Consider the following 117894-nt stretch of genomic DNA (forward strand, 5'->3'; position numbering starts at 1 on the left):
CATATCTTGAATGTAGTCATCACTGGTCAATGTGGGCGTGGCTTATTACAACAAATCCAAATCGGCACTGATTCAGCTTTTTGCACTTCCAGTGCACTTCCCATTACAGCGAATACCACGGCTCAGACATTGTCCTGTGTCCTCACTTTTGCCCTGAGCCCGTCATCCTTTGGGGCCAACTTCCATGGGTTCTGCGGTGCGTGGGGTCTGAGTTGCGCAGGGGGCCTTGGCCCCCGTTCATAACTGCTTGCAGTTCTAGTTTTTTTTTTCCTTTGTCCAAAATGGTTGCATTTTTCACTGCCTGAAGATACCCCAAAACTCACCAAACTTAGAATATAAGTCACACCTGGCGAAAAATTTTATTATCTATTGTCTTCCTGAATTTCCACCACTTGGTGGCGCTGTTATTAACAAAAGTGTGTTTTGGCTAATAACTCCCATATACTTTGTCGCACATTCAAAAACCTTATATCCACGCGTTCAGTGAATTGTGCTGAATCTCGTGGTATGGGCCACGCACATTTCCGCCTACCGTTTTTTTTCGCTAAGTCGCAAAATGTCGAAAACCCACTTTTTCGAACTCCTCCCAGGCAATTTCACTGATTTGCACGAAACTTGGCACACAGCATCTGTGGACCCTCCTGACAAAAAGTTATCAAAAGAGTTTAATTAGGACAAATAATTTTAAAGTTATTCAATAACAACTTCTTGCAGATTTGATTTAAAACAGGAAGTGTTAGATATTTCCACAGTGGTCAGGTCTAATGACATGAAACTCAGGATACTACTTCCCCATGAGCCCCTGAGGCCCTGTGCAAAATTTTATGCGATGACCACAAGGTGGTGCTCTTTAAATTTAAGTATTTTATATCTCCACAACGGTTCATCGGATTAATGCGAAACTTTGTACATTTCTTGTCAGTGCCGTCCTGAGGACAGCTGATAAAGTGTTTATCGCCACTAGGGGGCACTCTGGTGCCAGTTTAATTTTATATTTGGCCCTGTGCCCACACCATAACACTTATGGAAATGAAATTCATAGAGGTGCTATAGAGTGGCCCCTGTGACTCACACACCAAAAATGACCAGCAGGCGGCGCTATTTTCAATGCAAAAGCCTTTTTCGCTCATAACTCCCACTTAATATGTTTCACATTATTAAATTCCTATGTGTTCCCTGAATTCAGCTAAATTGTTTGGTGTAGGCCACGCCCACTTTTGCAGTAACTTTCCATTCGCAAAATTGCAAACAATGAAAAACTTTTTCGAACTCCTCCCAGGCAATTTGAGTGATTTGCACCAAACTTTGCGTGAAGCATCTGTGGACCCTCTTGACAAAAAGTTATCAAAAGAATTTTGATAGTCTGTAAACTGCCAGAAATATGTAATGACAAATTCCTGTATATTGTGTTGAAAACAGACAATCTTGCATATCTTTACAGAATACTGTCTGATTATCACATAAATGTTCATCATTGTGTTGTATGGCCTGATGAGGCTTTGTGTAAAATTTGGTGCAAATCGGCCAATAGGTGGCTCTCCGGTCGCAGTCTAATTAGTGTCAATGGGATTAAATGGGGAAATCTTCAAGTCCTCTTCAAAACTCATCGACCTTCAACCTCTCCTTGTCTCTCATACTTTGAGCTAGACACACCATTCTAACTTTTAAAGAGTCAGAAGACCTCAAACTATTGGACATGTATTCAGTTTTTTCAGTTTTCTTTTACGGTTTTCAAATCATCACAGTTTTAGTTTTAAGGATTTGCAGGCCGTCTTCTGATTTTATAATGGGTGTGTATTGCGTGAGCTAGAGTACGTGACATCATCGCTACAGTGGAGAGCAGATGGAAGAACTAAAGAAAAAGTTCTCTTCAGCTTGATTTGGATCCCACATCTTTTACTTCACATACACAATATATACATAGAAATGTAGGAAATGTTGTTGGCTTTCAGCTGATGGTCTTATTTCAGACTTACACTTTTGGCTGTTAAAACCCCAGAGGGACAAGCACAACAGCCACTCCCCCATGAGCTGCAATTTCTTCCTCTTCAGCTTTCATCATGCAGCAGGTGACATCTCACATCCAATCAGTTAATCAGTTCTTCTCTGACCGGCTAAATTCTCTGGATTTTTTTCAAGATCTCCCAAGAGAACCAGTGTGCGTGACAGAATGGTGGCACACAGACTCCCAAGAGCAAACAGAGTAAGATGGAACTTCCATATCTGTGCAGTTAACACTGTTTTAGCACAAAGGTGACATCATCCAGTGTTTCGAAACCATTAGGGGAGTTTGAGCCTACCACTGTGCGAGAAGCTGGAAGGTTTGTGAGGCTACTGGAGGATGATGCTTTCAGCTTCTTCCTGAAACTATTTAATTGCATCATGCCTCGTGTGCACATTCTCTTCAGCCAGCTCCAGAGGCGGACCATCGACTCAGTCTTTGTCCGGGGAATCATGCAGCAGTTCACACAATTTTTCTGACTTCAGCGTACATTATTTCATACTGCCAATAGCAGGCCACCGAATTATAAAGCAACGACTTCCTCAGCGGAAGGTGTTGCTTGAGCATGCCCCGACGGCAGCATGCATCGACAGCAGCATGCCCCGACGCGCGTGGACTGTGAGGGCCCGTTCATCACTGCTTGCAGTTTTAGTAAAAAAAATTTTTCCCCCAATGCAGTCCAATAAAGCATTGGGGGGAAAAAAGATAACTGCGACCTGAGATTCTTTTTTCCCCCAATGTTTTATTGAAAACGTAATTAGCAACCAGACTATACATTGCGCATGCGCAAAGTGTTACCACACAGCAGAAATGTACCGTGGGAAATGGTATAACAATAACAGAAAATGTAAATTCATTATTTCATTTTGGTTTTCTTGTTCATTATATTTTCCGTTTTAGTATGGTGGCCCTGAAATGCAAAACACGGCAAATCAGAAAACACAAAGGCAAATCAAAAAACACAACAGCATGATGGAAAACACAACAGCAAATCAGAAAACACAACGGCAAAAAAGAAAACACAACGGCAAATCAAAAAACACAACGGCAAATCAGAAAACACAACAACATAATAGAAAACACAACAGCAAATCAGAAAACACAACAGCAAAAGAGAAAACACAACGGCAAATCAGAACACACAACGGCTAAAGAGAAAACTCAACAGCATATCAGAAAACACAACGGCAAATCAGAAAACACAACGGCAAATCCAAAAAACACAACGGCAAAACAGAAAACAATGGCAAATCAGAAAACACAACGGCAAATCAAAAAACACAACTACAAATCAGAAAACACAACAACAAACTAGAAAACACAAGGCAAATCAAAAAAACACAACAACAAATCAGAAAACACAATGGCAAATCAGAAAACACAATGACATTACAGTTTTTCTCAATTGTTTACACACAAAAACTGGTACTTGAGACACAATGACCACAACATGTAACTAATGCACCAACCCCCGAACCAATTCTGCTAAACTACAAGCACAGTTCCTGCTTTACACTCAAATTGCAGTTCTAAAACACACTTTTTTCAAAACACTACACACAATTCTCTGCATTTGGCACAATTTTCATGAAGAAAATATCTTGCTTTCACAAAGAACACTCTGTCATTCAAAATTCTAAAGTGAATTGCCCTACTATGCACACTGACTCATCACATGGGCAAACACCTGGACACCTTATACAACACACTCATTCCACCAGAGCAGCTCAGGTACGTTGTCATTTGGGACAACGTAAGTTGCCACTGGGCTGCTCTGGTTTGCAACTGGTTCACTGCCCAGCCACGCTTTTTAGTTGTTTATCTCCCTCCATATTCTCCATTCCTCAATCCTATTGAGAATTTTTTTTCTACCTGGAGATGGAAAGTGTATGACTGAAATCCACAAATGCGTATACCCCTTCTCCAAGCTATGGAGGACGCATGTGGATATATAGCAGTTGGTGCTTTTCATGGCTGGATTCGCGAAGCTAGGCGATATTTCTCTTGCTAGTGGCCAGGGAAAACATGGCTTGTGATGTGGATGAGGTGCTATGGCCAGACCGAAACAGAGGAGAGCATTCTGCACAGTTTTTTGTTGTCTTTTTTACTGTAACTGTGTACAGTAATTTCTTCTGTTGTTTTGTAGGTAGACCGTATATTGTTGTATGTGCAACTTTGTGTTGGTTGGGATGTACAGTGTGTACATTGTTTTTGTGGGAAAAATAAAATATATCTGTTACCATGTATTTGTGTGTTCTGAGTATAAAAACAATATTCTCAAATATTTTACAACACACTTATGTATGTACTGACTGTAGTAAGTGTAACACTGAACAAAAAAGGCCTCAGTCATTTTGATGAATGAAGAAGAAGTGTTTTCAATTCAGCATAGTGTTTTACATTGAGCACATCAGTGTTCAACTGGTTCTAATAAATGTCTATTCATATGATGGTTTGTGTGTGTCATTTGAAAACAAAATACCATTTTGAGAAGAAATAACATTGTTTTGAATGTAAAGTTTCATTTTGCAGGAGAATTGAGGGGTTTTGCCCATTGTGTGTGTGATTTTTGATTTGTGTGTAGAGTTCTGAGAGCATGAGGCATGCTTTCAGAAAATGTGTGTAAACAATCGAGAAAAACTGTAAATCTTGTGTAAATATATGCAATAATTCGGTTTATATGCGACAATATGAATATTGATAAATGTATAATTAAACTTGTTACAATGAACATTTTGGTGTTATTTCGTTTTTAAAAAAAAATATCATGACACAATGAATGCATTCATCACTCAGTTGGGTATTTACATGAGAGATTATAGAGTTTACAATCTAGTGGTCGAAATGACAGCTTACAGCCGTTAGTGTTGGAATTCTGTCTCTTCTAGTGCTAGCACAATACCATTATACTGTGTGTGTGCGTGTGTGTGATATAGTTTTCACACACAAAAGGTTAAAGTAGGCCCCTATCTTGTTACAGTTTTTCTCGATTGTTTACACACATTTTCTGAAAGCATGCCTCATGCTCTCAGAACTCTACACACAAATCAAAAATCACACACACAATGGGCAAAACCCCTCAGTTCTCCTGCAAAATTGAACTTTACATTCAAAACAATGTTATTTCTTCTCAAAATGGTATTTTGTTTTCAAATGACACACACAAACCATCAAATGAATAGACATTTATAAGAACCAGTTGAACACTGATGTGCTCAGTGTAAAACACTATGATGAATGGAAAACACTTCTTCTTCATTCATCATAATGACTTAGGCCTTTTTTGTTCAGTTACACTTACTACAGTCAGTACATACATAAGTGTGATGTAAAATATTTGAGAATATTGTTTTTATACTCAGAACACACAAATACACGGTAACAGATATATTTTATTTTTCCCACAAAAACAATGTACACAGTGTACATATCAGCCAACACAAAGTGCATATACAACAATATACAGTCTACCTACAAAACAACAGAAGAATTTACTGTACACAGTTACAGTTAAAAAATAAAATAAAAAAATGAAAAACTGTGCAGCATGATCTCCTCTGTTTCGGTCTGGCCACAGCACCTCATCCACATCACAAGCAATGTTTTCCCTGGCCAAGCAGCAAGAGAAATATCACCTAGAATGGTGAATCCAGCCATGAAAAGCACCAACTGCTATATATCCACATGCATCTTCCATAGTTTGGAGAAGGGGTATACACATTTGTGGATTTGTGGATTTCAGTCATACACTTTACAAAAAATTCTCAATAGGATTGAGGATTGGAGAATATGGAGGGAGATAAAGCGTGGTTGGGCAGTGAACCAGTTACGAACCAGAGCAGCCCAGTGGAAACTTATGTTGTCCCAAATGACAATGTGCCTGAGCTGCTCTGGTGGAATGAGTGTGTTGTGTAGGGTGTCTAGGTGTTTGCCCATTTGATGAGTCAGTGTGCATAGTAGGGCAATTCACTTTAGAATTTTGAATGACAGAGTGTTCTTTGTGAAAGCAAGATAGTTTCTTCATGAAAATTGTGCCAAATGCAGAGAATTGTGTGTAGTGTTTTGAAAAAAGTGTGTTTTAGAACTGCAATTTGAGTGTAAAGCAGGAATTGTGCTTCTAGTTTAGCAGAATTGGTTCAGGGGGTTGGTGCATGAGGTGTCTCAAGTACCAGTTTTTGTGTGTAAACAATTGAGAAAAACTGTAAAATCCTGGGTCAGGGCTTCTTTGGTTCAGCACTGCCGACAGCAGTGTGTGTGAGAGAGAGATGATCCTCATTAACAAGAAGCATTTTGCTTTTGCAAAGAAATACATCTGTTTAAACTAGATATTTATATGCCACAAAACAATATTGAGAGAGAGAGAGAGAGAGAGAAGATCCATTGTGTGATAGTGGGGTTGAGCAGCTGGATTTTGCACCCATGGTCAGTAGTATTATAGGTATAGTATAATACGATAGTATAGGTGTATAGGCAAACAAACAAACAACAACCACAACGACGACCATTATTCATTGTATTATTACATTTGTGGGAAGATGCGGTAAAAATGTTCACTTCCCCACAAATGTAATAAATCCCTGCAAGCGTAATACTTATTACATTTGTGGGAAATCGAGTGTTACATTTGTAGTAGGCTGTGGCTATTACGTTTGTGGAAAATGCATTACATTTGTGGTTTTATTACATTAAATGCTGCAGATTTTTATTACGTTTGTTGTTCATTACGTTTGCGGACATTATTACATTGGCGGGCGTTACACGCGTTTTCAGCGTACGCAGACTCATGTTTACGTTGTGAATTGTCGACAGCATATCCAGTATCACGTCATATCCATGTCCTGCATCAAAATATTCTTTACAGTTTTTCTCAATTGTTAAAACCCATTGGCCTAACAAAGTTCGCAGTTGCCTGAACTCATTTAGCTTATTGTGCAGTCTGTTGTCAATACCTTAAACCTTTTCACATGGTAAAACACAATTTGCAGATCTCACTTAGACTTTTCAGCAGAACTCTAAACACATTCTCATTCTCAAAACACATTCTGCACTCTAATGCACATGTCATCCATACTGGTGAACACAAATGGCAACAATCAAATACAAATAGAGAAAACATATCATTGATTACAGTTTTTGCCTAATGCTTAAACACTAAAAGTGGTTGCTATAACCAAAGCATCACAACCTCTAACTTTGGTGACCATGCCCTAAACAAAAGCACCAACCCTTTAAACACAATATATGCTTTGCACTGTGTTTGAAATTCTCCAACACACTTCTTGCAAAACACTACACACTGTTTTTTTACATAAGACACATTGGTCAAAAAGGAAATCTCATGCAATCGTTGGGAAAACACATCTTCTATCTATAAATACAAGGAATCTCTGTCTGTGTGTGTGTGTGTGTGGGTATGTGTCTGTTGGTCAAATATCTCTGCGGATCAGGATCACACTGACCCGAGACTTTCAACATGGCTGCTGCGTGGTTCAGTGGTGTGCATCTAAGCATTTGTTTGGACTGCAATGATACCGTGAATAAATTATTTCATAAATGATTTACAAATTCCGCCGAGCATTGTCCACCAGAGCCACCACAGTCACATGCGCACCAGAGCCAATCACTGCACACCGTGGCCACGTGCGCACCAGAGCCAATCACTGCACAGCTCAAGCCCACGAACTACCTGAAGAAACAAGCGGATTTATACCTGCAGCGGCGCGAGCGGGACTGGGATTTTGCCGGCGGTTCGGTCCGTTCTGTTCTGTGCATCTAAACTGACTGTTGTGGATTAATGAGATTAAACGAGTCCGGACCGAGTCTGTTCGGGTCTGAGGAGATCCAGGGACGCGCGGACAACAAAGTGGAATCGGAATCTGTGGATGTTCATGTGTAGCTAGCCACTAGCTAGCTGCTAGCCGCTAGCCGCTAGCTACACGGCCCACCTCCCGAGGCGACGGACCGGACGCATCGGAATGTCCAAAACCGGACCTAGGGTAAATAATGTCTGCCACGCTTTTTCGAGAACATTGCGGCCACGTTTGCTTTGTGTCTGGTGCAGGAAGAAACGATAAAACGGCTTTTGTCAAGGAAGTGTCCAAGCAGCAAGTTTGGTTGTTGAGGAACAGGAAGTTGTGGGAGGGACCTAGGCGGATGATTGACAGGCAACAACGGTCGGTGTGTAGACAGCGATATTGAGAGTTGAGAGATTTGTGACATTTAGCGTGTTTGGAGTGTGTAGTTAGTGTGTTATGTAGTGTTTGGTGTAGTGTGTTTAGTGTGTAGTGGAGTCGTTTTTTTGTTTAATGAGTCAGAATAATGAGGAGAAGCTGAATGTGGAGCAGGCAGTGCAGCTCTTCATTCAGCTGGAAGGAGCTCAGGCAGACCTGAGACATGTGAGGTTGTGCTGAAAATAATGACACCAAGTAAATAGTTTTTAAGGTGAAATATAATGGCAAAATCAAAAATAGTCAAAAATGGCCAATTATACCCTGGAATATCGGATTTCACAATAAACCTAAATATCCCTGACGCCCCACCTTCAAAAAAGCTTCTTAACCTCCTACTTTTCTATAGGAATACACTTTTCTTACGGGCACTGCACTAGTCTATTCAAAATACAAAACACAACTAAAATTGGAAAAGCACACAGACTCACACACATAAAAATCTAATTGTAGACCAATCAGTCTAAGCCATAGCACTACAAATACACCTGATGTGAGCTCAGCTGCTTTGTTCCAACTTTGGAAACGTGGAGGCAGAAAGAGGAAGAGGGAAAGTAAGAGAAACAGCAGGACGAGGAAGAGGACGATGAAGGGGAGCAGGCAACAGTGACACTGCATCACCACTCCATCCTCGGTCCCTACAACATAGCTTTCTGAACACACTTCATGACACAGAAGTCCAGGACGGGCCACAGCCCCAGTTTGTTGTCATCTGGGATAATGTCAGTTTCCATTGGGCTGCTCTGGTCCGGGACTGGTTCACCAACCATAATAAATTTATTGCTCTCAAGTTGCTACCATACACCACATTTTTTTTAAAAGATTTTTTTGAGGCATAGACACCTTTATTTGACAGTGGATAGACAGGAAAGGGGAGAGAGAGGGGGTGTGACATGCAGTAAAGGTCCTCTGGCTGGATTCAAACCTGGGTCCACTGCATATGTGGCATTTGCTCTAACCACTCGACTACCGGCGCACCCCATACACCCCATTTTTTAATCCAATTGAGGAGTTCTTTTCAACATGGCGCTGGAATGTTTATGACCGTCAGCCACATGCCCGCATGCCTCTTCTACAAGCCACGGAAGAGGCATGCCGCGACATTGAGGTGAGGTCCATACAGGATACAAGTTGGTACGGCATGCATGGCGATATTTCCCCCGTTGCTTGGCAAGGGAGGATATTGCCTGTGATGTGGATGAGGTGATGTGGCCAAATGCCAACAGGAGACAGGATCCATAGCCTAAATGTCTTCCAATCATTCGCTTACAACACTAAGTTTTGTAGAAAATTCTAGTTGTACTATGTCTTTGTGTTTTTTTTTTACTTTTGCAAAAACCTTTTTGCAAAAACCTGAAAAAGGTGCATGTGTTTAATGTTTTGATGCTAAAAACAGTTTTGAAATGGGATTGTTAGGTTTTGTTTCAAGAGTTTCATTTTGCCGTATAAGTTAGGAGTTTATCTCCATGTGCTGTGTCTTACTCGACCTGTGTGTTAAGTTATGACACAGTGAGCCAAAGTCTGCAACATGTGTGTAAGCATTCGGCAAAAACTGTAAACACAACCACTCAAAATTGATTTCACTTGTTTCAAATCATGTGACACAACCAATATATGCCAGTTCAGAGCCCTGTTGCCTCAGGAGGGAAAATATTGTTTGTGATGTTGACAAAGTGCTCTGGCCTGACCCAGCCCAAAGACAAGAAGAAGCACATTGATCACGTTTACTCCTTTGATTTTTGTATTATAAACTGTAGAACAGTGCATTGTAGGCTGTATACTGTACAATAAACAAATTGTCTGGTCCTGAACATTGTGCTTTCCATTTGTTTACAGTACTGACTCCTCATTAGATTTTGACTGGTTGCAGGTTCATATCAACAAAGAACAAGAATCACAGTATCACAGAAACAAAGGACAAGTTTGTGAGATGCAGGATACAGTGCTGTAAAAATAGGGGTGGAAGGAGGAGGAAGAACAAAAAAAATTGCACAGAGCAAAGCAGAGTATAATTTCTGATCAATTTTGAGCTACTATGATAGAACATGTTTTCATTCATCAAAAGACAATGACGGAAAAATATGAAATTTGTTTTGAGATTAAAAATTTACTTCTCCCTGAGAACTATATGTTTTGAACAATGTGTTTTCTGTTTTTTGGTGTATTGTTTACTGACTGCTTGATAGTGATCGCTTTGTTTATGATTTGAGAGCAGTGTTTGGTTTTGAGCACATGTTTTTGGGGGAAAGTTTCATTTTGCCTGAGGAGTCAGAGGTTTTGTAAATAGTGCTTGAAGCTGAGGTTTTGTGTTTACAGTTTTTCTCAATTGTTTACACACAAAAATTGGTACTTGAGACAAAATGACCACAACATGTAACTCATGCACCAACCCCCTGAACCAATTCTGCTAAACTACAGGCACAATTCCTGCTTTACACTCAAATTGCAGTTCTAAAACACACTTTTTTCAAAACACTACACACAATTCTCTGCATTTGGCACAATTTTCATGAAGAAAATATCTTGTTTTCACAAGGAACACACTGTCATTCAAAATTCTAAGTCATTTGCCCTACTATGTCTACTGACTCATCACATGGGCAAACACCTAGACACTCTACACAACACACTCATTCCATCACAGTTTTTTTTTATTTCTTTTACTGTAACTGTGTGAATTCTTCTGTTGTTTTGTATGTAGAACGTATATTGTTGTATATGCACTTTGTGTTGGTTGGGATGTACACTGTGTACATTGTGTTTGTGGGAAAAATAAAATATGTCTGTTACCGTGTATTTGTGTGTTCTGAGTATAAAAACAATATTCTCAAATATTTTACAACACACTTATGTTTGTACTGACTGTAGTAAGTGTAACTGAACAAAAAAGGTCTCAGTCAATATGATGAATGAAGAAGAAGTGTTTTTCCATTCATCATAGTGTTTTACATTGAGCACATCAGTGTTCAACTGGTTCTTATAAATGTCTATTCATCTGATGGTTTGTGTGTGTCATTTGAAAACAAGACACCATTTTGAGAAGAAATAACATTGTTTTGAATGTAAAGTTTCATTTTGCAGGATAATTGAGGGGTTTTGCCCATTGTGTGTGTGATTTTTTATTTGTGTGTAGTGTTCTGAGAGCATGAGGCATGCTTTCAGAAAATGTGTGTAAACAATGGAGAAAAACTGTAATGTCATCGTGTTTTCTGTTTTGTTGTTGTGTTTTCTGTTTTGCCGTTGTGTTTTCTGATTTGCCGTTGTGCTTTCTGATTTGCTGTTGTGTTTTTTGATTTGCCATTGTGTTTTCTGATTTGTCGTTGTGTTTTCTGTTTTGCAATTGTGTTTTTTGATTTGCTGTTGTGTTTTCTGATTTGCCCTTTGGTTTTTCTGTTTTGCCATTGTGTTTTCCTGTTTTGCCATTGTGTTTTCTGTTTTGCCGATGTGTTTTTTGATTTGCCCTTGTGTTTTCTGATTTGCCCTTGTCTTTTCTGATTTGCCATTGTGTTTTGCACTTCAGGGCCACCTTAGTACTGAAAATAGGAGAACAAACACCAGTTTCCAATGTTTGGTGCATACAGAAAATCAAAAAAACAAAATATTGACTCGTGACAGTAACTCCTATCACTCATGATATGGTAGAACCTATGAGAGACTTTTGAGCCCTTTATAAAAAATTTAATAGAATTGAATTTAGAAAAGTGGATGTTTGCCTGGCTCCAGATATTTTTCCTTTCAGTTCAATGGGACTTAATGCAGCAGTTGGTCAGTGTTCCTGTCATTGAGCCAAACGTTTTTGTCCGATTGCAGCTAGAGAACCATTGTAGCAACGAGCATGAGTATTCAAATAAAATCTGGACAATTTGTTATTCTGTTGATGAAAATGAGAAATGTGATATTAGTAGGATCATTTCGGACCGAAACGTGATGCAGTGAGCGAAGGTCCGTTTCTCAATGGATTTGTCATCTAGGAGGGCTAAAAAACAAATTTAGCCGGGGTGTATTTTTCAAAATGGCGGGGAAAATTTTTTAGAGGCCAAAATCCAAAATGGCTGTTGTGGAAACCATCGTTTTAATGGTTTGACCTACAATGATGCACAATACATGGTTTCAGACCTTATTTTTGTCAAGGAATACATATTGCTGGTTAACATAATAATTTGACCTTTTTTTGACCTTTAAATTCAAGATGGCTGCCAATTTTGGTGATTTTTAGGGATTTTGGGGTGGATTGATCCCCTTTTTGGGGATTTTTTTCATAATCGTCGCAGAATCTTCATATTAGGTTCTAATGGAAGCTCTACAAATGCATGTAGTGATTGGCGGGCCCGTCCTCCCAGGAGGTGGTGGCGTAAACATCACCAAATTTATCAAGTCCTGAGCAGTTTTGGGCTTTTAATTGTAAGCTCTCCCATTTGCCTTGATTTATAATATTTGTGGGCTTACAGGGCTTACCACATTTTAAGACACATTCACAAGACATTATTGTACTTTGTCTTTCTTTGGGAGGGAAAGCAACTCGTGTAGCCGCTGATGGTACTGTTTCTAACACATTAGGAGTGAATGAGATATATCAAATTAAATTAGGCTTACGTTTTGAGCATTGCAGAGTAAGTAACGTTATAATGGGTGAGAGGTAAAAAAAAGATTTTACTGTTTGTTTTGAGTTGACCTTTAAATTCAGCTCAAGCAACACACCTTTCTACCTTTGCATACCTACTTTTATGTTGGGCTATTGTGCAAAATTATTTTTGGTTCATTATGTAATGTGATGGGACGAACTGGACACTATATTTTTAGTAGGCTATCATATTTAATGGGAAACAGCAAATCAACAATTGTTGTTTACATATAAACATCTACTTTATTGACCTCAGATATTATTTATGTGTACTTACACTGTATATTATTCAATTCACCATGAGCAGAGCTTCCATTAGAACCTAATATGAAGACTCTGTGACGATTTTGAAAAAAATCCCTAAAAAGGGAAAAAATCCCCCCAAAAATCCCTAAAAATCACCAAAATTGGCAGCCATCTTGAATTTGAAGGTAAAAAAAAAAGGTCAAATCATGATGTAAAACAAAAATATGTATTCCTTGACAAAAATAAGGTCTGAAACCATGTATTGTGCATAGGTCAAACCATTAAAAAGATCATTTCCACGACAGCCATTTTGGATTTTGGCCTCTAAAAAATTTTCCCCGCCATTTTGAAAAATACACCCCGGCTAAATTTATTTTTTAGCCCTCCTAGATGACAAATCCATTGAGAAACTGACCTTCGCTCACCGCGGTCACATTTCTGTCCGAAATAACCCTACTATATGTAGCCATATTATATTAAACTAGTGCAGTGCCCGTAAGAAAAATGTATTCCTATAGAAAAGTGGGAGGATAAGTAGCTTTTTCATGGATGGCCAAATGAGGCTGTGTTTGAACATGGGATGTCAGGGATATTTAGGTTTGTTGTGAAAGTATTATTGGCTGTTTTTGACTATTTTTGATTTTGCCATTATATTTGACCTTAAAAACTATTTACCTGGTGTCATTATTTTCAGCACAACCTCACATGTGTGACTGTACAGTTATTTTTTTATTTTGACATACTGTATTAACACAATGGACCTAAAATCCCCCAAAAAACATAAAATCTGAGTAAAAAAAGTTTTTTTTACTGTGAAAACCACAAATACGTTTAACAAACCATTTTTTATTACTTATAATGCAAATATAAATTGTTGTTTGCTAAATATGTGCATACATTTAAAAAAATTACAAAGTCATATGTAACTATTTACATTTAAATGCAGGCAATGGTCATCTCCTCATTGTTTTGACTCATTAAAAAAAATACTCCACTACACACTAAACACACTACACCAAACACTACATAACACACTAACTATACACTCTAAACACACTAAATATCACAAATCTCTCAACTCTCAATATCACTGTCTCTACACCGACCGTCGTTGCCTGTCATTCATCCGCCTACGTCCCTCCCACAACTTCCTGTTCCTCAACAACCAAACTTGCTGCTTGGACACTTTCATGACAAAAGCCCGTTTTTACCGTGTCTTCCTGCACCAGACACAAAGCAAACGTGATGGCAATGTTTGCAAATGCGTGGCAGATATTATTTACCCTAAGTCCGGTTTTGGACGTGCCGGTGCGTCCGGTCCGTCGCCTCGGGAGGTGGGCCATGTAGGTGGGCTAGCGGCTAGCTACACACGAACATCCACAGTTTCCGATGCCACTTTGTTGTCCGCGTGTCTCCGGATCTCCTCAGACCCGAACAGACTCGGTCCGGACTCTTTTAGTCTCATTAATACACAACAGTCAGTTTAGATGCAACGAACAGAACGGGACCGAACCGCCGGCAAAATCCCGGTCCAGCTCGCGCCGCTGCAGGTATAAATCTGCTTGTTTCTTAAGGTGGGAGGGTCGCGGTGGGCTCTGCAGTGATTGGCTCTGGTGCGCACGTGACTGTGGTGGCTCCGTGGACAATGCTCGGCGGAATTTGTAAAGCATTTATGAAATAATTTATTACAGTTTTTCTCAATTGTTTACACACATTTTCTGAAAGCATGCCTCATGCTCTCAGAACTCTACACACAAATCAAAAATCACACACACAATGGGCAAAACCCCTCAATTCTCCTGCAAAATGAAACTTTACATTCAAAACAATGTTATTTATTCTCAAAATGGTATTTTGTTTTCAAATGACACACACAAACCATTAAATGAATAGACATTTATAAGAACCAGTTGAACACTGATGTGCTCAGTGTAAAACACTATGATGAATGGAAAACACTTCTTCATTCATCATAATGACTTTGGCCTTTTTTGTTCAGTTACACTTACTACAGTCAGTACATACATAAGTGTGATGTAAAATATTTGAGAATATTGTTTTTATACTCAGAACACACAAATACACAGTAACATAAAACAAAAACAATGTACACAGTGTACATATCAACCAACACAAAGTGCATATACAACAATATACGGTCTACCTACAAAACAACAGAAGAATTTACTGTACACAGTTATGGTAAAAAAATAAAATTGAAAAAAAAAAACTGTGCAGCATGATCTCCTCTGTTTCGGTCTGGCCACAGCACCTCATCCACATCACAAGCAATGTTTTCCCTGGCCAAGCAGCAAGAGAAATATCACCTAGCATGGTGAATCCAGCCATGAAAAGCACCAACTGCTATATATCCACATGCATCTTCCATAGTTTGAAGAAGGGGTATACACATTTGTGGATTTGTGGATTTCGGTCATACACTTTACAAAAAATTCTCAATAGGATTGAGGATTGGAGAATATGGAGGGAGATAAAGCGTGGTTGGGCAGTGAACCAGTTACGAACCAGAGCAGCCCAGTGGAAACTTATGTTGTCCCAAATGACAATGTACCTGAGCTGCTCTGGTGGAATGAGTGTGTTGTGTAGGGTGTCTAGGTGTTTGCCCATTTGATGAGTCAGTGTGCATAGTAGGGCAATTCACTTTAGAATTTTGAATGACAGAGTGTTCTTTGTGAAAGCAAGAGATTTTCTTCATGAAAATTGTGCCAAATGCAGAGAATTGTGTGTAGTGTTTTGAAAAAAGTGTGCTTTAGAACTGCAATTTGAGTGTAAAGCAGGAATTGTGCTTCTAGTTTAGCAGAATTGGTTCAGGGGGTTGGTGCATGAGTTACATGTTGTGGTCATTGTGTCTCAAGTACCAGTTTTTGTGTGTAAACAATTGAGAAAAACTGTAACGGTATCATTGCAGTCCAAACAAATGCAAAGTCACACACCCTTGAACCACGCAGCAGCCATGTTGTAAGTCTTAGGTCAGTCTGATCCTGATCCACAGAGATATTTGAGGAACACACACACACACAGACAGACAGACAGACTGAGATTCCTTGCTTTTATAGAGAGATTACATATTATGTAATATATTATCATATTATTTTGTCTTTCAACAGAAGCCTGAACAAGCAGTAAAGCAGGAAGAGATCCTCTGGGTCATGGGGGACACGAGGACTGACTTCCTGCAGGGTGTCCTCTGGTATTACAACTCAGTGTCGGCCCAAGCCTTTTGGGGGCCCTAAGCAGAATTTGAATTGGGGCCCCCCTCCCAACACCACGGAATCACCTGTGCTTGACATTTATTGACACAAATGTCACACTATAACATCACATTATAAAGTGTATTAATACAGTGACAGATTATGAACTACTGCAAATGGGAGAAGGGGGGGTCTGGGGATCCTGTATTCTGGTGCCTTTTTGGGATGGTCAGCTGGAGATTCATTTAGATTCATAGCCTTTTGCTTTTTGACTTGTTGAGGTGGTGACTTCACGCCACGACTTGGGCTTTAGGGCCCCTTCACGTTTTGGGTCATTCAGGTTCATTCAGAGGAACTCCATCCAAAATCCATCCTTGCTTTGTCTATGCACGCAAGGTGTCTAGTTTATGCACACGAATCAAATGCTGGCAGACACAGCAGTTGTAGGCAGGTATATTAATCACAAAATCAGAATCATCTTGTCTTTAATTATTCATTAATTCATGTTACTTGTTTAATGTCTTTAATATGTAATAATAATAATAATAATAATAACAATAATAATTAAAACTGCAAGCAGTGATGAACCGGCCCTCGCAGTCCGCGCGCGCGTCGGGGCGTGCTGCCGTCCAAATGCGCTCTGCCTTAAGCCACATTGCTTGATCGTTGTTCACGGAGGTGGCAACTGCCTGCGTTTGGGACAGTGCACGCGGGGAGTGAATATCAGCCTCTTCTCCCAACGTGTGTTTGTAACGCGCTGGGTTGCCCCTGCCAGTATCAAGCGCTTTCAGGTGAAGTCAGAACAACTTCCTGCAATCCACAGAAACCCAAATGGACTGCAGGTGAATGACTTCTAAAACATTTAGTAATCGGGTACGTTTGGCAATCGATTCTGCACTGTTACGTTGTGTGAAGTGTTACGGCCTTCTCTTTGCCTGGAATTCAGGCATGGACACCTGTGTTTTTGCAGGGAATAGATTGGAAGTGGGACGGGGGGGGGGGGGGGGTTGTGGCTTGCAGTAAACTTCCTCCCCCCTAAATTCGAACCCGGGCCCACTGCGTATGTGGCATGCACTCCAACCACTCGACTACCGGCGCAGATAAGACACTGCCTTCTGTTGTCACCGTGAAGGCAGGAAGGCAGCGCATCATAGGGGAGGATGGAAGTGAAATGCCACAGATTTAGATAGGTAGTGGAGTGCAGCCAGATGTGATTCTTCCTTTTGGAAAGGGACAGCAGTCAAGTGACCAGGTTTGACCAGCGTCCTGCAGTAGCTGTGTTTAACCACAGAACTCACTCAGTTGTTTCATATCGCAGGGGAAGCCACTTTGTTCATCACGGAAAAGTTGGGCAGAATCACAACTACACACATCTTGTTGTGTGCCACATTGACAGGGCAGACACAACACACAAATGGCATTCTTAGCAAATTGGCTTATTTGAAAATTGTGTGCTGTGGCTCACTACCACTCACTTATCGATTATGTGGCTCTACCCATTACCCTTCAAATATGCCCTGTTGTAACATGCAATGTAGACAAAAATACCTGCAAATGCCATGTACATCTGACTATGTTTGTCATTACTGCACATAAATGAGTGTAGAATAATGCTTCACTTGCCTTCTTTCAACAATGTATTCATGGCTGTCTATCAGTGTCAAGCTTTTGATCTAAGTTCTGCTTTGTTTGCTAGTTTTTATTCCAAAAAGTGCATGCTGCCACCTTTTTAAGTTTCAATAAAATTTGATGAATATGCGGCTGACTTACTGGAATTGAATGGAATTACTCAGAGGTTATTCAGACAGGATACATGTGCCTTGAAAGACAACAATGCCATCTAGTGGCAACTTGCATCACGTACACCATAAATTCATGTGCTTCTAAGCAAAATTGACCACTTCCTGTTGGACTGAGAGTGTGGGTGTAAATGAGTAATTTGTGCGTCTTGTCATAACACACATGCATGCCAAATTTCATTCATGTATATGCATGTAGGGTGCCAACATTGACTGAGATAATACTTACCTCATGTTTCCAGTGGGTTTCCAGTGGGTGGCGCTATTGATATGACACAGTATTGATGCACAGATCTATTCAGGGCGACTCCCTCTAGATTCCCTCTAGATTTGGCCCAGATAGAACATTGTATGAAGGAGTGATGAGGACATGATGCTTTACAGCGAAGGATTTGATTTGACCGCTCCACTGTGGCCAGCAGGTATGACGTAGGATAAAGATTTTAATAACTTTTCATCTTCAAGGTCACAGGATGCTACTGGGTGACTTTGAAGTCGGTGGCGTTACATCTGTAGGAGGAGATTTAAGTATGAAGATTGGCAATATTTCAAACTGGTGGCCAAAATCAAAATGGCCGACTTAGTATTGATGCTGAGATTTATTTGGGGCGACAGTCTCTACGCTTAATAGAAGTTTGGTGTGGATAGGAAATTGTATGTTAAAGTTATAAAGCCTTGATGTTTGAGCGCGAGGGGAAAAAATGGTTTCCACCGCCCCGCCCACTAAAGCATGTTGCAGCTGAAAGATTTTAATAACTTTTGTTCTCCAAGGCATGAAGAAAATTACTGAGTTAATGTGAAGACTGTGGTGATTAAGCTCTAGGACAAGATAATTTTCAAAGTAGGCATGAATTTGTCAAAAATTCTGGCACACATCAAAATAACTGACTTCCTGTTGGAGTGAGAGTAAGCATCCAAATGGGTTTTTTGTGCGTCTGGTCATGATGAAGGTGCGTACCAATTTTCGTACTTCTATGTACAAGTAGGAGGCGGGGCATCACAATAGGGGGCGCTACAGAGCCCACGCGTCACCGCCACGCCCCATGACCACACAGATCTCATCAGGGCGACTCCCTCTGCATTCCTGACAGATTTGGCCGACATAGGAAATTGTATAAAGAAGTTATGAGAACACGATGCTTTATGGCGAAGGATTCGAATTGCCCGCTCCACTGTGGCCAGCAGGTATGACATAGGATAAAGATTTTAATAACTTTTCATCTTCAAGGTCACAGGATGCTACTGAGTGACTTTGAAGTCGGTGGCGTTACATCTGTAGGAGGAGATAATTTAAGTATGAAGATTGGCAATATTTCAAAATGGTGGCAAAAAGCAAAATTTCCGACTTAGTATTGATGCTGAGATTTGTTCAGGGAGACAGACTCTACAGTTACGAGCAGTTTGGTGTGGATAGGAAATTGTATGATAAAGTTATAAAGCCTCGATGCTTGACGGCGTGAGGAAAAAATGGTTTCCACCGCACCGCCCACTAAAGTTTGGCGCAGCTGAATGATTTCCATAACTTTTGTTCTTCAAGACATGAAGAAAATTACTGAGTTAATTTGAAGACTGTGGTGTTTAAGCTCTAGGACAAGATAATTTTCAAAGTAGGCATAAATTGGCCAAAAACGCAGCCACACATCTAAATAGCTGACTTCCTGTTGGAGTGACAGTATAGTCCCCCCAGACTTTTTTGTGCGTCTGCTCATGAGGAATCTGCGTATTGAATTTCGCTCTTCTACGCACTTGTGGGAGGCGGGGATGAACATTAGGGGGCGCTACAGAGCCCGCAGGTCACGACCACGCCCAATGACAATGCAGGATCGCAATTTTTGCCAGATGTAACATATATTCCAAATTTGGTGAGTTTTTGGGTATGTTCAGGCATCCAAAACTGCATTCAAACTTGGAGAACAAAATTTCTGTCCTTCCAATAACAATAGGGACCTCGCAGGTCTACCTGCTCGGGCCCTAACTAGAAATGCAAGCAGTTATGAACGGGGACCAAGCCCCCCCACACGACTTGGACCCCACGCACCGCAGAGCCCACAGAAGTTGGCCCCAAAGGATGACGGGCTCGGGGCAAAAGTGAGGACACAGGCCAACGTCTGAGCCGTGGTATTCGCTATAATGGGAAGTGCACTGGAAGTACAAAAGGCTGAATGTGTTCCAATTTGGATTTGTTGTAATGAGCCATGCCCACATTGAGTCAGTCATGACCACCTTCAAGATATGGCCTCAGGATTGGCCCTACATCATACCGACTAAATTTTGTAAAAATCGGTGTGGCCTTTCAAGAGATATAAACTTCCCATATTTTTTGCACCCCCTAGTGGCCAAACTTCGCCAAATTCGGCTCATCCTTTCCCAGTCTCATGGCAAGCAAGGATCTCAAATTTGGTGTCAATAGCATTTAGTTTGACCGAGATATCAAACAGTTTACATTTTTATAGCAAGCTACAGAAATTTGTTTGTTAATAATTTGCGCAATTTTTGACCGAGCAAAATTATTTTGATAACTTTACATCAGGTCCAGCTAAAGAGTGTACGTGCCAAGTTTCATGCCGATCGGACAAAATCCCAAGGAGGAGTTCGAAAAAGTAGGTTTTCCAGTTTTTGCGATTTTGCGAAAACTGGAAAAAAACGGAAGTGGGCGTGGCCAATCGCAAAGTGATTCAGCTCCATTCAGGAAATCTGGGGATACATTGAATTTAGAATGTGAAATTTTTTAATGTGCGACATACGGTTTGGGAGTTATAGGCAAGAACGTGTTTTCAAAGGTTATATGGCCCCCTGCAGGCGGATATATGTAGTTTTTTGTGTCTGAGATATTCGCAGGAGTCTGGACCAACCCTTCAAATTGCACCACCCTCCCTTGCACGGTTTAGCCTGCAGCACCACTTTTAGCCGGAGAAAAATAAAAATAAAAATCTTTACAATTACAATAGGGTTCCTAGCACCGCTGGTCCTAGGAAACGCGTATGCTTGCATACGCATTCCCTCGGCCCCTTGGGCTTGTATGGAGGACCAAACCTGACATAAGTATAAATAAATAAATAAATAAATAAATAAATGCATAAATGCATAAATAAATACATAAATAAATAAATAAATGCTGAAATAAATGTATAAATAAATAAATGCGTAAATAAATACATGCATAAATAAATGAATAAACAAATAAATGCTGAAATAAATGTATAAATAAATAAATAAAAGTATAAATAAAAGAATAAATGCTTTTTATTTATTTATACATTTCTGTTCACTTACATTTATTTATTTCTGTATTTCTGTTCACCTACATTTATTTATTTCTGTATTTCTGTATTTCTGTCCACCTACATATATTTATTTCTGTATTTCTGTGTCCATAAGTAAATGAGGAGGTAGGAGGTCCTAACCTCAGTCAAGAGCATGATTGGTCAAATCGGAGAGCCAGACAAAAGCAAACGATTCCTGATCTCAAGCCTCCCTCTCTGTAACGTTGTAAACAGCTCCAGTTAGCTTAATGGCCTCGACCAGTGTGACAGGTTAACTGGCGTTCATTTTAACTTGCGAGGGTCCCAGGTGTGCTGGTGGTGTGGTTTGAGAATCCTGTCTGGAGAGCCATGTCCGTTAACCAGGAAAAACATTCTGCTCATCGCTCCAAGTCATGTATACGTGTATTCGTTTTGACGTGGCTTGAACACTTCTATCCACACGGAGAAGCCGGGGCTGCGACTTGCAAACCACTGCTAGACGAGCGCTACAGAGCACAAATCGTCCAAATGTGCATGCTGTTGGTCTCATATCTTTGTTGTGAATCTCTGTACTCTTAAACAACTCATGTGTGGAACAGTATTAAGCATTTGTTCACGCCGAGCGGCTCGAGAGCGGCATGGACACCGCTGTTAGCAGTTAGCTGCTAGTTAGCTGCTCGCTGTAGCGCTAAGAGCGTAGCGTCCAGGTTAACTGTTGACACATGTTACCACCGAGAGTGAGATACATGTCTGGGCTTTCCTATGAACCATTGTCGCTACTGGTGTTTGTATCACAGGTTTATCTGGACGTCTCACGTTTTGCCACAGCTGATTGACCTCACGCTGAGCTCGGGCTGGATGTCAACGTACTCTGCAGACTGTTTGACCAGCAGGCTGTATGACAGTGTACAGTTTTCACACTGACTTAGCTTCAGCTTAATAACGATGTATGCGGCTCGGAACGATGGCTTTAAGCGACCATTTGAACAGTGCGGAATAAAAAATACCCAATGGTAACCTGTGTCACAAGGTAGCCTGGACGCTGCGCTACAGCGAGCAGCTAACAGCTAACATAAGAGCTAAAAGGGGTCTCCACTCCGCTCTCGAGCCGCTCGGCGTGAACAAATGCCACAGCCTGTTCCACCCATGAGTTATTTGAGAGTACAGACATTCACGACAAAGATATGAGACCGACAACATGCACTTTTGGACGATTTGTGCTCTGTAGTGCTCGTCTAGATACACATATACATGACTTGGAGCGATGAGCAGCATGTTTTTCCTGGTTAGCGGACATGGCTGAGGACCCCTCTCTCTCCAGACGGGATTCTCAAACCACACCACCAGCACACCTGGGACCCTCGCAAGTTAAAATGAACGCCAGTCAAATTCATAACTAAACCAGAGCTACATGAACGAATGTCAACAGCTGTAGCTAACAGTTAGCTGAGCGGGCTTGCTGGTAGCAAGCAATCAGCGCCGCTAGTAAGGCAGAAGTAGTAGACCCTCATCGAGCACACTCCTGTAACCAATCATGCTCTTGACTGAGGTTAGGACCTCCTACCTCCTCATTTACATATGGACACAGAAATACAGAAATAAATATATGTAGGTGAACAGAACTACAGAAATAAATAAATGTAGGTGAACAGAAATACAGAAATAAATAAATGTAAGTGAACAGAAATGTATAAATAAATAAAAAGCATTTATTCTTTTATTTATACTTTTATTTATACATTTATTTCAGCATTTATTTATTTATTCATTTATTTATGCATGTATTTATTTATGCATTTATTTATTTATACATTTATTTCAGCTTTTATTTATTTATGTATTTATTTATGCATTTTTGCATTTATTCATGTATTTATTTATGCATTTATTTATTTATTTATTTATTTATTTATACTTATGTCAGGTTTGGTCCTCCATAGGCTTGGCCTCCTAATAATAATTGTTAAAAAATATTTATTTTATATACTAAGCGGCCGCTTAGTTCGCTTATGCCTCGGGCCGGCTCTGTTACAACTTCTTGGACATCCAGAGGAAGCTGTGGGAGCCACTAAACAATAAATTAAAACATGGGAGCATAAAAGCTAGAATCCCAACAGAGGGAAGTAATTAAGATTGACATTTCAGAAAAAGAAGAATTAAAGAGGAGAGGAGAGAATTGAAACAGAGAAAATGTTGGGATCAGTTTGAATATTTTCTGATAGATTTTTACATGTCATATTCTGTTGTGTTCCATTATTTCTTAATAATAATTAAATGATCTTACTGTTTTGGTATTTTGGTTGTTGTTCCTTCATTGTATTATTTTCTTCATTTTTGTTTATGTTATTGTTCACAAAGTTTCATTGTTATTAAATGTAACCTAAACATTTCTATGCATTCTACATTTTTGTACAGTCACCAGTACTACAGTTTTAGTAGTTGATTGTCAGTGTTTATTTTAATTTTTTAATTGTAATGAAGGAAAGAAGAAAAAGTGGAGAAAGCTTATTTTTTGAAAAGGCATTACAAGAAGTGTAAAAACGTGTAAGTGGCAGAATTATCACAGGGGAGCTCAACGTTTTGACATTTGAAGGTAGAGGAAGAGGAATGAAGAGTAGGTTGAATAAAGCTTAATATTATAAAAGGCATGGAGGAGGAGTAGAAAGAAGATGCGGAGTAGAAATCGGAGGAGGAGGAAGAATAAAAGATAGATGAAGATGAAAAAATGGCCAAAATCCATCCAACTAAAATGTATAGCACTAAACTGCTGGAAAACCATCATGTAGTCATAGCAGAAATAGAAACAGAAGTAGGTATAGTAGCAGTAGTAGAAATTGTAGCAGAATAACTACAAGTAGTACACGAAAAAAAAGGAGAGGAGAAAAAGAGATGTAGCAATGATGTCACACACTTGGCTCACACAATGCACACCTATTATAAAATCTGAAGACCGGCAAAAAAAAAAAAAAAAAAAAAAACAGTGGTCATTTCAAAACTTGGGAGTTGGGAAAAAAAGCTCTGGTACTGACTTTTGCTAAGCCAGAGTCCATCAGAAGGGGGCCTTCAGAGAATCGGAAACAGCAGAAGGTAATTGCAGTTGGGAAACTGTAAGGGAAACAAGTGACTATAGTAATAGGACTGAATTTAGAAAAGTAGATTAACAGATTAGACATGTGTTTTCAGTAGTGGAAACTGTGAAAAATGTTAGCAGAAAAGAGACAAGGAAATGCAAAACAACACAAAATGTTGATTAATTAAAGTTTGTGAAACTATCCCAGTGTGGCCGGGTGGGTCATCCCCCCGGTCACGGCATGGCACCGTGTCAGCTGGTGCAGGTTAATTGTTGGGCGGTGCTGCAGGTGATTAAAACCAGGTGTGTTGGTCGCCGCTCTCCCTCTCTCTGCTTCTGCTGTGCGGTGCGTCTGGTGTGTTGACGTGCATGTCCGTGTCTCCCCGTCGTGTCATTAAGGTAGGCATCCGTTACTATCTTCCGTTGTTTTATTCGGCTCTGGGGCTTCATCCTCCCGTTCCGTTGCAGTGCTGGGAGCGACGGTGAGCCGGAAGGAGCGAGCAGTTCTGGTGGGCGCGTGTTGGGTGCAGTAGAGCTCAGAGGTATGCTGCTCGTATTTGTCTGCTGCTGCAGTTTTCCATCTGTTGCGCTAGATGTGACACTTTCTCTTTTGCTGTGCAGCGGGGCCGCCGTAACCAGTGGCTCTCGCTCTCCTAGTTCTGCACCTGTCTAGTTGGCGTCCTCGTGCGCTCTGGTCATCGGCCACCGCGACAAGGTTGCTGCTGTTCTGGCTCGGCTCTGGATGAACTGAGAAGCGCCATACTGTCTCGGGTCACACTGCATGTGGCAGCAGCTCCAGGCCCAGGGTGAAGGCATCATGCCAATAAGGGTGCCCAAGCCACAAAATCAAGTCTGAGTCAAGCGGAGTTTGGCTCACCCGTCTCTTTTGATTTGAATTATTTTCCTTTACTAATTTAAATAGGATTGTTTTTGTTTGTTTGATTTAATTCAGGTTATACTCAGTTTAGCATTTGTTTGCTAATAGTCTGGATTATTTTGTTTATGGTATTAAGTGGGCGTTTGGATAAAATATAATGTTTTTGCTTTGTTTAATATTTGATTAATTCTTCTTAAGATGGTTTATATGGTGTTTCTCTGTTAATTTTCTTTAATTCTGTATTTGGTTCTTGTGCTGCTTGTTTTAAACTGTAGATGCTTAAGATGTCCCCACACAGTGCTTTGTGTTAATTTTGTGTTTCTTCCTCTTTTACAACAGGTGCTGAGGCCAAAGCAAGTGGCAGCCCTTCTCTGGTGGTGGTGTTCGACACAGTTTTGTTGTTTGCAGTGCACTGGTGGTTTATAGTTGGATTTTGTCCCTTTTTGAGTTTCCTGCCGCCATAGTAAGCCCCAGCCCTGGTTGGGTTTCTTTTTGTTTGTTTTGCCAGTGTGGTGGCTTCATCTGAGCATCTTCCCCCCCGCCAATTGCTCAACCCTTAGTTATTTTGAAGTGTTTTCTTTCATTTGTTAATAACGAATATTCTTTTGAAACCACGTCTTCTGACCCTCCTGTGAGTTCGAACCTGTGGCCTTGTATGGCTAATTCCTGGGTTAAAATCCCAGGTGGCGTTGACAACACACAAACACACACTCACACCAGCAAAGAAAGCAATTCAAATGAGGAAAGTATAACAAGAAAATGGTATCATGTTGGACAAAAGAATGTGAGAATGCAATGAACTCTTAAAATATTGAATATAAGGTTGCAAGGTAATATAAGTAGAACAATGGAAAGTGCAGAGAAACATTGTAATTCATTAGGAAGGGAAACAGAAATAGTTGACGAATGCAATTAATCTACAGCTGTGACAGATGAGAAAGCAGACATGTTGGCACATTAAAGTGCACAGCTCTAATAACATCAGAGAAGGGAAAAGAGGAAGGGAAGTTGCATTACAGGAACTGATATTACAAAAGTAGGATTTCAATGGCCTAAGTAATGAACAAAGGCAGAACTGGGTCGTGTTCTCAGGAAAAGCTCAGATGTTATAAATCAGCTCAGTGAACAAAAACATTTTACTAGTTATGTAAAAACAAACATCTAATATGTCAAATAATGGGGAGAATGATAAATGGAATATTAACATACTATCTAAAAAGCAAAGGCTATGTATCAAAATATCAGAATGGATTTAGAAGAGGTAGAAATACCATGGACTCTGATATGTCTAGGGCATGAAATAAGAATTAATAGGGAAATTGTTGTAGCCATCTTTTGACATAGAAGCTCTATGATGTGTGGAAGGAGGGTTTATCAATTAAATGCATTTCGATGGTGTTGGGAGCCTCAAGCCGCTTCTCTGTCCTCCCTCTGTCTCTAGCAGAGGAGAGAGAGAGAGAGAGAAAGCTGCCTCGTCGAGAACTCCACCATGCACGTATATGAGACGTGACAGTGGAGCGACTTGAACCTTTTGTGAGTTATACATCCATTAACATAACTTCCTTGTGGGGGTAACAAGTCGCATTCCACTTATTCAACGTGCTAAAATATGAACACAATTGGGCTCTTTCAGAAGAGCCCAATTGTGCTTGTCAAGCTAACTGCTTGTTAATGAGGGTTAAGAATAATCTGACAGCTGTATGTGTCGGCTGTTTATCTGGCCACAAATCTTAAACATTGTAAACACTGTAAACATTGCTGTTCCTACTAACAGTCACAGTAGTCATTTCTTGGTTTTGTCACATTTTTAGATGTGTAGCATGTATTATTAGTTTGCTCTCCAATAAATAGCCTAATAATAAACCCGTGTTTTATTGCTTTTTAAGAATTGCAGCTGAATTGCATGTCTTCCAAACCTCAGTATTATGATAATGTTAATAAAATCATGTTGACAATAATTTGTTGACACAGAAGAAATGGCAATTGCGTATCACTCACAGCTACACAGGATACACAGCTATTACAAGTATTTAGCTTTCTATAAGTACTTTGTTTATTAATTTTACATTAATCTACATATTGTGTTATTAAGGCCTGAAAAAAAATTTGGCGTGCGCTGTGCGCGTGCGTGTACTGGCCTTTCCTGACTTTGAGCCCCTGCCCCTCTATAATCCTGTGCACGTCCCTGTCTGGGACCCACAGGAGGCTGTAGGCGAAGGCAAAGTCTAGCCGTTTTTAGACAGGGCAGCAAGCTGCCAATTTGCCCGTCCTTTTGGCGGCTCGGTCTGCGGTTTTAGACAGGCTGACAAATTGGGGGTCTGTTTTGGTCCACCAATTTGCCGCCTTGGAGGGTACACTTATTCCCGCCTCGCCTGCTATCTAAATTCAAGGCGTCAATAGCCCTTTTTAGATAGAAAAGGCGGCACATTTGCTCCAAGGTAAGGACGGCAATGTGCCGGCCTGCCTTTCTAAAACGAAGGCGTGATCAGAATCAGAATCAGAAATACTTTAATAATCCCAGGGGGAAATTATTTAAATGTAATATTCCTCCTTTTCCAAAAGCCGCCTCTGAGGTAGGCGTAAACGTGACGTGAAGCTCGAAGTTGGGTTGTGAACAGTGACAACACATTTGTTTTCAAAATAAGAGCTTTACATTGCACCCCATTGGAGTTTAGAACTGGGTTCTTAGCGGGGGGCTTTTAATTTGAAAGTAGCGACCGTCCTTCGCTTGCCGACACAACAACAAGCTAACACAACCAAACAGATACAGAGACCGAGGAGACACTAGCATCTCCGGGATCTCAGCGGCTGTCCAGTTGCTCACATTAATGTCCGCGGATGAAATGATTGACTGACTGCTGTGATCAGCTGTTTCTTGGTTTTAAAACTCCCCGGCTGTGGGTCGCACTACAGTGCAGGTCATCGACACCTCCGCCCATCTCACGCATCGGCCGACACAATAGCCGTTTTTAGACATGGCACCAAGCCACCAATTTGCCCGTCCTTTTGGTGGCTCGGTTCGCGGTTTTAGACAGAAGGTGGCAAATTGGGGGTCTGTTGTGGTCCGCCGATTTTCCGCCTCGGAGGGTACACTTATTTCCGCCTCGCCTGCTATCTAAAAACGAGGCGGCAATGTACCGGCCTCTGCGTTAGGTGGGCGGAGGTGTCGATGACATGCAATGTTGTGCAACCCACAGGCGGGGAGATTTAAAACCAAGACACAGCTGATCACAGCAGTCAGTCCATCACTTAATCTGCGGACATTACAGTTTTTCTCAATTGCTAAAACACAATTTCTGAAACCTTGCTCCATTTTCTGAAAACATTAAACACAAAACCTCAACTTCAAGCACTATTTACAAAACCTCTGACTCCTCGTGCAAAATGAAACTTTCGCCTCAAAACAGATTTACCTCTGCTCAAAACCAAACACTGCTCTCTAATCATAAACAAAGCGATCAGAATGATATACACTATCAAGCAGTCAGTAAACAATACACCAAAAAATAGAAAACACATTGTTCAAAACATATAGTGTACTGGGAGACTACTTTCCTTATCTGTCCAATTATTCCACTATCAGACCCTGTAAATCCACTCAAAATTAAAGTCCAAAATCAGAGGAGAAACAGCTCTGAGTCTAAGTCCCAATCAGAGGTGAAAACGGCTCAGAGCCTAAGTCCAAATCAGAGGCGAAAACTGCTCAGAGACTAAGTCCAAATCAGAGGCGAAAACTGCTCAGACCCTAAGTCCCAATCAGAGGCGAAAACGGCTCAGAGCCTAAGTCCAAGTCAGAGGCGAAACCTGCTCAGAGACTAAGTCAAAAATCAGAGGCGAGGCAGCAGGTCTTCAGTCCAAAAAGGTGTTTATTCCAAGAGAAGAAATTACAATTCCATGAGGTACCCCAGGGCAACTGAGAAATCTCCCCAGATCACCCCCTTTTATACCTGGGGTCAATGTCATCAACGCCCTTCTTGGACCACCCCCCTCGTCATGATCACGCAAGACTATCATCTTCATTTTTTAATGTGTTCCTTAATGGCTGCAAAGTGTCTCACCCAGGCCTATCTGTGGCCTTGGGTGAGCTGTGGCTACACCTGTTGCTTCCTCACTCCAGCCTTGTTATTATAAAGGGAGCATCTGACTTTGGTCTTACATCAGGCTCATATTCACTGTTAGCACACAACTGCAAGGTGTATTTCTCAAATCAATTTATATGCATGATCATGACCCAGTTTATATTTGCCACTGCAGTCCCCCCTTTGGTCCTTCAAAAAAGGACCAACACTTCAAACTTTAACATCAGTGAGTACAATCATCTTATCATCGTAACACAAACAATAGTATGAGTATATTGTGAATAAAACATAATATATATAGTTTCAAACAATATAAATGCAGCCCCTTCCTACAAGACTGACAATGAGTATCAACCCATAGGGAAGTGCTTCAACTATCAAGAGGATAGTTGAGAGCTCTCTCTGAGCCATCTTCTGTACCAGCCCTCAAACAGATGAGCCAGTGATTATTCACTGACAGATTTCTATTCTGACCTGACAACATGACAGGGGAAACGTCCTCTCAATTAGCTGTTTAAGAGAGGTAAATTGCCCCGTTATGTGGCCCACCAACTGACCTGTTCTGTGGGTGCAAACAGATTATGAGTACATACAGCAATAAATCACACATTGTAATTAACCCTTTGAAGGCACTTTTGTGACTGTAACACACGTGAATCAAACTCTTGATGAATGACACCATTCAACACCTCAAGATTTGTTTGTAAGCATGCATAACTAGGTAACTTGTGTTCATGTGGATATAGCATAGAATTTTAAGAAAATTTAAAGAAAAGCATAAGATTCCATAGACAAATTCTTAAACCTCTATGGATTAGAATATACACACCTTGCGAAGGTAATCCTTCTTAGGTCAGTTCAACGAACACTTGATCAGTAATTATCAGATCATTGACATGAAACACCTACACCACATTTTGTTTTTGTGAAATATTTTATTTTCTTCTGGTATTTTTTTATTTTTTATTTATTCATTTATTTATTTATTTATTTATTTTCCGCCCGTCGATCCAATTAGATAAAGAAAGGTAAGAGGTGGTGTTCCCTTGGTTAGTGTGGCGGCCCTGAGGCCAACATTCCACCAGAGCCCCTATGAACTTACTGGTTTCTTGTAAACCACACTGGTTTAATACCTTTCTCGTGCTTTTTACGGCACTCAGCTTTCTGACATGACCTTCACAAATGAGTGCCCGCTTACCTTTATCAAACACTCATTTAATCATCACAACACATTTACAACATTTAATCTCACACAACTGTGTTGAATACAAAAGATCATCGTACAATTGCTGGAAGTCCAGGAGTGGACAGCAACTTTAGCCAAGCTCGCAGTCTTGCTGGCACACATATGACCAAATTACATTTTGTCCTTCATCCATGATGTTGATGACTTCCTGGCTGCTGTGAAAAACCAGGGCATAGGACATAAGCTTTAGGCCAGGATATATGGTGAAAGGAATGCGGCTCTGATTGAAAATTCAGCCTTCCCACATCATCTACGGCAAGCTCATCCTGTAGTCTTGGTTGGACTAATTGAGCCCTCCTGCCTCGTGGTGTGAGACTCTATGCGACATTGTCCTCTCTCTCCCTCAGCATCCGGGCTTGCTGGGCTGGATTCACACATTTTGATGGTGGTAGCATTGCCCCCATTGGTGGCCAGATACCAGGTCGTATTGCTGCTCTTCACCAGCCACATCTGTCATGTTGGTTGTATTTCTTTTAGGTTACATACTCCAACTCCTCCTCGTGCTACACAGAAAAGGAAGATTAGTTTATCAAGTTTACGAACCACAGGTCGCATAGCTGTCATTCTTTTTAATCCTATATGGGCATATTTGAGAGTTGGAACTCCATCCATCCAGTTTCCCTGCCATGTGCATTGCACAAAAAGCAAAACATTCAGTTATGTCTGAACAGTCACCTATGTGACTTCCTGGCAGTGGCATGAGCTGTGGTATTCTTTTGGCGTTGTAACGTGCAATACACTCTTGTTGGTCTTTTTCTGTGCTTTGTGCACTGCTTCAACTGAGTAGGTTATCCACTGCTGAACCATGTCTAAGTCCCACTGTGCAGTTCTTAGTTTGGCCAAATCTCTTTTTTCTTGGTTACTCATTAGCTGAATCCATCTACTGGCTTCTATTATTTTCATTTCCTTATTTGTTTCTGTGTCCTGACATGACGTGTCTGTGCATATTACCTGTAACATCACCATCCCTTATCTTTGCAATCAGTGGTGCGGGGTAGTCCCACCTAATGTTTACCTGGAACGTTAGCTATTGTGCTGTCGGTGGTTAGTACATAATCATATGTGTCAGCCTTTACATACATTAGATGTAGTAGTTCTCCTATTTTCACTATGCCCTTTGTAATTGTAGCTAAAGTGACTATGGCAAGTGCACAATTAACATGTGGTATGTTAATAGTGGCACATGTCAATAGGACTTCTTCTTCTCCCTCCCCCCTTGCAAAACCTGAAAGGGTTAGCACAAAGGAAAAAACAAAAAACACAAATTAATCTGAGTCAGAGAACGCTCCGACTCTGGCCTGAATTCAGGCGTGGGCGGGTGGTGTATGTCTTGCAAGCTGGACGGTCCTGCATGTGCACTTCCCGGGGTGTCACTGCCTGTGGTTGTGCTGGGGGCATCATCCTCTGCAGCCTCTCCAACACTTTCACCTGTTGGAAGACAAATCTGTGGATTTGAGTTAAACCCCATAAATAGTCCCCCAAATTTCGCTCTAGCTGCTGAAGCGGTGATCCCTCTATAGGGCCCCTGCACTGTGGCAGTGGCATTGGGCGTCCAGTGAGCATTTCATGCAGGGTTAGATGAGTCTGTTAATTTGCAAGCGCATAGAGATTAGTGCTAATGGCAAAGCATCTTCCCAGGTGAGTTTACCATTAAATCAGCCATGATTTTGGCTATTTTAGTTTTTAACACACCATTGGCACGTTCTACTGAACCTTGTGACTGTGGACACTTTATATGTATGTTTTTATTAGATGCTTGATCCTTCTGTAGTTCAAATGATGATTTTACTTCTTCTGTAACAAGTATGTGAATCTTGATGTGAAAATCATGATGCAATCAACACAGACACTTCATATATATGCTTTTTGAACAATCTCAGTATTTTCAATTAGTACTTTACCTGTTTCAGTTCTAATGTCAGTTTTAAATTTCTTATTTATGAACACACCATTTGGGCAACAGAGTAGGTTGGTCAAATACTACTTGGTTCACAACAGCCTTCTTCAGCTCACACCATGGGAGGAGCAATGGAGCTGCAGTTTGAAACTCAACTTTTCAGCGCACAACTTCCTCAGCCACCAGCGAGATAGGAACCCACTCTTAAAGTAATACAAGTCCCACCCGGGGATGTGTCTCCTCGGCTGTAACCTCACCTGGCCGTCACTTGGATTCCATATCTCAACAACACTTTACTCATGCATTTAGAAACTCTTAGCCTGCGCGAATAGTATTCATAAGCCAAAAACAACACATACACAAACAACCATCTCATAAATCACATCCAATACTAATATATCTATTAGCACACACTTTTTAGACCAGAACTATCAAGTTTGTCTAATAACCTTTACACCGTTTGACTACTGCAACACGCTTAACCACTTATTAACAGTAGGCTAACACAAAGCTCTTTAGAACAGCAACATGTCTCTAACACCTGACAGTTATATCAGCACAAAATCACACAACATTGCGAAATAGCACAATTTATTTTAGGTAACACAAATCTTTCCAGCAGATTTTTCAACTCACAGTCACGACACAGGTAGTTGACAACACACAGTCAACAACCACATACACTACTTTTCACTTTATTAAACCCCCATATGAATGTTTGAACATTTATTATTGATTTTACTGAAACTTTTTGTTGATCTTCGATTTTTGTTAACAACTAACTTTTATTGTTGTTTATTTCAGTTCAGATTGTCTTTTTCTTTTCTTTTCTGCAGTTTTGGTTCTTGCATGTGTTATTCTTACATCTCCTTTATTTTAGATTTTAATTTACTTTGTTTTTAGATTATTTATCCAATGTTTGCTGTCCATGGACTTAAGGCTGTATTTTAATCTGCATTTCCCTGTCTTACAAATACCTGAATTCCCTGAATTGTCTTTATTTTCAGAAGTCCATGGACTCAAACTCCTACTTTAATCTCTATCTCTATCAAAAGACGGTTCGTTATCAGAATTCATACACTCCGGCAAACCAAACCACAGGAACACTTCTTTGCATAATTTTGCAGCAGAAAATGCTTTCCTCGCATCATGGTTTGCACAAACATCACATACTGCTAAAGTTTTATCTACTATACTTGCGCATCAGGAATGGCTTTTACGCCATAAACCTTTCTGAGGGTCTTCTTGAGTGGTTTTAACAGCACCATGTTTTAACCACACTAACTGTTCGTATATTCACAGCCTCATTCTGGGCTGCTATTAAGGACGGTAAAGTGGTGAGTGGTTCACAGTTTTCGGCTGCCATCAACTGTCCAAAACATATACTGGTTTCAGCTTGTTTAGAGGCCTCATCGGCCAGGCTATTGCCTTTGGCTATTAGGGAACTGCTCTTTTGGTGTGCAGCACATTTGATAATAGCTGATGCACTTGATAGATGAATGCTTCAAATAGTGTTAAGATGGCTGCTCCATGCGTTACTGGTGTGCCATTCCGCTCTGAGAAAACCTCTCTGTTTCCAGATATTTCCATTTATATGACACACTGCGTATGCATAGCCTACTGTGAGTATACATTTAACCGCTTGCTTTCTGCCAATTTGCTTTGCTACAGTTAAAAGCTTTAATTTCTGCAAGCTGTGCTGAGCATGGTTGGGCAAGCTAGATTGTTTGGACTGTGGTAAAAGTATCGTCTGGCAGCAACTGTACAAATGCGTAACCTGTGTTGTTGCTTGTCACTTCTCTGAAGCAGGACCCATCTACAAACAGAGAAAGATATGTTGTTATTGGTTGATTGTGCATATCTTCACGTGGTTTCAGAAATACATTTGTGGCTTGAAGGCAGTCATGTGGCATTCTATCTATCGGTATCATCATCCGTGTTGCGGATTAACTGTATTGCAACGTTGGATGTTCAGTTGTTGCTGAGAGCACAACTTCATAACCTAGCTTGTGTAAGCACAAACTTTGGACTGGTGAGGAGGGCATGTATCTGGTGAGACGCATACAGTATGGTTGGGTGTCCTATGGTTCCTGTTGAGGCTTTCTTAAAGCAAAAGCTGCTTCTGCAAGTCCCTGGCAACAGGGAGGCAGAGCAGCCTCAATGTTATCTAACTTGGTGCTGTAGTATGCTGAAGGTTGCTTACCAGTTAGAGTGTCTTGCATTAAAACTCCACAGGCAAACCATGTCCTATCTGCAACATATTTAATTATTTGTTCTTTTTGGTTTTCTGAGGTTAAATGAAACAGCATGCAGAACACCAACAGTTAGAGGACACATAATTATATCAGCTATGGTCACAACTTTCTGGCAGCTGCTACAGCCCTTTGATAATTTCACTATAGCGCTCTCTGTGGTGGAAAGTTGTTTTAAACCACCATGGTCACCATGGGGCTACATTTTTATTTTATTTTTTTTCAAATAAACCACCTCATTTCAGATATGTGTCTTATTTTCATGATTATTTTTTTCTTTAAGGGACGTCTATGTTCTGGGAGGCCTAATAGAATAAAAAAAAAATGAATAATCTATAATCTATGGACAACAATAGCCTGCTAAATCCAATAAGGCAATCGTTTGTTTTCATTCGCAGTTTTGGAACAAAGTTGGATTGGAGAAGAAAACTCTATGGCATCCAAATCCATGAACAAAGTTTACCATTGATAGTGAATGCAACCTTGAACTGTGAGTCAGGATAAACAGGAATGCTAGAATATGCATTTGTTAAATCAATAACTGAAAACCCACAGTCATTAGTGTTACAACATCTTAATTTATGACCCTAAAGTATTTTAAAAATCTTCACCCCCCATTTTGGCACCCTGATAAATGAGCAATGACCTTGACAGCCCTATGGCTGAGTGGATATTTTCTTTTAACAGTTGACCTTGACTGGATAACAACAGAATGTGCATCTTTTATATTTCTAAAAATCAAACTTGCTTAGAGCCCTAACGCTATCAAATACTGCCAGAAAGCAAAGCTTAGTCTTTAACAGTCAATCAGTGTTTCCCTCTTTGTGTGTGTGTGTGTGTGTGTGTGTGTGTGTGTGTGTGTCTCCTGTCTATGTGCTGCTCAAAGCTCTGACCTCTGACCTCTGCTGTCTCCTTTGGCTGTGTCAAGGGGAATCCTGGAAAATGAACAGACACCTTTAGCTGGTGTATGCGGCCAGGATTCCTCTGGATCTCTCCCTTCTTGATGATTAAGCTCAGGGTTCCCAAAACCTTCCTTTTGCAGCATCAGTCTTCTGGCCAGTGCTGTTGCACTTTCCTTGATAATTCGATGCAGAACCAGTCTCCTTTTCCTCTGGCCGTTGTGTAGTGCCTGCCTTCTTTGTCCAGGACTCTGTGGCCCACCCGACTCCAGTCTTTGTGTCAGGTGGTTCCTCTGTAGCCTCCTTCAATTTGTTTGGCAGACATGGCCTGTGTACAAGACACTTCTGGATCTCAATGACAGTCTGCTTCCTTGTTTGCCTCGGCCCCGGCACAGGGAACATTATCCCCTCAGTGATCTCGACTCCACACCCAGTAGTCAATAGAAGCTGCTAGTGGAGAAAAAGGCTTTTTTGGAGAAGCAAGGTTAATTTGTGACTAATTTTAGAAGGTAGAAAGAGGGCTGAAAAGTCAGGGTGTATTGGTTCTCCTCCGCCCTCCTTCCTAGAGTTATCCTGGGATGCCTGACCTCGTGTGGAGAAGGTGTTGATAAAACGTAAAACGTACTGATAAAACGTAGTTTCTTCCGGCCCTCTTCACGGGCCGCTACAAGCTCTTATTCAAATCTCAAACCACAATAACAACTTATTAATGACTTCTCCGGATTTTTACACAATAATAACAACTGACGAGACACATAGACAACGATAACAACTTTTTCCGACATCAACACACATTTTATCCTCAGCTGATCTGTCCCTTCTCCTTACTCTTCACAGCTCGAGCTATTTGTTCAACTGATAACAGCTTAGTGCAGTTTTCTTGTGCCATTATTCTCAGTCATGCCGCATATTTTACAATATACCATGATATTCCACCTCCAAGATTCAAACACATACAAATCCACATGCAAATTAACATGTTTAAAAGCATTCTTTCACATTTATCCATCTCTTTTCATACATATTTTGTCATTAAAAGGTGGTTAGGGCAGGCTACGCATGAACATAAGTTATCAGACATAATTCGCGTGCGCACATAAACTGACCTGACTAAATCATACTTTTACATGATATGGCTGAAACATACATATATAATTATCAATCACACATACTCACGATTTTGACCTGAAGGCTGCTGCCATGCCTTTTAAATATCTCAATTTCGGTTATTATGTTTTTATAAAACCAAACCTACTAATAATAACAATAATTCAAATTGTTTAATTATTTTTATAATAAAGACAAAAATAAAAAAAACAAAATTACAATAATAATTTAATTCAATTTACCTTAAAGGGATAGTTTGGGTTTTTTGAAGTGGGGTCATATAAAGTACATATCTATAGTCGATCTGTTCCCTACCGTAATCACCGATCAGCGCAGCCTCAGTTTCGAGAAGTAGAGAGCCACTCCAGCCCAGACACTCAGCTTTGTACTGCAGTGAACGGGGTTCAGCAAAAAAGCGAAATTAACCACCTAAAACAAGGCTCACGTAAATTTTACGTTGCATAGGTAAAATTGACACCGCTTTACATCACTGTCAGACCCCGCTTTCTTTTGGCACTACATTTTCTCAACCGCAGAACCTCCGTATCCCTACGCATTAGCATAACTGGGCAACAGGTGATCTGCGATCTGCGGCTGGATGAGAGGTTTACTTTCGATAAAAACGAAACTTAACTCTCCATATCCTTCCACATTAGCGCTCATGCGTAGGGATATGGAGGTTCTGCGGTTGAGAAAATGTAGTGCCAAAAGAAAGCGCGGTCTGACAGCGATGTAAAGCGGTGTCAATTTTACCTATACAACGTAGACTTGACCTGATACAGATTTTTTTAGGTGAGCCTTGTTTTAGGTGGTTAATTTTGCTTTTTTGCTGAACCCCGTTCACTGCAGTACAAAGCTGAGCATCTGGGCTGGAGCGGCTCTCTACTTCTCCAAACTGAGGCTGCACTGATCGGTGATTACGGTAGGAAACAGATTGACTATAGATATGTACTTTATATCACCCCACTTCAAAAAACCCGAACTATCCCTTTAATTTAATTTTTATTTTTCATAATTATCAGTTTTAGGTTCTTTTGGAGAGGTTTTAGGACAATACCTGAGAGTTGTGGGCTGGAAAGGAGTAGACGGCATCACTCGTAAATGTAAATATATCCCTTAAAGGAGTCATCACCCGGAAATCGCAATTTCTCTGGTTAAATCATGCATATTGGTGTTGGACCTCTGTTGAAACTTGCCTGAAAAGCTGGTGTTTGAAAGTGGCTTATTTTTTTCGCTTTGGCTCTTTTTCCGAACAGGAATAGCGCACAGTAGTGCGCGTTCCTAAAGCACGAGATTTTGACTCTGCTCCGGTGGTGACGTTACCACAGGAGGCTACTTGCATATTAAGCATCGGCTCACAGCCGTCCTCAGCCAGACTTTCTGAGTGAGCACGCTGAATCTGCTTATTTCTCTGTCATTTTCACGCAATACATCGTGACCGCCAGCATTGAAACTCAGGTCTTACATGTAAAACACGAGTGTGAAAAGTAAGAAGGAAAAAACAAAGAATTTACCATTCAGAGACATCCTGCTGTAAACGTGTCTCTTCCACCGTCTCTGCCTCTTCACTCTCCCGTTCGGATTCCGACTCCGGCTCGTACATAAATGCCTGAATTCCGTAAGGTTCGTCATTTAGTGTGTGCGCCATGACAGCGGGCTGTTTATGTTTTGGAGTCCGTGTGTGCATGCAGGCTCGCCCCCTATTCCGGCTCTGTCCTTTCTGCGGCCAATCAACGCGCGCCTCATTACATATTAATACAATGCACATCCGGACCGGTCAAAACCTCGCGCATAATCTCGCGTGAGAAAGTCGCGTTATGAAAAAGGGTTAGAACAAGCTCTCTGTTTGATTTTTTTTTTTTTCTAATAAGTTTTAACAATTGATCCAAAGCGATCCAAGAGGGACTGGACATGTAAAAAACCAGGTGATGACTCCTTTAATGGTGTATGTGGGGCACGCCTGAGATCCACCGTCCTGTCCCTCCCGCTCCTCCGTGGCTAGGCTCGCCAAAATGTAGTGGGAGCAGTGGCGTGCACTGACTTTTTGAAGGGCAGGGGCGAAAATACAGCGTGTTCTCGCCACTGAAAAGGGCACTTTAGCTCCAAAGTGGGCACTTAAGCATGCATTTTGGCTCCCAAGAGGGCAGTTTATCATGTTTTAACCAGCCAAGGGGGCAGTTTAGTGTGTTTTGCCAACCAAGAGGGCACTTTAGCGTACATTTTGGCTCCTCAGAGGGCACTTTAGCGTGCGTTTTGGCTCCCAAGAGGGCACTTTAGCGCGCGTTTTGGCTCCCAAGAGGGCACTTTAGCACGCGTTTTTCAATAATTGGGCCACGAGGGGGGGGGCGACCGCCTCTATCATCTTCATTTTTTAAAGGAGTCATCACCTGGTTTTTAACATATCCAGTCCCCCTTGGATCGCTTTGGATTAATCCTTAAAACTTATTAGAAAAAACAAAAACAAAAAAAATCAAACATAGAGCTTGTTCTGACCCTTTTTCATAACGCGACTTTCTAACGCGAGATTATGCGCGAGGTTTTGACCGGTCCGGATGTGCATTGTATTAATATGTAATGAGGCGCGCGTTGATTGGCCGCAGGAAGGACAGAGCCGGAATGGGGGGCGAGCCTGCATGCACACAGACTCCACAACATAAACAGCCAGCTGTCATGGCGCACACACTAAATGACGAACCTTATGGAATTCAGGCATTTATGTACGAGCCGGAGTCGGAAACCGAACGGGAGAGTGAAGAGGCAGAGACGGTGGAAGAGACACGTTTACAGCAGGATGTCTCTGAATGGTAAATTCTTTTTTTTTCCTTCTTACTTTTCACACTCGTTTTTTACATGTAAGACCTGAGTTTTAATGCTGGTGGTCACGATGTATGGCGTGAAAATGAAAGAGAAATAAGCAGATTCTGCGTGCTCACTCAGAAAGTCTGGCTGAGGACGGCTGTGAGCCGATGCTTAATATGCAAGTAGCCTCCTGTGGTAACGTCACCACAGGAGCAGAGTCAAAGTCTCGTGCTTTAGGAACGCGCACTATTGTGCACTATTCCTGTTCGGAAAAGAGCCAAAGCGAAAAAAATAAGCCACTTTCAAACTCCAGCTTTTTAGGCAAGTTTCAACAGAGGTCCAACACCAATATGCATGATTTAACGAGAGAAATTGCGATTTCCGGGTGACGACTCCTTTAATGTGTTCCTTAATGGCTGCAAAGTGTCTCACTCAGGCCCCTATCTGTGGCCTTGGGTGAGCTGTAGCTACACCTGTTGCTTCCTCACTCCAGCCTTGTTATTATAAAGGGAGCATCTGACCTTGGTCTTACATCAGGCTCATATTCACTGTTAGCACACAACTGCAAGGTGTATTTCCCAAATCAATTTATATGCATGATCATGACCCAGTTTATATTTGCCACTACAATAGTTCTCAGGTAGAAGTACATTTTTAATTTCAAAACAAATGTCCTTTTTTTCCGTCATTGTCTTTTGATGAATGAAAACATCCTAGTTCTATCCTAGTAGCTCAAAACTGATCAGAAATTATACTCTGCTTTGCTCTTTGCAATTTGTTTTGTTCCTCCTCCTCCTTGCACCCCTATTTTTACAGCACTGTATCATGCATCTCACAAACTTGTCCTTTATTCCTGTGATACTGTAATTCTTGTTCTTTGTTGATATGAATCTGTAACCAGTCAAAATCTATTGAGCAGTCAGTACTGTAAACAAATGGAAAGCACAATGTTCAGGGCCAGACAATTTGTTTATACAGTATACAGCCTACAATGCACTGTACTACAGTATACAATACAAAAATCAAAGGAGTAAACGTGATCAATGTGCTTCTTCTTGTCTTTGGGCTGGGTCAGGCCAGAGCACTTCGTCGACATCACAAGCAACATTTTCCCTCCTGAGGAAACAGGGGAAGAAGCCTTTTGCGTGCCATATCCAGCCCTGACATGGTTCCTCACCTATATCACCACAGGCTAAATCCATGGCTTGCAGCAGATTTACTCTTGTGTAGGGTTGTCTATCATATACTTTCCATCTCCAAGAGGAGAAAAACTCCTCAATCGGATTCAGGAAAGGCGAGTATGGAGGGAGGTACACGTTCATAAACTGCCCATTGATGTTAAACAATTCCCTTACCTGAGCAGCTCGGTGGAAACTGACATTGTCCCACACTATCACATAGGTGGGAATGGGATTCTCATTCAGCTCTTGACCCTGCTGCTCTTGAACCTGCTGCTCAAATAAAATATCTCTTAGATTGGCAAGAAATCGTAGAAGGTGCTGGATGTTATATGGCCCGAGTGTAACATGGTGATGTAGAACACCATGGTTGCTGATAGCAGCACAGATTGTGACATTGCCACCTCATTGACCAGGGACATCAACAATGGCCCACTGTCCAATCATGTTTCGGCCTCTCCTTCTCCTCTTTGTCAGATTAAAGCCTGCTTCATCGACAAAGATGAACTCATGGGGTCTGTCTAAGGATTCCAAGTCAAATATTATCTGTGTAGAAATACAATATACTGTATGTAGAATTTTGTAAGTCGTACAGAGACAGTGCTATACTGTAGAGTACAATTAGGCCTACTGTATGCACTTTTGATTCACATACATTGTATGTACTGAAGAGTAATGTCATTCACATAGTATGTGGCAGTACTGTAGACAATCTGGATAACAGTAAATGTGTCTGAATGTACACTTACTTGCACATACTGAGCTTGCAGTTCTTTCACCCTTGGTGAGTTGCGCTCAAAAGGTACTCTGTATACTTGTTTCATTCGCATCCTGTTACGCTGGAGGACAAGGTCAATTGTGGAAATGCTCACACTGTCGATTCCCTGGAAGTGTGTGTTGTCTTGTATCACTCGTTCCTGGATTTCTCTGAGTCGTATTAAATTATTTTGAAGGACCATGCCAACTATAACGGCCTCTTGCTCCCAAGTGAATATAGCTGTCCTTCCACCTGCATGTGGCAGCCTTGCAATTCTACAAAAAGTAGATGTGCAGCTACAAAAAATATTCATGCAGTACAATACATACAGTGATGAACTTTACAAATGTCTATTGAAACAGCTGCATATAGCGCAGTACAGTACATTTGCAATTACAAAAATACAGCAGTATACCGTACCTGTTCTCTTCTCTGAATGTCCTTACTATGGTGGACACAGAAAATTGGCTCAAATTGGGTTGCACTCTAAGACTTGCTTCCCTCATTGTCAGTCCATGAACAAGAACATGGTCAATGACTGTTGCTCGAATTTCATCAGATATTCCGACTCTTTGTCTTCCTCTTCCTCTTAGTCCTCCTCTTCCTCTTTCTTGCCCTCCTCCTCTTCCTCCTCGTCGCCCACCTCGCATACGCACTCGTCCTCGTCCTGTCACATTGTGTCTTCCATCCATTTTTAGACTTTCTCCGTCCCACCTTCAACAACCTGTTTGCTCTCTGAACTGGCTTATATTGGTTGTGTCACATGATTTGAAACAAGTGAAATACATTTTGAGTGGTTGTGTTTAATCAATGACATGTGTTCTCTTTTTGCATTTGATTGTTGCCACTTGTGTTCACCAGTATGGATGACATGTGCATTAGAGTGCAGAATGTATTTTAAAAAATGAGAATGTGTTTAGAGTTCTGCTGAAAAGTCTAAGTGAAATCTGCAAATTGTGTTTTACCATGTGAAAAGGTTTAAGGTATTGACAACAGACTGCACAATTAGCTAAATGAGTTCAGGCAATTGCAAACTTTGTTCAGCCAATGGGTTTTAGTGTTTTAGCAACTGAGAAAAACTGTAAGATGAGCAACTGGACAGCTGCTGAGATCCAGGTGATGCTAGCGTCTCCTCAGTCTCTGTAGCTGTTTGGCAGTGTTGCCAGATATCGCCAGAGAAACAAGCAAGCGGGCCTATGACAACAAGCCCAAAACAAGAGACTTCTCCGTTCGTGGTAAAAAAAAAAAAAAAAGAGATTATTACACTTTGCACACACATATATCATCCTGAATCCAGAAATGTATTGCATTGCAGCATTGTATTTATTATTGTTTTTATATGTTATGATCCTTTTTTGTTTTAGTTCCAAGACTTCAAAACAATATGACATGCAACAATAGGAAGAGGAACACCTTAACAACAAGCCCAAGAACTCGCAACCTGCGACTACTGATATTTATAAGCGACTTTACAGAAAAACAAGCCCAGAGTCGCTTATGAGAAGATTAAGATTAAGATTGCCGCCCTTTGGAGCAAATGTGCAGCCTTTTTTTTCATCAAAAAAAGGGCTGCTGGGACCCACTGGAGGGCAAAGGTGAAGGCAGTTGTCGGCAAAACAAAGCCAATGTTCAATACAAGGAAAATACTCGGCAGTAACTTAAAACTGAAAAGATATAATCAGGAGTTGGAGAGAGTGAAACAATTTAAATTCCTAAAAGTGTGGCTTGATGAGAGAATAACATAAGGGGTAATTGACAACATAAGAAGGTATTAAACGTAATGAGATGCCTGGTGACAGAATAGCATTGAAAACCATTTACATATGTCCAATAAGGTCAGTATTAGATTATGGCTGTATAGCTTTTGGATATGCGGCAAACACAATTTTGAAAAAGTTTGACAATATTCAATACCAAGCTTTAAGATGATATACAGGTGCCATTACTACAACTCCAACATCAGTCTTACAAGTAGAAATGGGAGAAATACCACTGAAACTAAGGAGAGTACAGCTAGCTTTAAGTTACTGGGTTAATTTAAGAGGGCATAATGACGATAATCCAACAAAAGACACAATGAAGCCCTGTTGGGAAAAGGAATGGAGAGAAACTAAAGGTTCTGGATGGACAATTGAGCAGAGAGCAAAAGAAGTAGAAATATCTGAAATAAACATCAGTCCAATGGTTCAGACTGGTGTGTCATTTATAGTTTGTTAATTCAACATTGAATGAATTCTGGAAAAGATCAGTGATGGGTTATCAGTGTATACTGAGGGGATGATGGCAATATTGATAGCATTATAGTGGGTTTAGGATGAGCGACCTTTGAGAACAGCTATATGCTCTGATACCAGTTTATCTTGAATCAGCTTGAAACACAACCATTTGGACAGGAGACCAGATGTTTTGATAGAAATTCAGCAAACATTATTCAGAATTCAAATAATGGGACTTAGCATAACATTTGCATGGATACCAGCTCATATCATAGGAAATGAAACTGCAGATACATGTGCAATGGAAGCTACAAGAATTAATCATATTGATATAACAGTACCCTTGAGTAAAAGAGAAATAAAGATCATAATTAAGCATAAATAAAAAAATAAATGTGGCAAAAGTAGTGGGATGAAGAAAGAACAGGATGCTATTACAGAATTTAAAGAAAAGTAAGTGTGACGAGAAGGACAGGAAGATGACGCAGAGAACAGTCATACCAAGGCTCATTTTGGTCATACAGGACTCAATAGCACTTTATTTAAAGTAAAGAAACATAATACAGGGTATGTAAATTTTGTGACCAAGAGGAGACTGTGGAACATGAGAGAAGGGAATTCATACAGAACCTTAAAGAAATTAAGTTGAGTTTTGATTTATGAGACGTTTTACAAACAAGTTTAGGTGAGACATATTATCAAGCCTTGCTACAGTATCTCGGGAGAGCGACCTTGATAGTATTACCCAAATGTGTTAATTTATTTTGGTTATTATTAACATTATAATTTTTTTGATTCCCGATCCATACCAGGTGGTGGCGGTAATGTGCCAAGATGTTGTTTGCTAACCGCCAGTAAACGCCAAGAAGAAGAAGCAGAACGAGGAAAAAACGCAACTTAAACCGAAAAGAAGAAGAAGAAGAAGAAGAAGAAGAAGAAGTAGAAGGATGCTTTGCGGAAGTGTATGGTAATCAGAGTCATATGACCAGGTAGGCAGCTGGAGAAACTGCTAGCTGGATATGGATAAAATTCTTCGGATGCGGTGACTTGCATCGACAACGAACACGGTAAAACTACCTCCCAAATGTTAATTAAATAGAGGTAATATGTGTGGCCTTATATGTCTGTACTAGAACGAGTGTGAGCTGCCAAACACTGATGTTTAACAGATTAGGTTAACGGTAGCAGTTATGCTAAGACATGACAAGTCAGGTGTTTGTTTTAGGCTACGTTAACAGCTGAAATGATGAACTGTCGCTAACATCAAGTGAGTAATTTAACTGTTGAAGTTATTGTATTTCCTGTGTATATGAATTTGTCCTCAGATGGAGGAGATCAAGGTGTCTCCTGACTATAATTGGTTCAGAAGCACCGTGCCGCTGAAGCGAGTAAGTACCTCTTGATTTCTAATCTGTGATGATGGGGTAGATCACTGGGCCGCTTTTTTGTACAGACAATAAGCACACAGACGCACATTTGCACGTAATGATGTGACAAACATGCATAAATATGGAAACAGTTGGGGGCCCTATGGAAAGTCTTGTTTGTTAGCCCTTATTTTGGAAACTATCCTTAACCCTTTTGAATATTTTAATTTTTTTTTGCATTTTTATACAAAGTAGAATGATTGATCAAACCACATTAGTAAAGTATAATTTAACTGACTTTATTTTTAAACATGTGGGTTTATTGGATATTTCATACTTTAGGTTTTGCACATTGTACACTTTGGCAATATTGTGAACCTGAGTGAGTGAGTCAGAGAGAGAGAATTTTTCCCCCTGCTGTCTGTTGGAGAGGAGACTTTAGGGCCATGAGGTATTTTACTCACTTTGTGTTTTCATTTGCACCAGATTATTGTCGATGATGATGACAGTAAGGTGTGGTCGCTCTATGATGCTGGTCCAAAGAGCATCAGGTGTCCCATCATCTTCCTGCCTCCAGTCAGTGGGACAGCTGAGGTGTTCTTTCAGCAAGTGTTGGCTCTGACAGGCTGGGGCTACAGAGTCATCTCAGTGAGCTGGCCACCACAAACACACTGTAGCTTTAGTATTATTTTCTGTTTTTCACAGCCTCTTATTAAAGCTGCATCTACTCAGTATAGTGTAATAGAAATTATGTGTGGTATATTTTCTCTCTTTGTTTTGTTTAAAAAAAAAGATTGAAAATGGTGTCTATATTAGTCCATCTTCAGTAACCCAAGGTTACACATTCAAATGTCTTGTTTTTCCAACCAACAGTCCAAAATCCAGAGATATTCAGTTTACTGAGACAAAAAACAGAGTAAAATCTAAAGTGGAACTTTGGCTCAATAAATATCTAAAAAGAGTAACCAATAATTAAAATGCTTCCAGGTTGATTTTGTTGTCTATTGACTAATTTATAAATCGACATTCATTTCAGCACTATCACCAGCTCTTATTTAATGATGAGTCAACAGAAATTTGAATGTCAGATATGTATATAATATAACTTGTCGATTGTCCTGAAAGTCCTTTTTTACTCAGGCCAGTAAAACAGTGTGAGTGCTTGTGTGAAGGACAGTGATTCACAGATCTTGCAATGTGAAGAACTGTCACTGCCTGTGTGAATGTGACATTTTTTACACAGCTCATATAACACTGACTCCTGACACAGAGACACAAATAAGAGCTAAATGGTTAAAAATGGTAAGGGTTGCAAAATGATAAACTAGTCCAAATGGTTTTCTAGCTGCAGTATCCGGTGTACTGGGATCTCGTTGAGTTCTGTGATGGCTTCAGGAAACTTCTCGATCACCTGCAGTTGGATAAAGTAAGTCTGTGTTTTCCTCCTGTTACAGAGCTGATTCTTCTTTCTGATGGCCACCTGGAGACAAAAGCTGATTGGTGGGTCAGCAGTTAAAAGACAAATCTGCAATGTTTTATGTGGATATCCCAACCAGTGTTAATGTAGTTACTTGAGGCAATAATATCCCCAGTGTGTGGTGTCTTGAAAGAGAAAGTTGGGTTATTAGAATTCTCCGGTTTGCACAACCTGCCTACATGTGCCAGGATGCATTATGTGCAACCTGCTGACGCTCCACCCCCTAATACTTCCTAAAACTGCTGAGCACATGGTGGTGGGCATTTCAGATGGGGCTGTGTACAAAAAGGCTTTTGAAATAAGTTGCCAGTAAAGAGGAAGAAGAGAAAGAATGTGATGAGAATATTTAAGTTTTTTATTTTTATCAAACTATATAGGTTGTATATTTTTTTAATATTGTATTGCATATTTATATAAACAAATAAAATAATTTTGCATTCTCAAAGTCACTGTAAAGCTGAGCCGGGTTATTCTGTTAGCGCTCAGAGGCTGCTGGTGTGAGTGTGTGAGCTGTCTGTAATTCTTTGGTTACGGTTCTCAACAGTTCAGTGTCTCTCCTTTCCTCCTCTGCAGCAGGTTTTGTAGTCAGAGAGGTGACCTGCTGCAGGTTTACCACTAGATTGGACTGATTGTCATCTGTTGGAGCTTCAGCCCTGTGCGCAGTCGGAGATGCTATTAGGCTCTTTGTGCTTTCAATGTGCCTCTCTGTCTTCCGCACTTGACATGCCCTCTCTGATCACTACACTTGTTTAGCTTTGTTCTCATACTGACGACTTAGGAACAGATGATCAACGCTTCCTTCTGGTGGATCTTAGTTAGATCTTAGAGTTTGTCGTGATCTTGTGAATCCTGGTTGTGTAAATGTGGCAGTAGGACTGCTTACCACATTCTGATATGGGAGAGCGCATCTCTTGCATGATATTGAGTTTTACCACTTTGAGTCTTTTGTTTAAACTGTTAAGTGTTGTCTCATATACTGCAGTTGGTTTTTGCATGGAAGTTTCTAATAAAAGACAAACTAATCAAATGTGATGAAGTAGGGTATGTCTATTTTAAAGAATTTCTTATTTGGACTGTCATTAATGGGGAACGTCACCTAATCAGGCTTTTGTACACTGTCTCCTCATCTAATTATGATCTCTGACCCTGAACCTTTAGGTCCATCTGTTTGGGGCATCTCTGGGTGGATTCTTGGCTCAGAAGTTTGCAGAGAGTACACACAAGTCTCCCAGAGTACACTCACTGATACTGTGTAATTCATTCAGTGACACCTCCATCTTTAATCAGACATGGACAGCAAACAGGTGATTTTAGATCATTCTAGCAAAGATTTTCCTCTGAATGTCAGCATTCATTATTAATGTTTTCCATGTTCCTGCTCAACAGTTTCTGGTTGATGCCAGCTTTCATGTTGAAGAAGATTGTTCTGGGGAACTTTGCTAAGGGACCTGTGGACTCTAAAATGGCTGATGCGATCGACTTCATGGTTGACAGGGTGGGTAGGCATGTGTTCCTTGGATATGTCTCTTCATGTGTCAGTCTCTATTGCTATGTGTTTGCTGGCACCAGAAAGGATCTTGAGGCCCAAGTACATAAAGTCCATCGAAGATGTGACGAGCCAATATTTTCAAGACATCTGAAATGGAGAACTGTATGAAAGAGCAACTCCTGAGGGCGATACAGAAAGTAGTGCTGTCACTCTGCTAATGAACACAAAAATAAAATGACATTGCTAGTGGTTGGTAGTTGCCACACCCGCTGGTCAGTGTTATTGTGGCTCACAAACAAACTTCAGCTAACCACATGCACATGCCTCTCCTCTCCTCTCCTCTCCTCTCCTTTTGCAACTTAAAATGTTATACTCCTAATTGGCTGTACATGTCACATTTTAATTAATTTGTTAAAGGTTTATTAACTCGGGTCCTAAATGCAGTTTCTACTTATGTTCTGTGCTGTTACTTTTGGTTACTTGTTATGAGTGTGTAGGTGGGACAAAATTCAACCACTCATCCCTCTCAAAGAGTGAATGACCATACTCTATAGGCCCAGCTCATAACACATGTACTTACACTGAACAAAAATATAACACCTTTGTATTTGCTCCCATTTTTCATGAGCTGAACTCAAAGATCTAAAACATTTTCTATACACACAAAAGAACCATTTCTCTCAAATAATGTTCACTAATATGTCTACATCTGTGTTAGTGAGCACTTCTCCTTTGCCGAGATAATCCATCCCACCTAACGGGTGTGGCATATCAATATGCTCATTAGACAGCATGAATATTGCACAGGTGTGCCTTAGGCTGGCCACAATAAAAGGCCACTCTGAAATGTGCAAATGTGGGGTCTTGTTCACGAGTGAGGAAGGATGGAGCGTGAGATTGACAGGCGGATCGGTGCAGTCGTTGTATCGGTCTGTCGTGGTGAAGAGAGAGCTGAGCTGAAAGGCAAAGCTCTCGATTTACCGGTCAATCTACGTTCCTACCCTCATCTATGGCCATGAACTTTGGGTCATGACCGAAAGAATAAGATCCCGGATACAAGCGGCCGAAATGAGTTTCCTCCGCAGGGTTGCAGGGTGCTCCCTTAGAGATAGGGTGAGGAGCTCTGTCACCCAGGATGAGCTTGGAGTAGAGCCGCTGCTCCTCCACATCGAGAGGAGCCAGCTGAAGTGGCTCAGGCATCTGTTTCGGATGCCCCTGGGACGCCTACCTCGGGAGGTGTTCCTGGCATGTCTCACCGGGAGGAGTCCCCGAGGAGTGACTATGTCGCTCGGCTGGCCTGGGAACGCCTTGGGATCCTCCCGGAAGAGCTGGAGGAAGTGTCCGGGTAGAGGGAAGTCTAGGTGTCCCTGCTCAGGTAGCCGCCCTGCGATCTGGCCCGGATAACGTGGAAGAAGATGGATGGATGATCTATTCAGATCAAGTCACACCCCTGTGAATAAAGCATGAAAGTAGAGCTTACCTGATTATGGCAGCACAACAACCATAACAAGCATACAAGCATGGAGCATACAGTGCCTTGCAAAAGTATTCACCCCCCTTGAACTTTTCCACATTTTGTCACATTTTAACCACAAATGTAAATATATTATATGGGGATTTTATGTGATAGACCAACACAAAGTGGTTCATAATTGTGAAGTGGAAGGAAAATGATACATGGTTTTAATTCTTTTTTTTTTTTTCAAATAAACAGAAAAGTGTGGTGTGCAAAAGTATTCACCCCCCTTCACTCTGATACCCTTGAATAAAATCCAGTGCCTTCAGAAGTCACCTAATTAGTAAATAGAGTCCACCTGTGTGTAATCTAACCCCAGTGTAAATACAGCTGTTCTGTGAAAGCCTCAGAGGTTTGTTAGAGAACATTAGTGAACAAACGGCATCATGAAGCCCAAGGAACACACCAGACAGGTCAGGGATAAAGTTGTGGAAAAGTTTAAAGCATGATTAGGATATGAAAAAATATCCCAAGCTTTGAACATCTCACAGAGCACTGTTCAATCCATCACCTGAGAATGGATAGGGTATGGCACAACTGCAAACCTACCAAGACATGGCCATCCACCTAAACTGACAGGCCGGGCAAGGAGCGCATTGATCAGAGAAGCAGCCAAGAGGCCCATGATAACTCTGGAGGAGCTGCAGAGATCCACAGCTCAGGTGGGAGAATCTTTGTTCACAGGACAACTATTAGTCGTGCACTCCACAAATTGGGCCTTTATGGAAGAGTGGCAAGAAGAGAGGCAATGTTGAAACAAAGCCATGCAGTTTGCCACAAGCCATGTGGGGGGCACAACAAACATGTGGAGGAAGGTTTTTGGCCTAAATGCAAGATGCTATGTGTGGCAGACCCTGACCTCACTATCCCCACTGTGAAACATGGTGGTGGCAACATCATGCTGTGGGGATGCTTTTCTTCAGCAGGGACAGGGAAGCTGGTCTCAGTTGATGGGAAGATGGATGGAGCCAAATACAGGACAATCTTGGAAGAAAATCTGTTAGAGTCTGCAAAAGACTTGAGACTGGGGCGGAGTTTCACCTTCCAGCAGGACAGCGAGCCTAAACATCCAGCCAGAGCTACAATGGAATGGTTTAGATCAAAGAATATTCATGTGTTAAAAAGGCCCAGTCAAAGTCCAGACCTAAATCTAATTGAGAATCTCTGGCAAGACTTGAAAATTGCACTCTCCATCCAATCAGACTAAGCTTGAGCTATTTTGCAAGGAAGAATGAACAAATATTTCAGTCTCTATATGTGCATCACTGTTAGAGACTTACCCCAAAAGATTTGCAGCTGTCATTGCAGCAAAAGGTGGTTCTACAAAGTATTGACTCAGAGGGGGTGAATACTTTTGCATACCACACTTTTCTGTTTTTTATTTGTAAAAAAAATAAAAAAATAAAGTCATTTATCAATTTCCTTCCACTTCACAATTATGCATCACTTTGTGTTGGTCTATCACATAAAATCCCAATAAAATATATTTACATTTGTAGTTAAAACGTGACAGAATGTGGAAAAGTTCAAGGGGGGTGAATACTTTTGCAAGGCACTGTATATAACCACTGACGCGAGCATTGCTGAATAATGATTCGGGATTATCATTCATGTAGACGGGAAAGAAAAACTGCTTGTAGCAGTGTGTGTTGCACTGTAACATTACAGTGTACACGATCATTTGATACAAATATGCTAGTAAATACTTATCTGTGAGACAAACACCATTTGGAAGATCCATTTTGATAGAGAGTAGGCATACCACATGAACCAATTGTATTTCTCCATCCAGGAGGCAGCCCATACAGTGCACAGGGGGCAGTAGAGATATTAGACTATTTGAACAGAATTCCAAAAAGATCGTAGTTATTTCATCATTGAAAATGCATGTCACATGAGGTATGCTTGTATATGTATTAATGCTTTTTGGTGCTTTCTGGTGAAATGAGAACTTAATTAGAGTTGGTGCGTGTATAGGTGCAACTCAGTCCATGGTACTGAAACACAGTGGAGGGAGATCAGTTGATAGAACGTGTCACTTATTTTGTTTTCTTAGCTTTGCTTTTTTTGTTTTTGCTTTCTTGCTTTTTGTGGTTCTAAATAAAACTTTTGGCCCTCATCCCATTTCTCCCCCACTGTAGTAAAACACAGACAGAGGGAAATGACACAGATGTGAATGGACTGTTCATTAGACAGAGACAAAGATGGGGAGCGTGCTGCAAACTGTGACCCACTGTTGTATATTCCTCTTTCGGTTGACTTCAAGTGATTAAGTTAATCATTGTTTAGGTTTGTTTAGTTATAACAGCTAGCACCTACAGGTGTGGTCAAAAGTTTGCATACACTTTTAGAAAATGTACTGGTGCATCTCAAAAAATGTGAATATCATGGGAAAGAAATCTTTTTTTTCCCATAATATATTTTAAAAAACATGAAACTTTCAGATATTTTAGATTCATTACATGAAGTGAATTATTTCAATCCTTTTTTGTAATACAGAAATAACAACCTTCTCAAAAGTATGTTGATTTATTTCATCAATACATAATATAGAGTAATACAATGGTAATGGTAGTAATACAATACAATACAAAAAACAGTTACTAGTAGTCTTGGCACTATGGGCTGGTGCTAAGATGACTAGAAATATGCTGATTTGCTTTTCCAGCAAGACTAGTAGCTGCTTTGCTGACCATTCATAGGGGTATTGTCAAGAGGAAGATGAGTGACACGAAGTCCAACAATGCAGATGAGCTAAAGGCCCCTATCAAAGCAACCTGGGCTTTGATAACACCTCAGCTGTTATACAGGCGGTTCACCTCCATGCCACGCTGCATTAATGGTCAACATTTCTGTGATATAAATACATTCTTTCATTGATCTTATTTGGGTGGAATCTCCGTGATTTTGCACTTGTTTTAGGGGCTTCGCCTCTGGAGATGAAGTTAAATTCCTGATTAACAGGAAGAACATTAACTTCATGCAAATAGCAGTCAGAAAAAGAGTTAATATTGCGAAATAAATCGTGATTCTACAACATTTCCTTCACTAATAGATGTCTTTGTTACACTGTACTTTAGATATGTATTAATGTAGAAGCAATTACCCATACATTATCGGTAGATGGCAGTATTGTCACACGTTAGAAATGCAATGACTAAAACGATGACTTTGAACAAATTTTAAGGGGTGCTGCAAAGGTAGAAGAATTTAATGTTCAGTCAACTTGGTATGCAGGCAGATTTACGTCCCGGTAAAGAAAAGGGGGTTTTTCAGACTCCCATGTGTTTGTGTCGGAGATGTTACAGAAAGGGGATTCACACTGGAGTGTTACTAACAGTCCATTTGATGTTGATGTCCTCAGCTGTTAAAAAAAAAGTCAGTACCAATCAAAGATTAGGTCTGATTATTTCCAACTGTAGAACAGACTCTATCTCTGTCCTGTGGGGTGTCGTTTGTCGTTTTGGCCCCAGTAATCTCACCAGGCCTCAATTGTTACTTAGCTTGAGGTGTTAAGCTTGTCCTTCCTTGGGAGTGGACAAGCTCTCCAGTCTGGATGGCATCATTACTTATAGTTTTGTGGCTGTTAAGTGTGGAGGAATCAGTTTGTTTGAAAACAGACTGAGTGTGCCTAAGATAACCTTGTTGTGGAATGTTACTTTGCTGAGCTGTGTTTGCTGCATATGTAATATTCTAACATTCTGAGATATTGAAGTTTTCGTGAGCTATAAGCTGTAGTCATTAAAATAAAAACAAAAAAAGGCTTGAATTTGTTCATTTCATTTGTGTAATGAATCATGAATATATGAATGTTTGAATTAGGGGGGAAAATGACTTTATGATATTCTATGTTTTCTTTATATGCACATGTACATGTTCTTTACAAGTTTATGTAAACTTATGACCACAACTGTACCTCCACAGCTTGTCAGCTGTACATCCAAGGTAAACAGACAGGAGGAGACAAAGTAGCTAGTATAGACTCACACTAAGCTGAAATAAGTGCAAGATAATGAGTTAATTAAAGTAAACTTTTTTTTATTTTTTCTATGCCCACAGCCATGTCGACACTGGTTATACATAATAAGGGGTTTGCCAATTTCATTTTTAACATTTACATTATGGTAACCCAACCTATACCATTATTTGTTTGGTCAGAGCTGGCCATGTTTCACACCTACTTTTCAGCTTGAGCTTTCTCTAGTGTGGGAAGGGAAACTCGTTGAAAATAGGCGAGTTTGGCTTCTTTTTTTTTTTTTTTCTCGTGTCCAAAAGAAGAACCTTCCGTCATCACAAATGGACAGAAAAAGCGGGGAACAATAGTTTTTTCAGCAGCAGATCATATACCCCATTAGACTACAAAAAGACTTAATCAATTTTTCAATATTCTGAATTAGATGTGTCGTCGATGTCTGATGGTGGAAGTAATAAGTGAGACATCTCGCTTCTTTCTCATCTCTGTTGAGAGTAGGGCGGTACCAATCAGGTGGTAGGCAAGGCTTATGTGAAAATGAGGGCATTCACCCAAGTCTTGTGTTTCTATCACAGCCAATTGTAGGTGGAGCTGATGGGGTGACATCTTCTCAGAGCTATATTGTAGGCAACTGGATGTGTTTGAGTTTCTTGTTGGCATTTCACCTGTCATCACTTCTTCTGTTCTAACTAAATGGAGGGGAGTTGAAGGCTTTAAAAAAATGATTCCCCTGGAAGAGGACCAGAATAACCTATTACCTCTAGTTCTACTTCATAATCATTTTAGTAGCACCTTTACTTAATTATAGTTTTTGGCTACTCTACCACCTCTGCTGTCAATTGTCTTTCTGCATCCAAAAGATGTGAAGTTGCTTTAAACTAACAGCTATCAATACCACAGCTATCTGTGTAAAGATTAGAGAGGAGGAGAAACCTGACTGTGACTTTAAAGAATAATGTTACACAGAGTCAGGTTTCTCAGGATTGAATAAGTATTTCTTGTCTGTTTCACTGAAAAGTTGCATAAAGTGGCACAAATTTCACATTTAATTTTGATTTTTCAATATTATTTTTCAATGGAACTTTTTTCAGTGCCAAATATTTGTTTCAATGCCAGTACAACTTTTTCAAATACAAATGTTTCAGTGCCAGTATTCACATTCATTTAACTTAGTTTTACTTCATATTTACCCTGGTTAGCAATGGAAGCAGATATTGCCACAATTGCAATAAATATAACAATCATTTGTTTTGTGCTTCATAGTGTAGTTAAAATTTTTTAAAATGAACATAACAATCTTATGATCTATGAAAGTCAATCATATTTTTATGCAGGTATGCCCCTTTGTTCTTCAGTTGCCAGTTTGTGATGTCTTTATGCTTTGGTGTTTATATGTTAACCTCTGCCCTCCTTGTGTTGTATGCAGTTGGAGAGTCTGAACCAAAGTGAGTTAGCATCACGGCTAACACTCAACTGTCAGAACTCTTATGTGGAGCCACACAAAATAAAGGATGTTGTTGTGACCATTATAGATGTAAGTGTTAAACCTTCCTTTCTCATCAGGTATACCAATATTACTTTATGTATATTTTTACCACAATAACTCAGTCATGATTTCTCTGTGAATGGTGTGGAGGTGTTTGATCAGAGTGCTTTGTCACTGGAAGCAAAGGAGGAGATGTATAAGTTGTATCCAAACGCGAGACGAGCTCATCTGAAAACAGGAGGAAACTTCCCATACCTGTGCAGAAGTGCTGAAGTCAACCTCTACATACAGGTACACACAAATGATGCTGGTTCTGCCTTATCAGCTGCTGCCTGCCGATAGAGTTGGAGATGGAGCATATTGGAAACAATGACTGCTGATGAGTTTTCAGCAGTAGCAGTATTAGTAGGCCTGGTGACTTAATATTACTTGAATTACTACTTCCCTTTATGTCCAGACACATGTCAACTATGAATGTGTCTACTAACAAGTATTGTGTCTAGCCAAAGCCTGATATATAATTTTCATCTGTGCCATGGAGCAGTTAAGATTATTTTGCTGAAAAAAAGCCTGTAAATATCACAAAATGTGTGTTGCCAAAGAGCTTATTTTCTGCAGTACTAAAAAAAATCTAACAGATAAATCCCATAGGCTTTTAAAAAACAACTACTTTTAAATTAATTTTATTTATTTTTTAATTAATAACACAAATGAATTTGACAAACAAAAAAACAAAAATCCCAGACAAAAACAAAAAAGCACGGACTGAACAGAAGCACAGGATTATCTATTAACTTTGATAATTTAACAGGAATAGAACAGGAGTTTACTATTCCTGTTCCATGGAACTGATTGTTACACTTATCAGTCCAGTCTTTTGACATTTTAGCCAATTCAAAGTCAATACAGTAAACTCGACATTGGGCAGGGAAAGCTGACATTTACTTTTTGTAGTGTAAAGTTTCTAAAAAGGTTTTCTCCCGCTCCATGAAAAATCTTTTATAATTTGATTGTATTGATCTATAGTTATCGGTTGCATCATTAAAAGGTTGTTAAAGGGGTGAAAAATAGCCCTTCTGCTTTTTGTCTAGGGGACCAAGGCAATGTTAACCCACAAAAATACATCATCCTTACATCACTGCTTACAGTGGCTATGACCTGGGGTTCTTGTTCTGGATCAAATAAACAGAGAAAATATTTTCTAGTTTCCCTTGGATGTCTGATGGATGTATAACTTTACCTGTTTTTAAAGTAATGGTTAACTGATGCCAAATGTTGCATTGGCTGCCATTATCTCACTCTCTTTAGCTCATTAGCTGACTCTCCCTGCTGGGTTATTATTTTATTTTTGGTGAATTTAGTGGCATATTTATTTATGTATTGGGCCTTATTTATATATTTTTTTGTAATTTCTTTCTGATTGTGACAGCTTCAGTATCCATACCTGTGGCTGACCTGTAGTCCTTGCAGGTGACATCAACCAGTTCACAAAAAGACACGTCATTGATGCTGCACAGATGAATGAGCATTCCTGACTCAATAGTATCGTAATATTTTGTGTCTGATGTAATGTGGTTTTAACAGCTTTGTCTTTAGGTGTTCTTATGATCCTGCTTGTTGTTTATGTAGATTCACTTGCGCCAGTTCCATGGAACTAGATACGCTGCCATCAGTCCTGCCATGGTGAGTACTGAGGAGCTAGAGGTGCAGGAGTCTCCCCTGAGCAGTAACCAGGACTCTGATGACAACCACTGAGGTGTCGTTTACCTGCAGGCTGTCTTGTCTGACCATTTATAACAATTTGTTTAACTCTTCTCCTGAATACATCTTTTCACTGGCCCTTCAAGATTTTCTATGAAGTTCAACAGCCAGTTCAACAGAGAATATTTTTATTTGAAAGATGAAGCAATATTTTGATAATGACTTGTACATAAATTGCTGCTTTGCTTAAAAACATACAACACCCTGCCTTATTTAGAATGAATCTGATAATTGTTGCACTTAAAAACCGTCTGAACTGTTTGCCTCAAATTTTCATTTGTGTATATTATGTTAACACATCCAGCAGTGAAAAGGTTTTCTGTTAAAAGAAAGATGGACGCACGGGTTATGGAGAGATATATCTGAAAGTGTTTCTGTAATGCAAAGCAATGACTTTACAATTGCTTCATTTTTGAAATTCACATGTTATTTCCTCTCATGTGACAGTGTTTGGAACACTGCTCTGCAGGAAGATGACATGTGAGAAAACTGCTGTTTTTATGAGCTGCAAGTTGTACCAAATATGTTTACGTGTCACTTGATGTTTTCAAGATGTTATTATTTGCTGCCTCTTTACAGTTTAATTGAAAATTAAATGGAAACTAGAAAACTATGAATTTACTGAAGAAAATGTGTGGATTGTGCTCTGCTGTGAGTCATACAGCCATAGATGTCTTATAAGTGGTACATTTGTCCTGTGCTCATAGTGTAGAGCACAGGGTGCATGTAGCAGCTAGTGGAATATTGCAACAACTGAATCTTCTATGAGCAGAAGGGATGCATGGTAATCCAGGAAATGAACTCAAAAATGTCGTATTTACCACTCCAAGGGTGCAGTTGGGTAATCAGGGAAATGGGGTGTAACAGAATATAAGTAATAAATGTTCAAATATCCACATCAACACAAATTACAAGTAAGGTACTGTGAGTATTAGCTGCAGTACCTTACCTTATTCCACAAGGTAGATCTCCAGCACAAGCAATAAATGCTGCTGATTAGGGTAAGGTTAGGTTTTTCACATCAAGGTTTCAATTAGCAGTTAAAGTGAACATAAATAGCGTAACATTAGTCCACCAGTCAGAACAGAGAAACATTGAAATTGCTGCATCATTGACAGTGAAATTGGGGGATTTGAAAAGAAGTCCACTCAAAGACAGCTGGAAAGTGGCTGTTACTTGTATTGCTATTGCATACTTTCACATCATGGGTTAGAGGGAAAGTAGCCCGAGAGATGTCTTTCTTTATGTTGAATTGTCAAACATTTCTAAATGAGAAGGATTTAGAAAACTGGTGCTGGCTGCAGAAATTAAAAAAAACCAAATTAACATTGGGCCTTTAAGGGAGTTGGCTGGATTGCTTGTTGCTGTAAAATCTGAAGAGGAGGGGAAAGAACCTTAAATCTAAAAGATGTTAAATAGTCGAATACAGGATGAGAAGTGCAAAGTCTTGTGCTTTTTGAAGAAGCAGTTCAAAGTAGCCTGGGTTTCAAGATGAGCTCAAGATTTTTCCATTTACTTCCACTGTAAAGCTTTTGTCTTCCGTTTTCTTAATGTGGTTAAAGAGCTGAACATTGCACAAAGCTTGACTATTTCAAAAAGTACAACAGAAATGCCATAAGCAAGGCAAGCTTAACGTTTTGATAGTTAAACAGTTTCTGTAGCTTAAAATTTGTAGGAGAAAGGTGTCGGCATTCAGCATTCACACTATCGTTCTTCTGGCATTTATGCTGACTCAGTATTCACACTAATAAACTCCAGCATTAACAATTAAAAATTATTCAGCAATTTCACAGTAAAGACGCAAAAGTGTACAAATGTCTACAATATCTCCTGTTTCAGTTCTTGCTTGATCAAAGTTATTTAAAGTTCAATCAATATATATTTATGAACAATGGATCAAATACCAGGCAATGTGAAAGGTTACTCATAATGAGAAAATTATTATCAAACTCTATAGTTGCTGTCAGCTCTACATAATAATAGTGTAGATGATGTTGGCCTCTGGGTTGAAAAACTGAAACGATGAGCTGATAACTTTATTGTTTTGGTCTAGGGTGGATCCCCAGCTTCTCCTGTCCACATTTCAAAATGTCCCTAAGCAAGATTGAGTTCAGGACCTCACACGGTAACTGGCTATGCTTTACAATGCACAGAATAGTACCGCACCACCACAAAACAAAACAAAGGTTTCAACAGACACTTTAATCTGCAACAAGTTTGTTCAATAAACATTTTCCAAGAGTAGCAGTTGAAACCAAAGACTTATTTGTATCATCAGTCAACCGAAATATGGAAGCTCACTGTTATTTTTACAGGACTTATACTATCGTCAACCTGTAGACTTCCCTCAGCCATAAAATACATCTTAACTTTGAAAACACCTGTGTGACGTAGTGAACTAATGAAAAAAAATCATATTTGTGTACTTTTAAATCATCAACAGTGCACTGCTTTCAGCAAGTCACCATCTTAAAAGGTCAAACATTTACTAAATCTGAAGTCCCACCACCAGTGGATTCCAAAAAGTGCATTAAAATTTTTATACATTTAGCATGAGCTGGAGTTGAAAGTAAATAAATAAGATAAAAGCATGTGTGCAAATTCAAACATAGGTATCAATTCACTGGGAAATCTGTTTTGGTGAATTCTGCTCAAAGTGTGGACATCAATGAAAATCAATACTTATTGATGACAATGTAATTAAATCAAATAAAATGTGAAGCAGTCATCAAATCAATGCTCCACAAAAAACTGTTGAAGGAACAGAAAAGACATGTTAGTTCTGTTGTGTTTCTCAGTAGAAAAGTTCAAGGTGTGTGGACATCGTCAATAGAAAAAGGTGCCGAAGTCGCCTTTATTGTTGCGTCTGAATTGGTTTCCCTGAAGGGAGACGAAGATCTGGCGGTCCACCATATCCTGGACAGCTCGGCTGCAAGACCATTCCTTGTTTCTACTCAGCTGACGACTTAACTGCAACTTCCTGCTTGAAGTGGAGGCTACACCACGGTCTGTGTTGTTGTTGTTCTCTACGGATTCTGGCTGAATGTCTGCCGAGTTGCTGCTGCTGGTCGGTTCTGCGGGTCCTTCTAAAAACGAAATGTCTGATCAACATTAATTGCAACACTGAAACCTATCTTGTGCTCCAGATTCTTATCCATGTCTTTATTTTTTATGCCATATTCTGAGTAGGGCTGTCATGATATCAGATTTTCATTGCACAAATATTGTGGCCAAAAGAATTTACAGCAATGATATCTATATGGGTATCTATGAGTGTCTTGCTCTAGTTTGTCATCTCCTCTTACACAAAGTGGTAGCAGCTACCTAGTTAGTTATTGTGCCTTCTTTTTAATTTTTCTGTTTTATGGTGGATGGCAACCTGCATTAAGATGCATTAGTACGACCTACTATGACAAAGCAAAAATGGAAAGACATGGAAACGATTTAAATCACATAATCATATGGGTATTATCAATTTTTAATTTTTATTGTCAACATTGGTATGTCCTGACACCCTTAATTCTGACTTGCAGTGCTACCTACCTTCACTTCTGTCCAGAGGAACTCTGTAATGTTCTCCGGTGTTTGGTTTTACTACAATCACCCCGTAGCCTTCATTATTGTGGATGACATTGTTCTCCATGGTGATGGACGGCATCACATCCAGCTCATCAGCAAAGTCCTACACACATACACCAAACAAAAACAATATTCACATTTAATAACCAAATCAGGAGTAGGACAGCACTCCACTGAAATAGCATATTCATATATTAAACCTCAAAAAGCACTGTCATCATGCACAACATTTACTTACTTTTAGTCTCACTTTTAAGTGTTTAAACTATGTTAATAAATACAGGCAACTTGTGACCTTTTGGTCTCCTAGATTTTGTCAAAGAAAGACATCTTACATTTGGTCTGCCTAGAGCACCACACATTGTGGTAAATATGCTCAGCGGTCAGTTTTCTGTCATTGTAATTTTATGATCAGAGGTCATTTAATTTGTCCTTCAACTGGCATGAACATTCATTTAAAAAGGCAAAACCACACATAATGCCACTGCTGTGCAACCCCAATTACGATAAAGTTAGGGCTTTGTGTGACTCCTAAATAAAACGGTATGTTTCAGTGTTTCCCCTAGGATGGAGTTGTAGCAGTGGAGGTGAGTGTTCGCCCGCATGCAAAAGCAAAGCGCAAAGTGCACCCTGCTGGGAGGTTTCTGTCTCTGCCAGCACCAGAGGGGCTCATTAGGCTTAAGTACATAACAGTACATTTGTGCACAGTAATGAGCAGAGGAAATGTCTGTCTAGCTTACATATGAAACCTTCTCCAAACCTGGCGCTAACGTTACTTCCGTTGTGGTGTAGCGCAGCGCATCACCTGCATCAACAGTAATGGTATATCTGGATGAATGTAGCGAAGGAGACCGCTTGTAAAGTTTTTTGACACAGACAATAATAGTTGCCAAGCACAATGTGACAATAGAACCATGGATACTGGCAGCGGGAATTGTTATATTAAAGTTCATTATTATTATTATTAACGGCTGTGAGAAATAGCGTAACAGGCTTCATAGTCTCTGTAGGTGGCCCACAGTGGTTCTTGATTCATTTTCATAAATTGTTTTAAACTGGTGTGTGATTGACCTGGATATGAAGCATCCATAGCGCAAAAATGATAGAACGACTGAGCACATTCTCCACCTTAAAAAAATAAAAAACAAATAAAATAAATTCAGCAGCGGCAGTCATATTTCAGCAGTGGTGGTCCACTGCTGTTAGGTGCATATAGGAGAAACGCTGTATGTATGCAATGATTTTCAAACAAACTGTGGAAAAAGAGCTAGTGATGTCGGTAAATACACAGAGATTCCGCATTATCTCTACAGTGGAAGTTCGCCAATTCTCCGCCTTTGTTCACAAGAAGCAAGCAGCACCGGTGTAAAAACGTTTTTTGCTCTAAATTACATAATCGCCATCAGTTAACAGTGCCCTGTTTGACAATCTCAAACAGGGAGGGATGCTGTTTTCTGGGGGAAAGTTCACTGAAGTCTCGGTCGCGAGGCCTGAGCATCGCTGAGTACAACAACACAGTAGTGGAAGGAGACAAACACATGGGCCCTCATTTATCAATCTTGCGTGAAAACAGGTGCAGATCTGAGCGCAGAATTGGTCTTACGACAGGACACACGTGTGATTTATGAAACAGTCGTATCTGACCAATCCCAGCGTACAAATGATCGAGTCTTGATAAATGCGGCGGCTGAATTCGATCGTCATTAACATGTTACGCCCTTAAATATTCCTGGTTCAATAGTGTGCGTGTGTGCGCACTATTGAATCTGCGCTCCTGCTCTGTAGCGGGGTTTGCCAGCGGGGTTATTAGGTATTCTGTTAATTAGTTGTCATGTTAGGCTATTTAGCCTATCATATGTTATTTTACAAAAAAGTGGTATCAGTAAAAACGTGGGCTTTTTTTTTTTTGTATTAAATTTTCTTTTATTTGTTTTAAGAATCCGTTTTGATCTGTTCTAAATATGTGACTGCTTGTGCTTAATGACAGCTGAGGTTTGGTTAATAATTATTTTCAGACTCAGCCAGATTTTGCTGTGCTGCACCGCAAATCCACAGACTCAGATTTGTGTACACGAGCTCAGACCTGACGTGAGATCTGATCGAAGCTTCCGCTCACGTCCAAACTGATAAATGCCGAAGCTTGCGTGGAAATGGTCGTACGCACGGTTTTCTGCTGTACATTCATTTGATAAATGAGGGCCATGGTGAGTTAAAGTTTTTTGCCAGGGACATATGCTGTTTTTTTCAGGCAGAAATGTGATAAAAAGTCGGTAGGACAGACAGGATGACAGACACTCCTCCACGTTTAACTGGGGATTTTTTTTCCTCAAGAGTTCTCACTTGTTGTCACTTGTTGTCTCACTTGTTGTTTGGTCCTGTAACGTTACTTTGTACATTTCTCTTTGATTTGATGAGTGAAGGATCTGTTAAGCTGTCAGACTGTGAATTCCATCAGATCGACAAGCCCCCACTTCGCACCAACGGCTTATCCATTCACAAAGACCCCCATTCACCTCTGCTGCGCCTCTGATACTTCGTCCGAAGGGGCGTCAGAGCTGCAGCAAAATTTCACCGCTCGCAACATTTAAAACTTTCACAGGAGGATGCAGAGAATTGGCGCAGTCAGAATTGCCACACTCAAAGGGGAGTGTTAATAGTGCTAATGTTCCTTAGCCCATGTAGAACAATCCTTTATACAGTTGTTTAAAAATATTTCTAACCTTGTCCCATCCTTGGTTAGGGCTGGGCGATACATCGGCAAAATCGATTAATTCGAGTTTTTGTTTTAGGACGATTTTGAAAAATGAAAATCGATGGTTTATTTAACTTGCTCCGCCGCCGCTCCTTACGGGCTCCCGTAGTTTATAGTGGGCTCCGCCCTCCTTGCATTGACTTTCCACAGAGAAACAAACACAACATGCAGCGAGCCAAGAGTTTGTTCCTAAAAAGTCACTGTTTCGTTAGTAGTTTGGTTCTGTAGCGTCGGACCTCGAACAAACCACCGCCCGCTGCAAAGTTTGTTTAAAGGCTGTTGCAACTAAAGGCAGCGGACCGAACCATTTATTTCAGCATATCAAATAGACGCCTGGATCACAGTGGGACAGTTGTTGTTCACTACGAGAAAACCGCGGCAGTCCACAAACACCCGCTTAAAAGCACCCAACATTAGCGGAATCATTTAATAATTGTGTCCCGTATAACAAGAAAGCGGCCCGGTGGACAGCTGTTACGGATGCAGTCACGTTGCATATCGCTAAAGACATGCTGCTCGTATATGCAGTGGAAAAGCCGGAGGTTCATCCACATGCTGAAAATGTTCGACCGCAGGTTTGTGCTACAAAGCCGCAACCGGTCCTGACTCAAACCAGAGGAAGCAGACAGGCTCGTCTTCCTGGTCAAAAATGTGTAAAACAGACAGCAAGCACACACCTCATGTCCTGAACATCTACCAACATGTCATGTTTACTATGCAATGCATGCAGATGTTTAATTTAGTTTACATATCTTCAGGGATATAAAATACTTTTTTGTATACAAAGGCACCTTTTGCAAAATAAAGTATTTAATGAAAGTTATGTTCACACTTTATCAATACCAATATGGAAACTCTGTTTTTATAATAGCAAGCAATCTGACATGTTAAATATGTTTACAAATGCATTTATCAAAAAGGGACACAGTCTTTTCAAAAGGATGCACTTTTATATATTGTTTCAAGTGAGTTTGAAGCTGCACTGTTTACAATGGCAATTTGTTTAAAATCATAGCAAAAAAATAAACGCAATGCTTTTAATAATTTCTTTGTAATTTGAAGTTTGTTCTTGAGAAGGAAAAAAAAATCGATTAAAATCGTAAATCGAGTTTGGTGTGAAAAAATCGGAGATTCAATTTTCAGGCCATATCGCCCAGCCCTATCCTTGGTTGTGAAAAAGTCATTAGAGCTGTGCCCCTTTGACTGTTGGACTTCCCCCATCATCTGTGGTTACTCCATGGCTAACTGGGCTACTTGCTAAGGGCAGCTCGTCGCTTAGCCAAGATAGTGGCAAATGGATAAATGATAAAAGAAGCAATTTTGTGGTTCAGTATATAGCCCAAGGACGCCAGTAAGAGTGGTTTGGGGAGCCTGGGAATCGAACCTGTGAGCTTTCAATTGCTGGACGACCTGTTCTATCTCACAAGCCACAGCCCCCCGATAATAGCAGCAGTATAGTCGCCAATATAATTTCGGAGCTTTGAATTCTGGCCATATCTTACAGCTTTTACACCTAAAAAAAATCTATATCAGTTCAAGTGTACGTTGTATAGAGAAAATTCACTCCACTTTACATCTCCGTCAGACCCCCCTTTCTTTTGGCACTAAATTTTTTCAAACGTAGAACCTCCGTATCCCTACCTCTGGTTAAAATTCGCTTTGCATCTGGACTCCGTTCACTGCAGTACAAAGCTGAGTGTCTGGGCTGAAGCAGCTCTCTACTTCTCCAAACTGAGGCTGCGCTGATCAGCAATTACGGTAGGGAACAGACCGACTATAGATATGTACTTTATATGACCCCACTTCAAAAAACCCGAACTATCCCTTTAATTAGAAAAAGTTCTCAATTGTGGGCGAGTTGGCATGGAATGACTGCTCGCATACTGCTGTTTACATACACCATGCCGGGGGGTTTAAAAGATTCACTACATGTATTTCATATACAAATAACTCTATACATGTTCTGTAATGTATGTAGTTTATTGACTGTTATGTAACCTTGTGTTGTATAATGATGAATAAATCACCTATTTTTGGTACTAAAGTCAGTATTTTCCTTTTTTTCCAAACACATCTAATGTTTGAAGAGGTCATTTTGTCTTTTCTCACCTTGATGAGTATCCCATCTTTACAGTGATGGATACCATTACCAACAAGACTGCAAACACTACCAGGGTAAATCTCCACACCGGCTCCCTACAGAAATGACAACACACAGCAACATGACTTACGACATACAGTCACATTTACATTAAAGACAGGAACTAAGCTGGCCATCAGCTGTTCAATGTATTATCAGTATCATTGTGTCATGTTATGACATACAGTATGTCATGTTATGACATAGTGTAGGTTTGAGTCTGACAACAGGAGTGTCCTTGCATCTGGTGGGGGACAAGAATAAACTGTAGGAATGGGTAACTGTAACATAACCACTTTTCAAGAGAGAAAAAAGTTTTTCTCATTGTATGTAGAAATAGTGGACAGATTTAAAAGTCAATAACAGGCAGCATATAAATGGAGGCGAACTACCATAGTGAGTGAGCATCAGTAGCGCCGAGATCTAAAAGTGGCTGAAGGTATGTCAATAGCGGCATTTACCGATCCCCAGACTGGCATACAGATTCTCGGAGTGGTATGCTGCTATTATGCCGCTGTTATTCCACCGACACATGACAGTATGTGTCGCTTGAGATTGTTGTGGCACTGAGAGACTGTTGGATGAGTACCGCCCCCTGATGAATAAAAATGTATTCATTTACGGCAGAACATGTCGTCAAACCAGCCCAGTGGCATTATATACATATAATGCCACTGGGCTGGTTTGACGACAAGTATTGCCATAAATGAATAACATTTTTTTGTCTTTATTGACAATGCTAACATAACACATTACTGTAAGGAAAGGAACGTATGTATGTTATGTTGTTTGGATGTAAGCATATAGACAGTAATTACACGTGGAACTCTTGCGATATGATAGTAAAGTAATATGTCTACATTTCTGCCTATAAACTACTTAAACTAATGAAAGAGCTAGCCTTAGCTAACATGGTTGATGTTAGCCAAGCCACCGTAGCCGTCTGACTAATCGATAGCAGAAACTTTGAGCCAACCAACAAAACAATACTTAGTGACAGGTTTTCATTATTAGGAGAACACAATAATACATTACTTCATATAAAATCTACTTCACAGGACATTAACCATTGTGGCATCTTATGTATCATGTATTAGTGAATATGATCATATCACTAGTGAATATGATACATAATATACCATAATTGGTTGGCTCAAAGTTTCTGCTATCGATTTGTCAGACTGGTTACGGTGGCTGGGCAAACATTAGCCATGTTAGCTAAGGCTAGCTCTTTCATTAGCTTTAAGTAGTTTATGTTGCATTAGCATTGTCAATAAAGACAAAAAAAAAAAAGGTATACATTTACGGCAGTACTTGTCGTCAAACCAGCCCAGTGGCATTATATTTGCATATTCATCACGGGACGGTACCCATCCAACAGTGTCTCAGTGCCAAAACAATCTCAAGCGGCACATACCATCATGTGTCGGTGGAATAACAGTGGCATGATAGCAGCATACCACTCCCAGAATCTGTATGCCAGTCTGGGGATCGGTGTACCACCCCGAGAATCTGTATGCCAGTCTGGGGATCGGTATATAACACTCCGAAAATCTTTATGCCAGTCTGGGGATCGGAATATGTTGCTGAGCAGCAATCGACATACCTTCAGCCACTTTTGGATCTTGACGTCACTCGTGAGCATTGCTATTGTGCTTGATTCCAAGGCCAGTATCTGGATTTCGATAGGAAAATAGGCCTCAAGATGACGCTTGCTCACTCACCTCAAGCAACAAGCTACAATAGCAGTTGACTTTATTTTGTCATTCTTAAATTAACAAATATAAGCCAGTTAGTCATTTATGAACAAAAGGACAAGTTAAAAACAGAATAAATACATTCAACAGGTAGCACAAATAAAACATTTTTAAATGAGAAATAATTTCAATGTACTGCTCGGTTTCCTTTTCAAAAAATATACAGAGGTTTAGAGTGGCTAAATTTTGCTTTGTGTATATTATCATAGGTGTGATTGGCAAAGGACAAAAAAGCAGGAAAATATACAGCTCTACTATGTCTCTCTTTACATTTATTTTTTCCCCACTGTCGGCTTTAGCTAAGAAAGAAATAGTTTGCCCCACAAGTCCAAAATTCTTAGAACAGTGTTTCCCCAAGATTTTTTGGTAACATAATCCCCCCCAAAAAAATCATTTTCAGAATTAGAATCTAAGACATGAGACAAAATAATGTGTAAGTTGACATTGCTGCTTGAAAATATGTTAACCTCTTGAGCATTAGAGAACTTTTTACCATTATTTTCTTTACCATTATATATTTTTCATGGAAACCGAATCTGTTTCAGAAGTCATTGGGCCACATGACATGGAAGCCATTGAGAATAAAAAAAAACATAATTTCTGCATATTAATATTAATATAAAATAGAGGAAGCACTAAAGTATAATAAAGAGAGCTGTGTCTCATTCGTCCAGTTTACTAATACAATTTGCTGCTGGATTGGAGTCACTGTGCCACATGACATGGAAGATATTGAAAAAACTGCAATTATTTTGTATTAATATATTTATGCTAAATAATTTAATGACGGTCCCTAAATCAGGTTTCAGTGATTCAGCGCGAGGCTCTGGGAGGTGAGCTAATCGTCCTCCTGCTGCTAACACTGGGCAAACCTCAGTAAAGTTGCAGTTGGACCAGAGTGAATATCTGCCGAATATCCAACCAAAAACTACCTTCACCCCAGTTCCATGAGTCGCCTGTTGCAGCCTTTAAATAGGATGACGAGGATTTCAGTCACTCAACTTAAACTGTAACTTGTAGAAACTACACAAATGGCAGTAATGACAATATTAATCGATTTGAAGATAACTTGGGGTGTAGTGCTTTTACTGTGTGCAACTTAAATTCACCATTCACCAATGATATTAAACCTACAAAAATCATGTCGCCGCAGAATGCATATAGGAGGCTCAGTGACACATCAGATAACCTTCCACAATGATTGCAGGCTCCTTAGTGGAGCTCTGCTTTGAATGAAGTTCCATCGTGACAAATGAATGGACTACTTGCGGAGTGACATGAAGAAATGTATCAGAGGCAACAAACGTTGACAGCTGTGAGCAGCCATTACATTTACCAATACCCGAACCCAGAGCCTCATTTTCAGGTCGGAAAAGATGTATTTCTGGATTTACCTGGAAGAATCACACCCCTGATTATATAATCCTAAAATTAGCAACAATAATGTTTATCACCGGGATACATCTCTACAGAATGTGCTTGCTTACTCCAAAAGACCAGCACTTTAAAGGCAAAAAGTGTATTTCTAAACTTTTGAATAGTTTATTAGCCCATTATATACTCCCCTTGCGGGGATAACAAAGCCAACCACAATGAGCCTGCAGGAGAACCCTCTCAGCTACAAGACTGCCCTGCATGTACAGAATGGTATGCATTTCAACAGGACTTATCACAGAAACAGTACTGTTCTACATCAAGAACTACGCTAAGAATATCACAGTTGATAAACACATCCAGGTCCTTCTCAACCAGACAGGCTGGATGACAAGTACAGTCTGTTCTCATAAAGTGCACAACACTGCCTTCAGGTTAGCTGACAGGGCACTATATAGCATTGCAAAAACCAACCTAAGGAGAGGAATAGAAATGCCAAAGAGGCATATAAGCCTACAGCTCATAAAGACCTAAGGGGGATTTATTGCTTTCAATAAAAAAATGTAACCTTTAACTTTTGGCTGTAATGTTTGAGTTATCTTTCCACATTGAAGACCACAGAAATACATATTTGGTCCACATAACTCACACAGCAATCATGTAGGCTCATGATATACATATCATCAACAACTGAGCATCTCTCAGTGTGAGGGCTGATGGTGGCCGGTTGGTAAATTTTAGCACGTCGCCAAACCCTATACTGGATGTCAGTGTCGTTCACTGGCTACACAGCAGCAGGCAGGAGAGCTTTTCAGAGGGTCATCTTAACCCCACAGAAAATCATCAGCTGCCCTCTGCTCTCCCTGGAGCAGAGGGCACTCTCTTGCAGGTGCCACAGGTCCATCAAAGTACAGATCAGACCCAAAAAACATTTCTTTCCGTGGACCATACACACTCTACTTTCAAAGTACTGCTACTATTTTGATGCAAGAAATAAATATATTTAATAGTCCATATTTCTTATGTTTCTACACATAATCAGCATAATCGAGCAATCACCTTGGAGCCATACAGGTCACACATTTTCATGGTGAGTTGGGCAGATGTTCGAACAATAACTCCGGTTGTCTCACACTGCAGCACACAGTTCTCCATATTCAGAGTCCCCTGACGCACACCTAACAGAAACCAAAACAGGAAAATACACAACAGGAGAGAGTAATAATGTTAACAGACTGCTTATGTTACATTCTAGTTCGTGGCAATATGTCTGCACAAGATGGTATACAATAATAATAATAATAATGATAATAATAATAATAATAATAATAATAATAATAATAATAATAATAATAATAATAATAATAATAATAATAAAGACGATTATGAACATTAATATATATGATGATATGGTAATTTTGCCTACAAAACAGGATTCATGTACACTCACACAGAATGCCCTCAATTGCATCATGCTGGATGAACTTGATGTTGGACAGCGTGACATCAGCTCCTGTGGACTCCAAAAATGAACCACCCTTGTTTTTCTTCTCAATCACTACCTCATCAGGAAGCCCAAAGCCTGGCACACAGACAACACAAGAACCAAGATGGCAAAAAAACAAATAACAATGTCATCATAGCTGCTTTACAATTCTAGAAAATAGGTGTGTGTGTTTTGTTAGACTGCACAACATGAATGTCAGGTTCAACCTTCCCAAGAAAACTTTATGTGAATTCAACTCCTCCTCCCACAGGGGTTTAATCAACAGTAAAACTTAACTAAAATCAATTTGTCAATCCAGTTTACAAACTAAAATGCACATAACAATTTATGTAAAAAAAAAAAAAAAAGACATCTAAACATACTAGTAGGATCATATCAGAAAGAGTTAAAATACTCTAGATAAATGGCAGTGACCGATCCACTTCTTACCGACAAAGTCCAACACCACTAAAACTAGAGCTGCACGATATTGGAAAAAACTGACATTGCAATTTTTTTTAGCCCTGGGATATATATATTGCGATATGAAAAAATACAGGAATTTTCATCAGATCACCTGAATAGCACTTTGTCATGCGTGCTTGCGCCCTCCCAGAGCTCCCTTTCCCCACGCTGGCTTACTTTAATTTAAAAAAATTCCGTCCATCTAATTTTCCTTTAGGTGCCGGTCGGGCGTCGGTATCAACTTATAGCGGGCGGCTTGGGTGTGGAATGTAGTTTGTGCTACTGTAGGACAACGGGTCGGATGCAGTTTTAAGTATGGCGGGTACGGGCGGGTGCAGGTTTGTAAAATAAGACCCGTGCAGGACTCTGCAGTGTGGTACCGACGTAAATGGTCAAACAAATGTGTTGTGTTACCTCTCGTTGTGGCAACAGATGCAAAGCACTGTCGACACAGAAAACGTGTTTGGTCAATATCATCCTTCTTGTAGCCGAAATAATTCCAGATAAGTGACGTTGCTTTTCTTTTTGGCACCAAGTCTTCGTTTTCCGATTTTCTCTTGTTCGTTCCTCATTTTTCAATGTTGTTACCAGTGACTCACTCCATGAGCAGGGGCATGGTCTGCTTCGGCACACTGAATTACAACCAATGTGATTGGTGGATCGCTGTGCATGTAGAGTCTGCATGCACAGTGTGTGTCAGGTTCCTTTGAAATTAGATGAGTACAATTGCGTCCTACATAGCAGGCCCTGCAATGTGACTATTGCACAAATGTACATCGCGATGGCGATGCTCAAACGATATGTTGTGCAGCTCTAACTAAAACACACATTGTGTTGATACTGATAGACACACTTGCACTTAGACACAAAGTCTGACCATCTGCAACCACTCACCAGTCTGATGTACTCAATACAATGTTGCAATACAACATCCCTCTATTGTTTTCACTTAGACATTCAAAAACACATTCACTAAGTAGTCACTGAGGACATCGTGAAGAAGAATCTGTCATATCACATACAATCATACAATGTAGCCAAGGTAACTCTAGACCAACTCTGACCCCAATTCAATGAATCTTTTGAGTGAACGAACTGAACGGAATCACTTCATGAACTGATCGTTCCTTTCTCAGTTCAGATGAGCTCAGCTGCGAGCATGCCGGCCGGGAGTGGAACTGCCGCGACTAACTCACACAGAGAACTGTGAGGACGTGATTCAAGTTTGCGCTGTGATTCATTCATGATTCGCGAACCTACTGCACACAGAGAACTGTCGCTGAGGACATGATTCTCGTTCACGTACTGTGCTGAAAGTGGCGCTGTGTCACTCACTAGCCCTTTTTAAACAGCCTCTCCACATTATCTCCGGAGCGGTGGTACGCCAATTCTCCGCCGATGGTGATTCACACAGAGCAAAGCATCTCCACCTTCACGTGTGTAATTCACACAGAAAGCCGGCGCTGCGGCTCCTAAAGAGGCGTGACGGTACACGTCATGTTGATGATGTCGGTGTTCCCCCTGGTAATCTGTTGTAATGTGTAGTGATTGAGATCCTGACCCACCAAACATCCTGGAAAGTGACATAGTTAAGTTTTTCGCGCTAAATTACGTAATTATACATAATCACCATCAGTAAACAGGACGCTGTCTGACTCTGTCACTCGCAGGGAGGGAGGCTGTTTTCTGGGGGAAAGTTCCCTGAAGTCTCGGTCCAGAGAGCTGACGGTCGTGGTGATTTATTTCCGTCACAAACGCTCGGTGAGTTAAAGTTTTTTTGCCGGTGACAGACGCTGTTTTTTGAGCAGAAATGTGAGGAAAAAACGGGAGGACAGGCGGAGGACGGACAGGAGGACAGACGCTTCTCCACGTACAGCTATGGTATTTGTTTTCCTCATATAAGTTGCCAAAGACAGTTACAGTTACTACGTTACTTTTGTTCGGACCTGTAACGTTGCTTCGAGGGACATTTCTCTGTATTTAGTTGAGTGAAGGACCTGTGTAGTTATCAGACTGCACGACTGACACGCCCCCGCTCCACGCCTCCGGATTATCCGTTCACACTGGGACTGCTCACCAATAATGCGGCCCTGATACTACCTCCAGAGGCGGATCAGAGCCGCAGCAAAATTTCCCCCCTCTCCGCATCTGAAACTTTCACACAGAGGAGGGTGCAGAGAATTGGCGCAGGATCCCCGCATGCAAACGGCAGTGTGAAAGAGGCTACTCGCTCACTCAGGGCAGAGGAGTTGATTCACGTTCAGTAACCGTACCGCTAAAATTAGCGCTGTGTTGCTAACATCCGTGTAGCATCATGTTAAGTGATTTTACTGCACAGTAAAAGTCACTCACGTTCACGAACGTGATTCCCAGCAACGCAAATCATGAGTGAGCAGTAAGCCTTGGCGATAAACCAAAAATTTACCGATACCGAAATTTACGACGATAACCGACGTCATTTTGGCCATGTAGGTATATTCAGTGTCATAGGCATAACATCCACTAGGGACAGGGGTACATGTTAGGTCCACTTGATTAATCTACCCTGGCGTATACCGATGTGCTTATTTTACATTAATTTGATGGCAAGCTCCGCCCGCTGATGCAACACCAGCTATGCCAGGTAAGTAATCAAGTGAACCCACCCTCGCTGTGAGTCGCGGACAGTTTGTGTAATGATGCTGCGTTCAAAGGCTGCAACAGGCCACTGTCTTCGGCCGGGCCGGTCCATTGATCACACATTTGTGTTTTGTTTTTTATTCACTCAAAATAATGACTGTATTTCCAGCTAGAAAACGCACATCTCTCTCCTCCCTCCATTGTTGTTTGCATTTGTGTCTCTGCCTGGTCTGACACGTGAGTGTCCTCATGCTGGAAAACGTGACTACTCGCATACGTGACGTCACTCCCTGAGACGCAAGAAGAAAGCAAAAATATATATTTTTTACTATGGAAAATGACAAAACTAGTAATGCGTTACCAGCATCACTGATTGTGTAGCTTAAGTGCAACATGGAGCATGAAGATGTAAAGAAAAAAATAAAAACAGTAGAATTAACTTTGAGCAAGTTTGGAGGAAAGTCGGAGGTGTGAACCCATTTTAAACAAGTCGTGGGCCATGATAATAACATTTGTCGGCTTTGTCGAGTGCATTAAGTGCGGCACTTGTTGCATTCTTCATTAATATTTCTGTAGTTCAAACAACTCGCAATTGTAGTCGAGAACGTCAGTTATAACTGCCCACGTATTAAACAGTTGTCGGGTTTAAATCGGTCTCGGGCTCATAATTACATTCAATGTGTCGGGCCGGGCTCGGACACAACGTGCACGGGCTCGATTCTAAGCTCTACTCGGGTCCAGCCGCGATTTTACTGAGGTTCACCCAGTGTGAGCAGCAGGAGGACGGTTAGCTCACCTCCCAGAACATGGCACTGAATCGCTGGAAACTCATTTAGGGACTGTCATCAAATTACTTAGCATAAATATATTAATACAAAATAATTGCAGTTCTTTCAATATCTTCCATGTCATGGGGCCCAGGGACTCCAGCAGCAGATTGTATTAGTAAACTGGACGAATGAGACACAGCTATGTTTATTGTACTTTAGTGCTTCCTCTATTTTATATGAATATTAATATGCAGACATTTTGATTTTTTTTTCTCAATAGCTTCCATGTCATGTGACCCACTGACTTCTGAAACAGATTGTGTCTATCAAAAATATATGATAAAGAAAATAATGGTAAAAAACAGTTCTCTAATGCTCAAGAGGTTAACATATTATTAAGCAGCAATGTCAACTTCTCTACTATTTTGTCTCATGTCTTAGATTCTGATTCTGAAGTCCTCAAAATGTTTATTTATTTACATCCAACCTCTTCCACCACCTGCAGTACAACCACGTCATTCAATTCGAAGAAATAAAAAAAGCGAGAAGCGAGAAGCTTAGAATTTGTTTATAAGGGACTGTATATTTTATACTTTTAAACTTGTTCAGTTGTTGTCATTCAAGTAATCTGTGCTTTTCAGCTGTTCAATCATGTGCTTATCAGTTGTTCTTAACTACTAAACAAATAATATAAATCTTAACTACAATGTAGTTTTACTGTCCTTTAAAGTGGCATTTCATTTTCCTTTTTTTTAGGTGCGGGGGGGGGGTTACTTATTGTTCATTTATCGTTATCGAGGTGAGTTACTCAATATATCGTGATATTGATTTGAGGCCATATCGCCAAGCCCTAGTGAGCAGTTCGTTCATTCACACAGAAAGCCCCGGCTGTGTGAACGACCAACAGCGCGACTCGGACCCCGCACACTGCAGAGCCCACGGAAGTTGGCCCAAAGGATGACGGGCTCGGGGCAAAAGTGAAGACGCAGGCCAACATCTGAGCCGTGGTATTCGCTGTGAAGCTGGGAAGTGTACTGGAAGTGCAAAAGGCTGAATGTGTGCCGATTTGTATTTGTTGTACTAAGCCACACCCACATTGACCAGTAATGACCACCTTTAAGATATGGCCTCAAATTCGCCAAATTCGGCTCATCCCTTCCCAGTCTCATGGCAACCAAGGATCTCAAATTTGGTGTTAATAGCATTTAGTTTGACAGAGATATCGAACAGTTTACTTTTTTATAGCTAGCTACAGAAATTTGTTCTTTAATAATTTGCGCAATTTGACCGAGCAAAATTATTTTGATAACTTCAGAACAGGTCCAGCTGAAGAGTGTACGTGCTAAGTTTCACGCAGATTGGACAAAATCCCAAGGATGAGTTCGAAAAAGTAGGTTTTGCATATGTGGCGATTTAGCAAACAAAATGTGCAGCAGAAGTGGGCGTGTCCTATGTCAGAAAACCCAGCTGTATTCAGGGAACATATGGATATTGCGAATGTGTTATTTAAAATATGGAAGTTACAGGCAAAAACGTGATTGCATCCATTATAGCACCACCTAGTGGAGTACATGTTCAATTTTTGGAATGGAAGAACTGTGTCCTATTCTATATATACCATATAAATTTCAAAGCTCTCAGCATAATAGTTTGACTGAAATTAATGTTTGTTGTTTATCTTGCAATAAGCTACGCCCACACTGACCAGTCATGACCACCTTCAAGGCGTCAGGATTGGCCCGACATCATACAGACCAAATTTCGTAAAAATCGGTCTAGCCGTTCAAGAGATATAAACTTCCCATATTTTTAGCGCCCCCTAGTGGCCAAAATTCGCCAAATTCGGCTCATCCCTTCCTAGTCTCATGGCAACCAAGGATCTCAAATTCTGTGTCAATAGCATTTAGTTTGACCGAGATATCAAACAGAAATAGCTACAGAAATTTGTTTGTTAATAATTTGCACATTTTTTGACCGAGCAAAATTCTTTTGATAGCTTTACATCAAGTCCAGTTGAAGAGTGTACGTGCCAAGTTTCATGCAGATTGAAAAAAATCCCAAGACGGAGTTCGATAAAGTAGGTTTTCCAGTTGTTGCGATTTTGCGAAAAAACTTTCTAGGCAGAAGTGGGCGTGGCCGATGGCGAAGTGATTCAGCTCCATTCAGGGAATCTGGGGATACAAGGTTTTTGAATGTGCGACATACGGTGTGGGAGTTATAGGCAAAAACGCTTTTGCCTAGGTTATAACGCCCCCTGCAGGCGGATATATGTAGTTTTCTGTGTCTGAGATATTCGCAGGAGTCTGGACCAACCCTACAAATTGCACCACCCTCCTATGCACGGTTTAGCCTGCAGCACCACTTTTAGCTGGAGAAAAATTAAAATCTTTACAATTACAATAGGGTTCCTAGCACCGCTGGTCCTAGGGCGTTCCTTCAGCCCATCGGGCTTGGCCCCCTAAAAAAACATCGTCCAACTGTACTTATCAAACAGAAGAGAAATGTGCCACACTTCAACTCACAAAGTAACATTACAGGACCAAACAACAGTACTGTGGTAACTGGTAGTGTCTTTGGCAACCATAATGAGGAAAAAAATACTGCATTAATACGTGGAAAAGTGTGTCATCCTGTTTGTTTTTCAGGCAGAAATGTGATGACCACTCAGTAGGACAGTGTCTGTCTCCGGCAGGAGAGCTAGGCGGATACCGCATTTGTATGATGTGATTCCAGTGTCCAACATAACATTTTTTTCGTAGATTTCGCAGTAGATTCGGGTTTTACTGGCCCCATGTGTAATTTTAGTGGCCAAGCCATGAAAAAATGAAAATAACTGTTTAAAAAAAAAAAAAGACTTGTTTATTTATTGAAATTGTTCCCATTTAATTGTTTAGAGAGTCTGTCCCTGCAAAATCAGTATGATCTGGTATTGATGGCAAAAAGTAATAGGGGTTTGCATAATAACAAGTATTAAAATTTCAAAATTGAAATCACAACATATTTAATATTTTGAGATGCATCATTTCTCTCACTCCTATAATTCTGTTATCATTTTTCAGTGGATTGATGTTCTGAAAGCACTGTACAAACAGTACCATTATTTCTCCCGAAGTGGAGGGATCAGTATACCTGGCTGAACCACCGCGACGGTGTAATGTAACGCTGTCACTGTGATGATAAATGACACTTAAATATTGAATCTGTGTCTATAATAACCACACCCTGACATGTAAATGTGACATCTGTCATGATTCATTTAATTTAACTTAAAATATGGACAACTGACTGCATAATATATGAATCAGAAACAGAAATTCTTTACAGCAGCTCCCATTCAAAGTCAAGAATATGCACAAAAATAGTAATGATAATAATAATAATAATAATAATAATAATAATAATAATAATAAACTATATATATGCTGCATATTTATAATAGCAGCCTACTGCAACTGTACTTTTTTTTACCATTAAATGTCATTTTATGCATTATCATATTCTATAATGTTCTGTTATGGAGTACATCACTTCACTGCTGACAGAAAAGAAAGCAGCTCACTGCCAGTTGCAGCTTCTTATCGTGATCTGCAGTCTTTGTTAATTTTTTGTCTCCGTGATTGTTATTATTAGTAGCTACCCATCAAAAATCATAGTTACATGTAAGGATGTGGTTATTATAGACATATTCAATATTTACCTGTCATGTATCATCACAGTAACAGTGTTACATACATTAGCCCATTTTTGTGAGGAGGGAATTAAACGCCTGTCCCAAAAAAATGCCTGGTCTGTTAAGTGATTGAAACAAATAAACGCCTGGCTATTATTTGGTATTTTACGGTAGTTCATCATCAGCACGAGCTGAACAATAAATCTAACACAGCAAGAGAGGCGGGACTTAAGCCAGAACAGCCAATCATCAGCCAGTCAGACTCAAAGCCGGTGTCATGTTTGAAGCAGCAACGGGAGAGGGAGGGGGAGAGGAGGCAGCTGCAGCGAGCGCAGATACAGAGCGGCCAAAGAAAATGAGCGACTGTAGTGAGGCGTTTGTGCAAAACTGTGGATAAACGGCAGAAAAAGTGTGGATGTTGAACTCTCTCACCAGGAAAAGTGTCCCCCACGAGTGCGACGCCCCTGACCGCGGTCAGCCTTCGCCGGAAACTGCCAACATACTTCACAATACATTACGCCGTCGCGGTGGTTCAGCCAGGTATGATCTGATCCCTCCACCTTGGGAGAAATCCCCTTTTCCTCCTCTCGAACTCATAGCACTCCGTTGCCGACATTTTTCAGAATCACTTTCCCGCCGTCACTCTAAGCATTTCCCGCATGCATTCTAGCGAATCACGATTGTCGTACGGCAGTGACTGGCTAATCACTGTAATCAGCGATTGGTCAGTCACTGGCCCGTGCTATCGACATGCCCTGCACCTACTTTTACTGGCCCCGGGCCATCGGGCCATGGGTTATGCCGAACCCTGGATTTAAAGCAAAAAACTCTGTCGCCTTCCACTAATGTGTTGTTGAAGATACTGTCTCTGGGAACTATTGAAAAAAAATCACTGAGTGAGAGAGTCACTGCAGTTTACTGATAGCAATTATGTAATCATTCAATTTAGAGCAAAATACATAACTTTGTCAATTTCCACAATGTATGGTGGGTCAGGATCTCAATCACAACACATTATAATTGGATCAATATGATTATAAACAGTTAGCCAATTCATGTTTAGATTAGGAGGTGGAAACCAGAGGAAAAATGTTGAAAAACAAACAGATCTCGTCATGTCATGATGTATTGTAAAGCCTCTTTTGGTTCCGCAGCCGGCAGCTGCATCAGAAGGGAATTTTTCAGTTAATTTTACCCTCTATACTGATGGAGTCTGGAAGGAAGATGGAGCTGCTGACATTGTAGATCCCTGGAAGAACAATGACCACATCACCCTGATGGCAAGAATCCACTGCAGCGACTGGGTCTGTATGGAACTAAAAACAGAGTTTAGAAGAGTCAGAAAGCTTGAATATGCTTGAATAAAAAAAAAAAAATTTCAGGCAGTGCAGGAGCAGTGTTTTCGTACAAGTATGTAAACCTATTTTACTAGGACCCACAAATAAAGTGGGAGAGAGCAAGGCCCTTTGGCTTAGACTAGGGTTGGGCGATTGGACGGTTATTTGAATGGTAATTTCAGCAATAGGCTCAACACAGGACTGATTGGTTACTAGAGTCAGTATTTTGGTCTATTTTTGAATTTTTATTTTGTATATTTTGTAATGTTCATGTTATGCAGCTGATTTTCTCTGCTGCTGCTTTATGTTTATGGTTTTAACTGGTGAAAGTGAGAAACCTGGCTAAACATGAGAAGCTGTCATTGTATTATTTTGTACATTGATTATTCCCAATGAAAATCAAAAGGAGACATAAGTGGGTAAGTTTTTTCAGAGATTTGAGAGTACTGGAGCTTAGCGAATTTAGGCGTTTTGTGGAACATGGACCAGATCAAAATGGACCGGAGTACTGCAGTCCGGCCCTGTTCATATCAACTGTGTGTGAAGCACTGACCTGAATCCTAGTGTCTTCAGAGGAGCCCAGAGGTTGCAGTCTGTCACTGAGGAGGGACTGGAGCTGGATGTTGCTGCAGGAAACTGTGACCACATGGATCACCTTTATGCCTGATGCCCTTATCCCACGGCTCTGCACACACTGCTGTTTGTTATTTCCTTTGCAGCCTAGTACATACCTAAAGAGAAGGTGATGGGGATAAGGATGATATTTACAGAAGGTGGAATAAGACAGCCAAAGAGGAAGTAGCGGCGATTGTGAGCATTTGTAGCGGCATTTGAAGACAGAGAATCTCAATACATCTCCTACCTCAACAGGGGGTTCTCAATGATATGCAGCTTGCGTTTCAACATCTCCAGCTGGTCGTAGAGCTTAAGGCCCTCCACCATAGACACGTTATCCAGCTCCGAGTCTGAGTCAGTGCTGAGGCTGCTGCGCACCACTAAGAACTGCTTAAAGCACTGGGAGCAGTTTTTCAGTAAAAATTGATACTCTGCTACCAGGCCCGCTGGGACTCTGCCCTCCAAGATGTCATAGTAGCTGAGATAAGACATATTTTCAGTTAGGATTCATGGAGATGAAGCAACACTAATGAATATGACATAATCTGCCTGAAACCAAGTTTACTCACAGCCTAAGACGAGGCTCCACACAACGAACAAAGTAGTCAAAATCATCATCTTCATCTTCCTCATCCCACAGTCTCCAGATATGTTCATAGAAAAACCTACAGATACAAGAGAAAAAAGGATCCAAAGTGAGCCACACCCTTTATGATTTAAAATATGGAGAAACAACATGTGTGCTCCAAGCACAGAATCAGTTCAGTAGACTTCCACCTGAGGTGCTCGAGAGCAATGGCAGTCTGATCAAAGTCCCCAGACTCGTCGTAGACCACCTGGAGCTCGTGCAGGGGGACTTTGTGCTGAGTGGCATCTAGCAGAGACTTCATGGCATCCTCATTGAGTTCACAGCCTCTGCAGTCACACTGCAGGGGAAGCACCAGCTCCACACATGCCTTCAGATTTTTAAAATCCACATCACGCACCTGAAATCATTAGCAGCAGGTGAAAAATAATCCCAAATGTATACTTGTATCAATGAGTTAACAATAAAGAGAGTCTGATTCTCTGCCTTGAAACACTGCGCAACTCTGATGCCTAAGAGATTTAATAAATATAAAGAAAAAAAAGCAACGTTTTTGCCCACTGTTTCCATCACTTTTCCAACTTGTCTCAATTGTCGAAATCCATGATCCACTTTACGTTTTGAGGTTGCGATTCAGATCAAATTTTGATTCAAACATTGTTTTCAAAACAATCAGACAATCAAGTCTTGATCTGTGAAGACACCCCTACATTCTACCCACCAATGAGTTAAGAATCTCAACTTCCTCAAAATAGTATCTGGACTTTCCTCTTAAAAGATGTTATTATTATGTTCTTATCTTTGCTCTGCAAACTCCAGTTCAAGGGGCCGTCCAGACGGGCGAAAACAATCTTTTTTTTTCTTCGTCTTCCTCGGCATCGTTTCAAGAATATTTGTGTCCACACGGATCCACTGAAAACGACCCAAAACGCTGTAGTTCATATTCCAGGCCTATAGGTGGTGCTTGACATTCACCAAAAACGGAGAAGAAGACACGGAGCATGTGCATTAAGCTTGCGCGCTGTATATATACGGACAGTAGACGGAGAAACCGAACACGACAAGAAGAAGATGAAAATGGCTAGTGCAAGGAAACCAGAATCGTTTGTGTGGACCATTAATGAAGTCGAACTGCTGCTGCGACTCACACTCAACTACAAGGCATGTAAGTATCAAGAAAGGCGCAATATCTTCTGCAGCACAAGCATGTAGTCCGCAATTGTCGTTGTTGTTGTTGTTGTTGTTGTTATGAGACGTTGCGGGGTGGGGCGATGGTAGGGCTGGGCGATATGGCCTTTTACTAATATCCCGATATTTTTAGGCCATGTCACGATACATATCTCAAATTTTCCCTAAGCCTTGAATTAACACTTTGATGCATACAATCATGCCAGTATGATGATTCTACATGTCTACCTAAAAACATTTTTCATACTGCATTAATATATGCTGATTTCATGGATTAAAGCAAAAAAAAAAATCTTTCGACTGAAATGTTTTTTCGAGCTGTAGCCAAGTCATATTCCCAATTTATAATTTGTGAAACATGTTACAGGGCACGTTTCTTGACGTGCTAAAAAAACAAGATAAGAGTTACAGCCTCACCACACACCATGTTCTCTAATGCAGACATCATGTTTACATATTTGACCAATAGTGTTTTACCGGAGGATGATCTGAACAGCTGTTCTATTCACACTTAAAATGTTTTTTGTCTTTTCAATGTAATTTTCAATCTATGAAATCAAACTGTGCCTTTTTTTTTGCCAAGCTTCTCTCAAGATTTACTCATTCAAATAATCAACCATCTAGGGAACCTTATTAGTACGCTATTTTTCTACTTCATTTTCTCATCATCATTAATTATCATTATTACTATTATTGTTGTTGTTATTATTATTATTATTATTATTATTATTATTATTGTTGTTATTATTATTAATAATAATAATAATAATAATAATAATGTTTAAAGTGAACCTCTTATCGTTTAACATAAAAATACATCATACAAACAGCAACTTTTGCAGCCTTGTCAGTCTGATGGCGAGTTATCACCTTTCTGTCATCACTAACATACTGTTAATAATCAAAGAAGCTCTGAGGCTTTACATTTGTTCTATATGTTATAATACAAGATTTCAGCATTGAGCTACAATCATTCATGATTTTGTACAGTCAAACTAACCAAAAACTTCTTATTGATTATTATAAAGTTTCAGGGCGTTCCTGTAACCATTGTAACTCACGGTGCCAGAGGGGAGGGAGAGACGCTGAAGCCGTTTACACAAGCTGTTTTTAGACAGAGCACCAAGCCGCCAATTTGCCCATCCTTCTGGCGGCTCAGTCCGCGGTTTTAGACAGAGGGGGTCTGTTGTGGTCCGCCGATTTGCCTCGGAGGGTACACTTATTTCCGCCTCGCCCGCTATCTAAAAACGAGGCGGAAATGTGCCGGCCTCTGCGTGAGGTGGGCGGAGGTGTCGATGACCTGCACTGTTGTGCGACCCACAGCCGGGGAGTTTTAAAACCAGGAAAGAGCTGATCACAGCAGTCAGTCCTTCATTTCATCCACGGACATTAAGATGAACAACTGGACAGCCGCTGAGATCCAGGAGATGCTAGCGTCTCCTCAGTCTCTGTAGCTGTTTGGTTGTGTTAGCTTATTGTTGTGTCTGCAAGCTAAGGACGGTCGCTACTTTCAAATTAAAAGCCCCCTGTTAAGAACCCAGTTCTAAACTCCAATGGGGTGCAATGTAAAGCTCTTATTTTGAAGACAAATTCATTGTCACCGTTCACAGCCCAACTTCGAGCTTCACGTCACGTCACATGTTTACGCCTACCTCAGAGGTGGCTTTTGGAAAAGGAGGAATATTACGCCTCGGTTTTAAAAAGACAGGCCGGCACATTGCCGTCCTTACCTTGGAGCAAATGTGCCGCCTTTTCTATCTAAAAAGGGCTACAGATACACTGCAGACAAAGTCTAGACTATAGTTGTTATTTCACACATGTAGCACACCACAGTAAACTCTCCGTGTCAGACGAGTTCTCACGTGTTGACTAAACTCAAAAACAAATTGATAACGTAGCAGCGCGACGAGTCCAGCTAGCTAAGCAGCTAAACGTTAGCGCTGCTCCGTGTTTAGATCCTGCCCTGTGTGGGTCACTACACTGTCATTGGTCAGGCGCGCACACTGGGTGTGCTGGGTGGGTAAAAATATCGATTCATCAATGCATTGCAATATATTTTTTCCCAATTCAATATTGATTCATAAAATCCTCTGAATCGATTCGGACAAGCGACCACCTGCTGTCCCTCGCCGGACCTCTCGGTCCCCGCCTCAAGCAGCTGGAAGAGGGTGATGCGGCGCGGAAACACCGTCGGAGCTGCGGAGGTGGGATGCCGATGTCTGACACATTGCTCTTTCGGAGACAGTAAACTCCCAGCGCAGCCAGTCTCAGACTAGCCGCTGCACCGTGCGCCCGCGAGTAGCACTCTCCTCCGGGGAGGGAGGGGGGGTCAGTGTCAACGTTTTACCCCCTCGCGTCTAGCCGGAGGGCGGAGGGACGGCGGTCATGTCTATGTTTATGTCAGACAAAAATGTACCATGCCGTCCCAGAAACAATGGCACTTTCTCAGCTTAACTATGGTTGCACTATTTTATACCTAAACACATTGAGTACCTTTGTTTACATTTCAATTCGAACTAGAACTTCCTAGAGGAAAGATTTATAATTTAAGATTAAAAAATTATCAACAGGTAGTCTAATGAATTATTTGTTTATTACTACTTATTACTGAATCGATATCGAAGCATTTGAGTCAATATTGAATCGAATAGATACTGAATCGAATTGCGACCTAAAGAATCAAAATCGAATCGAATCATGAGGTTCTTAACAATACCCAGCCCTAGCGCACACGCTGTTAACGATACCATTGGCTGCAGAGTGTGACAATCTGTCAATAATATCAGCCAACACTTGTTCTCCTCCGATCTACATCGATCTCATAAGTCGCCTCTGTGAAGTTTGAATGACGGAAATCCGTCGTAGCGACGGAGAACTTTAATCAACGCATACTTTACGTCCTCCCTCTTGTACCCAAACCACCGCCAGACGATGGATCCTGCGTTGTTTTTCTTGGGAATTCATTCTCCCTCCATTTTTCATAGCACCTGCTGCTGCCGCTACCTGAGATCTCTGCTGCTACATGCTGCTGGGCGTATGACAGGCACGCACGACAGAATGTGATGTACGTAACTAGGTGCGTTTGTTTTATCTCTCTGTGCGGAGAGAAGAGAGAGAATGCGAAAAACCTGTAGTTCAGTGCCCGCAACTGAAAGCAACTGCGTGACAATGAATGTATACTCGAATATTCACGATATAGTCATTTTCTACATCCCAAAGAGAACAAGTCGCGATACATCGAGTATATTCGATATATCGCCCAGCCCTAGGCGATGGCGTCATCGTTTTGGAAAGTATGCAGATTCGCTGTCCACATGAGAACGGGAGGGCTGCGTTTTCGGATTTCTCCACCCTGAGACCCGTTTTCAAAAAAGTGCGTTTTCAGGCGCTGCGTTTTCAGGATCGGTATGGACGGTCGGCCAAAACGATGCAATACGTGTGCGTTATCGCAAAAGAGCGTTGTCGTCTGGACGGGGCCTAAATTGGGTCCGTGGGCTAATGCAGAAGAACTGGGCAAATAAATGTTCCACCAAATCCCAGTTTTGTCTTAGGAGTTAAGTACACTTAAAATGTAGACATCTATGAAAGTTGGTCTCACCTCCACCAGAACATCAAAGACATCAGTAGACCACTGAGCTAACCAATCGCTTGGCTCCAACACCTTTTCCAAGTAATCTGCTGTGAAGGCCTTTACCTCGGAGGGCTTACAGTCCCCTACACACGAATACATACAAATACACAATGTATAATGACATTTTTATCATTATAATGCATTCAAATATGTAAGAGTTTCTGTCTAAAGTTACCCAGCATGTAGTCCTGGTACGCCTTGAACCTCTCATAGAACAGAAGGTGGCTGGTCTGGAAGGTGTCAGGAAGACTTGAATTCACACCTCTTTGATGCTCACATCTCTGCAGCCGAGTCGCAGACTTTTCAGTCTTAAACTGGTCTGTGCTACTGCCATCATCATCATCATCACTTTCACTCTCATCTTGGTCCTCCTCTTCATTCTGAAACAGTGCTATTGGGGGGGAGGAAGTATGATGAAACAGCTGCAGAACATCTGTTGTTTAACTTTGCTTTGTGGAGTGGAGTTTTAGGCATTTCTAATTCGATCAGGTTGCACCTCACAGACTTGTACTTACATAGAGAATGGTTATTAGTAGATATTTACGGTTATATTGCAAACAGTACCAACTGACAAAGATAACATTAACTTGCTCACACCTATGATTGATTGAAATGTTGTATCTGATACTGCAAAAATGCTCTTTAATAAAATCAGTTTTAATATAACCAGAATTGTATAATGCAATAAGAGTTGATGTTCCATTATGCAACCTGCCAAAAAAGTTGCTGCTTAAAGGCAGAAACACACTGGCACGACCGTTGGACATCTGAAGCGTTTGGGGAGACTCGGACGAGGTCGGCAACGAATATGTTCGGTGTGTTCAGCTGCGTTGAAAGCTTTTGGAACCGCGCAGATGTTGTCTGCTCCCATTCAACATACGAAGTCTGAGAAGGCTGGCTGTTGGCCGTCTGAGACATTGGATTCTCTGATTGGTTGTGTGCTAGCTGTATGACCATTCTGATTGGCGGTGTGCTAGCGAATCAGCGCGGTGTGTGGGAGGGGCGGAATACTATGTGCACTTTGTTTTTCAATGCACTCCATTCCGTCATTTCCTGTTTTTATGTAGCACCAACCGCTTATTGCATCTCGTGCAAGCGCAGAACGTACACGCTACTGTGGAGTTGGCAGTACGTCGAAGCTGTGTGTTCATTGCAACTTTTCTGCCGAACGGGTCAGACAAGAGGCAACCGAGTGGTCAGATAAAGGTAGTTGGCTGTTAGTTTGAATCTGGGCGGTGTGTGGGGACCTTAACGGTTTAACCCCTTGACTTTACTGCAACATCTTCACCATCCAGCTATACAAGCTCAAGTGAGTGTAATACACCAAGTACTTACAAAGTAAAAAAGACAAAAATAACTGAAGTGGCAAGTTACTTAATGAAACACTGAGTTGGTAGAGAATAAATATAATCCTGTCACTTATAATCAAGGAAGTAGTGGTGAGAGTTGCGCCTTCAGTGCAATGTAAAAAAAATGTTATTATGTATTTTCACTGTTATTTATTTTCTGTAAATGTATTATTTATGGCAAAAGTAAAGCTCGAAAAAAAACAAAATGAATGAATGCTGGCCCCGGAGGGAAAACCAGGCAAAAATACCAGCACTTTTTAATTGCTCCGCAACTCCAAATGCCGTCACCTAACCTATTGTATACGAACCTGAATCTGGAACCAGTGGCCAGGATGCTTTTAACTCCTCCACTGCTGAGAGGAGGGAAGCTAGCCCTGCGCATAGGGCCCTATGATTTCCGCGATCACTGAATCGCGTACGGAATCGCGGAACTGGACGATTAAAACGGAATCTACTTCTTAACGCGGAATATCACGGAATTTGACATGATTTCACTGAAATGTTGTTCTCGTGTGGAAGAGGAACATTTGTCTGGGGAAAACTGCACGGGGGGAACCAAATCTGGGTGGCACATCAAGTCGCCGCCGCCCCCCTCCCTACAGACCGAGCTCCCCCGACAAAACAATGCAAGCATGGCGAAGCAGCTGTCCACGGCTCCCTCTTCGTCGGCGAAAAAGCTGAGAAACTTGACATTTACCCCTCAGTACAGAGCCTTGTAGTTCCCGAACAACTTGTATGTGTCAGGTGAACTGTTGTTTTGCAAAGAAGCAGACCTGAGAAATCATAATTAAAGGTGTAATGCGTCAGAGTTAGCCACCTGTCCAATTCATATTATCGGCATATCACCAGAGTGACTGTTAACTGCTGCTAACAGTAGCTGCTGTTAGCTAGCTAGCCCCGTTAGCCCCAGCCCTCTTAGCTGACTCTGCCTGGGCTGGGAGGCTTTTCTGGATCTGCCTGAGAGCTGACCATGTTTTTATTGATATTCTCTCTCTCTCTCTCTCTCTCTCTCTCTCTCTCTCTCTCTCTCTCTCTCTCTCTCTCTGTCTGTCTCTGTCTGTCTGTCTGTCTGTCTGTCTGTCTGTCTGTCTGTCTGTCATATGTGAGGTGTCAGGTGTGCCCAGATATCAATTCTTCGTTTTCGTCCTGGACCTAGCTCTGACATTTCTGTTGTTCATGAGGCATGCCGTTGCCCTGGGACCGGGTGCACTGCATACCGTTAACGCTAGCGTCTTGCTAACGAGCGAAGTCAGCGGAAATCTGCCAAAGCTGTGCAACTAAATATCATGTCAACAACCTAACTCTTGTGAAAACGTCCACAAAACTGTGCAAAGTTCTGCAAACTCGTCTTTGTTCCCCTTCTGTGTAAATGCTCAGAATGGCTCTGGTGTAATCTGCATCCGTCAACCTACCCTCAAGAGATTCGCTCAGATTTGATCTCTTCTCCATTCGTCCTACCCTAACATTTTCGTCTCGTTTTTATTCGTTGACTAAAGTCTCTGACTTTTTATTTAGTTTTCATAGTCTTCGTCAACGAAATTAACACTGATTAAAATGGAAAAAACGGAATTGGCACAATGACGTGCAAGCAATTTTGATGTCCAAAGCACATTTATGGAGTAAAAACACAAAAAATCTTAATAGAAAACACATTAATTCAATCTGTTAATCTCTGCTTATCTAATGATAGGAACATGTATTGAGGGTTTTACAAAGTTTAAGAGTTATTAGACACAATGGTCACAAAATGTCATACTGGATAACTGTCCAGACCTCATGGTGAAATGCAAAAAAGCTACAAAATAGTTGAAAAGAAAATAAATTAAAAAATCTCTGCCCCAGGCATTATTGTATGAGTGTTGCCTTTGATATATGAAAATGTTACAAAAAATTAGACATCCAGTGGATTGTTATGCTTTTGAGCAGCTCGTCCCAAAAATGGTATGTCAGCCAATGTCATCCGGGATAACAAGCAAGCTGGAAAGCAAATTTATCGGGCATTATGGGGCACACATTATCAGACATTAAGTAAGGCTATCAGGAAGACCCGAAAGGACCCTTAAACAATGGTGAAAGGTTAATAAGTGGTTTATATAATGTGCTTTATTTACTCTTTTCAGTCGCTGGTACACTGTGTTGTAAAATCCTGTGTCATATGGGATAACGCTAAAAAACATATATAATGATGATTTTATGCAAATTTGTTTGTTTTATGTGAAATTATACACTTTAATGTTGAGGGTCAAGTTTGCAGATTTCTATAGGTAGCCAAAACAACTGCCTGATTGAATTTCAAACGGAGTTTCATCATACTGGATAACAATTTTGTCATATAGGATAACAGTTATTTTCTGTTACCCCACAGTGTCATCTGTTAGGCTATACAGAATGACACATATTTGACAGTAGTACTGTTTTATGCTTTTATTTGTATAATTTCCATTCTTATTGTGATATTAACACATTATTATGCACATTTAAATTTATTGCTGGCATATTATATCTTAATAATGGTATTTTTAAGCACTTTAGTATTTGAACACTTTAAATTGCTTAAAGTTTTTAAAATATGTTATGTGTCCCTTAGTCGACTGTCCCGCTGTTACTCTGATGTAAGCATGGATTATTGATGAATATCAATAATATTTAGGTTGTGTAAAGATGACATTTCAAGTGGAAACATCAGGTGTCATACCGAGTAACGATTTCAGTCATGTGGGATAACGCTGATTAAAACGCCTTAAAATGCATAATTTCATTTTATGGAGTTGAGAAAACAATAATAGTATGATGCCAAGTACTGTTAAGGATTTTCAGACATTTTGCAGATTGAATCACTTTGCAGCATTAAAATGTAGGTGAGAACTTGAGCAAGTAGGGTCATGTCTATAGAAAACATTATAATGAAAAAAAGGAATTGTCTAGCCTAAGTTTCATTTTCTGAGCTTTAAATATTGGCAACTGTCTTACTTTACATATTTATGAAGCATTATTGACTTTAAAAGTTGTAATATAATAATATTTTGAAAATTCATTAAGTTAAATGACATTTTTGACTGGTGCCATCAAATAACTCTAAATTAAAACACATAAAATACATTTTTTGAAAATGAAATTTTTAAAATGAGTACATAACATCCTCATAAAAAGGTAAAAACTACATTGATCTCAGTTTTAACCTATTAACATTTTTGGTCAACTTAAAACCTTATTCGTCACTGAGCCAATTCCCAAAAATTAAAACAGAAAAAACAGAATTTGTGAAAAAATAAAAACGGAATTTGAGAAAAAATAAAACGGATTTTATAGGGCCCTACGTGCACTGACACTGAGGGTGTTCCAACAAGGGTACCTCACGATTCGATTTCGAGTATGGGAGCTTGGATTCTTCGATTACAGCGATTGACGATTCGATTATTGGTGCCACGATTCTTTGATTATTGTGATTTTTAATGCTTTTTTCCATACAACATTGATTTTGTCTTCATCTGTGGCTACAGTTGTAAATAAATAGTCTATCAATTAACTCAGTTCCTCTAAAACTACTCATTAAGCAAAAAACAAGGTTTTTTGAACATTTGACTTGTATTTTTCAAAGACACAAAATATCGTATTTTATGACTATGTAAACATTTGCACTTTGACCTACTTAACTTTGACCAGGGTAAGCTCCACTTGCACAAGAGCACCTTCTATTGGCGGAAAACACTGACAAGACCTACGCGATTTGCTGTTTTCAGTCGTCTTGTTTGCTCTCTCATAAAATCCAAAGTGCTTCCACACGGTTGCAGTGAACCCCGGTGGTGAGAGAATCGGCCCCGCTCTGCTCATTTTGCAAAGAAACTGACGTTACTGCTCCGTTTGACTGTTTCACTAAACAGTCCGGGTGGCGCACGCGCTAAGGTTCCGGTTACGTGTTTTTTTGTTCCGGTCTTGCGGCAAAGCATCAACGTTAATTAATCGATGCCAAATGGTCATGTGACGCATCGCAATGCATTGCCACATCAATGAATTGCACCTACCTCTAACTGACATAGTCCCACACACCAGAAAGCACAGAAAGTGGGATTTGACATGTCTTGGCTGTCAGAGAGGAATTTCAAATGTTTGGTGTAAAAACAGTATGTACAGTAAATAAAAATGTTTTTTAAAGAGAACTTGCATCAAAAGCTGGATTTCCTTTTGTTGGTGAAGGTATAGAATATTACACCTTATGTTGAGTCCTAGTCCATCCAGCCCCCAATCTTTTAATATCTCCTTTGATACAATTTATGATTAATTAATTAATTCAGTTTTTCGGCTGCTACAGAGTACCTTCTACAGAGTGCTATTTGCATAAATCAAATCAAAATCTGCATCCCCTCATCATTTTACTATGTGATAAATACAGATGCTCACAAACGCACATTGCAAATGTAATTCTGTTCTGAAGGTTTATGAATTAAACTAAATTGTAACAATGCATCAACATCATAATTAAAGACAGACTAATATGTTTAACTTGTCTAATACATGCCAAGTGCATAGTCATTAGTGCATTATTACTGTTGTCTATAAATAAAGACCTGACAGTGAGCAGAACAGCTGAAACCCCTACAACCTTCCATCTTAGAACTGGCTTTCAACTGTCTTGGCATTCAGTGGCAAACAGAGGAATATATCCTCATGGTTCTACAAGACATAGGTAGGTATGGTTTGGTGTAAACACAACTACTAGTGTTTGCTGTATTAATGTAGTTTTTCTTATCTGGCTGGGTGTTGGAGTGTTTGAGTTAGGGCTGGGCGATTATGCTAAAAATAATAATCACGATTATTTTGATTGATATTGAAATCACGATTAATACACACGATTTTTCACTGATTTAAAAAAAAATAGCCTATTTATTGAGCCACCAAAACTCAACTTTAAATATAACTTTTAGAAAAACAACCAGATAGATTAGTAAAAAGGTAAATGATAATAATATTTGTATGTTTGTGTGATGGCAACACGTACCGCTTGTCCAAAGTGTTGACCATTGTCTTGAAGCCTGGGTTTCTAATTGTGCTGATAGGGCACATGTCCTTAGCTAGCATGAACGTCACAGCCTCCGTTATCGCCGGGAGCCGGTGGGATATGGAGCGGCATTGTAAAGAGTGTCGTCAATGGAGGACTGTGTTGTGGCGGCGGTAGCTGTGGCTGAAGTTGGCGCTCTTGCACTTTTTTGGGTCTTTTGCTCCTTCAATACTTTGTCATAGACCACTTTATGGTTAAATTCATTTGTCGTGTTGCCCTGGGGTGCAGACACGACAGTGTGACAAACTTTGCAAACAAACAATCTCCTTCTGCTCCACGTCCGACGATTTTAAGCCAAAATGTCTCTAAATGACCAAAGTTGTCCTACCTTTCTTTTCAACTAAAGGCTCAGGCTGCTTTTCTGCCATGTTGTCAATCGCTCGTTCCACAAATCGATCCACACACTCACTCAGTGCGTTTACATGACACTCAAGAAAACCGAATTACTGTGTTAGTCTGACTATGATCGGATTTTTAAGATGCATGTATACACCTTAGTCTGACTAAAATCGGACCGGATTGGATTTCTCATAGTCGTAGATTATTCGATTGATAGTCGCATTAACTCCTGCATGTATACGTTTCCAGCGGATCGGATCGGATTTTGCGTTCTGCGCAGGCGCAAGATTTTTCCCCGGGGCCATGAGCCGGAAGTAGATTGGCGGCGGCGTCTTTCCTCCGAAATCACCGCAAGAAAGAGCGCCATTGTGCATCTAGTTTGTGTAATTATCATGTACACCATATACGAAGTGTACAAAGATGTAGCTTCGTCTCGCTCTTCGTACGCCATCTTTCTTGAATGCCGAGGCAGCTGGTGACGTAAAGAGGTCAGTCGGAGGTGGCCCCGTTAACACTAGCTGAAATGGGCACAGCGCCACCTAGCGTACCGGGCATGTATACTCGGATAATTGCAGTTGTCCAATTGAGATGCACAGTCGAACTATGGCTGTAATCTGATTAAGCTGTGCATGTAAACGCACTGACTGCTGCAGCTGCAGGCGACACAGGTGCGTTCACTGTGCTTTTACAGCGCAGTAATTTGCATACACGACTCGCAGAGGCACGTTAATCGTTTTTCTTCGATTACAGTGTTTTCATGATCGTGAGAAGCCAAAATCGAAATCAAAATTCAATGAATCGCCCAGCCCTAGTTTGAGTTACACCCCTGCATATGGTGTCCTTCTCAAGTTGCTCTTGAGAAAATGTCCTGAAGTTGTCCCCTGCAAAGGCAATATTTGATTTCACCAGTGCAGATGGAAAATTTGATTTGAGTTTAAAAGACTGGCTCATCACTCCTCATATGTACTTTATGAGCCTCTTGTATTAATCCCTCTGCTGCCAGCAGAAACAAAGAATCGTACCTGGATGGCGCACTTTGCAAACATACAAAAAAGAAATTGTGCATGTGTGACACCTCTGCTCCTACAACCTCATCCTAGTAGGCCAGTCAACAACATGCCTTGAAGAGATGCTGCCCTATTTCTTTGCCGCCAGTCATCAGAACTACTCAAGATGGATCATCAATGTCAGAAATGGATTCAGCATCCTCAATAACCACCCAAAATCACTCCAATATTGTCCAAATCGGCCAAGCAGTTGCTGAAATGTTGTCCTTATTGGCAATTAATGCTTATAATGCTAATTATGCAAATTGCCCAACATATGCATCCAGCAGTTTCCTAATGCTGGGGATCCATACTGTACATTTCTAACATAAAACTTTGGTGTACTCAACATTTCCGGCTTCACAATGGGGCTCTATGGGCTGGCAAGAATACTAGTGGTTTCCTCCGAAAAATGTATTCCCTTTCGCTATAATCTTTAAAGGGTGTTTTCTCAAAATTAGGTTTTTGTACACTGTGGAGGAGAAATCTCCACTTCAGTAACACTTACATAAACTATTCTTTACAGATTTCTTCCTATCTATATTTTGTATTTGATCAGGGAGGAGTTCTGTTTCAATAGCCTGATATTTTCTACATTTTATACCAAAAACATGGCGAAAATAGATTTTTTGATAACTCTAAATAGTATTTTCTAATCTATGGGATGATAGAGAAACATAGCTACAGTCTCTTCTTTAATTTTGTCTTTTTGCTAATGTGTCAACAATGAAACAATACATTTTTAATCTGGCTTCATCCAACTTTCAGATTTTGTGTTTTGTTATAGGATATGCAAATGATAGTACATTTTATGAAGAAATGTCTAATTTGCATATATAAATGTAAAATCTCAAAAACTTGCAATACATCTTTTCTTTGGTATAATGTCACTAATCAACTGGAGAAGTTTCATAGTGATAGCTATTAATTGAACATTTTCCCCTATTCTACCCAATTTACTGTGTGTTGGGCACAACTTTGGCATTTAATCTAGAAAAAAATATGTTCCACTTCATCTACGGCGGTAGACTTTTAGTATATGATTCAGGAGGGTTCTAGGACCAATAAAAACTGAGACATTTCTTTTGCTAATTTTTTTTGTTTTTTTGTGCTAGATTGACTGGCCTATAGGGGAAACACTGGGTCACACAAAAAATGATAGCTTGTCCGTCAGATCACATAAATCCTAGGGGAACTAGGGGGGCATGACCCCCCATGTTGGAAAAATATGATTTGTGTCCCCACTCTAAACATAACTAGCAGTGTTGGCTGGAGCAATGTAGTTGACAGATTTTTTCTTAGCAGAGTTACAGCCCTAATTTTGGTGTCCAATTCAGGAATTCATGTAGTTGTTCCCTTCAAAGTTGATTGATGAAGTTGTTTTTCACCCCTGCAGTATCATCACACCTCACATGTACTTCATGGTGCACTTTGCAAACGTATAACAACGAACTCCATCCTAGGGGAAACACTGGAATTTGTGGCTGGACTTGAAAAGGGCTGCTCATGCCTGATCCTTGTGCAACTTGACAGAGGTTGAGCCTGTTTGAGACCAGTCCACACAGAAACATAAACATTAATAGTTTTGCTGTTTAGACAGCCAGATTCCATTCATAGAAGCAATAAAATAGGAAAACAGACAGGGTGAATAATTTTTATAGACACTGCAATTGATGAACAACCATTTAACATTTTGACCATTGTGTGCTTCACTGTCTTGTGTTCCAGATGGTGCCAACTGGCCATGAAGCTCCATTTAGAAATGTTTTATTTGTTTTTAAGAACTGATGTTAATTGTTACCTGATCATCACAGGCTGATAGCAGGCGGTTTTGTGAGATAACATTAACTCATTTCGACTTAGGGTGGGAGGGATTGTTGCATTGAACAGTGGCTAATTGCAGTAGCAGTGTTAGGGGAACGGATTATTTTAGATAGTACCGACTGAGGAAATGCACCCCTGCTCAGACTGGTCGCCCGCCGCCAGAAGTCCAGGGGAGCTGAAGAAGTCGGGGTCAGTCAAACGGGCCATCCACTGCGTTAAGATGGCCCCGTTGCTGCCGCGATAGACAGTAGATGTCGAAGGACGAAGTTTGTGCGGAAAGCCGAGAGGTCTTGTCTTTCTATCGTTCTGCGAATGTTCGCGGAACGTTAAGAAAACTTTCAAGTATCCAAAAACGTTCGCTGTGGGTCCAGAGAAGGTGGAACGTTCCCGGGACGTTCAGTGGTTTGTTGGGGTCGCTTTAATGCAGAAAACCAATTTTAACTTAACGTTAAACTCACAATGACCTACATACATTAGAATTTATGTAGGCCTAACGTTACATAACCTGATTTCTCCCCAAGAGCGAAAAATTGAGAGAAAAAAAAGCTCAGTGCCAACAAGAAAGGAAGAGCATGACACAAACCTTGACTTGTAGCGGACACATTATGTCCCACTTTTGAAATCCTGTTGTCCTCTTTCATGTCGAGTTCAACGTTAACGTAGGACTCCAAATCAAACACCGCGACATCGGTCATGTCGTCTCCAGCTTCCCTCGCTTTAGCAGAAGGGGTTTCCTGTGCTTCTTGTTCCATGTACAGCATGTAAAAGTAGGCCTACTTCTGATTACGTCGCCAAATGTATTGTAATGGACTAAAAGCCAGTAGCGATAAAACGTTTAGTCAATTTCACCAACAACAAAAAAATAAGACTTGACAACTGTGACAGCATACACCCAACTACTTTCAAAATTTTCCCGGCAAGATGCAAGGACGTTAACGTTAAATTAAAACTGTGGATGTCCCGCCCCTTCCTCTTCTTCTCTCTGTTTAATGGCGATCGAGAAAAATGTTAAGGTTTCATATCGCCACCTACTGTACAAAAGTGTGTAACATGGTGTTCTCTTTCCTATTTTTACATCCTACACACCAACATCGAGTCTCATAAGAACGTAAAAGTACATCTCCTTCACTCATCACCTTAATGACACTGATCTGTGGCTGCGTTACAGGAATATCTGATAGTTTAATGTGACACACCACTAAAATGTCTGAATGTTTCCTTATACAATAACTAAAACTTCAACAATCAGTTAAAACTAACTAAGGGCCGCACACAGAAGAACTATGACATCTGTGTACATCCTGATGTCATTATGAGCTCATAGTTTTCATCGTCTTTCAGATTTGACCCACTCACAATCTCTTTCCTCAAATTTCGATGCAATATTTAGACAACTGGATGCCCTCAAACCAAAATAACAGTGTTTTCAAGTCACTACAACAATTTTCCCTATACCCCAAACCTGTCCAGCGATATTGGAGACATTCTGTCAAACAAATAATCGTTTTACACAGAGACATCGTCAAGTTAGTTTTCACCTAATTTGTTTTTCCAACAAATAACCTATATCAATTCATAAAGTTACACTGATGTCTATGCTGACCAGCCTTAAATGGTTTAAAGAGATGATTCATTCAATTTTCTTACCTCTACAGACAGGCCAAGGCGTGCGTGCGTGAACGCGAGTGAGAGACAGAATGAGAGACATTAAATTGAATATATTTTTTTATATTGAATATATTATTTGTTGGATAAATGTTATTTCTAATACTTTCCTTTTTATTTTCAGTGATTCGCTATTTGTTTTTCTCTCATTATAGTAGAGCTGTTTTGTAGCAACAAACAGGCTTTTTTTACTCTTACATTGAGTCCTAACTGCATCATGAACCTTCAGTAGTTTAAACTACTTTATACATGTGATATGAAATTTGAAAAAATATATTTAATTCACATCAGTCAGAGTCCACCTGACGGTATTCCTCCAAGCAGGTAATCTCTGAGATAGCATGTAAGGACTTAAACTACACAAAATGTAGTTTAACTACTCATCTAATTATTAAGACTAAGACATTATTATTACATTATTACTTATTATTAGTATTATCCCCTTGACACCTGAATTTATATGCAATTATGTTAAAAAATTAATTACTTGTGTTTTTGCTTTCAAGCAGAGACTAAATTAAGTGGAGATAATTAATTTGACTGTAGCACATAGAATAGTTATACATTTGGGTATGATGCAAATTAGCGACAACAGGCATTAATGGATAAAAGTAGTAATAAAGTAGTAATTAAAACACATTTCCCATCTCCTCCTGCAGATGTAACACCACCGACTTCACAGTCACTCAGTATCATCCTCTGACCTTGAAGATAAAAAGTTATGGAAATCTTTATCCTACGTCATACCTGCTGGCCGCAGTGGAGCGGTCAATTCAAATCCTTCGCCGTAAAGCATCATGTCCTCGTAACTTCTTCATACAATTTCCTATCTTGGCCAAATCTCTCAGGAATGCAGAGGGAGTTGTCAGGGGGCGTGGCCGTGACCTGCAGGCTCTGTAGCGCCCCCTATTGTTCAGCCCCGCCTCCCACAAGTGCGTAGAAGAAAGAAATTCAATATGTAGATTTCTCATGACCAGATGCACAAAAAACCCTCTTGGACTGATACCGTCACTCCAACAGGAAGGCAGCTATTATGATGTGTGGCGGCATTTTTATCCAAATCATGCCAACTTTGAAAATGATCTTGTCCTAGAGCTTAAACACCACAGTCTTCACATTAACTCAGTTATCATCTTCATGCCTTGAAGAACAAAAGTTATGGAAATCATTCAGCTGCGACATACTTTAGTGGGCGGGGCAGTGGAAACCAACCGGTCAAACATCAAGGCTTTATAACTTTAACATACAATTTCCTATCCACACCAAACTGCTCATAAGTTTAGAGGCTGTCTCCCCGAATAAATCTCAGCATCAATACTAAGTCGGCCATTTTGCTTTTGGCCGCCATTTTGAAATATTGCCAATCTTCGTACTTAAATTATCTCCTCCTACATACAATTTCTCCTCCTTTATACAATTTCCTATCTCGGCCAAATCTCTCAGGAATGCAGAGGGAGTCGCCCTGATGAGATCTGTGTTGTCATGGGGTGTGGTCATGACGTGTGGGCTCTGTAGTGGCCCCTATTGTGATGCCCCGCCTCCTACTTGTACAGAGAAGGACGAAAATTGGTACGCAGATTCATCATGACCAGACGCACAAAAAACCCATTTGGATGCATACTCTCAGTCCAACAGGAAGTCAGCCATTTTGATGTGTGGCGGCGTTTTTGACAAATTCATGCCTACTTTGAAAACTATCTTGTCCTAGAGCTTAAAAACCACAGTCTTCACATTCACTGAGTGTCATCTTCATGCCTTGAAGAACAAAAATTATGGAAATCATTCAGCTGTGTCATACTTTAGTGGGCGTGACAGCGGACGCCATTTCTCCCCTTTGCAGTCAAGCATCAAATCCTTATAACTTCAACATACAATTTCCTATCCACACCAAACTGCTCATAAGTGTAGAGGCTGTCTCCCCGAATAAATCTCAGCATCAATAGTAAGTCGGCCATTTTGGTTTTGGCCACCATTTTGAAAAATATCCCATCTTCGTACTTAAATTATCTCCTCCTACAGATGTAACACCACCGACTTCACAGTCACTCAGTATCATCCATTGACGTTGAAGATCAAAAGTTATGGAAATCTTTATCCTACGTCATACCTGCTGGCCGCAGTGGAGCGGTCAATTCAAATCCTTCGCCGTAAAGCATCATGTCCTCATAATTTCTTCATACAATTTCCTATCTTGGCCAGATCTCTCAGGAATCTAGAGGGAGTCACCATGAATAGATCTGTGCATCAATACTGTGTCATATCCATAGCACCACCCACTGGAAACATGAAGTAAGTTTTATCTCAGTCATTTTGGGCTTCCTACATGCATGTACATGAATGAAATTTGGCACGCATGTGTGCTATGACAAGACGCAGAAAAAACTAATTTAGACCCATACTCTAAATCCAACAGGAAGATGATAATTTTGATTAGAAGCACATGACTATGGTGTGAGTGATACAAGTCGCCACTAGATGGCATTGTTGTCTTTCAAGTCACATGTATCGAACCTCTGAATAACCTCTGAATAATTCCATTCCATTCCAGGAAGTCAGCCTCATATTTATTAGATTTTATTGAAACTTCAAAATGTGGCAGCATGTACTTCATGGAATAAAAACTAGCAAAAAAAGCAGAAATTAGATCAAAAGCTAGACATTGATAGACGGCCATGAAAACATATTTGTAAGAAGGCAAGTGAAGCATTATTTCCCACTCATTTATGTGGAGTGATGACAAACAATGTCAGATGTACATGGCATTTGCAGGTAGTTTTGTCTGAATTACACATTACAACATGGCATAATTGAAGGGTAATGTTTAGAGCTGCAAAATAGATAAGTCAGTGGTAGTAAGTCACAGCACACCATTTTTAAATAAGCCAATTTGCTAAGAATGCCATTTGCGTGCTGTGTCTGCCCTGTCAATGTGGCACAAAACAAGATGTGTGTAGTTGTGATTCTGACCAACTTTTCCACCATGAACGCAATGGCTTCCCCTGCCATTTTAAACAACTGAGTGATTTCTTTGGTTAAATAACACAAAACACAGCTGTAGTCAGCAGTCAGTGTGTAAAGCCATCATGCTGTTCTGCTTATTCCAACACTGATAATTTACGGCATTCAGCTTTCTAGCCCTTTCAGACATTCTTTATACCGACAGGAGGAACAGCCCACCAAACCATAGGAAAAACTGAAACGGAAGGTGTTGTGCGGGTAAGCCCGACGGCGGCGTGCGTCGACTGCAGCATGCCCCGACAGGCACGCGGACTGCGAGGGCCCGTTCATCACTGCTTGCAGTTTTAATATTATTATTATTATTATTATTACTAAGACATTATAGAACCTGTTTCAATAGTATGAGAGTGCAGGGAGAGATTTAATACGCCAACAGATGATATCTGTTGTCTAACTTTTGTGTCCACATGTTGATGTGTAGCTGTGATCGTCCATTCACTTTAACAGTAACAAATGACATAGTCTCTTTCAGCATCTAGTTTACTGGATAGGCTTAGTGGAGTGGAGTTTTATTTGTGCCATATTCTTTACAAAACACTGACAAGCTGCATAACCTGCAGCAGCTGACTGATTGAGAGTTTGACCTGCCTCTTTTATGTTTTGTTTTGTCATGTCCTTGTACACATAAACTTGATAGCATCAAAACTGTGCAAGATGTAGTTTGAAGTCGTGGCCTTTCTCACTAGTACTGAGTGCTCATGTAATAATTTGGTATTTGTAATTTAAAATTGAATAAACATTAGTTTAAAGGTATTCCACTGTTAACACCACAGTTGAAACGGCCATCCAAACAGTGTTTATTAAACATTTACAAAGTATAATAAACATCAGTTCCAATTTAACAATAAGTGTATGCCTAATACATAGTTTATAAAGCATTTCATTGTTTTATTAACTATGACCTTCGTTTAATAATGGTTATTATAAAATGTTACTGTGCATTCATTCTATGAGGCCCCAGTGTGGGAATCAAACCCCAAACTCTGCCAGAAACAGAGCCCCCCTCAATATCATCTGTGGATAATTTGAAGGAATAGTTTGACATTTAGAAAAAAAAACTCTCATCTGCTTTTCTTGACAAGAGTTAGATAGCAAGACTGATATAATTTTCATATCTGTACAATAAATATGAAATCACATTCAGAAGCCAGTTAGCCAGGCACAAAGACTGGAAACAGGGGGAAACAGCTAGCCTGGCTCGACCAGAAAGTTAGAAAATTCTCCCTCCCAGCACCTCTAAAGCTCATTTACTGTGTATGTGTGTACAACAATAAATGATTAGAAGGGGTTAATATTCATAAGGTATGGTTTTCAATTGTGTTAAAAGATACAAGGTTACAATTGTTAATATATGATATAGAAAACAGCAAAATGATTTGTAGATGTTTGTGTCTCATTCATTCAATATGTGTTAAATATTAAGTTAATTTATATTACGAAATGTTTTCTAAAATGTATTTTAGCCAAAAAAGGGAAAGTATGTCATGAGCTTATGCCACAAAGCAATTATTAATTTGTCACTGAATCAATGTACATATGTTTTTCTTTATAATATCATCAAATATGTGACCTGGGAAACTTCCTCTGAATGAAATTGCAAAATGCAGGTCTAACATCAACTGGTAGTAACCCTACATAGACAAATGATTTTAGTGTGGCTGTCTGGCACTATACTTTCTATAAGGATTGTACACATACTTACCCTGCAGGGAGTTTAGAATAGTGAATACATAGATCCCAGAAAGGGAGATGTAGGTGGTGCTTGCTAACCCCCAAGTTAAGCACAGCACACAGCTGAAGCCCAGCACTGTAGCACAGTCCTTCCATAACCTGGTCCCTTTCTCTTTGTTTACCTTCTTCCACCTGCTGGTGCTGTCAATGCCTCCACGATCTTTCCTTAGTCCCCAGAGCCTAAACACCACCAGTCCCAGCATGCAGGAATTACACAGTATCACCAGGCACGGGAAGGCCACAGTGTTGATGTAGCTGAATGAAAGCCTCTGTGGGAACTGGCTGCTCATCCAGCATCTGCAGGTTAATAAAAAAATAATAATAATAATAATAATTTATAACACTGATTTATATCAACCGGCTTGTTGGTGTTGAATAAAGCAAAGCACAGATAACATCACAGTATGTTTTGCTGAGAAGTCAAACCTTCTGTTTGGTCAAATATTCAAAATCCTAACAACGAATTTTGGTTTCTTACATTTGTGCTGTTGAACTGGTTGTTATCGTCCCTCAATACCAGACTGTATTTGCCATAAACTCCTAAAATCCTACAAATCACTACAGTCAATATAGGGAGATCTGCATGAAGAAAAGAGAGATACAGAATTTACTTCAAGACGCACTGTTTATGGTTAAATCTGCCTGCCTGAGCACAACTCTAAAAACACAGACTCTGTATGTGGTAAAGTTTTTCAAAGCTAAGTCTGATGGTATTCTGTATAGTTCATTTTGTTAATAAATCCCGATGAGCAAGAACTTGTTATACGGCTGTGCAACATTAGAATGACAAAGTTAACAACTAGGAGACATTTCTCTCAAAAGTTAGTGGAGACTGAGCCAATAGTAGAGTGAATACTTGTTACAATATATAATAACTTATATTTTTATCAGGTGGACAGAATTATGTCTTCAACAAATGCTTATATATTATTCCATGCATGCTGGATGTGTAAAAGAGCCACTTGTTTGCAAGCAGTTTTGTCATATTGCTGGGACTCACAGATGAAGTCGTTTATTGTGGAATTTAAATGTTTAAAATGGACTCTTGGGAATCCTGGGAAACTCAGTTCAGTTCAGTCTTCACACCTAGGTGCAAATTCAGCTTTGAACTACTCTTGGTCAGGGTAACAGATCAGACGGGGACTCTTATTAGTCAAAACTCCAGCTGCTTCTCTTGGTTCTCTCTCTTCACTGCCTCATTCCCTACAGGGCTGCCTGATCTCTTCTCCTGGATTCTTCTGGGCCTACAGCTGCTGAAAGTTGGCAGCTGCATTTCCAGCAGGTCCAAAGAACTTCTCCTCACAGCAGTGATGCGACGTTCTGCTAGTATCTCAGCTCAGTTAGCACCAGCAGCTGCAACGTAAAGCTTACCAGCTAACACAATCCAAGGAACATGACGCAAGTTAGCACCGAGCTACTATTGCTCCCTCCCTAGCAAAGGAAAGGAGCTACTAGTTTGCCTCATCGACTGTCTTTCATTAGCAAAAACAGCACTGTTCAACACTGGGTTCACAATGCTCTCCTGCTTGGCTTATCAGCCTAGGAACCAGACTGGTATCGTTGAACTGTGCTTAGGCATAGTACGCCTAAGCACAGGACTTTTTAACCAAAGTTGATGTAATGCACATGTGTTCAATCTATTCGTTTGTTCCATTAAAAGCAATCATTTATCATAATCCCTGATAATCATTAATTATTATTGATAGCCAAATTGAACCCAAAACTCCCTATTAATGTTGCATGAAGTACAACTTCAACTTTAGAAAGGTAAAATTTGTCAGTTCACAGTTTGCATCTGCTGCCACCAAGTGGCCCAAACTTGTGAAAACTTGTGCAAGTTTAAAGACAAAGATTTGATTTGATGAAAGTTGATGTGCTTCCCTTAGCAAAAAGTAGTATACTTGAAGTTAATTTTATTAAGTATGCTTGAGTATAAGTATAAGTATAAATATAGCAAGTATACTATGGACCATGTACTTGTAGCATACTAGAAAGTATACTAATTTAATACTTCTTTGGACTAAATTGGAACATTTTAAGTTTATAAAAGTATACTTTAAGTATATTTTATAAGGTCATTTTAAGTTTACAGAAGTACACTTTCAAGTATACAACAAGTACACTAATCTATATACTACTAGTGTACTAAGTATATACTTCTAGTCCACATTTTAGTTAATTAACATGTAAGTTTATAACAGGGGTAATACCTCAAGGCAAATGTGAAAAACATTTTTATTCTGCTAAATTAAATGTAAGCACAACTCAATGACTCAACCTTTCCCTGTACTTACATCATGATATTGTATGTATTACCACTTGCAATGTGACAAGCTCTACCAAAAAATCCACTATTTATTACCATACATGCCCACAGCTTAATAGACGGGAAGTCTCTCCCGGAAAACACCCCTTCACTCACGGTGCCAACATTTTTATAATCTTTGTTAATTCGACACAATTTAACCACAGAACAAGGATGTGAATTAACCCGCAACCATCTTACACAACATCTTATTCACCAACACATTCACAAACCATAATTACACTAACAACAACAGAATACCCAAGAGTCTTTGTGCCACAGTCCACAGTATATTAAAGTACAAGTATAAGCTTTAATATTAAAGTATAAAGGCAGGAACACACCAGCCCAACCGTTGGACGTCTGAAGCGTTTGGAGAGGCTCGGACGAGGATGGGAACACATATGTTTGGTGTGTTCAGCTGTGTCGGAAGCTTTCGGAGCCGCGCGGACGTTGTCGGATCCAACTGAGCATGCGAAGTCTGAGGAGGAGGGCCGTCAGACGTCTGAGCCATTGGATCCTCTGATTGGTTGTGTGCCAGCTGAATGGCCGTTCTGATTGGCGGTGTGCTGGCGAATCAGCGCGGTGTGTGGGAGGGGCGGAATACTGTGTGCGCTTTGTTTTTCTATGTACTCCGTTCCGTCATTCCCCGTTTTCATGTTTTGCAGTAGTGGCACCAGACTAGTTGTTACGTACGTTCAGGACGAATTAATTTGTGTAAGTTTGGTAATGCCTCACTGCATGTTTAGTATGCAGCTGTTTTTCTATCAGAAATAGTTAAGTTTCGTTTTGATCGAAAGTAAAGAGAGTTGCGTGCATAAGGTTCTCGTTTACAACTCACAACACAAGCGCCACCCGCTTATTGCATCTCGCGCAAGCGCAGAACATACACGCTACTGTGGCGTAGGCAGCATGTCGAAGCAGTGTGTTCAATGCAACTTTTCTGCCGAACGGGTCAGACAAGAGGCAACGGAGTGGTCGGAGAGTGGTCGGATAAGGCAGTTGGACGTCTGGGCGGTGTGTGGGGGCCTTAAGTCTAAGTATTAATGTACGTAGTCTTAGACTATTCTTTATACTTTTCAGTATAAGCCAAGTATACTTCACTATACTTTTCTTAAGTATATAAAATGTACTATATAAAAAGTACACTTCAAGTATACTGCCTCAGTTTTAGTATAAAATAAGTATACTTGGTGTACACTTGAATAAACTACTTTTTGCTAAGGGTTTAGCAGTAAATATGCAGACATATCGTAAAAGAGCAAAATCATACATCTCAAACATTTGACAGAAGCACGGTCTCAACCAGATTCCATTCACCCCATTCCACCAAGCTGAGTTTGAGTAGGTATCTCCTGACGTAGATGTTGAAGACTATGACCAGGAGCAGGTAGAGGTGGAACCTTTCCAGAGGCATCCAGCTTTCCAGAGGCATCCAGCTGAAGGTGCTCATCTTTGTGAACACAGATAGTTTATTAGCCTTAGGCTTCCAGGCTGGTGGCTTTAACCAGCAAGGCTTGCTTCAGCTCCACCACACACTCCACCTCCTTGGCCATTTTTGATTAGCCAGGAGTTAGGCGGAGTCTGGTAGGCCTACTGCCAATGGCGATGACCAGTACAATCCACAATGGGCTTCAATGGATGGCTTCACACTAGCTCTGTCCACTATTTTATACAGTAAAAGGTGACAGATGTAGTTCCAGACTCAGATAAAAACACAACAATCAATGCCGTCTTCCATGTCCCATGTCTTCTCATATACAACTATTAGTAAATCTACTTGTAATCATTGTTGTGGAATTTTGGCTCGCTTGAAGATTCAGGAGAGATGAAGAACACTCAGAGACACAGATGACTTAAGTAATTCCTATAACATAGCCAGGGAGGAACAACATAACAATACAACTATGTGTGCAGTGTAATTCCAAGTCAATTCCCCCATACCTTCCCACTGGTGATTATATCCACAGCTCAGGAAAATACCAAAACATGGTTATTTGTTTAAGAACAACTAAGTGGAAAATTACTGCAGAGCTACTCACCTCTGACCTAGTGAGGAACAGAAAGCAAATACATAGAAGACAGTTAGTATGCTGCCACACTTCCTTTACTCTTGTGTCGTGCAGTGGTTCTTACCATAAGTCAGGCTCACATGTTTCACACCAAGTGCTAGCCACATTAATAAAACCAGAAGACACAGACAACACCATAGTACCAAAGAATCAATTTGTTTTCACAGTGACAGGCTTTTGAACCAGAATGAGCATCATCATGAGTCATTTATAGAAGAACCTCTGACCCACAGAACTGTGGTCTGACAAAATTAACTGATGTCTAAAGCTGAACAGTGTGATTGTCAAAGAGCATCAGTGTGACACATTTTTTTTTTTTTTTTTACATGAAAACTGAATCTCATGCTATACATAAATATGTCTGCACTGTGGTTTGACTCCTACAGAAAGAAAACTCTGTTCTTTGAAATAAATCCAATTATAACACACACACTTAACATCCGCTTATTGCTTCAGTCCACTGTCAGTAAGGACCAAGGACCTCTGTTAAACGTAACATTAAAGAGGTTTTATTCATCCTAGTGGAAACAGTTATTGCAAGTCAAACAGAAAACTGTGTAATGTAGGCGATATAGTTAAGAGCCACGTTGTTACTTTCATCCTCTGATGATACATGTTTCTGAAACAGAAAAAGATATCATGAAAGTTCATCTGAAATTGTATTAAGTTCGGTAGACTGTTCTTGAGTACAGCTACTTTCTGTACTTCTAAGTGATTCCATCCACCAATTTGTGCATTATCAATCTGCACATAGAACATCTGAAGTGTAAAGGCCAAAGTTTTAGACCTAGCTGAGGTAATGCATGTTAATTCAATTTCTTTCACAGATTTTCTGGATATGAGAATGGAAATTTGGCCAATATTTTTTGTTACCCAATTACTGTCAAGCTACAATGACAACAACACACAGGGCTGAACTGACAGTTCACAAAGCCTTATTCCTATCCGTGATTACTGGTGCAACACTTGTCAAGGTTTCCATTTTTGCACAGTACATTTAGTTAAAAATGATGATAGTAGCAAATTTACCCCTCAAAATGCCTCATTTGTAAAAGGAAGTGGACAGAGACAGAAAACAGCAAGGTTTGCAGTTTTGCTATTATCTCAAGATCACACATTTAAATATATCTATGAACCGTCCCACATAATTAAAAAAAAATGTTTAGAAATTAAAAAAGCGATGATATGCTTTTTAGTATTTTAGATAGCCGTCTGTGCTCAAATTACCTTAATATACACGTTACTGATAAATATAGACTTTTTCTTTTATTCAATAGGATGAAATACTGAGGGATGGCTCACTGTATGTATCCCACCTGTTTCATGCCCTGACTCCTGCCAAAACACACAAATCCCATGAGGAGCTGGTGATTTGTCCAGGGGGTACCCTGCCCTCACCCAGAGACAGCTGGGATTGGCTCCAGCAAAAAACCCTGTGACCCCATAAAAGGGATAAAGCAGTTACAGGCAATGGATGGATGTATGGATGGATGATGGAGCAGGGATAGTGGGCTCAAATGCATGTGGCAAGAGTGCAATGGATGAGGTCGAATCAGATCACAGCAAAATCAGGGACAGGCAAACACAGAGGAAGATCAGGGACACTGAACAACATGCTAACAGAAACTCAGAAAATGACTTAACGATAACTGAACTACACTGGGCTTAAATATAAACTAATGGGTGAGGCAACGTTTAACTGGACAGATTTCCTACATATCAGACGTGATCCTTGATCCAATTAGTCTGAGCTGCTATGGTTAGTTTTCATTTAAAATATGTTTTAGACTGAAATGTTACTCTGAACAAAAATATAAACGCAACAATTTTATTTTTGTTTACATTTTGAAATATAAGATCTTAGACTTTTTTGTGCACACTTATTTCTGTCAAATGTTGAGCACAAATGTTTTGAAATGTTTGCTGAGCATTTCTCCTTTCTTTGCATATCTCACTGATGATTTAGTGAAAGCAGAACAGGTTTAACTTTCGCTCTAAAGTGCCCTAACAAGAGTATAAACATCACTTACTTATGAGAAAAAAGCAAAACCCCTCACAAACACTAACATTTCACTTCACAGAGAACTCAGTGATTGCTCATAGAACAAAAGACAGGATTTTCAAACTTGCAGGAGTGCAGAGCGAACCTGGTCAAACAGGCAACAGTTCTAACTAACAGAAGGAATCACTCTGCCAGCTTCACATGTAAACCTGTAAACATGCACTGATGGAATGAAACTGTAAGTTCATTTACTCAAGTACTTTACTTCAGCACATTATTTAGGTACTTTGAGATACTACATTTTCTGCAAATTCATACTTCCACTTCCACTACATTTTGGAGACAGATATTGTACTTTTTTTACTCACTACATTAATTTAATAACTTTGGTTGCTAGTTACTTACCATATTACATGCTGCATCACAGCCGTACTATTTAAATTAACAATTTAATTCATTAAAATTAATAAAATAATATAACATAATATATATGATAAATTATTGTTGATACTTAAGTGCTTTTTAATATTAGATGCTGTAAAATATTTACTCAAATTGTGACCGTATGAGTGACAAATTAATATGTTAACATGATATCTTTGATAAGTCTGACTCTTAGGTACTTCATACAATAATGTAACAGGCAGAGATTGCTGGGCACAGCAGTAAGTACAGCTGCTTTCCAAATTAAACTCCTGGTCACAAAGATATGTGGATCCACGAGAATTGTCATGTCTAATTTATCCTTGATCCTATACAACCAATCAGAGCCAAGGTGAGTGTCTTAGAAGTGTCAGTCACTCTCGTGAATACACTGCTGGGAGCCCCCCTCCCCTGCGCAGCGCATACTGGGCTGTGTAATATATATATATATTGATATATGTTTTATTCTATGTTTTAACCATAAGAACCAATTTTCAAGCCCTCATGTGAGCATCATAGCTGCTATTGATCCTTGATTTATCCTTGATAAATATCAGCTACGATGCTCAGATGAGGGCTTACACAGCTTTTGTTCGTCAGTCAGATTGACACTTCTCAGACACTCTTCCTGGCTCTGATTGGTTGTATTGATCCGGGAGTGGTGGATTCTTGCAAATCAAATTACAGCCACTGGGTGGAGCCGCCACAGACAGTGGATTTTTACACAGCAAAAAATTGTTACAGATTACAGCTTTAAAATCAAATTTTGATCATCTTTGCCTGTCCATATCCAATATTATTATTATTGTTATTTTAAATATGTTTTTGGGCCTTTATATGGCTGTATTGATCGAACAGCTGAAGATATAGCAGGAAACAGGGTGAGAGAGAGGGGGAGCAACACACAGCACAGGGCCCCAGGCCCTGGACTCAAACCTGGGGCCGCTGCAGCGAGGATTAGTCACCAAACAGCGCCCCCATATCTGATATTATTGTAACCACAACAACAACTTCAATCTCAATAAATAATAATAAGATGTTGTTGTTGATAATAGATAGAATCACAATTTTTATTTATGGTGCAGAGTCCAGTTACACCTAATATAGGCAATAGATATTACATTTGTTTTAGCTGTGATTATCAGTTATTGAAACTGGTCGTCATCATCTTCTGAGAGGAAGGGTCTCTGACAGAGGAGTCATTGTCAGACCGAGACTTGTAGGTCAAAGCCAGGGACCACAGGAACATAAAGACACCTGAGAAAAAGGAAACGAGGTTGTGAATTCTTCTAGAAAAGCATAGCAAAGCATAGAATAAAAACACAGTGAATACTTTCTATAAGGATTGTACACATACTTACCCTGCAGGGAGTTCAGAATAGTGAATACATAGATCCCAGAGAGGGAGATGTAGGTGGTGCTTGCTAACCCCCAAGTTAAGCCCAGCACACAGCTGAGGCCCAGCACTGTAGCACAGTCCTTCCATAACCTGGTCCCTTTCTCTTTGTTCACCTTCTTCCACCTGCTGGTGCTGTCAATGCCTCCACGATCTTTCCTTAGTCCCCAGAGCCTAAAAACCACCAGCCCCAGCATGCAGGAATTACACAGTATCACCAGGCACGGGAAGGCCACAGTGCTGATGTAGCTGACCAAAAGCCTCTGTGGGAACTGGCTGCTCATCCAGCATCTGCAGGTTGATGAAAAAAAACAAAAACAAACATTTATTTATAACATTAAAGGAGAACTTCGGTCGATTTAAACATGCAGCTTCATTGCTCAAGCTACCCTTGACTTGCCAGTACCGAAGACGCGAACAAATTTGGTCCAGCCATTACAGAGCTCCGTGAACGGAGATGTAGCATTGAACGCTAACAGCATGGGGTCGGAACTTTGCACTGTGTTTTAAGCGTCTTAACATGCTCCACATCTCACACCAAAAGTTATGCAACATCAGCAGACACCTTACAACACAGCACTGTAGCGTGTATGACTCACAATGAATAAAAAAGTAGTTAAAATAGTGTGTTTGTGCAAGGAGCTACTTACCTGTTTGTTGACATCCGTGTGTTCCAGTAGCTAGACCAAACTAGCATATCCATCGAGTGTGCACTTAACAGGCTTAACAGGCTATTGTAAGGCTCATGGCTCATGACAGGCTGTAACATGGACATGTACATTATGAACATAAACACGAAAATGCTGGATTACGTTTCCGTCTCCGCCAGTGAGGGAGTAAGTGCACGCTCGACGGATTGACTAGTTTGGTCTAGCTACCGGAAGACACGGATGTCAACAAACAGGTAAGTAGCTCCTTGCACAAACACAATGTTTTAACTACTTTTTTATTCAGTTTGAGTCATACACGCTACAGTGCTGTGTGCTAAGGTGTCTGCTGATGTTGCATAACTTTTGGTGTGAGATGTGGAGCATGTTAAGACGCTTAAAACCCAGTGTAACGTTCTGACCCCATGCTGTTAGCTGTCAATGCTAAGTCTCCGTTCACGGAGCTCTGTAATGGTTGGACCAAATGTGTTCGCGTCTTCGGTACTGGCAAGTCAAGGGTAGCTTGAGCAATGAAGATGCATGTTTAAATCGACCGAAATTCTCCTTTAATCTATATTAACCGGCTTGTTGGTGTTGAATAAAGCAATGCACAGATAGAATCACAGTATGTTTTGCTGAGAAGTCAAACCTTCTGTGTGGTCAAATATTAAAAATCCTATCAATGAATCTTGGTTTCTTACATTTGTGCTGTTGAACTGTGGTTGTTATCGTCCCTCAATTCCAGACTGTATTTGCCATAAACACCTGAAATCCCACAAACCACTACAGTCAATGTAGGGAGACCTGCATGAAGACAAGAGAGACACCGAATTTACTTCAAGAAGCATGTATCTCACTTACACTAACATGCTGCTTTAAATACTCCATTAATAAATCCATGGTACCAACATATACACTACATCATCCTGTTTGAAGAATGCTTGCTAAAGTCTACAGCACCCAGCTGTTTTAGGAAATTATTCTGTATATTCGTTAAGAACCAAAGGGTGGGGGTAGTCAAAGTATTTAGAAACAGGCTATGAGAAACAAATAAACATAACTTAATAACTGGATGGACAGCCATGTCCTTCAGACTGAATTTGCTATATGAATGTGCACTGTGTACATTTTGACTCAGGGCCTGAAGGTGTTGGTTTTAAAGCCTACAACTTTTCTGCTGTGGTTGACTTTTTCCTTAGTGCTTCCAGACACAGCTGGCAGCTATTTTCAGTGACTATATGCTACTTGCCCAGCACCAAACACTAGAGAGGCAAAGCTAACAACTTTTTTAAATTGGAGAGTGAATATTGGACTCCCATGGACAGAAATGTAGCTCCAAATGGATGCTAATATTCTTGATTAGTCAGGATTATTGGCTTGATGTGTAAATATGGAACCTGGTTTGCCATATTGACTTGGAAAGTTGAAATATATCAGTGAAGGCTACAGTTTTACTCAGTTGATTTTGTGCTTTAGCAGTAAATCTTTGGAAACAGATTTGGCGCTGTTACCAAAAACCAACCACCCGATGAATGTGGGGCATGAGATCTGTGGCTCTTTGCTTTGCTCTGTTGTTACTCACCCCATCCCACCAAGCTGAGTTTGAGCAGGTATCTCCTGACGTAGATGTTGAAGACTCTGACCAGGAGCAGGTAGAGGTGGAACCCTTCCAGAGCCATCCAAGTGAAGGTGGCCAGCAGTGACCAGTGTAAAAAGAGACCCAGACCCCTGCAAACCCAGCCCGCCTCCTGCTCTTTCATCAGCCACACCCAGAGGCTGCACAGCAGGAAGCTGAGGTGGAGGCAGAGCAGCGAGCCTGTTAGGTGCATATGCACACCGATGGCCTTCTCTGGCCGCTTTTTTCTGAAAGAGAAACAACATACAGTGTATGATGATCAGTTTAGTAAAGCCTATTCAGCAGAACCTGTACTACATCTGGCCATTTTGAAAATTCACACCGCTTTACATCGCTGTCAGACCGCCCTTTTTTGGCACTATATTTTCTCAACCGTAGAACCTCCGTATCCCTAAGCATTCTACGGTCTGTTAAGTTTCGTTTTTATCGAAAGTAAACCTCTCGTCAAGCAACTGGGCCTCGCACTGTATTTCGCCACTCACAGATCACGTGATGCCCAGTTGCGCTAATGCGTAGGGATACGGAGGTTCTACGGTTGACAAAATATAGTGCCAAATTAAAGGGCGGTCTGACGGCGATGTAAAGTGGTGTGAATTTTCTCTATACCAAGTACACTTGAACTGTTATAGATTTTTTTTAGGTGAGCCTTGTTTCAGGTGGTTAAATTTCGCTTTTTCTCTGGACCCCGTTCACCGCAGTACAAAGCTGAGCATCTGGGCTGGAGCGGCTCTCTACTTCTCCAAACTGAGCGCCTTCCACACGGACGAAAACGATCTTTTTTCTCTCCGTCTTCCTCTGCATCGTTTCAAGAATATTTGCGTCCATACTGATCCACTGAAAATGACCGAAAATGTTGTAGTTCATATTCCAGGCCTATAGGTGGCACTTGACATTCACCAAAAACGGAGAAGAAGAGACGGAGCACACGCATTAAGCGTGCGCGCTGTAAACAAACAGACAGTAGACAGAGAAAACAAACACAACAAGAAGAAGATGAAAATGGCTTGTGCAAGGAAACCAGAATCGTTCGTGTGGACCGTTAATGAGGATGAACTGCTGCTGGGACTCACACTCAACTACAAGGCGAGTAAGTTGCAAGAAAGGCTCAATATCTTCTGTGGCATGAACACGAGCATGTAGTCCGCCATTTTTGTTGTTGTTGTTGACGTCGTGGGGTTCAGCGAGGTGGGGCGATCGCTTCATCGTTTTGGAAAGTATGCAGATTTGCTGTCCACACGAAAACAGGAGGGCTGCGTTTTTTCGGATTTTTCCACCCTGAGACCCGTTTTCAGAAAAGTGCGTTTTCAGGTGCTGCGTTTTCAGGATCCGTGTGGACGGTCGGCCAAAACGATGCAATACATGTGCGTTTTCGCAAAAGAGCGTTCTCGTCTGGACGGCCCCTGAGGCTGCGCTGATCGGTGATTATGGTAGGGAACAAATTGACTATAGATATGTACTTATCCATATGACCCCACGTCAAAAAACACGAACTATCCCTTTAAAGTTAGTTGCACTACTGTGATACTATCTGTGCAATTTCAGATCTGCAGTTAATTAAATCTAAAGCACTATGTATTTGTTGGTATTCATTGATAAGTAAACACATTTCCCTTTTGATCGCATAATCACGATGGGATGCTGTGTAAAAACAGAATGTTTTATGATATACTATAATATATGTGTGTGTATATATATGTGTGTATATATGCACTTTGGTTTTACTTATACAGGAAGGAAACACTGTTGTTCTGTGAAATAAATCATCGAATTGACTCAGTCCTTTTTCACAATAAAGAATAGTCGACTCTATTACACATACTATATGATATATGTATATTAAATATTTAACTTGAAAAAGTCAAACAGAAATCTCACTGTAGATAAATATATATGATCAAGCTGATGATTGTGAAGAAGACGGAGAGAGCTGATCCAATGTAGGTGATATAGTTTAAGGCCATAGCGTCACTTTCATCCACCGATAATTCAGGGTTCTGGAACACAAAGAAATACAGAAAAATTTTACTTAAAAGGTATTCTAATCTCAGTCTCATCAGTAGACTGTAGTTGTTTTGTATTTGTAAGCTATGTACAGCTATGTTTGGTGTGTCAATCTTTGCATACAAGTGACAGAAATATTCCATCAATATATACAAAGAAAGCCTAGAATTGTTGAGCTACACAGCACAAGCTCAGTTCAGAATGATAATAGCAGCAAATTGAACATGTTTATTTTTGTAAAATAAAATGTATAGAGGCCAAAAATAACTGCTTCTAAATTAATTATCTTTAAATGTCAACAGATCACAAGATAATAATTTTGTCATCTTGACATGACACTATACACAGCCTATTATCGCCAGAAAACTAAGTGTTATTTCCTCTTCTTACTTAAAGTATTTAAATGAGGAATGGCATGCCAGCATGCATAGGTGGCATATTAACTGTAGCAAAAAATTTAAGGAAAAATGTCAGATAAAGAGGCAGCCTTTATTGATCAACACATCATAGGGAATGAACTAGGCTACGCAAATGTCCAATAAGAGAAAGAGAAAAGAGACAAAGAAATGTCCGCGGTTGCAGGACAATAAAGGAATTCTGATTCTTATTCTGATTCTGAAAGCATCATTTTGTCAGAGGATGACATGATGTAGGCTACGTGGTTACGTCACACATTGATGTGGATGTAAACAAAGGCTAGAAATTAACAAACCAGGAGACAAAATTAAGAGAGGTCTTCAGCAAATACTCTTAGTAAGTTGTAATTGTTCTTGCAATGTCAGCTTGCATTGGCTATGTTGCATGCTGTCTGGAGACAACAAAGAAATGCAATGATGATAAGCAGGGAGGGAAATTTTGCTGTTTTTATGAAGTTTCTAATGCGATATTCTTCAATGCGCTTTACTGAAACATGGCTAATGTGTCTGTCTTTTCCTAATTAACCCTGTTAGCCCCCGATGCAATCTAGTTAGCTTACAATATGCTGTTGTTGTTTTTGGTAGCAAGCTAGTTAGCCTGGCATGCTAACATTTGTGGCTTACATTAGAGTTGATAAATACTCACTCGCACAGCCCATTCCTTTAAATTTGCTCTGCGGTTTGTGGTTTCATAAAAGCTATGTATAAAGACTGTTGTGGTGCATGTGTGAAAAACTTACCATTCAAAATTTAAATAGGCTACAGTGTCCTGTACCAGGAGAGATGCTATTGCAAAGACCCAGTGATTTCTAAATGTGAAATTAGCAAGTCTTTTAAACAGACATGAAAACATTCTTTACAGGCAAATTATTTGTATTATTTAGTATTATTTAGCTTGTGACTGGCTGATCAAAAAGGGTTATGTAGGAAAGAAGTTTACCACAAGCACAGCAAAGAAGCTCAAGTGGTTGCAGCTGCAAATAAATTCAGTTCCTGTGTTGTTGGTATCACAGCCGTATCTGCTCCAATGACCTAAAAACACAAATGTAATGGACAAATCTGAGTTGATCTTTTTATTTCAGAGCAAAGACACTGAAGGCTGACTGTAGTATGTAGCCCACCTGTTTCATGTTCTAGCTCTGACTCTTGCCAAAACACACAAATCCCATTTTCCACCTAAAACATATATACGGAATATCAGAATTAGAGACAAACAGATTTTCCAAATAAAATGTGTGCCGAGCACATCTGTATCTGTGACTTTACCTGTTTGTAAACAGAGTGTTGATAAAGTAGTGCTACTTAAAAGTTACAAATAATCCAACAGCCTCAACTCTCATACAGTGTTTGAGAAAAAAACTTCACACACCACAGAGCAGGTAATCTTGCTTAGTATCAGTCCATAAAAAGGAAAACTGTGCAAAGATGAATGTAGCATTCTCCGTCTCAGCTTCCTGAATGAGAACATGTACTGGTGCAATGATATATGTACCAGCTTGTAAAGACATGAACATTCAGTTTTTTTCTTTTCCGATCTGTGAGTTTACCTGTTTGTTGTGATTGAAGATTAATGTAATGGGTTGTGAGAGGTTACTAACAGGATTGTTTCCTGCCCTCACCACCAGGACAAGGCCGCCCATAACAGTGCCTCGCATGTGGGTAGGCTGGGCTGGTATAAGTTTTCTTCCCCTTTCTCTTCCTGGAGGGGGACTGGGCTGAAATTATAGACCGAGGTGTCAGAGGAGAAACATGACATTAATGGGTGGTGCTTTATTGTAAGACATTTATAAACACTATGAAACTTGTTAAAAGTGTATAAACTAGCTAAGAATGTTAATAAAAAAAACTTATGAGTGTCTTATAATTGTTAATAATATGATTAAAAACGCATTAAGTTTAACTACCATACTAACATATTAGGCCATCATTAAACGACTAAGCTTTTTGTTACTTTGGTATGATTAACAGATACTCTATTATGCATTTGTTAGCAGTTAACTATGTACTTAAACATATTTATGATTGTAAAAAATATATTACAATTTAGCATTAAAGGTGTTTATTATGCTATTATCAATGCTAATAAAGATTTATAAGTTCCCTTGTTGCTTATAAACTAATGCTTATTTCAAGGACATCAATATAAAGCAATACACATTATGGATTTATAAAGGATCAGGTTAATAAGACATACACCAAATCGACTTCCAAAACATGTGGAAGAATTGCAACATGACAGCCTCCTGGATTTACATAGTACACAAAGTCTGACTGAGCATGAGTTCATGGACATCAATGCAAATCAGCATGAGGGGCAAGTGCTGCCGAGTTACATAATACAGAGGGAGCCAACTGGCGAACAAGTGTCAATGCATAATAATATTCAGGTCCTTAATACATCTTCTTGGATCCTCTAGAACATTTGAACATTTAGATCAGATTTCTTAAAGCTAAAATTTCTATGTGATTCTACTTCCCTGTACCTACATTTGCAATATGATTGCTGTTAAATAAATCAAGGGCAATAACAGAGGGATTGCCTGGTCTCACTTAAAAGGTCTCAGATTTTTGTACCTTTGGACTGTCTTCAAAGAAATAGCTGTCGATCACAGTGGCCACCAGCAGTATCTCATCCTCAGACCCATTTCCTCTGCTCCTTTGGAGAGCTGAGGATGGGATGTGAACCCTGTGATCAGGAGTGGGACTCACTTCAGCCTAAAAACCACATGTTCCAAAAAAAAACATTCTTTCACCAAGGAAAAAACATGTACTTATAACAAAAAAATAAATAAATTCCAAAATATAATCTTTAAGAACCTCACCTCTTGGAATGAGGTCACGTTCTTCCGAATAAAGTGACTCACAAAACGTTGTTGCGCTCTATGTCCACAGGTTGCAATTCTGTCCTCATAACACCTACCAACACATAATTTGCATATTCAATACAATGCAATAACTACACTATTATAACTACTTTAATAGGTATGTATGTATCTATATATACAGTATACATACAGTATATATATATATATATATATATATATATATATATATATAGAGAGAGAGAGAGAGAGAGAGAGAGAGAGATTATCGCTATATATACATATATAGTGATAATCTTCTATCTGCATATTCAATGTTTTGTTCATATACTTATTTTGTTTCAGGGTCTAGCTATCATGTCAAAGCTATCTCATCATTCATAAGACAGCAGAGCACAACCACACTTATCATTAGTGTATGAGAAAGATGTGATGTGTTCACAAAACCAATTGTAATGTCTACAGCATCAGCTTAATATCCACTCTATGAGTTACCTTGTCCAGGCTACATCCCCTTGTTTGCAGTCGGTGATAACATTTTCACAGATATCTGTCAGAGTGACAGAAAGAAAATGAAAGAGTCAAAAATAGTGTACAATGATGGAGACGCCTGGTATGAGATTGACATTTGAATAAGACAAAACATTTAAGTGACAGTTGTCGCTACGGACAGACATAAGAGGCTGCATAAGAGGAGTGACTTTATTTTTGTCTTGATTTGGTGATCTTCGACCTTGATATATTAATAGGGAAAATAGTATTCACCTCATAAGCAAATGGGTATGATAAACAAACAGTATTCACAATGAGCAACTCACCACCAGCATGGGTCTGAAATAACCAGGTGAGTGTGATGAGAAAACAAGTAATCCACATCGTGCCTCACTGTTCTTCAACCCAGATGTTACAGTGAATGGACCACATAGTTCTGCTGGTTGAAGAGTTGCTTAATGAGGCGAGAGGGAAGTTTCACATCTACATCTACTTCATGGTGGTGGTGGAGCGGGGGTGGATGGCTCATATAAAGAGGAAGTGATTCATGTCAGAGGAGTTTCTTTCTTGTCTTTTAATAATATTTCGTTTAAGCTGCTACAGTTAGACATCTGACATACTTATTTGCTAAAGAGCAGGCACGTGCACACCTAAGGCCCAAGGGGTGCTTAAGCCCCTGCCCCTTTTGCCTTGTATTATAAAGTGTGCTTTTTGTGCATTTTTTAAATGAATAAATACACTCCTGTTGTGGATGTGTAAAAATGGCGGTATAAAAACGCCACGTTTATCTACCTTATGACTTTCGTACGTAATGTGGTGTTGGGAGTGTGTTGAGCCTCAAGCCGCTTCTCTGTCTGCTGCTCCCTCTGTCTCTCACAGAGGAGAAAGAG

At 40.2% G+C, this 117894-nt stretch overlaps 3 protein-coding genes and 1 long non-coding RNA gene across 7 annotated transcripts; 2 read left to right on the forward strand and 2 right to left on the reverse strand.

Annotated features, from left to right (window-relative positions):
• The first annotated feature begins 24694 nt into the window (after positions 1–24694).
• Positions 24695–26693, forward strand: LOC115580643 (uncharacterized). 2 transcript variants are annotated; one of them, XR_003983894.1, is made up of 4 exons: positions 24695–24818; positions 24888–24961; positions 25041–25269; positions 25636–26693. It is a non-coding gene; the product is annotated as an uncharacterized LOC115580643 (long non-coding RNA). The 2 variants fall into 2 exon arrangements; XR_003983893.1 differs by having other exon boundaries at positions 24703–24818; positions 25041–25248.
• A 17924-nt stretch (positions 26694–44617) lies between these two features.
• Positions 44618–57412, forward strand: spg21 (SPG21 abhydrolase domain containing, maspardin). Its single transcript, XM_030414075.1, has 9 exons — positions 44618–44793; positions 45052–45114; positions 45580–45741; positions 46439–46519; positions 47729–47874; positions 47957–48065; positions 54975–55082; positions 55185–55325; positions 56664–57412. Exons 2-9 carry the CDS (start codon positions 45052–45054, stop codon positions 56787–56789), a joined length of 936 nt encoding a protein of 311 aa, XP_030269935.1. The 5' UTR covers positions 44618–44793; the 3' UTR covers positions 56790–57412.
• Positions 57413–58977: 1565 nt separating this feature from the next.
• On the reverse strand, positions 58978–95346 carry shcbp1 (SHC SH2-domain binding protein 1). Of its 3 annotated transcripts, none has more exons than XM_030414072.1 (13): positions 94962–95346; positions 84940–85155; positions 84732–84847; positions 80137–80345; positions 79929–80024; positions 79607–79837; positions 79298–79475; positions 78603–78723; positions 69848–69979; positions 69457–69575; positions 65236–65322; positions 60339–60477; positions 58978–59878 (listed from the first exon to the last, which is right to left on the reverse strand). In XM_030414072.1, the coding sequence occupies exons 1-13, from the start codon at positions 95137–95139 to the stop codon at positions 59622–59624; spliced, it is 2079 nt and encodes a 692-aa protein (XP_030269932.1). In that variant the 5' UTR covers positions 95140–95346; the 3' UTR covers positions 58978–59621. The 3 variants fall into 3 exon arrangements, with proteins under 3 accessions (XP_030269932.1, XP_030269931.1, XP_030269934.1); XM_030414071.1 differs by having other exon boundaries at positions 58978–59881; positions 94962–95345; XM_030414074.1 differs by lacking the exon at positions 65236–65322 and having other exon boundaries at positions 58978–59881; positions 94962–95345.
• A 13290-nt stretch (positions 95347–108636) lies between these two features.
• On the reverse strand, positions 108637–117461 carry adgrg3 (adhesion G protein-coupled receptor G3). The gene is made up of 12 exons (XM_030413326.1): positions 117331–117461; positions 117008–117062; positions 116513–116606; positions 116265–116405; positions 115238–115405; positions 114812–114866; positions 114631–114722; positions 113149–113267; positions 111220–111500; positions 110339–110441; positions 108956–109281; positions 108637–108851 (listed from the first exon to the last, which is right to left on the reverse strand). The coding sequence occupies exons 1-12, from the start codon at positions 117386–117388 to the stop codon at positions 108736–108738; spliced, it is 1608 nt and encodes a 535-aa protein (XP_030269186.1). The 5' UTR covers positions 117389–117461; the 3' UTR covers positions 108637–108735.
• Between the last annotated feature and the right edge of the window lie 433 nt (positions 117462–117894).

Source organism: Sparus aurata, chromosome 4 (genome assembly GCF_900880675.1).
Source record: "Sparus aurata chromosome 4, fSpaAur1.1, whole genome shotgun sequence".
Lineage (NCBI taxonomy): Eukaryota > Metazoa > Chordata > Actinopteri > Spariformes > Sparidae > Sparus > Sparus aurata.

Bases quoted from the DNA above. Each gene is read 5' to 3' on its own strand.
- spg21 (XM_030414075.1), top strand. From the start codon at position 45,052: ATGGAGGAGATCAAGGTGTCTCCTGACTATAATTGGTTCAGAAGCACC. The intron at 46,520-47,728 runs GTAAGTCTGTGT...CTGAACCTTTAG, and splicing joins ATCACCTGCAGTTGGATAAA to GTCCATCTGTTTGGGGCATC. The intron at 48,066-54,974 runs GTGGGTAGGCAT...TGTTGTATGCAG, and splicing joins TCGACTTCATGGTTGACAGG to TTGGAGAGTCTGAACCAAAG.
- shcbp1 (XM_030414071.1), bottom strand. From the start codon at position 95,139: ATGCTGTACATGGAACAAGAAGCACAGGAAACCCCTTCTGCTAAAGCG. The intron at 80,025-80,136 runs GTGGAAGTCTAC...TTGTATCTGTAG, and splicing joins ATTGCTCTCGAGCACCTCAG to GTTTTTCTATGAACATATCT. The intron at 69,576-69,847 runs GTGAGTGTACAT...GGTTTCTGTTAG, and splicing joins TGCAATTGAGGGCATTCTGT to GTGTGCGTCAGGGGACTCTG.
- adgrg3 (XM_030413326.1), bottom strand. From the start codon at position 117,388: ATGTGGATTACTTGTTTTCTCATCACACTCACCTGGTTATTTCAGACC. The intron at 113,268-114,630 runs GTAAACTTCTTT...TTTGTGTTCCAG, and splicing joins GCTTCTTTGCTGTGCTTGTG to AACCCTGAATTATCGGTGGA. The intron at 111,501-113,148 runs GTGAGATTTCTG...TTTCTCTTTCAG, and splicing joins ATCATATATATTTATCTACA to AAAAAAGCGGCCAGAGAAGG.